Source organism: Leptopilina heterotoma, unplaced genomic scaffold (genome assembly GCF_015476425.1).
Source record: "Leptopilina heterotoma isolate Lh14 unplaced genomic scaffold, ASM1547642v1 Lhet_234, whole genome shotgun sequence".
Taxonomy (NCBI): domain Eukaryota; kingdom Metazoa; phylum Arthropoda; class Insecta; order Hymenoptera; family Figitidae; genus Leptopilina; species Leptopilina heterotoma.
In genome coordinates, this window is record NW_025110951.1 from 79575 (window position 1) to 196886 (window position 117312).

Sequence of the window (117312 nt, forward strand, 5' to 3'; positions counted from 1 at the left end):
AAAAAAGGCGTTTACTATAAAAAGCCACGATTGTTGGTAATAAGGCGTTTATTATTAAAAGCCACGCCTGTTGACGATAAAAAAGGCGTTTACTATTAAAAACCACGCCTCAGATGTATTGCAAAACGCCTTCTTTGTTTGTTTTCAATTATATTTCACGCTTTTTGTGGGTGTTGCATATTAACACTACTCCTTTATTGACTTTGACTACTAAACTCCAAAAAATATTTTAAATTGTCAACGCCCACAAGAGGCGTGGTTAAGATTCCAACTCTTGTGGACGTTAACTCCAAAAATATTAAATTGTCAACGCCCACAAGAGGCGTGGTTAAGATCAGAACCACGCCTCTTGTGGGCGTCGACTGACCACGCCCACAATTGAAGGCGTGGTTTAAATAGTTTTACTACGTATTTTAAGTGCAATCTGAAAATTTGTGTAAAGCCTTCTGGTTTATCACTATCCACGCCTATTGCCACGCCCCTTATGGACAAGTACTATCAAATTTTACTTTTGAAAATCAAAAATACATATATTTTTTTCAATAACTTTTTAATCAATTTTCCCAACTATTTGTAATTATAATTTTATTTAAAAAAAATGATTTTCCCGCGAATAAAAGAGAAACTTGACACTATCGTGTTTGAGTACTTTGTAATTGGATTTCCGCGCTGATGAATTTATCACTTTAAATATTATATTGTCAAGGCATCGAAGGCAATGGAATGTTTTGTCAAAGAGAAAAATGAATGTGTTCCTCTCTTCTTTTTTTCCCTCTCTCTCTCTTGCTCTTTCTCTTCTTTTTTTTATTTTGCTTTTGCTCTCTGGTAAATAAGCGGTTATCGATATTTTTCCAATATTCCTTTATTGAGTGTTCTTGTGAGGTCCGAGCGAGAATGTTCTTTAAAGTCGAAATAGAAAGATATAAAGGCAGAAAAAAAGGGAAATTGTAGTGAGAGAAAAAGAGAGAGAAAGAAGTACACACACGCAGATAGTGAAATAGAAAAGAAAGAAAATAAAAAAAAAGAATAAAATAAAAAGGGTAAAATCTTTTAAAAAACGATCAATGAAAAGGATTCGCTATCCTTTTATCTCATTTCACGAACTTCTGTAAAAAGAACTTGAAAGGCTTCTCTTCCGGATTGTGTTTTTCGCCACTTCTGACATTAACCTTTTTACTGCAATATTGTAGGAGTAAACTTTTTTTTAACTTTTTTCTTTTTCATGTCTACTTGTCTCCAATAGATATTCCTTGTTTTTACCCTTCTTTCTTTTTTATTATTTCAAAACAAATTTTTTTAAAGTTTACTCTTTTAAACTACTTTGCATTATTTTGTTATTTAAAAAAATTAATCCTTCTTGGAAGAATTTTCTGTAAACTTCCTCGCTCTCTATCTAGGAGATTTCCTCACAAAATTCCAATAATCTTTCGTCAGAATTTCATCGGAATTTTGATGGTTAAGGAATCCGATAATATTTCCAATGTAATCGGAATTTTGGGTTTGTAATCGGAATGGAAAAGAATATCATTAAAAATCTTTCTTCAGACCCCTGAAATTTCTTGCACTTCTCCCCAAGAATTATTACTTTTCGAAAAATCCAAAAATGTTCTTGCATTACAAAAAAATCGAAGAAAGAAAATTAAAAAAACCAAAGAAAGCAAGATGCAAGAAAATAAAGAAAACTAGAGAAAAAAAATTTGAGGAAAAGTTCAGAGATTTCACAGATACTCTTCAATTTTTTTTTTCTCCTCCGGAACAATATTGTTTTCTGATCTAATTTTTCGATAAGAAAAAAAATCAGTCACCTTTCTGACGATAACAAAAAAAGAGAAAAAAAACTTCATGTCAACGAGGAGTGATATCAGATATTATACAATCTATACAGTCGTCATAAAATTTCAAATTTTACATTTTTTTTCTGTTTATTTCCTTTCGTCTAGATGAGAAATTCAAGATTGCTATGATTGAAATAGGAAATTTGAGGTTTTTCAAAGTTAGTACTTTTATATTTCTACTACACACAGAAGAGCGAAAAGAAAAGCTCTCTTTTCCGAATTATGTAAATCTATTTTCTCACTATATACATGTGCCTTTCGGGTTGCATGAACTTATTTATACATACAGAAAATATACACATCCTACATATATGATCGTGAACTCGTCCTAGGGGAATTGAAAATGCCATCTTACACCAGCCAGAAAACAAAATAAATAATACATACAATTAACATTCAAATAAACTTTATATATATATGTAAATCTAATTTCTCGAGAATCTAATGAAATATCTCGTTCTGTCTTATTCAATTAAAACTATAGTGTAATTAGAAAAAAATTAATAATAAATTAATAAATAAATTAATAATAAATTAATAAAGTAATTAGAAAAAAAGAAATCTAATAAGGGGAGAGCTTTGTTTTTTTAATTTATTTACGTTTGTAGGCGTAGCATTGAAAGTAAACGCCTTCAAGAGGCGTGGCATTGATGGTAAACGCCTTTAAGAGGTGGGCATTTAGTATAAAGGGGCGGAGTCTTCCCATTTTATGGGTGGAGTTTCTGATTGGCCACGCCTACAACAGTCAGTTCTTTAGTCAGTGTGGTACTTTTCTTGTTACTACTCCTTCTGTTACTTCCACTACTCATAGAGTTCACGCCTCGTCAACCAATTTTTCTCACCACGCCCAATTGTAGGCGTGGCAGTGATAGTAAACGCCTCCGAGGGGCGTGGTGAAAAGACTCAGTAATTATTTACGCTCACAATGGGTGTGGTAAGAAGACGTGGTTAAAAAAGGCGTGAACTCCAAAAGTGGTGGAAGTGTGCCGCGCCTGCAAAATTGTAGGCGTGGCATTGATAGTAAACGCCTCCGAGGGGCGTGGTCAAAATAATCTAGTAATTGGTAACGCCCACATTGGACGTGGTAAAAAGTTGGGGGTTGTTCACAAACTACGTCACACTCCTAGGGGTGGGGGGGTGTAAAGCTGTGTGTGACGAAGTGTGTAAAAAAATTTTTTTTTTATGTAAAAAATGTGATGAAGGGGGGGGGTCAAAACTAGTCCGAAAAAGTGTGACGTAGTTTGTGAATGACCCCTTGTTAAAAAAGGCGTGAACTCTAAAGTGGTGGAAGAGTGTCACGCCTACTAAATTGTTGTAGGCGTGGCACTGATAGTAAACACCTCCGAGGGGCGTGGTCAAAATACTAATAATTAGTTACGCCCATAATGGGCGTGGTAAAACCAGTTTGTTAAAGTTCTGGCTAGTAAAATACAATTTTTTTAAATCTTTATCCTCAGTACTTTAATTAAACCGAAATTGAGTTTTCTGAAAATCTGAATGGATTTAAATTTTCTGAAAATGAAGTTTTTAACTGCTTCTAAAAGAGAGCACTCGAAGTAATAATGTCAGAGGTAATTTAGGTGGATGATCGTTGCGATTTGAACTTTTGAGTTCCCTTCAAACCTCCCATCCCCTTTAGACACGACTTAATGCTTCCTTAATAACAACGACTTCCTTTTGCACCACTAAAATTAACGCTCACGTGCATACTTAAATATAGTTGAAAGGAGCAATTATGGGAGACATATATCCCTTAGCTTTAGAAACATCTTCTCTCTCTCTCACTCATCTCCCTCGCACTTTCTTTCTCTATATATACTAAATTCGCAAGTTTTCAAGTTGGATTTGGATGCTCATTAATTTTAAAGCGAGATATGTTTCGTATTATGATAGGTATGATTAAAGACTTTTTTTCGAATTTAATAAACGAGAGAAAGTAAATATAAAAAATAGAAAATAAATAAAAATAAAACAAGCTCTCATTATAATTTACATAATACTTTAAAAAATAAATAATCTTATAATAGAGAAATTTAATTAGCTAATGGTAGGTAAAATATAGGAACGTTTTCTTTAAACCTTTCATTTGAATATTTTTTTTTTCAACATTTTTTTTTTTATGAACACATTTAAAGTCTTGATTTATTAACGGCACATAAAGTGTCTTGGGGTAAAAGTGGAGAAAGAGAAATATTAAAACAAAACAAAATATGCATTAAGTTTTCTTTCTCGGCCAAAGGGAGACTAATAATTTTTTCTCATCTTTTTTTTCCCCTCTCTGTCTTCAAAAAGAAAAATGATAATTTATTTCTTTTTCTCTCGGGTTCTTGAAAAATTGAGTTATATCCTCGCAGATAAAATAAAATCTTAATATTATACTCAAGTTTTCAAGAATGACTTTTTATAATATTCATTTATTTCGTTTTTAAAGAAATTGTGGTAAAAATTAATATAATAAAAATACAATAAAATAAAATTCGAAGAGGGTTCAAAATTCAATTTGGGGGCAAGGGAGAAAAATTGATGAATAACGAAAAAAGAAATTTATATTTTTATATATTTCTTTTTCTTAAGTACAGTTATTCTGTTGTCCCCAAGGCCTACATTATAAAACAAAGTTTAGAATCTTATGTAGAGAGTCAATTGCACTTGTGAGGGTTCTCAACTGAAGTCACTCCACTTTGGCCATCATAAGCTCTTTTTAACGATTTCGAGACGAGGGTCGATCGATTTGTCGTATAGAAGAGTTTTAAATGGATGTTCCTCGACTATTTTTAAAAAAAAAAGAAAATGTACAAGCACTCATTTACTTATTACCTTTTTTTTCTTAACAATACTTCAGTTGATCTAAATACAGAAAGAAACTATTATTTATAATATGGGAGCAATAATCTTTGCGAATTTATAGCACAATTTTTATAATAGTTACGAATTTCCAACCAAAGTAAATTAATTTTAATTATTTTCCCCCATAAATAATATTTATTGAATTGTTAATAACTAATGAATCGTTTATTATTAAATATCACTTATTCACTAGTTCTTTGATTAACTATTAATTGTTTATAATTGAAAATAACATTATAAATAATAATAAAAATATTTGTTAAATAATAAATAATAATATAAATAAATAATATTTATTTAGTAGTTAATAACTAATTAGTCGTTTATTATTATCTATCTCATTATTCACTAGTTCACACTTCGATTGGATCTTTTCTGCAACTTTTTAACTTTTAGAGATAATATTTTATTCATTTATCACTGAATTTAAATTTTAAATTAATTATAAAATTAATTTTTTACAATTCAAGAAGAAAAAATACCAGACAGAATAATATAATTTATTTTATAAAATTTTGTGCTTCAATAAAAAAAATAATAGTTGATAAAAATTTTCTGCTCCTTTTGAAACTAATTTTAAAAATTTTTGTAGTGAAAAATTAATTAACATAAAACAGAAAATTCATTTTCGTAAAATCTCATTTGTCATGAATTTTAAAAATTCTTTAAAAAATTCATTGTCCGACAGATCAGAAGAATTGGGTCACGTGACAAGACGCAACTTAACATTTCAAACTATGATATAACATAGGAGAAATTCAAGGAAAAATTATTTTATTAATTAGAATTATTATTAATATTATTAATTATCCGTAATATTATTATTATTATTATTATTTTTACAATCAACACTTGAATGTAAATTAAAAAAGTAATTTTTAACTAAATATTCTCTGTTTTACCAACACATAGCAATACCGCTTTCTTCTCTACCGACAAACGGAAATACAGATCTCAATTTTATCGACCTGTAGAAATGCAATTTTCTTTATTACCGACAAAGCAATGCAGTTTTCTACTTTTACTATTCAAAAATTTACCGACCTGTAAAAATGTGCAGTTTTCTCTTTTACCGACATGGAGAAATACAGTTTTCTATCTCACCGTCATATGGAAATGCAATTTTCGGTTAAACGAAGAGTGCCAAATTAATAAAATACACTTACAATCAACAGTAAAGAATCCTTTTTTATAAATTAATATTTTAATTATTAAAAAACCAATTCACAATAAAATAAACTCTGTAATTTTAAAAGGAAAAATATTTTGCCCTTAGGAAATAATTTTTGCAATGAAATTTCGATAAAATAAACGAATTACAACAATCTTTTTCATCAAGCAAATTAAATACGAGGTAAAATAAAACATAAAAATTGTAAATTCTGCATTATATCTAAATGTCGTCGATTTCTATTGTTCTACCCTCTTATTTAAAGAATATCGACAACATTACTAATGAAAAGAAAAAGTTGTAAAAAACTTTTTTTACGAGCGAATTTTATATCTTTTTTTAATATTTTCAGGCCAATAAAAATGACAGAAAAGTTATTAAACATATAAAGAAGTTGCAGTTTTGATATGCTTTAAGAGGCACTTTTTATATACTTTTTTCCCTTACTTAGAAAATCTTTATTAAATATGCACTCACATTTTATAGGGTCATATTCATATTTTTCAATATGATAAATAGCAGCCATTTAAAGAAGGATTTAGAAAAAGAAAAGTAGAAAGAAAATTTTAACAATTTAAATTTGTATATATTCAAGTAAACAGTAAGATAATTTAATATAACGCTAGGAATCTACAGTCATTAAAAGTATTGAAACATTTAAAAAAAGAAGGTGTCGGTAAAAGCAGAGATTCACCTTACCGACCGATGGTAAATAGTCATTATCTGCAGTCGGTAATATTAATGGCCAAGCAATAGTAACTGAACATTTTAATATGTGCCATCTAAAAAACAAAGATTCACCTTGCCGAACTGATGTTAAATAGTCATAATCTAAGTCGGTAATCTATATGCCCAACGAATAATTATCAAACATTAATTCCTTGCCGTTGGTAAAACAGAGATCCATGTCGCCGACTGATGGCAATCAGTCATTATCTACAGTCGGTAATTTTAGTTTTCCTACCAATGACAATTAATTATTGCTAATTATACCAACGGTAATGTAGATATTTACACTACCGACCGATGGTAAATTGACATTAGCAGAAATCTATTAATTTCGCCTATTTTGCACTTTTACAAAGCAATGCTTTCGAAAAGCAACTAACTAAATGAATAAAATAAAACAAAAATGTAATTTTCTGTCTATTTTTAAAATTCTGATGGGAAATTTCCAATTAAATAATAATTTTAAAGCACTGAAGTACGATATCATCGACAAGAACTAACTACTGATTGCAGTGTTCAATGTTCGGCTTTAATTTCACGTTCGTCCTGGCCATTCCACTAAATTATGCTTTTGCTCCTGTAATTTACGATTCCTATCAATTATCGATTGAAATTGCGTACCTTGTTATATCTATATTTTAATACCAATTGAAAGATGAAATTCAAAATTGGAATTTTAATAATCAGAGAACTACCATTTTAATCAGTTAGAAAAATAAATAATAATCACTAACTAGAATTTTTTTTTATCAATTACGAGAGAAGAAAAAAATACCATTCTGAATTTCTTTTTAAAATCTTCATACAAATTTTGCATACTCTCCACTGTTTTATTAATGGGAATTTTTATTTATTTTACAAGAAGAAATTTTACGTCAACAACAAAATTAGAATATTTAACCGAATTATAATTTATTTACCTAGGAAATATATACGAAAATTGGTGAAATCTCCAAAATTTAGTTGAAATTTTGATCGTGCTCATGATGATGATGATGATTGATATTTGCAAAATGGACTGTGTTTTAATGTTGGAAAAAAAATCACGCTAATTAATCTATGCGCGAATTAATGGATTTGTGTTTGCATGAGAGGAGGCGAGGACTCCTTGTGTATACGTTGATGACGTGTTCTCTCATTAACGTCATTTTACTCGCAAGCTCGATTAATTTATTATTATCAAGCCCACTGAATTCACCGGTGTATGCAAATGGAATATTAATGATTCCCTCGAGATAACTAAGACTTTGAGCTTCACTCTAAATTATCTACCATTAGACAAATCAGACGATTTTTTCTCTCTGTCATCAAAAAAAAATAAGTAAAAGTAATCAAACTTAATATCAATCAAAATTAAATGCTTTAAATTACAATTAACACCATAGTTACAAATTATTTTAATTGATGTTAATTTTTAATTCAAAACCTTGATAATTGTAAATTAATATTTATTTTTTAAGTTAGAGTTACGTTTTTGTTCTCATAGGAAGAAAATTCATACATTTTCTGCAAAATAAATACGCTTTTTAGGGTTTTTCTCCGTTTTTCTTTACCATCTGTCGGTAAAGTTATGAAACGCTTGGTGGCCAAAAGGCTAAATTGCCATTTTGCTAAACCATGCACAGCAAAACTGTTTTACCGACTGAGTGTTTCGAACCTAACCTCTTACTGTGTAAAATTTTAATTTAGCGAAATGGCAATTTAGTCTTTTGGCCACCAAGCAAACTGGTACACAATCGTAAAAATATTGGAAATAAATATTTTCTGCTCTTTCGAAATTTTTCAAATTTGCTTTATCGACTGATGGTAAATTACCGACTAATTGTATATTATCGACTGAAAAAATCGTTATCGGTAATGATACTATTGTGTTACTGTTACTGTAGCGTCCTAGCTAATACTTTATGGTATAGTTTTCTTCCTTACCAACCTATGGTAACTAATCATTAAAATAATCGTTAGTCTATCGATAACTCATTTTAAAATACTAATAAATCTATCAAATTTTCAAAATGTAAGAGAATGATTTCTTAATTTAGAATCAATTTAGAATTTTGCACAAATTGTACGCAGCAAAACTGTTTTACCGACTAAGTATCTCCGAACCTAACCTTCTTTCTGTGCAAAATTGTAATTAGGGCAAAGCTTGGTGGCCAAAATGCTAAATTGCCATTTTACTAAATTACAATTTTACACAGTAAGAGGTTAGGTTCGGAACACTCGGTCGGTAAACCAGTTTTTCTGTGTGTGATTTAGCATTTTGGCCACCAAGCCGAATGGCAAATGGGGCTTTTGGCTGCCTACCGACACAATCTATTTTATCGACTGATGGTAAATTACCGATTGATGGTAAATTATCGACTAAACAAATCGTTATCGGCGCTGATACTGTTGCAATTATTAGTGACAATAATTCATAGATAGTAGAATTTTTTCTAAAAATCACTTAACTCTTGGTGACTGGCAACAAAAAATACACTAAAAATTTGATAGAATTGCAGGTGTTGAAGTATTATTTAAATATTTAAATGTTTGAATGAAGAAAATGTCTCCAGGATATACAATTCTTCCGGCGATATAATGCAATTCTTTCCGTTTGACGTTAAAGTTACTTTTATATTCTTTCCTCATAGACCTTTTCAGCTTTAGTGAGAAAAAGAGCTTTAGGCAAAAAAATCTTATGCCACTTCAAACGAAACTTTATACCAGTGTTAGTCGTCGCGTTGATCACTTTCTGGTGTTAAGCAACTTCTATTTCCTTTCTTTTTCTCTCTCAAAAAAAAAAAGAATTTATTGCTTCTGAATCATTATAAATCGGAGGTTTTTGTTACTAATGTAGTTAACCTTTGCTTTCTTGGTTCTTTTTTTGTTACCGATGGTACAGTAGAAGATATCTACTTTATTGACGTTGAAGTCTACATTACCGACTTTTTAGACTATTTTATTTACGTTCGAGTCTGTTTTATCGACTTCTAAGTTTACTTTATCGACGTTCGAGTCTACTTTATCGATTTTTCAGTCGGTAAAGTAGAAATTATTTTATTTATCTTTGTTATGTATATTCTTTTAGTTTATTATGTATGACAATTATTGAATTATTACATTAATAAAAAGCACAATATTAAAAGGACAGGAATCTAATTTACCGACTGTTGGTATATATTACCATCAGTCGGTAAATTAGATTTCTGGCTTTTTTATACAGATTTGTTTTTCTTCCTACTTTTACTTTCTTTACCTTTATTATTTATAGTGATTTTTTGAAACATTACAGGGATAAGAAGCTTTTAATATTTTTGTTTCTTTTTTCGCTTGGAGGAGAAAAAAAAACAAGTACAAAAAATGAATGACAAGTGAGAGTATACGCTTGTTGAAAATGATGTATGGATGTTAAGTGGCTGCTGGATAAAGAGCTCTATACTGTTTTGGAATAAAAATGTGAATACGATTTCATGCAGTCAAAACGAAATTGTAAATATTTACTAGGGTTTGTATTTTTACGACGATGAAATTCAAAATAAAAAGGTCTTCCTGCCATAAATACCGATATATGAGATTTGCATTCTTTTTACCAGTCAAGTTATAACTTTTGAATAAATCATTTTTACAATGTCTTTTCTTTTTTCTTTTTTACTTGAGATAATGTTGCGTTTAAACTTTAATAAAAATAAAATGTTAAACTACATTTAAACAAAAACTTTATTCTGGTTATTACAAACTATTTTTTTGTTAAGTTTTAAATTATTTAAAAAATTTATTCATTAATTACTCAAGTATTTATAAAAATATTTTGTGAAATTATAAAAATATTTTGTGAAATTATAAAAATAATTTCTATATTCACTCTGATTAAAATTGTATTTCGCTGGTAAAATTTGTTAATAATTTAATTTGTTTTTTAATATTTGAAAAACATTTTTTAAATTATTATAATAATTGTTTTTGATTCACTCTAACGAAAATTGTATTTCGCTGGTAAGATTTTTTAATAATTGGAATTGTTTTGTAATAATTAAGAAAATATTTTTTATTTATAAAAAAGCATTTTTTAATTATAAGAAAACATTTTTTATTTATTAAGAAATTATTGTTTAATAAAAAAAAATTTTTTAATGATTAACAAAACATTTTCTTATTCAGTAGCAGAAACAAGACACAAGTCATTTTTTTTCAAGAAAAATCTATAATAATCTAACAAAAGGAATCATTCTTTGAAATAAATTCTCACTGAAAGTTTGAAATAATTTTGATTGGATTAAAATGTAATCTCGTTTTAATTAATAAAATTTTGCTTTGCTGTGTTGTTGTTTACTGGGGGAAATTAATTCTTATTTACATAATTATAAATATACCGTGAGAGTTTAAAGTTTTAATAGGCAAAAGCATTTTCCAAGTGTTTGAACTTTGAAATTACATACCAAAATGAGTCCCTGAAGAACTTTTCGGGAAACGTTTAATAATGAAATGTGAAAAGGCCTCCGAGATATACCCGTGGGGATAAAAGCTTTATAAGTGAAACGTCTAGATACACAATGCCGTCACAAAGCGAAGTGTATGTCAATATTTACAGTATATAGATATATGCCTGGGCAAAAAGGGTACAGCAACTAGACTCCATGGAGAGTATTCACCATTTTCTATGAATGTATATAACTTTACATTCGTGTGTTGTGTGTGTATGTGTGTTTATTTGTTTGTGTGTGTGTGTCATGACTTTTCCGGAAACTCAATTTTATCCTCGTCTATTTTTCATTGTCTATACAGTTACAAAATGTAGAGGAATTTAATAGCTCGACATTTAATAGTTCCTTTCTCCACCCCCTCTCTCTCTCTCTTTCTCTCCTATATCCATTCAATATTTTCCCCAACAAAGTATAATTTTAATTAGAAAAAGAAAAAAAATTAATTATTCATTTTTAGAATTTATTGAAAAATTTTTTTGACAAAAGCGATATGAATAATATGTTATTTCGATGAAATTACACTGAGTTTAAATTAAAATGAAAAATAAAAGAGAGAAAAAAAGTAAATTTAATTTCAATTTTAATTAAAACTTTTTGAATTTAAATTAAACTGAATTTTTTTGTTATTTTCAATTACGAAATTGTTTATTCAAATTCAAGTTTTATACATAAATTATTGTTTAATTTAAATTGGACAGTTTTATACTGATTTTGTATCGAATTTAAACAAATTAAAATGGCGGACAATATTTCTAATTCGTTTCAATTTTGACATTATTTACTTAAATTCAGTTTTATTTAAAAAAAAAAGTTAAATTTTTTAATTAGAGGGTTTTTTTACACACTTTTTAATAGATTTACAGAATTCAAAATGGCGGATTCAATATGGCGGACGATATTTCTAATTCGTCTTTATTTTAAAATTATTTACTTAAATTCACTTTCATTTAAGAATACAGTTAAATATTTTAATTAAAGGGGGTTTTTTTTTTACTGATTTTCTATCAAATTTAAATAATTCAAAATGGCGGATTCAATATGGCTGACGATAATTCTAATTCGTTGCTATTTTTAAAATTAATACTTGAATTTAGTTTCATTTGGTAATAATTAAAATTCTTAAATTAGATGGTGTTTTACTGATTTTATATCGAAATTAAAAATTCCAAAATGGCGGATTCAAAATGACGGACGATATTTCAAATTCGTTCGAATTTTGTTTATATTTGCCACTTATGAAATTTTAAAAAGACTTAATTTCTAATTCTCGAATAATACAGAATCGAAAGAAGTAAAACTAGAAATAAAAATTGAATAACAAAATACATAAAATTAAAAATTAAAATAAAAAATTAATTTAAATTAAGAAAATTAAAATTAAATAAAGAAAAGAGAATAAATAAATAAAAATAAAAATACTTTCTCCCAATTTATAAACTAATGAATTTTTTCTCTCTATTTTCAGAAAAATGATAGCGTTGACAATTATTGAAGAGGATTCGTACGAGAAGGACGCTCTTTTTTATGTCGAACTTGAACCGCCAATGCTGCAAGGAGGCAAGTTTTTTTTCCGTTTTCATCTGCTCTGTCTGCTATTTTATTAGTTTTATTACCTTTTTTTCTAATTATAATATGCTCTTAAAAAATTTCCACTATATAAATATACTTCGAAATAATTTTTTCTGTATGAATGCATTAAATATATAATATTGAAATTTTATGCAAAAAACAAAAGAAAATCATTATCATTGCAAAAAAAATAATTTTTAGTATAAAATCGCTGCTATTGTTGTGCTAATTCTATTGAATTTTTAAAAAACATTCATCTGCTTTTGCTAACAAAAAATTACGAAAGAAAAATTGTCATTCATCATTTATCAGTAATTTTACCATTCCATTGATTCATTGTGTAAATAAAAATATTTTTGTGCGTAATAAAAAAATTTTTATGTATATTTTTCATTCTTTTTTTTATTTTAATTTTTAGTAAATTTTAGTTTATGAGTTAAATTTTAATAAATTTTTATTTTTTTGTTTGGTTTTAGTCGGTTTCTCAATTTTAGTTTTTTTAGCTTTTGTTTTTTAGTCTTTTAGTTAATTAAAAAAATTAACTTTTAGTCTTTTTTTAGTTTTTTAATTTTTTTAATTTTTCAGTTATTTTAGTTTCTTTAGTCAGTTTTTAATTCTTTTGATATTTTTTTATTTTTTTTATTATTCAAAAAAATATTTCATCTCCAATTTTTTTATTTACCAAACTATTTTTTTCCTTATTTCACCAATTTTCTCTTTTATTTCATTTTTCTTCAAGTATTAATTTACATTTTTTTTTCTTTTGCATTTTTTTTCTTCTTTTTTTTCTTTTCCAGAAATTATCGAACCAAATAATTTCAAGAGAAAATCGAGTGTTTCTGAAGGTAGAAAACGCGTTTCTGAATTGAATTTCCGTGATCTGAATCTTGGTACCAAATGTTCCAAGGAATTCTATTCGTTTCTCTCCCCTTAAAGGATATCGAAAAATACAACTTTCTCTGTGTCTTTAATTTCCGCCAACTGTGCAAAAAGTAAAAAAAAAATTTTAAATAAAATAATCGTGAAACTAAAGACACCTTTTTTACTTTCAATAAGTGAAAAGTTAATTATTTTTTTCCATTAAAAAAAGAAAGAAAAATTCAAAATTTTCTTTTATTAAAAAATATTAAACTTTCGATTTTTAGTTATTTTAATTTCTATAAAATATTTTTATATCATTATTTTGTCTAATTATTTTCACACATTGTTACCATGATTCTGATAAGTGACAATTTTTAAACAATTTAAACTTTTTAATAAAATAAAATCAATTCTTAACTATTAAAATTGATAAATAATTCATTTTTAAAACATGAAAAATAATAAAATACTAATTAATAAATTAACTAATTAATTAAAATTAATGTATTATTTTGAATTAATTTTTTAATTCTAATTAGTTATTAATTTTTAGAATTAATATATTATTGACTATGAAAATTTATAAATTAAATTCTTAATTTAACAAAATTAATAAATTCAAAATTTGAAATTAACAAAATTAATATATTATTTCTAGAGCAAATAAATAAGATAAATTTTCAAAAAAACAATTTTTTTTAATAAAGAAATTACTTTTCTATTTAATTTTTTTATTTATTTAATTATTTAATTATTTATTTACTTACTTATTTACTTATTTATTTATGAATACGAATTTTATTAAAATAAAAATTTTTTCTCTACCAAACGAAAAAAAAACAAAAATTCTCACTGGTACCACAACATCTGGATGCGATCGACTTGCAATTATTTGCGTAAGTTTTTTTTTTAATTAGACTTGTTCTCGATAATTAATAAAAATTCGAGAGCTATAGTAAAAAAAATTGCAAATTATAATTTTCACATTATTTTATTTATATAAACTTGCTTTTTTTTCTTCTGTTTCGTTGAATCACGTATATGAAAATTTTGCATTTTCGTTTTTTTAACTAAAAAAGCAAAAAAAAAAAAAAAAAATATTGTAAATAATAGAAATCACATTTTCGCAAAAATGCAATCATCTAAAGTACTGTAATTAGTATAATTTAGAAGCTACAATTTATTTAAACAATTCACGCCGCTAGAGTAATAAATTACAATTAGAAAATATTTATACAGCCAACACAATTAACGCACAAAATGTTAATTACATATTTAAATTGATTTAATAATTATAATTAAATTAATTAATTTAAATTAATATTCTAAATTCAATAATCAACATTATTAATTTTTATTTTATTTTAACTGTAAACGGATTATTTAATAAATTAATTAAAAATTATAAAATAATAATCTTCGCAATATTTAATAATTATTAATTATTTTATAAATAGAAATAAAATAATAATAATTTATTATCTTTATAAATAAATAATTTATAAATAAATATATATACCTCTCCCTATTAAATAAAACAATTTTGCCGCCGTCAAAGAGTCAGGATTTTCTAAGGGCCCCCAGGGGGCCGTTACATTAAACCTAAAAGTTTTAGTGAAATTTGACCAAATTAAAATTAAAAGTAATTAAAAATTTTATTTTTATTAAAATTTATAAGAATTATATAATTATAATATTATTATTGTTTACTTTTAGTTCTTTTTTATCAAAAAGTTAATGTCAACGATTATTAATAAACTTGCCGAGAGAAATTATTTGAAACAAAAACACAAACATTTCCAATATTAAAACAGAGTTTACAATTAATTTTCTATTTTAATCCTTTTTAATTAAACTTTTATGTTTTCGCATTTGCACAAAATTTGAGAGATGAGTGAAAAGTAAACAGCACTATGATCCTTGCAAAAATAATAGTAGCTTATCTTTGAAATAGGTTTTTGTATATATATATATATATATATATATATATGTATTTGCAAAATCGTAAAGTTGCTGTGTGAGTTAAAATTTTACGCAGAGGAGAAACGAGCATGAAATAAATTGCACGTAAAAATGTTACATTAGAAGTTTATCTTTTTTCATAGCAGATTCAACACGATAGTGATAGAGTCATAAATTTTAAGTGTAAAATTACACCATTTTCCGATTAGCTATTATTTATTTATTTTGGAGAAAAAAAAATATTTAAGCATTAATCAATAGTTGGAAGAGAATCTTTTTTTTATTTACTGCTCGACATTGAAAAATTTTAATTTTGCAGACAAAAGAAATTGACATTTTATAAATTTAAAATTTAACAATCCTTTTTGGACGCTTGTATTGAAGTTAAATAAAATTTTTACTAGTTTTACTTTATGATTAAATATTAAGTCAAATTCATTGAAATTTAATTTAAATTGAATCAATTGTTTAGAATTAAATTTTGGCTAACGGCCCTCTAAGGGGGGGGGGGTTACCTTTAAAGTCGTAATGTAACGGCCCCCTAAAGTAAGGGGCGTCACCTTGAAGGACGTAATGTAACGGCCCCTAGGGTGCCTTTATCTTTAAATAATTTCGAAATAATTTATTGAATTAGCCATTTTGAATTTTAATTTCATGGAAAGAAATTAAGAAATTGGAAATTTTTTTTAAATTTCCCTTTAAAAACAGAAATAATGAAAATAAAATTGAACCGCAATAACAACAAACACACATCTGTGCTCTTGTGTTTTATGTACACAGATATTTTATATCTGCGTTTACATTTGGAGCGAATCAGTGCTGCCCTCGTTTCCGTTAATTTATTGACGCAACACTGTCCATTTAAAGCACCGTTAGAAACCGCAAACTTTACGATGAGATCCAAGTTTCACCAACTAGACGCTAATAATTTTCAGATAAATTGATTATTCACTTACCCTAACGAGCGTCCCTTGACGTTTCGCAAACTGTTGCTGCACTCATCACTGACTTCAGTCCTTAAACAAACACGACACATGGCTGTGGTTAAAAAATTTTCCATCAATATATTCTCAATAAGAAATATTATTTTATTATTTTACTTTAGACTATTATTATTTTCTATTAGAATAGATTCACTATTTTTAGGTGGCAAAAAACTGGTTTATTTATTTAAATAACAACTTATTTAACTATATTTTTTATTTAACTAATTTAAAATTAAATTAATAAAGAATTGGAAGAGAAAAATTAAGAACTACTTCCGTTACGCGTGATTGAGACGAACTGGCACTGAGCGTAGAGAAAAGTTTGCTTTTATACTCGAAGAAAAGAGAGAGAGTGGGAGACGTTGACTGGAGGGGGTGACGGAGCACGGAACTCCGCCTCCTCGCGCCTCATTGGCGCGCCACATTCTCGTCCGAAGCGTATATAAGAAATCTCTCTTGCGCTCAGTGACCACTTCTCGTTTGCAAGTTCGCTTGCGCGTACTCGCTCCTCTATTTTCTATTTTTCCAAAACCGTATCAACATTTTTACACTCTTCTCTTAGTATTAATTATTATTATTATTATTATTTTATTATCAATATTATATTATTATTATTTTATTATTAATATTACAGTGTCAATTATTCATGAAGAAAATAATAAATATTAATTAAAATGGTAATAAACATTAGTAACCTAACAATCGTGAAAAATATTTATGGTAGTAGAAATAAAAATTATTTCTAATCGCCCATATAATAATTTTTTTAAGTAATTATATTACCAAGTATTTATGGTAGTGGTAATAAAAATTCGAATGGTATTAATGGTAACAAAGATTAATCACAATAGTGTTAAAAGTAATAAAAATTAACTACAATGGTACTAATAATATAATTAATGCCAACGATTATAAAGTACATTCAAAAATATTTCAAACAGCCACCAAAATCAATTTAATAATTTAGAATAAAAAATTAATTAATAATAATAAAAAAAAATTAATAATATAAATAATAAAAAATTATAGGGAATTAGATTTGTAAAAACCCAAAAAGGATAAAAATAGAGAATTAATAAAAGAAAAAAATTGAAGGAAAAATTACCTCAGATTAGCCGAGTTTTCGGTGAATAAAACCGATAATAATGTTGACATAACAATGTAATTAAAAATAGAAAAAAAATAAAACATCAGAGATTACATTCCGAGAAACGTACTGTTTTAATTGTCACTCAAATTTAATCACTTTTCCGGAGATAGCGGAGAGAATTATAATAATAGCGACTTCCTGTTACATAATAATGATGCGTACAATAATACCGTGAATAATAAATGTTTACGTCCATTATCTTTCATTCATAATGAAAATATATATTCGTAATCTCACATGTGCGTCCGGACGTAGCCGGTACACGTACAATTGACCTTGAAAACACCAATGAAGTCTGTTTACATTCAAGGGCCATTGACTGTTTCATTCACGATAAGTAGGCTAACAATGTCCTATCTCCCTTCCTTTCTCCATAATATTATCGTCGGCTCATTACTTCATTTTGATAAAAGTTTTTTTTTCTTTTTTGATATATTTATTAATAGCAGTAGATTTCTTATTTTTAATGTATACATTTTATATTTGCATTCCAATTATTACTCTGTCTTATGTAATAAATTTTATTTTAAAAAAATTATTTGTCAAGGAAAAATATTTTTGATTTTAATTTTTATTGTCTTGAAATTAATTTCTATTTTATTTCTATTTTCTATAAAGTATATTATTGAATTTATCATTCGGTCGAAAATTATGTAGATAAAAAAATCATTCAACAAAGGTGCTTAAAAAAAATTTTCCAATAATTTTCTGACCTTCTACTTTTTTTTGTTGTAAGGTACTTAACATTTTTTCATGTTTCTAAGAAATATTTGCCTGTTATACTTTAGATTCTTTTTTGGTTTGGTTTTCCTTCTCTCGAACAACATTCGAAAATTTCGCCATTTAGACCAATTGATTTCTAATTTTGGAAATGGATGCACTTTGTAATTTTTGATGCACGATATGAAGACTTCCAACAAAAAGACCATTGTTGACGAGATATATCCAAAAGCTAACAGCAGAAGGATCCGTTCAAGCAAACTGAGCGAACTATCAATCTCTGGTGAATCCGAGTAGGAAGGAATTTTTAATTTCGAATGATACAATCCCAATTTGTGCATCAATCCAACATCGACGTATTTTAACATTTCTCTATCAATCGCTTCACCAAATGGAAGTCCTGGTTCCATCCAAAAAATAAATGCATTGTTTGTGACAGGCTCTTCCAAAAGTTTCATTTCCAATTTCTTATGTTTTCTCATATGCTCATCAATTACATTGACTACACTTGACATTCTTATAGCACAAGAAATATTTCTGTACACAACAATCTGCTTTAAACATTTTGCTAATGAACCTTTTGAGACTTCTGAAGATTTATTTTTCCAAATATCAAAAGCATCTTTTGAACGAAAGTCTGATGAGGTAAATAAAAATTGTTTCGTATACACCGAAAGATTCGAGTCAATTAATTCTTGAACGCTTTTGATTTCGTCACCTGCATTCACCTTCATTTGCATTTCTGTAAATAGCGAGAATATATAACTCGTATAAATAATACTCGAGAAGAGTATGAAGACAAAAACAATTTTCTCTCTAAACCTACTTGGTACTATCGTTAAACCACTTCCTAATAAAATTCGCAGAATATTAATCGGATCCCAAATTGTTCTGTTGAATTTCATCAGGAAGAGGATAACATAGAGGCAGATTATTGCCACCAAATTACTTAGAAGTGGACCAAAAAACTTCCACGACAGTGTAGCAATTGTAACATTTACTGTTGACTTGGGAACAAGAGCAAACATTTCCTCTAAATACAAAATACGACCTCGTCTAAATATTGTCCGATTACAATTGTGTTTGTAGCCGTAAATATTAAACAGAAAGTGAGCTTTATTATCAAGTAGGTAACGATATATTCCTCTAGCTCTACTACAACTAAAACCACCAGACATCTTGATAAAACTTTTCCGAAAATCCATCACAAAATTTAGTTTTTCCGATAAAATTTTAAACAATGTCACCATATTTTGAAAACTATTAAATGTATTACCATCCAGTTTTTTCACTTCATACCGATGTAGATTTTTACACTTGTCTGGAAACCAATCTAAAGCTGACCAATGTTTGCTACTCGTGAATATTTTGCTGTAAGGATTATAGTGGTACAAAGCTGCTTCTCTTGTTTTCGATCCAAAATTGTTTGCCTTTTTTCCAGTTAAGTGAAGAATCGTGACATCTAGGAATTTTTTCTTCCAGAGTTCTTGCAGTATCTTTTGGTACTGTTCGTCGACAATTAATCTCGAAAATGTTCTATTGTTCCGAGTTTCTGTTAGATGTACAATTAGACACTTTGGTCGCACGTTCTCCAGGGTAATGTTCACCAAAAATTCGAAAGGTGGTAGTAGATTTTTGCTCAAAGAGTCTCCAAACAGAAGCAGAATGAAGAGCGTCGTTTGTCTCGAATTGTCATGGAGTATTTGAGAATCATTTCGAAAACGGATCATCTGATTAAAGTTCAAAATAACTGAGGGTACAGTCCGACTAACTTTGTGCAAAAATTCTTCGGTTTTGTTGTTAGCATCCTGATCGATTAGAAAGATTACCTGATATTTGGATTCATGTTCCGTGAGGTAACTCACGAGACTGTTGCTTCTTTTGGAATGTCCCGAAAAAAGCTCCGGATGGACACAACTTGACAAACTTAAAATTACAACAAACATCACTACCGAAAATTGTGTCATTCTTCTAATTTTTAAAAATGTCAAAAATTTGAAAAGTTGCTTTTTGGAACTTGTTTCTCTTCAGCAGTTTCTTTTAATTCTGCAGACTCTTCCAATCCTTACGAAAGAATTTATAGAAATTATTTGACAAAATCAACAAAGGTTTGATTACTTACTAAAGAATTTATAAAGATGTGTCAAAATTATTGGACCAATTTGTCATCTGCAACAACATTTTCTTTTTGGAACTTGTTGCAAACTTTTTGAACTCTTCCGAACTTTCTGTTAATTCTTCAAACTCTTCCAATCCTTATGAAGGAATTTATAGAAATTTGTCAAAATCGAAAAAGATATTGTCTGTAATGCCTTTTTTGGAACATGCTGCTGTTCGGAATGTTCGTATTGTATTTATAAAGATTGTTTGTCAATATAATTTACCAAAAATTTATTATCCGCATTGCTCTTTTCTTTTTGGAACATGTAGCTCTTAAGAAGGTTCGTATTCTTCTAGAAGAATTAATAAGGAATATTTGTCAAAATTTGCTTAAAGTTTATCAACTGCAAGGCTTTTTTTTGGACATGTTGCTCTTCAGAAGATTGTTTTCTTATGAAAGAATTTATAAACAGTATTTGTCGAAAATTGGCCAAAAGTTTATTATCTGCAATTTTAGAACGTGCTGCTCCTCAGAAAGTTTGTATTCTTTTGAGAGAATTTTTAAAAATTACGATGTAGAAATAAATATTGATAGTATGTAGGCCTAGTATTCTCTAAAATAATACCTTCTACCTCTATAAAGTAGAATTAGAATTAGAACTTAAGGTCTTTGTAAATACGAAAGAAAAAAGTGGTCACCTTTTTGTTTGATCTAACGGAAAAATAAAAAGTGCACTATACTTAGGGGAAATAAACTTTTTGTTTATCACATTATTGTCGTTTCCAGTGTTTGATTACAATTTATAATACAATTTGCACTACAATCCACATTACAATTTGGATTAAAATTTGTATTATGATTTTCCTGCAGTTTGTACTACAATTTGTACTATAATTTGTACTACAATTTGTATTACAATTTGCATTACAATTTGCATTAAAATTTGTACAATTTGTATTACGATTTTTACAACAACTTGTACTACAAGTTGCATTACAATTTGTACAAATTGTATTGATTTTTGTATTAGTTTTTAAAAACATTGCGAACTTAAATCACATTTTTCTCTTTTCTTCCTTTAAAAACATTTAGATTTCATTTCAAAAATTTACATTTTTGATATTCATTTTTTCGCATTTTCTTATTCTCAAAAACAGTAAACTTTTCTCAGTTCAAGACAGCAATCTTGCTTTTCTACGCGCGGGGGGAAAAAGAATCGGACTTTTCTGGAAATGACTTCTTTTCATATCATACGTCACGCGCCAACAAAAAGAGTAAAGAAAAACCCAAAAGCGTGCTCCAAATCCTTTATGTCTATGTGGCGCATAATAAAACATTCTCGTAACAAAAGCATTTTGTCCACAGAAACATAGAAAAAAAGAAAATTAATCAAACGACAATTTTTCATTAAATAAATCTCAATCGTTAGCATTTCGGAAAATTTTCTCCCATTACAAACCAAAACCTAGGAAAAACTTTTACTGTTCCTTTCTACGTTACAAAATCAAAATTATTAGATCTTAATTATTATTTATTTAATACTTTTATTGTTATTTATCATTTATTTCTTTATTATTTACTTATTATTTATTTGTTTATTATTTATTTATTTATTATTATTTATACGTATTATTTATTTATTTATTTATTTATTTATTCATTATTTATCTTCTCTCTCGAAAATTTGAGTTCATTATTTACTAAAACTAAATGTGCAGCAATAAATTTTCAAAACTCGGGAGAAAAAAAAATAATATTTAGACAGAGTCGTAGGAGAAGTGTGTGTACGAAAAAAAGGAAAGAATCGAAATAGAAACAAAAGTGACAGTTAAAAAAAACATATCCATGAAACTTTGTTAAGCGTTTCGTTTCTCATTCTCTCTGCATAAACTCTCGTCGGCTTTTTTACACGTGCACGAATTCCACAATTCTCAGTGACGGAAACTGAGTTTTTCTTTTTTTTTCATTTTATTTTTTGTTCGACAATTGAAAGCTTCCAGCTGCGACTGAATTTAACGGGTTTAGAACAAAAAAAAACTGTAAAAATGCATATTTTTAAAATATGGGTCAAAATCCGTTGTATGTGTAAGAATTCTAACGCAATATTCATAAACCGTATTTGGAAAATTCGAAAAATTATTTCCTCCCCCCCCTAAACAAAGAGAAAATAATTTTTTAATCAAAAAAAAGAAATAAAAAAAAACTTTTCGAACAAGAAAAGGAAATAAAAAAAATTCTTTCCTCCCCCTAGGGGGGAGAAAATAGTCTTTCGAACAAGAAAAAGAAATTTAAAAAAATTATTTCCTCCTCCTTTTTCAATCTCCCCCCCCCCTCCTCTATGGGGGAGGAAATAATTTTTTGAATTTTCCAAATATGGAAAAGGGAAAAAATATTAAGTTTCAAAAATAGTAAATCCCTTATATTGCAAATTTTCAAATTTGTAATTTTTTGCACACGGTTTTTGTATTTTATCTTTGCCTTTGTTTTTAAAAGAAAAATTTTTTTTAATTTAGAAAAAAAAACTTACAGAGAGAGAAAGAGAAAAATATTACAGAATTACAAAAGAATGAAACGAAATGACAAACGGAAATAATAAGAAAATGGTAATTGACTGTTATTTCAAACGAAGATTAAAAGCAAAATTCCTACAAGGGAAAATGTATGGAAAATTTACCAAGGGAAAAGTATATATAATGAAGGTCCGAGTTAGTGTAGAAAAAGAAAATAATAATGAGACGCCTGAAGCAAAATGATAGTGTTACTGGAGAAGAGTTTCAACTTTAATCGCATGCACATACAACATGGAAACATGGAAAAAAACAATGTCCAAGTGAAAAAATTTTTTTAAAATTTGGATTTTTTAAATTCAGTTTTGAAAATTTTATTGAAAAATTTTATATTAAAAAAGTTGAAACAAAAAATTTATTTCGAAAGAAAGGAAAATATTTTTGTTTATCAATCTCTTTTTTTATAAAACTCTCAATTTACATGCAAAAATTTTATGTGTTTTATATTTTTACTTATTAAATAATTATTACATTTATAATTTATTTATACATAATTATAATAATAATTTATAATTTATTATTCATAAATAATTTACTTAATATTTTAAACTTTTATACAATTAAGATTATTTTTGATTTCACAAATTTATAGATTTTTAATTTTCATTAACTGATTTTCCATGAAATATCCATTAAATATTCGAAATTTTCGACAAAATGTTCCATTATGCAAACTATTATTAGTGGTTAAAATTTTAGATCCTCTTCAAAGTTTTCAAAATTGTGAAAATTGAATTCAAATTTTTGCACTTTATAGGATTATGTGAAAAATTTTTAAATCTGAAAACCAAATTTTTTTTAAAAACTCTGTAAATTGTTACCTGATTTTTTTCCCTTTTATATCGCTTTAACATTTTTTTAAGAAATTTTAAAGACTATTTAAAAGAAAAGACAGGAAAAATCATTCATAACAAAGAAAAATTATTTGATACAAATACAAATTATTTTAAACAAATAGAAATTATTTGATATAAATAAAAATGATTTGATACAAATAGAAACACAAAAGTTCTGAAACCAAAAAAAAACTTCTACACTAGTTTCAAAGTCATGTTGAAATTTTCAATTTATCGAAAAGAAAAAAACACTTTGTTTTGTAATAACAAACGTGACACATATTTTTAATACAATTGCGAAAAATTGGATCAATAATTGTTGACCTTTCACCTTTCAAGTTGAGCTTTATTGTAAATTTTTTCCAGAACTATTTGACCAAAGGAATACTTTATTGTTGCAGAAAAGATGTTTAGCAATTTGTTGATAACTACAGCTACAAAAATTTGTATTGATTCACTTTTTTTTGTTATGGAACAACACATTTTGTATGTTTGGTTGTTCTGAAAAACTGAACAACAATGCTACCTGTATTGTACCTGCAAGAACAACAATACTACCTGAATGTAGAAAAACTACTTCTTCTGAATTGAGATGCTGAGAATTTATTTTCATGCAAAGATTTTCTGCAATGGTTTCCTCTTTTCTTGCTTTGGAACAACAATGCAAAATTTCTCAAACTTGGCAAATTTATTTTCCTTTTCTTGAAGCAGGATTCGATAACCTCTACACAGAAGACCATGGTTGATAGGAAATACCCAACAGCTAATAGCAAAAGCATCCGTTGAAGCAAATCTTGCGAATCACCTTCCTCTGGTAAATCCGAGTACGAAGATACTTTTAATCGCGAGTGATACAAACCCCACTTGTGCATCAATCCACAATCAACGAAATTTAAAAGTTCTCTGTCAAATTTCTCCCCGTATGGAGCGCCTGGTTCCATCCAAAAAATCGACGCTACATGCGAAACAGCTTCATTCAGTACTTTCATGTTCAGTTTACCGTAGCTTCTCATTTGTTGTTCAAGTACTGCGTTCATTACCGAAGTAAGTAAGAGACAGGAAATATTTTTGTACTGCATTTCACAAATACATCTTTCCACAGTCAGTAATCTTAATCGAACTTCTTCACTTCTTTGGAAAGAACGATTAAAATCAGTCAGTGTTGAAAAATCCGACGGATAAAAAAAAAATTGCCTCGCAAACAAAGAAAGATTTGACTTCAAAAGTTCTTTGACGGTACCAATTTCCTTTTCGTTCGTCACCTTTATTTGCAACGAAGTAAATATCGAAAAGACATAACTCGTGTAAAAGATACTCCCAAAGAGAAGCATTATCAGAGCTATTTTTTCTCGCAAATTTTTTGGAGTCGTTGCCAATTCATTACCTAAGAGAACTTTTAGAATATTCACCAGTCGCCAAACATTTTTGTCAAACTTCAGCAAACGGAAAATAATACTCAAACTGGTGATTAAGACAACGTTTCCCAAAATCATAGTACAAAGTTCCCAGGAGAAAATACTGTTGGTGACAATGATTGGCGATCTCGGTACCAGAGCAAACACTTCTTCCAAATTTAAAATGCGACTGCGTTTTAAAATGGATCGTTTGCAGCGGTGATAATAGAAATATAGATTCATGACAAAAGACTTCTCACCTGTCAATAATTCGCGATAGGTTCCTCTAACATATCTACAACCGAAATCACCAACTGGTTGACGTTTGTTTTTGAAATCAATCGAAATATTTAGTTTCACCGCTAAGGATCGAAACAAGTTGATAGTGTTCTCCCCTGCAGGAATGTAGACATACTTCATTTCGTACCGATGTAAATTTTTACTCTTGTCTGGAAACCAATCTAAAGCTGACCAATGTTTGCTACTCGTGAATATTTTGCTGTAAGGATTATAGTGGTACAAAGCTGCTTCTCTTTTTTTCGATCCAAAATTGTTTGCCTTTTTTCCAGTTAAGTGAAGAATCGTCACGTCTAGGTATTTTTTCTTCCAGAGTTCCTGCAGTATCGTCTGGTACTGTTTGTCGACAATCAATGGCGAAAATTTTTGATTATTCCAAGTTTCTGTCAGATGAACAATTAGACACTTTGGTCGCACGTTCTCCAGGGTTATGTTCACCAAAAATTCGAAAGGTGGTAGTAGATTTTTGCTCAAAGAGTCTCCAAACAGAAGCAGAATGAAGAGCGTCGTTTGTCTCGAATTGTCATGGAGTATTTGAGAATCACTTCGAAAACGGGTCATCTGATCAAAGTTTAAAGTGACTGACGGTACAGTCCGACTAACTTTGTGCAAAAAGTCTTCGGTTTTGTTGTTAGCATCCGGATCGATTAGAAAGATTACTTGATATTTGGATTCATGTTCCGTAAGGTACCTCACGAGACTATTTGTTGTTTTGGAATGTTCCGAAAAATTTTTCTCCGGAAGTGGGTGAATTAATGACAAACATGTCAAAATTACGACGAGCACTTCTACCAAATGTTTATTAAACAGCATTGTTTGTTTTACTTAGCGGATAATGAAGATTTGCAAAAGTCCCTCCGAGTATTTTCCTCTTTCATTAATTTTGTTGTTGTTGCCTTTTTGTTAGTAACTTTTTTCGTACCTTTTTTTGTACCACCTTTCTTCGGAACCTTCCTTTGCCAATGCCACGCCAATGCCTTCCTTTCTTCCTTTAGCAGAATCGAAACTATTCTTTTTCCAAATAGTATTTCGCACTGACTCGATTGTTTCTACTATCAAAACTTTCAATCATGATTGATTTACAGAAACACTTAAGGAAAGTATTTTTTATAAAATTGCAGTCTTCGAATCTTTACGAAAAATCATGACAGGAAAATGTTTTTAATAAAATTGCAGACTTGGAATCAAAAATCCTCAAAAAGAATTCCCTATTTTCCTAAACTGAACCAAGAATAATGCCCGTCTGTTTTGCTAAATTTCCCACCGTGTCTAAAATACGATCTTTCACTGGAGCTTTTCTTTTTATTAGTCTCGGGCATATTTCAGAAATTCCTTTCCCCCCTCTTGTCAGATGGTTCAACGTCCAATCTGAAGTTTAACGAATGTGGTAGCGCGTGGGTCGAAATTGCTTTTCAAAAGTTCAACCCCACACGAGAGAGGAGAGAGAGGTTAGAAAGATGGAGCTCTCGGAGAGCTAAAAGGATTGCAGAGTTGATGAAGGAGGCGAGTGACCGCATAGATCACTCTCTTTGTACGGAAGCGGCGAATTCGAAGAGACGTTATAGAATCGAGCAAGTAAAGGATATCGGGAACGAGAATCTCTTTTCTCTCTGTCTCTCTCTTTCTCTCTCTCTCAACTTTTCCAATTAACCAACACTTTTCTCGTCAGTGAAATGTACTCTTTTCTTTATATAAAAAAAATACACTCCCTGGAAAAATTCTTATTCACTTTTTTTTTCTTAAAATAAAAAAGACGAAAGAAACGGTAATTAAGATCAGAATAAAGATTGTAATTAGTTCGCGCGCCTGTTTCTGACTCACCGAGAGAGAAAAAAAACACCCCGACTTTCTTTAATTGAAAATATGGTATTAAATTTCAATTACATTTCCACTTAATTTATCGGATAAAAACTGTTTTTCTTTTTTTCAAATGAAACTAAAAGGACAATTTGAAAAAAAAAAGTTTTCTTTTTTCCTGGAAAGTTTTAAGAGATCAAAATGAAGATTATGGAAGAGAGAGAGAGAGAAAAAAGAAAAGCAGGAGGAAGTTTACAATTGGTGAGAGAGGGGAAAATTAATTTTCTGTGGACAACTTTCTGGTGTCGTTATCATGTAAAATACACCTCTTGGGAAATGTTTTTCTTGTTTTACTCTCAGTTCTTACAACAACATCCTTGAAATTGCCGAGATGACTTGAAGCAATTTATCCCTCTACCTGGGTAATTAGGTTAAGGCTGGAGAAGAGAGTTACGTTGAAGGACAAGTCTCAAACATTGCCTGTGGCGTCGTTAACTATACTCCCACGCCTTAGGCTTTCATTTACCGTCCAGATATTTACTTCAAAGTTTATTCACCCAAAATCTAAACAATTCTGATATCAAATTTCAAAAAAAAAAATCCCAGCAATATTTTTTGGGTTTTCTATCAAATTCCAATTGAAAATCTGACCGGAATTAAAAGTGGAATTACAGAGTAAATAAATAAATCATTTCAAACAGATTTCATGGAAGAAATAATTATTACCATTGTGAAAGCACCATTACTTTTAGGAGTCTTCTACAGTGGCAGTAGTGTCAGCACTATTGTGAAAACACCTTTACATTCGAATACTACAGTTGTTTAGTTCCATTATGTTGTAAATTATTGATTCGACGATTGCAATTTTATAAAGAATGTTTTCCTTGCAGTGTTTCTATAAATCAATCATGATAGAAAGTTTTGATAACAAACGATCGAATCAGTGCGAACTGCTACTTTGGAAAAAAGGGTTTCGAATCAGTTAGAAGAAGGAATGTAGTGGCAAAAGAAGGTACCAACAAATGAAAAGACCAACAAACGAAGGCATCAAAAAAAGAAGACACCAACAAAAAAGGTACTGAAGAAGAAAAATACCGAAAGGGATAACATAATAACATAATAACATAATAACATAATGCTGCAACATTCGGTACTAACGCTTCTTGGAATTTTGACATGTTTTTTAATAATTCACGCACTTCCGGAGAAAAATTTTTCGGAACATTCCAAAACAACAAATAGTCTCGTGAGGTACCTTACGGAACATGAATCCAAATATCAAGTAATCTTTCTAATCGATCCGGATGCTAACAACAAAACCGAAAACTTTTTGCAGAAAGTTAGTCGGACTGTACCGTCAGTCACTTTGAACTTTGATCAGATGACCCGTTTTCGAAGTGATTCTCAAATACTCCATGACAATTCGAGACAAACGACGCTCTTCATTCTGCTTCTGTTTGGAGACTCTTTGAGCAAAAATCTACTACCACCTTTCGAATTTTTGGTGAACATAACCCTGGAGAACGTGCGACCAAAGTGTCTAATTGTTCATCTGACAGAAACTTGGAATAATCAAAAATTTTCGCCATTGATTGTCGACAAACAGTACCAGACGATACTGCAGGAACTCTGAAAGAAAAAATACCTAGACGTGACGATTCTTCACTTAACTGGAAAAAAGGCAAACAATTTTGGATCGAAAAAAAGAGAAGCAGCTTTGTACCACTATAATCCTTACAGCAAAATATTCACGAGTAGCAAACATTGGTCAGCTTTAGATTGGTTTCCAGACAAGAGTAAAAATTTACATGGGTATGAAATGAAGTATATCTACGTTCCTGCAGGGGAGAGGACTATCAACTTGTTTCGATCCTTAGCGGTGAAACTAAACATTTCGATAGATTTCAAAAACAAACGTCGACAAATGGGTAGTTTCGGTTGTAGATATGTTAGAGGAACCTATCGCGAATTATTGACAGGTGAGAAGTCTTTTGTCATGAATCTATATTTCTATTATCACCGCTGCAAACGATCCATTTTAAAACGCAGTCGCATTTTATATTTAGAGGAAGTGTTTGCTCTGATACCGAGATCACCGATCATGGTCACTGACAGTATTTTCTCCTGGGAACTCTGTACTCCGATTTTGGGAAACGTTGGCCTAATCATCAGTTTGGGAATTATTTTCCGTTTGCTGAAATTTGACAAAAATGTTTGGCGACCATTGAACGTCTTCAAACTTCTCTTAGCCAATGGATTGGCAACGACTCCAAAAAATTTTCGGGAAAAAATTGCTCTGATACTGCTTCTCTTTGGGAGTATCATTTACTCGAGTTACATCTATTCGATATTTACCAAGTTCCAAATAAAGGTGACGAGCGAAAAGGAAATTCGTACTGTGAAAGAACTTTTGGAGTCAAATATTTCGATGTTTTCAATACAATACTATTTTCATCCGTCGGATTTTTCAACACCGACTGATTTTAGCAGTTCGTTGCAACAAAGTGCAGAAGTTCGGAAAAGAATAAAGAATTGGACAATATGTATTCGTGAAATGGAGTACAAAAATATTTCCTGTCTCTTACTTGCTTCGGTAGTGAACACAGTACTTGACCAACAAATGAGAAGCTACGGTAAACTGAACATGAAAGTACTGAATGAAGCTGTTTCGCATGTAGCGTCGATTTTTTGGATGGAACCAGGCGCTCCATACGGGGAGAAATTTGACAGAGAACTTTTAAATTTCGTTAATAGTGGATTGATGCACAAGTGGGGTTTGTATCACTCGCGATTAAAAGTATCTTTGCACTCGGATTTACCAGAGGAAGATGATTCGCAAGATTTGCTTCAACGTATGCTTCTGCTATTAGCTGTTGGGTATTTTCTATCAACCATGGTCTTCTTTGTAGAGCTTATCGAATCCTGCTTCAAGAAACGGGAAATAAATTTGCCAAGTTTGCGAAATTTTGCATTGTTGTTCCAAAGAAAGAAAAGAAGAAACCATTGCAGAAAATCTTTACATGGAAATAAATTTCTCAGTATCTCAGTTCCGAAGAAGTAGTTTTTTTACATTCAGGTAGCATTGTTGTTTAGTTTTTCAGAGCTACCAAACATCCAAAATGTTTTATTCCATAACAAAAAAAAATTGAATCAATACAAATCTTTGTAGCAGTAATTATCAACAAATTGCTAAACATCTTTTTTGCAACAATCAAGTATTTCTTGGTCAAATAGTTCTGAAAAAAAAATTTACAATACGGCTCAACTTGAAAAGTGAAAGGTCAACAATTATTGATCCAATTTTCTGCAATTTTATTAAATATATGTATGTGTCACGTTTGTTATTACAAAACAATGTGTTTTTTTTTCTTTTCGATAAAATGAAAATTTTGACAATGCTTTGAAGCTTGTGTGGAATTTTTTTTTTTTGTTTTAGAACTTTTGTCTTTCTACTTAAAAGTGAATTATGTGAATATATAGAAGGTAATTGTTTCATTCTCTTCATAAATTTTTATTTGCAACAACCAATTTTTCTTTGTATCAAATAAATTTTCTTTGTGCTAAATAATCATTCTTTATAGTACCAATAGTTGTTATTTATAGGTATCAAATTTTACTATTAAAGCAGCATCACTTCTTTTAGGTTCCTTTCACAACACGAATAATGTTGTGTCATTAAAAAAGCTCCACTACTTTCAGGGTCCTTCTACAACACTAATAATTTTGTACTTTTGTAAAAGTACAATTAATTTCTAAAAAAATCTTTTCGTATGAAGAAATCAAATTTCCCAAATTTCAACCCAAATAGAAAATAAGAATGATCAATTTATTCGCAATTGTAAATTTCACCCAAATCTCGAACCATTAAAGAGGGAAAAAATATCATTAGTCATTTTCCCTTTCAGTGACCGCACCACAAATATATTATATCTATATATGCACATCGTCAATTCCGAGGACAATTAATGAAACTAGGGCCAATTGTATAACATCAAACAATTTTTTCCCCTCGGGCATAGAAGAGAGAATTACAAAAATGCATTATTAGCAAAAAAGAAATTATTGTTTTCTACAATGAAAAAGAGATTTTCATCAACATTCAGTTCCTGGAAATTTTTACTCGTATTTATAAACTGTCGAGTTGGAAAATGAATTTTTTTTCTTGCATTTATGAATTTTTTTTTTAGTACTTTCTTTTTGTACGTACATATATGTATAAATGTAGTTTAAACGTCAAGTTAAAGTGAAGTATGAGATACATATATTCAGAGTAGATTAAATTGTCGCTACAGGGTTAATACGTTTAAAATGAGAATTCTATAGGTGTATATAGTGATCCTTTGTCCTTTATGGATAATTGGATCTGAACTATAGATACGCATTCAAAGTGGAAATCTATTATTAACCTATTTTCAAAATATATTAATAGAATTTTGCATAAAAATTAATTATTATAAAGTTTTTTGTTAAAAATATTCTTTTTTTGTTCACTGAAATGTAAAAGAATTTTTTCCTTCGCTTAAATAGTGGTGAAATGGGACCTCGTACAAATTTTTGTAAATTTAACACAAATTTTAGTAAAATTATAGTCGTTCCACAAGATAATAATTGTTATATCATTGTGGAGACACCATTAAAGTTAGAATGGTTCCACAAAAGGATAAATATTATACGGTTGTGAGAACACCATTAACATTAAGCTGGTTTCACAAGAGGATAAACTTTACCCTGCTGTGGAAACACCATTAACCTTAGGCCTGTTCCACAAGAGGATAAATATTACACAGTTGTGGCAACACCATTAGTATTAGACATGTTTCACAGGAGGATAAATGTTACACCATTGTAGAAACACTATTATAATTAGGCTGGTTCCACAACAGGATAAATGTTATACCGTTGTGGAAACACCATTAAAATTAGGCTGGTTCCACAAGAGGATAAAGGTTACACTATTGTGGAAACACCATTAAAATTAGGCTGGTTCTACAAGAGGGTAAATAGTACACAGTTGTGAATACACCAATATTATTTGACTGCTTCCACAATGGAATTACTCTCGTACTATTGTAGAAGCACCATTACTCTTAATGTCTTTTTACAGTAGAATTAATTTTTCCTCAAAATTAATAAGGAATGGAAAATTGATAACTATAAGTATCCAATTTAAGGTCAAATTTGTTTGAAAGAAGGAATTTTGAAAATTAATATTGTGAATTGAAATTCTCAAGTTTTGAATATTATTTTTTTTCTGCTTGCTAATGGATTGGGGGGTTATAATTGATTTTTTCGTCCCTTTCTTTTTTTTCCGTTCATAAACGCTTGACACAAGAGAAAGTAGACACTTGGTTCGAAAAAATAAGGGTGATTGGTAGCAATCAGAGAATCGCTGATGTAGATAAATTGACTTCGACGGAGATTAATTATTGATCGCACACAGCCACTGTAACAAATGTGTCTTTACACACCTGTCACATGAGCCCAAATTCATTATTTATTTATGTACATACATTGAAGGCAAAAAAAAAGGAACGTGTTCATCTCTCAGGTGGAAAAATAAATTATTTTCGGATCAAGAAAAATGCCATTATTTGATTTTAATTTAAAATAATTATAATGTATAAACAAAAAAATTTTTCATAGAATAAAAATACTGCAAAGTGTTGTAGAAGTGCTATTATTTTAAGGACCCTTTCACACCGGGTCTTTATCACTATTATTATTTTATTATATTGAACTATGGTAGAAGTGCCATTTTGTGTGGGTAATTTTTAAAATACAATTAATATACAATACTTGAAAAAGCACCATTACTTTTAAGGCCTCTTTACACTATTATTCACACACTTTACTAATTATTATTGAACTCTTGTAGAAGTGCCATTTTATTAAAAGTTTTTCTACGATGGAGTTTATATTAAATAGTAAAACACCATTTTTTTAAAGGTCTTTCTACAATGGACAAAATATTCAACAGTTGTGGAAGCGCCATTTCCTTTTGGGTCTTTCTACAATGGTATAATTATTAAACTCTCGTAAAAGGACCAATACTTTATGGGTCTTCTGAAATGGGACTAATATTGGGGAAGTCAAATTATTTTTTGTAACTCTTACAAAAAATAATTCTTGGGGATATAACTTCTTGGGAAAATAACTTCTTGGGGAAGTACCATTAGGTTTCCTATTACAATTAAGGTCTTTCCACAATGCGATTAATACTAAATTTTCCGGGAAGTACCATTATATTTAAGGTATTCTACAATGGAACTATTATTAAACTCTTGTAGAAGGACCAATACTTTAAGTGTCTTCTGCAATGGGAATAATATTGAACTTTTGGGGAAGTACCATTACGTGTAGGGTCTCTCCACAATGGGATTAATATTGAACTTTTCGGAAAGTACTTTTATGGTCTCTTTACATGGTGATTATTATTGAACTGTTGTAGAAATGCCAGTTTGTTAAAAGACTTTCTACAATGAGTTTTCTGTTTAGTTATAGAAGTACCATTACATTTAAGGTCTTTCTACAACGAAATCAATATTGAACTTATGGCAAAACACTTGTATCTTAGGGTCTTTCTACAATGGAATTATTTTTTCAATTAATTATTATATAATTATTTAATTAAACAGGAAATATCTTAATAATAAAACTATTTATAAACGAAATTCCTTTTTTTTATCGTCAGGAAAGACATTTTATAACAAAATGAATTCTCGTTTGTTTGTATATAGTTTTTTTTCAAACACACGTTTTGTTGGATAATAACGAGGATAACAATTTTTTTTTCTTTTTTTTTTAATGGAATCAACTTTAAAGATTCTAGAGACGCACTAAAGCCTCGGGCAGTGTTGACGACCTATACCGATCGTTAACTACAAAATAGGATCTCTTAATACTACAGAAGCCATTTCATGGCAGAAAAGAGATAGGGTGAAAAGATTAGAATGAAGGAAAATTATTTACACTGGAAAATGTAAAGTGACTGTCCATTATTCAGAATGTTATTTTTTTATTAAAAAGACAAATTCTTTTTTCATTTTCAATATTAATCTGCAAATATTTCTCTTTCTGATAAATTTATCCACTAAAAAATTCTATTTTTCGAACCAGGAACAAAAGAATATTTCCCTTTCAATCAGTCATCAAATATATTTACTTTTTAATCAATTTATCCATAAAAATTTTTTTCTTTTCATATTTTTTGCTCTATTTATTTGCTTTATTTCTTATTATTTAATTAATTTATTAGCAATATTATTTATTTATGACTATAAATCAATAAATAAAATTTAAATAATTAAATAAGGCTATTTATTTATTGACAATATTATTCATTTATTAATTAATTAAAATATATTGAAAGTACTATTTGTTTAGTATTTAATTTATTCACAAATAATAATAGTTGTTAATCAACAAATAAATGATTTCAAATTTTCAATCTGAAATAAATTGAAAAAGTGAGCAAATAAATAATAAACAATATTTATTAACAAAATACGTTTCATTGACGTAAAATCGTTTTTCTTTCTTCTTTTTAATTAAATAAATTTGATTGAAATTCCAAATGGTCGTCCGCGATTCCTAAAGCAATATTGTGTCACATGCCATTCATTATTCATTTTCAAATATTTGACATTGAAAAACGAACTTTATTTAAAACCCCTATTCTCATCAGAGAGTTAATTTATTAAAAATGCAATTTAAAAAAATTATTTTGCAAACATTTAATTTCTTTTTCAACTTTCTATTTATTTATTTATTTATTTTTTTATTAAATACAAAGAAAAAAAAAATGTTAAATATTGTAAAATTATATTTTACTAATGAAAAATAATTCTCTTTGTTGTGAATTTTTTTAATTTGAAAATCATAAAATTAATAAACATCTTTATCTTACAATTTTTATACATTTTTTTAATAACTTTTTCAATAACTCTTTAATTTCTCAACTTTTATTTTTAATAAAACTTTGCCAAAATTTTTAATAAATTCGTAACATATATATTAAAAATAGAAAATAAAATCGGAACTTGTTTTCCTTTATGTATAAAAATAAAAGTATTGCGTTTATCATAAGGGCAAATTGCATCTCTGTTGATGAAAAGTTAGGGTCAAAAAAAAAAATAAAAGAAGGATTGATATCAAAGAAACTTGAAAAACACTGTGGCCTCTCTCTTTTTTTGATTAAAAAGTACCGTTGAGTAAATAGAAAAATGTGAAACTTGTGAAGAAAAATACGATAAAAATCTTCTCAGCAGGTAAAAGATAAAAGCAATGGTGAAAAATAATTCTCATTTCAAGTGAGCATTGCTTATCTCACAGAATTTTAAAAGCAATTCATTTTGTAACCTTTAAATACAGTGTTTCTTTTTCGGTTGTTATTTTATTTTTTGATTATTTTATTTCTTTTTTCCACTTCATGGATATATGCAACATTTTCTATTTATATATGAGGGTATATTGCAATCGAGAAAATTGGTTTTTACGATTTTGAATTTATTTGACTGATATATTTGAACATTTTTCGAAAAAAAACTATTTTTAAAAATTCAATTAATAATAATAATAATAATAATAATAATAATAATAATAATATTTCAAATGACATTTATTATTATATTTGTTATTTTAATAAAAATAGTTTTTATTTTGTTTTTTAATAATTAATTTTTAATATCTTCTATTTATAGTTTATTTATTAGTAAAAAGGCACCATTGAATCTTTCTCACAAGCGGTAATTAAATCGCAACTAAAATAAAATGACACGACTTTGAAACTTTCTCACAAGCGGTAAATTAATCGCAACTAATATAAATAGACACGACTTTGGAACTTACTCACAAGCGATGATTTAAATCCATATAAAATAAAAAAACACCATTGAATCTTTCTCACAAGCGGTAATTAAACCGCACCCCAAATAATGTCATCACTTTAAATCTCTCTCACAAGCGGTAATAAAAACCTTTCTAAACTATAAAATAAATAAAATAAACAAGAAATAAAATGAAATAAATTAACCAATAAATTATTAATTTCGAATTAATATTAAAAAAAACAAATTATTTTTATAACTATTAAAGATAAAAAATATAAATTATCAATTTCAATTTCTTTTGTTTTTCTTCTGATACAGATAATACGTAAAACGAAACGTGAAATGAACAACAAAATGTGTCTATTTATTCGTGAAATTATAATAGAAAATTTGCAAAGTAAAGAGTGGAAATGTTTTGAGTGAAAATTCTGTGATCGACAAGGTAATCTCGTCGACGACATAGATTTCAAAAATACGTGCCGACCATATTATTGCGAATGTATGTGTAAATATATATATATTTATATGTATATATATAAATAGTGGAAAATATTAGACGGAGAGAAAAATTCGATATGTGTATGTTTATACGAACGCATAAAACCGAAGCAATCTTAGAAAAATGAAAAGAGTTTTAAAGTAAATATGAAAGAAAACATAAATTAATTTTCTTTCCTCTTTTTTCAATTAAAAACTATTTTCAACCCTTTTTTCTGGATATACAAAATACAACACATTTAATACAGCCTTACTGAGTTTATAAATGAAAAATAAATGTTTAAACGAATGTCAATTGCAAAAATAACTTTTAATAGCTTTTTCTTTAATTAAAATAATAAAACTAAAAGTAATAATAATGATAACAATAAAAATAATAATAATAATAAAATAAGCAACAATAATTAAAATAATTATTTTTTAGAACAATTAAACATACAAAAACTAATAACGATTGAAGAAAACGTAACTTTCTACTTGTCCGATGGTCGGTAATGGTAATTTCTTCTATTTTAATATTTTGTAACTAATACCGACTGATGACAACGTCAATTTCTTCTTTACCGGCAGTAGATCATTTTGTTCGGTCATTTCTCAACCTTCGATAAGTAATTCCAACTGAAGATAAGGTAGGATTCCACTATGCCGATGAACGTTAATGATGAATTCTCCATATTCTTCACAAAATGCGGTTTTTAATTTTTTTAAATTTTGGTCAGTTTTATCAGCGGATGATAAAACAGGTCTCTACTATTCCAAAGGAGGGTAAAAGCTAAATTCTACAATTTTGTTAAAAAAATTCGATTTTTAACCTTCAATAACTATTACCAATTGCAGATATAATAGATCTCTACTATTACCAACTGAAGATAAAGTAGGTAACTGATACGAATGAACAGAAAATAGAAAAACTAGATCCCTAATATTTCGACCATCGATAATGTCAAATTCTGCGAAGAAATATTACTAAAACTTAAAAAAAATCATAGTTACGGGACTTTTTGAAAGAAATTAATTTCTTCGGTTTTCGCTATTGAAAAATGTATTTTAACCTTATAATAAGAATAATAATTCGTGTCCAATGGAGAAAAATTCTATTTCCCATATAATAATAATTATTTGTCAGTCGAAAAATTTTGAACGGTGGTTGGAAATTTCGTAAAAATAGAGTTCTCATTCGTCCAGGAATGATCATATTGGAAACATGCCATAAATACCAGAGAGTAACTATCAGTTCTATGCATAATGTCACGAAACACAAACAGAATTACTACCAAAACACAATTTCCTAAATTGGACATGCTACTTCCCATGGTATATTATACGATTTGATTTACAAACAAGATTAACAACATATTCCCGCAATTATTTATTTTGTTAATGCCTAAGTACGAAAATTTATTACATTTATTCACAAGTATTATTTTCATTATTTTTTATTTCAATTATTGTGATTTTAATATATTATTTTAAATTTTATTTTTATACCAAAAACGAAAGTTTTTTATTCAAATAAATAATTGAATTTTGTAAAATTTTTTTTTAAATTCATGAAAATAATTGAATTTAGTAAAATTATTGAAAATAATTGAAATTTTGTTTAGAATTCTATTAAAATTTTAGAAAACAATTGAATTTCATTAAACTTTTAGAAAATAATTGAATTTTGCAAAGAAGTTTCTTAAAATTCTTGAAAATAATTGAATTTTATTAAAATTTTAGAAAATAAATTGAATTTTGCAAAAAATTTTATTAAAATTCCTGAAAATAATTGAATTCTTGTGATGAATATTGTCTTTATAAAAATTGAAATTAATTGAAATATTGCTAAGAATTTTATTAAAATTGTAGAAAATAATTGAGTTTTATTATTTCAGAAAATAATTGAATTTTGCCAAAAATGTTATTAAAATTTCTAAAAATCATTGAATTTTTCAAAGAATTTTATCAGAATTCCTGAAAATAATTGAATTAAAAAAAATTATTGAAAATAATTGAAATTTGGCTATGAATTAAAAATTCAATTAAAAAATATTTAATTTTTTTCGTTCCTTCTATTTATTTATTTTCTTTTTCAATTAAATACAAAATAATGTTAAATATTCTAAAATTAGACTTTACTACCTTATGAAAAAAAGAATATTTTCTTTATTGTGAATTTTTATTTATCAGAATTATAAAATTAATAAATATATTGCCTACAGGGAAAGAATTTCAATTATTTCTTCAATAATTTATAAATGAGCATTTCAGAAAATAATGAAATTTCCTTTTTATATAAAAGATGATGATAAATATTTGCAAAATTAATACGTTTATAAAGAAGATAAAATATTTGTGCTTTTATTTGCGAGAAATTTTTTCAATCCAAAGAATAAAAGGAAATATCTTTGTAAATTGTAATAAAGGAATTATTTTTAATATTAAAATAAATATTAAATTTAAAATAATAATTTCATTGAGGGAAACAATTACTAAATTTAAAAATATTTATAGAAAAGAAATATTTTTGTCCTAAAAATAAATTACAATTTTTATTTTTATTCATTTTTACAAATAACTGTTTTAATAACTCAATTAATTAATTAATTAATTTAACTTAATTATTTAATTTATCTTAATTTTTTAAATAATTGAATTTTATTAAAATTTTAGAAAATAATTGAATTTTGCAAAGAATTTTATAAAAATTCCCTGAAAATAATTGAATTCTTGTGATGAATATTGTTATTTATGCAAATAATTAAATTATGCAATTGAATTTTTAGAAAATAATTGAATTTTCCAATTAATTAAATTTTTAGAAAATAATTGAATTTTCCAATTAATTAAATTTTTAGAAAATAATTGAATTTTCCAATTAATTAAATTTTTAGAAAATAATTGAATTTTGCAAAGAATTTTATTAAAATTCCTAAAAATAATTAAATTCTTGTGAAGAATATTTTTATTTATGAAAATAATTGAATTTTGCAAATAATTTTATTAAAATTCCTGAAAATAATTGAATTTAAAAAAATTATTGAATATAATTGAATTTGGTAAAAAATTTTATTAAAATCCCTGAAAATAATTGAATTTTGTAAAAATTATTGAAAATAATTGAATTTTGTAAAAAATTTTATTAAAATTCCTGAAAATAATTAAATTTAGAAAAATTATTGAAAATAATTGAATTTTATAAAAAAATTTATTAAAATTCCTGAAAAATAATTGAATTTAGAAAAATTAATGAAAATAATTGAATTTTGTAAAGAATTTTATTGAAATTCCTAAAAGTAATTGAATTTAGAAAAATTATTGAAAATAATTGAAACTTTAAGTTAAAAAATATACTGATAATTTTTTACCCATTTTTATCTACAAGTTAAAAGAATAGAACAACTCTTCTTAAATTCCAAACTTTCGCTAAAGTATTACACTTGTTTTTGCATGTTTCAATGACTTGTTACGAGTTTTTTCCTCTCCCTTAGGACTTTTAGTGTCTGGAGACTTATTCTTTATACAAATAAAAAAAAAAATACAAATGAAAATAAAACTATGCAGAAAAAAAGTTTTGAAACAAAAAACTTTTTTTTCTTACACGAGAAGTTCTTTAGTTTTTTTTTCTTCTTTTTTTTTTTTTTTTTGAAGAAAGAGGGTGTTTTTGGTCACGCATAGAAAATAATGAGTCTTGTTGAGTTTTAGTGTGTCTCTCGAGAGTTAGACGCCATATAATGCACTACTCTATGTATATAATAATATCTTATAGCGCAACTTCAAGTATATCTTTACCTGACATTGAAAATTTAATGCCGCACAAGTTTTATATCCAAAAGATATATTACTAAACGCTTAAAATCTTTCACGGGAGAAATTTTTCTTCTGCTCTTGTATTTTTTTTTTTTTTTTTTTTTTTTTTTTTTTTTTTTGTAAAGAAAAGAAGAAGATGGAGTAAATTTAATGTATTGCAGGCAAAAATAAGCGGGACAGTTTTTACAGAAATATAAAAAAAACGAAATGTATCCAAGAGTAAAGTTTACAGTCACACTTTATAGATGCAATAAATTTTTGTTTAATAAAAATAAAAAATACAAAATAGATACATAAATATATTTTTATCGATTACCAATCTTCTTTTAATTCATATTTTTTATTTTTCTTTTATTTTTTTATTTTATTTGTTCCAATTTTTATTTTTTTGTATTTTTTTTTAACTAATGTGTTACCAATTTTATTTTTTTCATTTATTTTTAACTTTATTTTTATTTCATTTGTTACTGTTTTTCCTTCTTTTTAATTTTCTTACTAATTATATTTTTTACTTCTGTTTATTTTCTTACTTCTTGTAATTTTTAACATTCTTTTTTTTACTTATTATATTTTTTACTTCTGTTTACTTTTTTACTTATTATATTTTAAACTTCTTTTTACTTTTTTACCTAATATATTTTTTATTTCTTTTTATTTTTTTAGCTAATATTTTTTTACTTATTATATTTTTTACTTCTTTCCACTTTTGATTTTATTCGTAACTTGTTAAATTTTTTTTTTACTTTTTTATTTAATTTTTTTTCGTTAATTCCATTTATTATTATTTTTTTCAATGAAAATAACAAATAAGTAGCTTCTGCTTTACATTTTAATTTAATTTTCCCTTTTTAGGTTTGAATTTCCAGTTTATAATATTGTTTTCAACTAATTTTTAATTGTGAATCTAAGAGGCACTGTTGGCCGAGTGCACTAATCGACATTTCATTAGAAAAAAGTCCCTGTCGACAAGGGTTCGAGTCCAATCGTAGGTAAACGAAAAAAAAATTCGCAATCATTTTTTCGACTATTTCAAGACATTTATAGAAAATATTAAAAATAATTGCTATCAAAATAATAATAAACCAAAAGTTAAAATAATAAAAACAATAAAAATAATGAAAATAAAAAAGTGGAATTCTAAAAATAAAATAAGTAAACAATAATAATAATACAATAAAAATAATAATAATAATAATAATGAAAGCGGAATTTTAAAAATAAAGTAAGTAAATAATAGAATAAAAATAAAAATTATAATAAAAATAAAAAATATAATAAATAAAAAAAAATAAAAAAAAGAGGAAAAATACAAATGACAAATTGAAAAGAAGAGAAATTTGAAATTCATTTTAGAATTTATAATCATTTGAGTAAAATAGCAAAAAGGTAAATTATACATGAAATAGATGTAAATGAAGTGCATTTGTAGAAAGTTCTCTGCGGTTGAATTTTGAAAATAAACAATAACACAAGGAATGGGACACAATTTAACAAATTACATGTCAAGAAGAATATTTTATGATTTTAAAGAGGAATATTGGTTACAGGAAGCGAGCACTCACACTGAGGCACTAATCTATTGTCTGGCACTTTCATGTTGCCGTTAACATGATAAGCATTAATTTTCATGAAGCGCTCATTTCATCCATAAAGATATTGATCACACACCATATAGCAAAAGTCTACTAGATCACTTTATTTTACATTATAAAAAAATTGATTAGAAAAGAAAAAATTCTTTCATTATTCCAAGTAGTACTCTGTAATTTTTATGTCGTCGACAATTTTTATCTTTTGTATTTTTCCTCACAGTTTTCTATTTTTTATAAATATATATGATTATTTTCTTTTAATTATTAACTTTACTATTTTATTTAGTTTTTTTTATTTGTTTATTTTACTATTTTATTTGCAGTTTCTTTTATTTCTTTTACTATTTTATTTATAGTTTCTTTTATTTATTATTATTGAATTGACAATTTCTTTTATTTCTTTAATTTGTTATTTTTAATATTTGTAGTTTTTTTATTTCTTTTTTTAGTTTTTTATATTTGTTGTTCTTTTTTATTTATTATGTTATTTTTTCTATTTATAGTTTTTTATATTTATTTTGCTATTTTTTCCAAGTTTTGTTTCATTCATTAACTTTTCCTTTTGTTATTACATTAATTTTTTTTTATTATTTTGTTTATAGTTATTTTTTGTTTATTTATTTTATTATTTTTGTTAATTTTTAATTTATTTTTTTAATTGATTTTTTCTTTGTTTTACTATTTTTTGTTTGTTCTATTAATTTTGCTAAGAATTTGATTAAAATTGTAGGAAATAATTGAATTTTACTAAAATTTTAGAAAATAATTGAATTTTGCAAAGAATTTTAATAGAATTCTTAAAAATAATTTAATTTTATTCAAAAGTTTAGAAAAATAATTTAATTTTGCAAAAAAATTTTATTAAAATTCTTGAAAATAATTTAATTTTGCAAAAATTATTGAAAATAATTGAAATTTTGCAAAGAATTTCATTAAAATTGTAGGAAATAATTCAAATTTTGCAAAGAATTTTATTAAAATTTAGGAAAATAATTGAATTTTGCAAATAATTTTAATAGAATTATTGAAAATAATTGAATTTATAAAAATTATTAAAAATAATTGAATTTCAAAAAATTATTGAAAATAATTTAATTTTATTAAAATTTTAGAAAATAATTGAATTTTGCAAAACATTTTTATTAAAATTCTTGAAAATAATTTAATTTTGCAAAAATTATTGAAAATAATTAAAATTATGCAAAGAATTTTATTCAAATTGTAGAAAATAATTGAATTTTATTAAAATTTTGAAAAATAATTGAATTTTGCAAAGAATTTTATAAAAATTCCTGGAAATAATTGAATTCTTGTGAAGAACATAGTTTTTTATGAAAATAAATGAATTTTGCAAAGAATTTTAATAGAATTCCTGAAAATAATTGAATTTAAAAAAATTATTGAAAATAATTGAAATTTTGCTAAGAATTTTATTAAAATGTTAGGAAATAATTTAATTCTTTTGATGAATATTATTATTTAATTTAAGAAAATAATTGAATTTAAAAAAATTTTTGAAAATAATTGAAATGTTGATAAGAATTTTATTAAAATTTTAGAAAATAATTGAATTTTGCAAAGAATTTTATTAAAATCCCTGAAAATAATTGAATTTAGAAAAATTATTGAAAATAATTGAAATGTTGATAAAAATTTTATTAAAATTTTAAGAAATAATTTAATTTTATTAAAATTTTAGAAAATAATTGAATTTTGCAAACAAATTTTTTATTAAAATTCTTGAAAATAATTGAATTTTGAAAAAAAATTTTATTAAAATTCCTGAAAATAATTGAATTCTTGTGATGAATATTGTTTTTTTTATGAAAATAATTGAGTTTTGCAAAGAATTTAATTAGATTTTTTGAAAATAATTGAATTTTAAAAAATAAAATAAAATTGTAAAAAATTATTACTGAATTATTTTTATTTTCTTTCAAGAATGAAAATAATAAATAATTAAAATTAAAATGCATTTAAAAAAAATGCAGAATCACTCGCCAATAAATTGTTAATGATTATATAGATAATAGTGTGCACACAGTAAAATATAAAGTTACCTAGATTTGTGTCTTTATAAAAAATTAATATAAAGCTAATTCATTGGGTTCTCATATATCGTCGTGTATAAAGTAAAAGGGTTACGAGTCTGGACATCCTTTAAGTGATGTAAGTCAGTGTACAGTCAGACGGCGCGCCTGCACGTAACGACCTTTCCGCGAGTATAATTCATGAAAAAATAATCGATAGTTACTGCATACATTTCCCTTGCCCTCTCTTTTTCACTCTCTTTTTTTCTCTCTTTCTATCCTCACCATCCCTTATATATGCGGCTCGTTGAAAACGTTTGTCAGGTCATATAAATTATGAATCGCGAAAATGGAGATAAAACATATCGCAAGCACCAGTTATTGACACCTTAAAGTAGATATATATGTATATAATCGCATTTGCAAATTTGTTTATATAAATTGCCCCATATTTTCCAAACTAGAATTATTTTCTTTTTAGTTTTTAGATTTGTGATTCAATTTGAGAACGATTTTCATTAATGGAAATTTTCAATTAAAGGAGACAATTAGTTTCATTATTCACCACCTCGTGGCGCTGCTGTTGGCACTTCTCTCACAAGCGGTGAATGCATTGTCTCTGGAACTAAGTTTTATATTTGCCATTCGATTTCTCTCACATTTTGGATTTAGATATTTTTGTTTTTTTTAGTTTAATTACTTATTTTTGTATTTTATTCCATTTTTTTATTTATTTATGTATTTTTTTAGTCTATTTATATATTTAATTAATTTTATTTAGTTTATTCAATTGTTTATGTATTTTATTTGGTTTATTTATTTATTATATTTAGTTTCTTTATTTAGTTTTGTATTCTAATTAGTGCCTTTATTTGTTTATGTATTTTATTTAGTTTATTTATTTGTTTATGTATTCTATTTTTCTTTTATGTATTTTATTTGGTTTATTTAATTATTTTATTTGTTTATGCTTCGAATTTTCAAAGAACAATTATTTATTCACTACTGTTAGTAAATTTTATAACAGCTTTTAATAAAATAACGGCAAATATTCACCGCTTGCGAGAGACATTAGACACCAGCGCCTCGTAGTGACAGAAAACGGAACTAATTTCACAATTCTTCCATTTATTTTCATAGAATAATTTTCTATTATTGCAATCATTAAATTTCGATTAAATTAGAAGAAAAATTACTCACTTTAAAATTCGAATAATCCCCTTTTTCTTGAATAAAATAGTAAAAAGTTTTTGTTCTTGTAAATAAAATCGTATTTTTGTAAATAAAATAGTATAAATACTGTATATTTGTAAATACAAGCGAATGTAAACTGCATATTTTTTGTAAAAATAAAATAGTGCAAAAAATTGTTTTTAATAAGAATGAAAACCGACTTTTTCCTGCTAATTAACTTCTTAATGAAAATTGTGATTTTTTATTTTCCAGCCGAGGCAGGATTGGCTGCAGCTGCGGAAATGAAGCCACCGGAAGAGCGTACGGAAGAAGAAAAGATGGCGTTAAGAGGGAGACCGCAATTGGGTGATATATATCGAGCACAAGTTCGAATTAAGGAATCCAAGGAATTTAAAAATACAGTCGACAAACTCGTCCAAAGGGCAAATGCGTCAATTATATTAGGTGAATACTCGAATATTTATTATAATATACAAAAATTCCCTCATGTATTTAATTAATAAAAAAAATTCCAAAAGGGCCTAACTCTGTAAACAGTACGGGTCATTTTCGCTACACAGTTTCTCGAAAATGACCCTTACGGTTTTCAGAGTACTTTATTGAATCTTATTTAAATTTTTTATTTAATTATAAGACTCCTAATTAATAATAAATAAATATAAATAAATATTTAAATAAAATAAAAGAAAAACTTTGTTTAAAACTTCTATATTTTTTCAATTTTAAATATTTTAATTTCTGAAAAATGTTGTCTTGAAAAAACCATTTTTTTTCTAAACTAATTTTCAAAGTAGTCCAATTGATATTCCGCTCCAGATTTTCGGGGTATTTTTACTGCAAAAAGCTTTGTTCAAATTTAACGCTAGGATTAGGGCACTAGAGAATTGAGGCTGCTTGAAATGCTCAAGACATTTACCACGGATGGGTTTAGACAGAATGAGAGAGATGGAGAGATAGAGAGGAGAAAGTTCCATGGAGTCTGTTACACATGGAAGACTATTGTTAGTCAACCCTTTTGCATTTCATGAACCTCTTTTGTTGTTTTCTAGTGTGAGAAGAGGCCACCTTCTCCCATTTGATATTCAACCACAAAAAAAAAAAATTTTTATCCTCAGGGAATTGTGCAACTTCTCAATTGATCTTTAGTGACTGTAAAAGAAAATTTTACACCTCGCCTATATGACTCAAAAATCATCTTTTTCCACATTCTAGAAAAATTATTCTGGAAAAAATATTTCAAGAGAGAAAAATTTCAATTTCAGAGATAAAAATTTATTCACTGTCGGTAATGTAGAATTCTATTCAAAAAAGATATTTTTGGGGTAAATTTTGAAAGAAATAGTAGAGGCACTTAGCATTACCACTGAATAAAACAATTTCACAAAAAAATTGACGAAATGATCAAAAATCTAACAGAAAATTGATTGAAAAAGTAAAAAAAATTCTAAATTCGGATTTTTATTGATTTTTTTTTTGTTTTAGTATTTATCTTCTTTTCTTACGTTCAAGAAAAATTATTATCAAAACATATTTCAAGAAAGAAAATTTCAATGCAACTGATAAAATTTAATCCCTGTCGGTAATGTAGAATTCTATTCAAAAAAGAAAATTTTTTTGAGGTGTATTTTGAAAAAATAGTAGAGGCACTTAGCTTTAGCACTGAATAAAACAGTTTCACAAGAAAATAGACAAAATAATTAAAAATCTTACAGAAAATTGATGAAAAAGGAAGAAAAATTCTAAAATCATTTTTTTATCGACTTATTTGTTTCGTTTTAGTATTTATCTTCTCTTCTTGCATTAAACAAACATTTTTCTAAAAATATTTCGAAAAAGAAAAAATGTAACTTTAATAAAATCCATTCGCAGCCGGTAATGTAGAATTCTATTCGAAAAATGAAAAATTTTTTTGGGAAAATTTAAAAAAAAATAGTAGAGGCACTTAGATTTTCTACTGAATAAAACAATGTCACAAGAAAATTGACGAAATATTAAAAAAATCTAATGGAAAATTGATAGAAAAAGTAAAAAAAATTCTAAAATCGTGTTTTATTCACTTATTTGTTTTTGTTTTATTATTTTTTTCTATTTGTTAGTGTATTTTTTTATTTTCTCATTTACTTTCTTATTTATTTACTTATTTATTTTATTAAATTTGTACTGGAAAATTCTCATTAATTTATTTACAAAACACAATTCTCCTTAATGTTGCAATTTTCTTTCGAAAGTAATAAAGGCAAAAAAAATTATTAACTACCGTTCTGAACAATATTTAAGAGAATTTCCCCGTATAAAATAAGAACGAACCTCGCATCCTTCTTAATCTAGAACGAAGGGGATAAATTACAAAAAGGTGTGATCGATAATCTTCCCGAGTTTCTAGGCAAAAAAAAGAGGAGATAGAAGTGCAAAAAAAGTAATTCTGATGAAAGATATCGTCCTTACAGTTTGGAATATCATTTCCCCTTGAGACTAATATAATATTTAAAACAGCACGTAGAAAAAAGGTATCTGTAACTAATTTATATTTCTCTTCAGTAAAAGAGGTATTGGTGCTAAAAAAGAGAGAGAGAGACAATTTTTTCAAAAACTACCTCCGATACAAGCAATATCACAAATATCACTTGTAATATCAAAGACAATATCGTAAATTGTCACGTCCACACACACTCCAAGAAACGAGAAATTGCAACTTTTATTTTCCAGAGAAATAGTTTTTTTTTGAAATATCATAAAAAATAAGTATTTTACTCTCGAGGACGCTCAAAATAAATAAAAGGAAAAATGACCTAAAAGTAAAAGTAACTACAGGGGAAATAATAAAAATAATTTCTTTGTAAAAAAATAAAAATATTAACTTTAGTAGTAATAAGAGAAGATTTGACCTATTTTTCAGATGAAAATTGGCCTCGAATTTTTCATTTTAAAGCAATTTTGATCACCACTTGTGAGAGAAGTTTACTCTCGCACTCCACGGTGGCAAAAATAGGAACTAATGACTTACAAAAAGACAGAATAACGAGTGTAGATTCAAACTCTCGGTCTTAAGAATTATTGGGAATGAAAAAGAAAACAAAGGGTCAATTTCTAAAACTGGAATCAAAGAAAACTTTCCATTCTTTGGTCCCATTCTAATCACCACTTGTGAGAGAAGTTGACTCTCCCACTCCATGGCGGTAAAAATGCGAACTAACGACAATTGAGTGTAATTTCAATCACCACTTGTGAGAGAAGTTGGCTCTCGCGCTCCGCAGTGGCAAAAATGCGAACTAATGACTTACAAAAAAACAGAATAACGAATGTAAATTTAAACTCTCGGTCTTAAGAATTATTGGGAAAGAAAAAGAAAACGAAGGGTCAATTTCTAAAAGTGGAATCGAGGGAAACTTTCCATTCTTTGATTTAATTCTAATCACCACTTGTGAGAGAAATTTTTATCAGCGCCACAAGGCGGAAAAATTGTAAACCAACATCGAAGTTTACATTTTCAAATAAAAAAAATTAAAATTAACAGATAATATAATTATTTTTTTATCTTTAAGGAACGAGTTCGTGGAGAGAGCAATTTACGGAAGCATTGACTGTGAGTGGAGGCGATGACAACGGCGAAGGTGGTGAAGGTTCTTCGACACCATCAACCGCTGACTACCTCATGCACTCACTCACTATCTTCTGGAAAGTTCTATTCGCATTTGTTCCACCAACCGGTAAGTACCCTATCATTCTTCTTCTCTTCAAAAAAGTATTCTTCTCTCCAATGAAAGTTTTTCCACTTCGTGTTTCATCGAGACACGACGTGAATCTAGAAAGAGATTTTATTTTACTCTTCGACGAAAAAAAAATAGAATACCCCCAATAGACACTCTTCTCATTTGAAATTCTTTTCGTAAACGTTGCAACAAATTTTCCCCTACTAAAGGATTTGCCACTAAATTTTCTCCTTGAAAAAAAAAATTGTAATATGAAATGGTAAAAAGGAAAAAAAAGGAGTAAACGGAGGAGGAGGAGACACACAGTGTATGCTGATCACATCTACTACCCCACAGAATTTCAAATCTCTTTGGGGAATAGTCTGCTGCTGGGCAATTTGCATAGTGATTTGTTACGGTGGACAGATATCAGCTTCAGAAAGTGCATTCGACATTCTCGATAGATATCGATTTAAGGACCAATTTATTCTCCCTTTCAATTTTAACTTCTTCCTTTTTTGCACCCTTTTATATGGGTTTTTGTTAAATTTACATTTAATTTAGATCCAACACTATTGATAGGATGCAAAATAAATTTTTTTTTACTGAGCTTTCTTTAATTTTAGAAACAAGAATAAATTTATATTCTTAGTTGAAACGAAGAAATCGCCTTTTTCGACAAAATTAATCACCACTTGTGAGAGAGATCGACTGCAGCTATTTTTTAGTGTTTTTAGTACCAAAATTAAAGTAAAATTAATACTAATTTCAATATTGTTTCATTTAAAAAGACAAATTAAGTTTCTATTACTAAAAGGACTAAAATAATCAGATTTTCGAACGATTTTAATCACCACTTGTGAGAGAGATCGACGGCAACTATTTTTTAAAGTTTCTAGAAACAAAATCAAAGTAAAATTGACACTAATTTCAATATTATTTAATTTAAAAAATCAAATTAATTTTCTATTGTTAAAAGAACCAAAAGAATCGCTTTTTTGACAAAATTAATCACCGCTTGTGAGAGAGATCGACTTTAATCACCACTTGTGAGAGAAGTCGACATTGGCGCTTTTGATGACTTTTCCATATTTTTCTCACTATTTTCGCAGTATTTTTTTAAGAATAAAACTAAAGATAAATTAACTCTAAAAGTTCATTTTTTTCTCAAATTAATATTGAAACTATCGTAGTAAAAAAAATTTAAATGGAACCTCATAAAATCAATTTATCTTCAATTAAAAATTCGCACAAAACTCACAGAGCTTCTTAATTTACTTGACAAATATCTTGCGGGAAAAAAAATTGTTTTCTTATTCAGATAGGATGAAAAGAGAGGGGAAAATATTTTTATAGCGTTTAGAGCGTCTCGTCAAATGATCGATGGGATCAGAAAATGACATCGTGCAAACGGGAACAAGGACATCAATGCTAAAGTTTCCTTGAACGTGGCATAACTTTGTAACTTCTTCTCATTTTTTATGGATGTATTTATATTTTATTGACCTTCCAGATTTCTCAATATATATTAAGGAATTCCTCCCCATTTTCATAACTATATATGAGATATTGACACGTGCAAAACATACCAAAAAATGAGTCCATAATCCCTTAATCGCCTCCACGTGTAAAAAAATTGTTTTCATTTTCAAAAGGAGAAACAAAAAATATTCTCTCCCTCTCTTTCTTCTTTTTATTAATTTTTTTTTCTCAAAAACAGAATAGAATTTTTTCTTAAAATTCTTCGCAGAGTAATTGTCGAAATAAAAAATATGAAATAAACTCTTTTTTGAAAGCAATCCATTTGGATATGTACAGGACGGCAATGGCAGGATTTTTCCGTGACAAATGGCCAATAAAAAAGGGGAAAAACAAGTTTTCTTTCGTTCCTACGTGAAAAACCCCTTGAAAGTAATGTTTATTCTCAACGTAAAATTTACTAACGAAAAAGCTTTTCCGAGTCGGTTACCAGGTGAAACGAGAAGAGCCAGAGGATTAGATATATATATATATAGAAAACAAGAGAAATAATGCATCAGGAAACAAAGCAATTTCGTTATCGGACGAAATATATATATATTTATATATATAGCACGGAACTAGCTTCGGTAAAATGAAGAGAATAATAATTGGCACCATACACCAAACATCACGCGATTCACTCACTACCCTGCCAAGTGCACTAGACTGCTTAATTGCTGAATTTTCACGTCAATATTTATATTTTCTCATCTGCAGTTAACAATACGAAAAAAAAACGAGACGAACCGCAAAAAACTGATTTAACAATTTTTTTTCATTCTAAAATTGATTTCGACGGTGAAACAAATATTCAATGTTGTATTGAAATTTTTGTCGTCATATCGAGTTAGGCAAACAAATTTCGTAAAATGAAAAAATCAATATTGGAGATAGAATTTGCCGTAAATTATTAGTGAAATTTTTTAATTTGACGTTCTCGTTAAAAAACACATTTTTCTTTACTAGCAAGCATTTTTTTAATGTTAAAATGCAATAAACAATTTAGGGTCAATTTTTAAAATAGTAAACAACTTGAAATTGTGAATTAAATTTAAATTTCAGTCACCACTAGTGAGAGAAGTTCTTTCCTAGCAGTTGAAATGCAACAAAAAATGTATGGGTCAATTTTTAAAATAGTATACAACTTGAAATTGTGAATTTAAATTCAATTTCAGTCACCACTTGTGAGAGAAGTTTTTTGTAGCAGTTGAAATGCAATAATCAAGGTAGGGGTCAATTTTTAAAATAGTAAACTACTCGAAATTGTGAATTTAAATTCAATTTCAGTCACCACTTGTGAGAGAAGTTTTTCCCGCCTTATTGCGCTGGGAGAAACTTCTCTCACAAGTGGTGATTGAAATTAAAATTAAAATCACTATTGAAAACATTCAAAACAGAGAGAATAGAGAGGAAGAGAGAGAGAGAGAAAATAGAGAAAGAAGAAAGAGAGAGAATAGACTATAAAATACATACAAACATTATTTAAATAACAAAAAAAAATGATTTTCAACCGGAAATATCTTGTACTCGACAAATTAAATGTACACAGGATTTGATAATCACGGTTCAGAGTCTTCGTGATAAGCTGAAGTGAGCCGAGTGTTTCTGACGCACCCTCGAGGTAATTACAAGCAAATATGAAAGAGGAATTACTCATGCGTACTATATGGGGGAACATTTGTGTTAGTAAAGTGCAATTATTCCTCGTAAATAAGAGGAGCAATTAGAGAAGGTGTCGGGGAAATAAAGGCAGTTTTAAAGCCCCATTCAAAAAGCATTGATTTCTCCCACTACTCCCCCCACTCCTCTTTAAATTGAAGAAAACCGATCAATTGCATTTAACGAGAATTTAAAGACTCGAGATAAAGAAAAAATAGTTGCTAGTTCAGATAAAAATTCTTTCACCGAAAGAAAGAAGATAAATTATTTTAAAGTAATTAAAATTATTTTAAAGTAATTAAAATTATTTCAAAGTAATTAAAATTATATCTAAGTAATTAAAATTAATTCAAAGTTATTAAAATTAAAAAAATATTTGCCAATCCAAAAAAATTATTTTTGTAATTGAAATAATTTTGAAGTAATTAACATTGTTTCAAGTTTATTTAATAATTGTTATTATTAGTAATCAAAATTATTTTAAACTAAAAAAGAAAAAAAATTTTCCCCAACACAAAACGAGTTTTATATAATTATGAAAAAAAATAAATAACAATATTCAATAAACAAAAATGACGAAATGCAAACTTTTCGTTATTTAACATGAAATTTGAAATAGCAATTATTTCCTAAGTGTGCGTAATGGAAGTTTTCCTATGTGAGGATATTAAAGTTAATGTGCCAACATATTAAATCCTGTAGCACATGCACATTAAATTTAAAGCCCATGTTAGAGAAAAACTCTCCAATATTAAGTTCACAATTGCTTCTCCTCTAAAATGCTTTTGGATTTTTCTAATGGCTCACGTCGGATAACGTAATTTTTTTGTCAACTGTGTTCAATAAAACAGTTTAATTAATTTCGAAAAATAATTCTGCTTTTCGAAATTAGTTAAATTATAATATAATTTTATAATAAAATTATTATAAATTAACTTTTTTAATTTATAATATAAATAATATAATTAGTAATTAATTTAATTAATTTTAATTTATTGAAATGTTTTTAATTTCCAATTACCGATTATGTTACTTTAGAAAAAATATGAAACAAAGAACGTTTTGGGAATGCTGGTAAATTTATAAATTAAATAAAGTTTAAATAAATACCTTTGAGAAGATGTTGCGCCTACGACTGCCCGAGTGGAACTGACGCTCCCGCTGAGCCGACGCCGGGTCTTATATGAGAGCGGTCGACCAATCACGGTGCGGGCCTCTCCGCCCCTCCTGAGTTCGCGCGTGCGCACCGACCGTAGAACCAACGCCTCCCCACCACTTTATACATAAGGAAATCTTTTCGTCTCCTTCACTTCACTTTCAACCCGCACGTTCTCACTATTTCTTCTACTGTTACTCGACATTTTTTCGAATCTTTTTCAATTCTGGAAAAAAAATAAAATTGTAAATTTAGAAAATAGAATTAAAAGCACAATTTAAATTATCGAGTGGCATTATAAAGGACCTTAATTTAAATTGTAAAAGTTTATTAAATTATTAATAATAATTAATTAAACTAGCTAGCCTTGTTAATAGAAGAAATAAATGTTTATTTACTGTATTTATTATTATTATTTTAATTTTATTAAATTAATCTTTCACCTGTGGCATACCTGATGCTTAAAATAATATAATAACACAAATATTTGAATAGATCTCAAAAGAAATGTAATTAAAATTAGGAAAATTTTTAATTGAATATTTCATGTAACTATCAATTAGTCCTAACGAGTTTCAGTGTTCATGAGCTTCTAAACTACGGTGATCCGGTATTAAGCTCTTATCCCAAGGCTTATGCCATTTGCCAAGGTGCACATATAGCTATCAGTGGCCAAAGCAACAGTAGGAAAGTTAGTCCTGAATTTATCAGTAGACAGAATCTAAAGTTTGTGCCCGATTATAACATCATACAGCGACCGGGGGGAAATATATTGCTAAATTATGCAAAATTCAAAACCTAGTGTTGCATAATGTATCACCTGGTTTCGTGTCACGTTAAGAAGCTATATGTATCGTTTCTTAAGAGCGAGCAAAAAAAAAATCAGTAAATCTCCCATGTCAACACGAAACAAATTATTCGAATAATTTTCCAAGGAAAATATAATACTAATACTTTACTAATTTTCTTTGAAAAATTATTTTAAAAATTACAAGTAGTAAAAATAAACTTTCAAGTAGGTAGTAAAGCGGTATTTTTTCGCAAAATCAAAAATCATTATTTTAAACATTTACTATTTTGATAAAATATCCCAAAAGAATTCAATTATTAAAAAAATATTTTTAGAAACTTAATCACAAAAAACAATTATTTTAACAAATAATAAAATTCATCGCTAAAATTCAATTATTTTTAATATCTACGATTTTAATAAAATTTCTTAAAAGAATTCAATTATTTTTTAGAACTGTAATAACATTTTTAGCAAAATTTCAAATTATTTTCATAATAAATAATAAAATTTATCATCAGATTTCAATTATTTTTAATGCAGTAATTTAATTAAATTATTCGATATAATTAAAATATTTCATTAAACTTTAAAAAAAATTTACACAAGAATTCAATTATTTTCAAAAATAATGAAATTTTCGCAGAAATTCAATTATTTTCATTACAATTTTAAATAAATTCATCGAAAGAATTTAATTATTTTTAACATTTGTAATAAAAAATTATTTTATTTAAAATTTTAATAAAATTCTTCTCAACAATTCAATAATTTTCACAAATAATAAAATTTTTATTAGAATTCAATATTAATTGAGAAATTTTAATCAATTCCGATGTAAGAATTGAATTATTTTCATAAATAATTCATAAATAATTTACCAATTCAATTATTTCCAAAAGTAATAAAATTCTTCGCAGAAATTCAATTATGTTCAAAAATTTAATAAAAGCTCATCAAAATTTCAATTATTTTTATAAATAATAGAATTCTCCTTCAAAATCAATTATTTTAACAAAATTAAAAAAAAATTCCAATTACTTTCAAAACATTTTCTCAATTCAATAATTTTCAATATTTTATTCTTAAAAAAATTTCTAAAATAATTCAATTATTTTCATAATAAATTTCTTCAAATGAATTTAATTATTTTCAATTCAATTGTAATTAATTTCATAGACAAAATTCAATTCTTTTCGAAATTTTTAATAAAAAATTCTTAAATAAAAATTGTTTTCCAAATTTTAAATAAAATTTTTCACAAGAATTCAATTATTTTCCGAAATAAAATTTTTCGTAGGATTTCAATTATTTTTAATACAATTTTAAATTGAATTTTTCGAAAAATGCTAATTTTTTTTAAATATTCTTCGAAAAAAATTTTTTTTTTCAAAAAATGTTTTTAAAAATTCTTTATAATAAATTTACTGTTAAGAAATATTGAATCAATAAATTGTTTATTTTTGTATTTAAACAATTGAATGATCTTAAAACTTTCTAATACCTAAGAATTGATATCTTTTTTTCAAAATCAAAATTTTAACTACATACAAGGTTTTATCGCTCAAGTTCTTAACACAGTTTTTGTGTGTAAATTTCTTTCTTATCGGACAATAACAAGAAAAGAAAATGCGAGGGAAAAAAATTTAATGGGTCGATTATAGTAAAGCATTTACAGAAACGCTTCTCTCTCTATCTCTCTCTCTCTCACTCTCTCGAAGTGCAAATAATTCTCTTCACGTTTGCGTGTTATAGAAGGAACTCTGGTATTTATCTTCACTTTATTCTTCCGATCTACTTGACTTTTTCAACTGCGAGGGTAAGAAAAACTTTTTCTTCCGCATTTTTTTTCCACCTACTTCATTCGCTTTATAATGTTCTCTCCTGGTTTTCTTGCAACGCTCAAGTTGTTTATTGTTGTCGTTTATCTCGCCCTATTCGCAAAACTTTTTTTCGACAATGATTGTTGCACTCGAGGAAAAATTTCTTTTTTTTTTTTGCACTTTCTCATGAGAAATTTTCACACTTTAAGTGAATGAAAATTTTTTCCATATTTTCCTGACAATTCTATTTTTATGAGGTTAATAAAAGTGCTGGAAAAATTTAAAAAATTTTTGTAACAAATTTTCCCCTAGAAAAATTGGAATTTATTGTGAAAAATATTTCGAGTTTTGAGAAAGGCGCAAAAAATTGTTGCTGATGATAAAAAATATTCAGATGAAAAATATTCAAATAGAAAATATTCTGATAAAAAATTTTCAGATGAAAAATATTCAGATGATGGAAAATATTCAGACGAAAAGTATTCAGATGATGGAAAATATTCAGACGATGGAAAATAATGCAATACTTTTTTTCTGTTTTAAAATAGTTTTCACCACTGAACAGACAATAATAATCTGACAGTGGAAATATCTTGCATATCTATTCGATCGGCTTCGATGGCACTCTACCAATAAACCAAGAGATGAAATTTCCGTCGTTAATTTCCCCTACTGCAAAATTATCGCTGGGACGAAATTCCTGATTACTGGACTACTTAATTCTGATTAATAAAATTCAGAAGCTTTCAAAAACAAAATGCGAAAAAATTTTACTAATTTCGTATTTTTGGTTTTGAAATATTAATTTTAATCGAAATGCAATTCATTTTTTTTTTACTTTAAATTATTAGCAAAAGAAAATTTAGTTAAATTTTTCAATACATTATAATTACAATTGTATGGTAACAATTATTATTATATGAAAAACAATTAAAATTATATGGTGACAATTACAACTGTATGGTAAAAATTTTTAATAAAAGTACTGGAAAAAATTGATTTTTTAAAATTCATAATAAAACTTTCAATTTTAAATGAATTTAATTAAAAATTTTAAAGAACTTAGTTTTAAAAAAAAAATAATAATTTAAATTCTTATAAAATTAGTTACATTTTATAATACATATTTAATTAATTATTAAAAATTATGAATTTATAGAAGAATTTTAGTTAGAAACATTTTAAAAATTGAATTTTGAAGAAGTTACAAATATAATTGCAAAAATTTAATTATTTTCAAAAGTAATAAAATTCTTTACAGAAATTTAAATATATTCAAAAATTATTAAAAATTCTTGTCAAAATTTTAAGTATCTTTATAAATAATAAAATTCTTCTCCAAAATTCAATTATTTTCAAAAATTTTAATAAAATTCTTGGGAAAATTCAAATTATTTTCTACTATTTTAATAAAATTTTTCAAATGAATCCAATTATATTTACAATTTTTTATAAATATTGTTTCTCAATAATTCAATTATTTTCATGAATAAAATTTTTTACATAGATTCAGTTTTTTTCATAAATAATAAAACTCATCGCAGAATTTCAATTATTTTTAATACAATTTTAATTTCAATTCTGTTGAAATTAGTTGAATTTTTTAATATTGTATTTAATATTATTTTCAAAATTTTAACGCATTTCTTAGAAAGAAAACAATTATCTAGATAAATATCAAAATTCTTCCCAGAAATTCAATATTCTTTTCAAGAATTTTAATAAAATTGTTTGCAAAATTCAATTATTTTCATAAATAACAATATTCATTTCGAGAATTTAATTATTTAAAAACTTTTTAATAAAATTCTACGCAAACAAATTTTTTTTCTAAATAATAAAAATTTTCCCAGAATTTCAATTATTTACAATTTTTTTAAAAAATTTTTCACAAAAATTCAATTATTTTTATAAATAATAAAACTTGTCTGAGTAATTTAATTATTTTCACAAGTAATAAAACTCATTGCAGGATTTTAATTATTTTTGATACAATTTTAATCGAATTCCTTGAAAAATGTGATTGTTTCTAATAATTTTAGGAAAAAGTTCTTTGACAATTTTCAAATCCATTTGTTTACAATATTCAATTTTACGAAATTTCAATTATTCGTCAATTCTTCAATTAAACTTTATCAAAATTCAATTATTTTTAAACATTCACGCTATATTGCTTTTAATATTCAATTATTCGAGAAAATTTTAACTAAAATTAATTTTTATATCAATTTTTTTGTTAGAAAATTCTAGTAGAACTTAATTATTTAAATACAAAAATAAATAATTTTTTGAATAATTGAATGTTTCTTAAAATTCAATTTCCATAAAAAATCTTGGCAACAAATTTTTAATTTTTGCATTTTTCAAAGAATACATTAAAAATGTATTAAAAATAATTGAAATTCTTCAATGAGTTTTATTATTTCTGAAAATAATTATTGAATTCCTAAAAATAATTTAATTATTTACGAAAATAATTGAATCCCTGTAAAAATTGTGATTTAAAAAAATTTTTAAATCGTAACAATTAAAATTAGTAAAAAATTTTTGTTTTCTTTTACAAATTAAAATTTAGAGAGTAATTCGTATTTCTGTAAATTATGAATTAAAGATAAAAGCAAAAAAAAATAAAAATAAAAATTGACACAAAACTTTTCATTCACTCGAATAAGTTTCTGATAATTTTACTCTAACAAATGAGGATGCTTCAGTTTAAAATCAGTAATTATCTCCATTTTACGTAATTGTATTTTCCTTCGGGATTAAAATTTCAAAATGGAACTTAGATGTTGATGTGCGGATTGTAAATGCAAATGATTCGTTCACCAAGACGCATACACATGTTGCCACTTTTGTTTTGTGTTTGTGTCGGTGAAAGAGAGAGAGAGAAAGCAAAACAACGCTAAACTTAACAGATGTCGCTATATTTTCCTGACAGTCTGCTATTCTCAACATCGTAAAAACAACACCTATTTGTAAAAGCTGCCCGATTTAAAAGGGATAAAAACCAGCAAATCGAAATTAAATCCGTCTACATTACTCCCATGTATCACTTTTTAATCGGTTTTCCTTTCTGTAGAAAATTTTACAGTCTTTATGATTTATTATAGGCGAAAGAAATTATCGTTCTATTCTCATCTGTATACTAAAACCTACGATTTATTACTTTTTTACGAATTGCTAATTTTTGGATATCGTTTTAGATTTGTGACACTATAAAAGCAACTTTTTTTAAAAAAAAAAGACAGAGAGAGAGAGAATCAGTTGAAATAAAAAAATTACTCTAAAAAATATAATAAAATTCTTAGAAACATTCAACAAATTTTAATAATATTCTTTAAAACTATTCAATTATTTTCGAAAATTTTTCGAAATTCAATTATTTTCAACATTTACTAATACTTTCATAAAATATCCCAAAAGAATTCAATTATTTAAAAGAACATTTATATAAATTTTAAATAATTATTTATCCATCTACTATAAAAATCTCATTTGAAATTCTTCTAAATTCTCAAATCAGCTCAAATTATTAACACTCAAATAAGTTTCGATACAAAAAAGAGAACAAAAAAATAAAAGTCCCTCTTCTCTTTGTTTATATCTAAAGTCAATGACACAATTTGGTTCAGTGAGAACCTCCCCTTCCCCTTTTCACAATAAAAAAAAAATTTAATACAAAAAAAAGTCTGCTTCGTTTCATATATATATAGTGTTCAAGTACAAAACTACAAATCCACTGCGCTTGTCGACTCTTACCCAAGGGAATTCAATTTTATTTTATTTTTGTATTTTATTTTTTCCTCTTTTAAAAAAAAAAAAAAAGAAAAAACTTCATTCTGTCGCGTCACGCTATTCCACCCCCAAAAAAAAACCCCGAGAGTATTTGTGTTTGTGCACGAAATTGGAAAAAATTTTTTTTTATCTTTTTCGGTATAAAAGAATTAGAAGACAGAGATTTTTTCTCTGTTACGAAAATACAATAATCCTATAATTGAGAGAGAAAACAGTGAAATTAAATTTTTAAAACTTTTCTAAACATTTTTTTCTCTCTATATTTATTCTGCGCGAAAAAATATATATAAAGTAAACGATTCCAAATATACGCTAAATTTAAATCACGCCTAAAATTTACATTTTTAAATATTCATTCGAAGATTTTTTACTAAAATTTTTGAGAATTCGATTATTTCGAAAAACTACAATACAATTTTCTAAAGAATTAAATTATTTTTAATAGAATTTTAGACAATTTCATCAATTATTTTGAAAACTATCAATAATTACTTCGAAAAATTGTAATAAAATTCTTTAAAAATTCAATTATTTTTAGTACAATTTTGGAAAATTTCAATTATTTCTAAAAATTGCAATAAAACTCTTTAGAAATTCAATTATTTTTAATACAATTTTTTAATATTTCAATTATTTCTAAAAATTGAAAAAAAAATTCCCTAAATATGAAGTTTGGTAAATTTTAATTTTTTTTCGAAATAATGCAATAAAATTCGAAAGAAATTCAATTATTTTTAATTAAATTTTAAAAATTTTCAATTTTTTCGAAAAATTGCAATAAAATTCTTTAGATATTCAATTATTTTAACAGATTTTTGAAAAAATTTCAATTATTTCGACAAATTGCAATTAAATTTGTTAAAAATTAAATTATTTTTTATCAAATTTTGGAAAATTTGAATTATTTAAGAAAAATTTCAATAAAATTCGTTAGAAATTCAATTATTTTTAATAAAATTTTAAAAATTTTCAATTTTTTCGAAAAATTGCAATAAAATTCTTTAGATATTCAATTATTTTAACAAATTTTTGAAAAATTGCAATTATTTCGACAAATTGCAATTAAATTTGTTAAAAATTCAATTATTTTAAATAGATTTTCGGGAAATTTCAATTATTTTGAAAATTACAATAACATTCTCTAAATAGGCAATAAAATTCTTTAAAAATTCAATTATTTTTTTATCGAATTTTAGAAAATTTCAATTATTTAAGAAAAATTTCAATAAAATTCGTTAGAAACTCAATTATTTTTAATTAAATTTTAAAAAATTTCAATTTTTTCGAAAAATTGCAATAAAATTCTTTAAATATTCAATTATTTTAACAGATTTTTGAAAAATTTCAATTATTTCGACAAATTGCAATATAATTTGTTAAAAATTCAATTATTTTTAATAGAATTTTGTGAAATTTCAATTATTTTGAAATAAAAATTCAATTATTTTTAATAAAATTTTAGGTAAATTTCAATTATTTTTAAGAAATTTCAATAAAATTCTCTAGATATTCAATTATTTTTAATGAAAATTTTGAGAAATTTCAATTATTTCGAGAAAAATTTCAATAAAATTTTCTTAAATCTTTAATTATTTTAAAAAGAATTTTGTGAAATTTTAATTTTTTCAAAAATTTTCAATGTATTACTTTAAAAATTCAACTATTTTTAATAGAATTTTGAGAAAATTTCAATTATTTCGAAAGATTGCAATAAAATCGTTCAAAAATTGAATTTTTTTAGTTGATTGTTAGTTCAATTAAATTTTGATTAAAAAAAAATCAATTCTCTTTAAAAATCAGGATTTAAATATTTTAAAACCATTAATTTTTAAATATTCAAATAAAATTTTTTAAAACCTCAAATTTTTAACAAAAATTTCAAATTTAAATCTTTTCAAAAATTAAGTAACTAATAAAAATTATGATTATAAAACTCTTTCGAATTTTAATTTTTTTAGATGCATTTTGAAGTGTTTAATGTAGCATTTTACACACAAGCTCATTGAACAATTTTGTTATTTATGAATTATTAAATTAAGATTATTTAAAAATTCATTTTTCTTAAGAAACTCAGGAAAATTTATTTTGAAATTTTAATATTTATTAAAATTTCAAATATAATTCAATATAATAATAATATATATTATAATTTGTAATAATAATAATAAAATAAATTTTTGTAATAAATAGTCATTTCTACTAATTTATTAATAAAATTAAAAAAAAATAGTAATTTAAATAAATATTATTTAAATAATAATAATATTTAAATCTAAATAGTAATTTATACTAATTTATTAGTAAAATTGACTAATTTAAAAGCAAAAAGTTAGTCACTAAATCAAGTTAGTAAACATTTCTAGTTATTTGTTTTGTAATTTGCATTTTTTTTCATTGGTACTTCTTTAATTATTACTTATTTTAGTTAGTAATCTTTTAGTTTGCATTTTTCTAGTTACTAATTTTTTAGTTACTTTTTCGTTTAATTACTAGCTTTAATTTACTATTTCTTTTAATTACTAATTTTTTAGTTACTATTTCTTTTAATTATTAATTTCTTACTTACTATTTCTTTTAATTACTAATTTTTTACTTACTATTTCTTTTAATTACTAATTTCTTACTTACTATTTCTTTTAATTACTAATTTTTTACTTACTATTTCTTTTAATTACTAATTCTTTCAAGGATTCCCAGGCGCGAAAGACCAATGCTGACGATGGATTGAAGATTTATTGAGCCTTGAACGCCCAGCCTGGGTAACCCAGTGTTGAAGCAGTCTTTATACCACTGTCACTCAATGTTGATTCAGCATTGGACACCAATGTTCGTTCCATGCTCGATTCAAGACTCGGTCAATCTTCGTGAGTGAAGCTCGAACATCTGATCTTAATTCAAGCCTGAATCAATCTTGACAGTTTATTTATTGACGTGTGCACTTAAAAATATTAAATATAAATATTTATAAATTAATTAATATTAAAATATTTTTTATGATAATTTTGTATACTATTTAAAAATTATTATTATTATTAAGATATCAAGTGGTAAATAAATATTAATATTTATTTAGTGTATAATATTTATATTAATTATTAATTTATTAATAATAATGATTATTATTATTATTATTATTATTATAAAAAAATATTAAATTAAAAATAAATATTAAATATTATTATTATTATTATTATTATTATTATTATTATAATTATTATTATTAATTATATAAGATTTATATAAATAAAGTTAAATTATACATTATTATTTTTTTCTTGCACAGTGTCAAATAATTGTTTTCAAAGTTCAAGAGTTTCGTTTGTCTGAAAAATTTTTAGTGAAAAAAATGTTCATTAGGGTGTAATAAATATTTATGCCTAGTAGTTTTACACTAGGATTAACTGTTTAGTAAATATGTATTATCAAAAAACTATTTTTTGTCAAACGCGTGCGATTAAACACAAATAACCTTGAGACTTTAGCATTGCCAACTCAAGAGTTTAACGTATGTGTTGAGTTGGTAATGCTGGAGTTTCAAGGTTATTTGTGTTTAGTCGCGCGCGTTTGACAAAAAATAGTTTTTTGATAATATTTACTAAACAGTTAATCCTAGTGTAAAACTACTAAGCATAAATATTTATTACTACCTAATGAACATTTTTTTCACTAATAATTTTTCAGATAAACGAAACTCTTAAACTTTAAAAATAATAATTTGACACTGTGCGAGAAAAAAAATAATATATAATTTAACTTATAAAATTATCATAAAAAATATTTTAATAATAAATAATTTATAAATATTGATATTTAATATTGTTCAGTGCACACGGTAATAAAGAAAGTGAATATTGTATCAAGATTGACCGAGTCTTGAATCGAACATGGGACGAACATTGGTGTCCCATGCTGAACAAATATTGAGTGACGCGCCGTATATACAGAATATACGGCGCTGGCATTGAAATAGTAGATTAGGCGAGGTGCCTTCCAGCCTTCTGTGGCCGAGCGGTTTAAATGCGTGCGTTTAGGACTTCCGGTATGCGTTAGGGGCGGGGTGCGTGAGTTCGATCCCACATGCGAGCGAATATTTTTCATTCTTTGTTTTAAGCGTTATATCTAATAATAAAATTGTGTGTTGTGTTGTGAATAAAAAATGTGAATATGTTTGTAAATAATATTAAAAAGTCTGCTGAAAAATCGAGAAAAAAATGTACCGATTAACAGAAAAATAGTTTTCTTTTACTAAAATTATTTTTTTAATATTACTATTTCAAATGACATTTATTGTTAGTAATATATTATTTATATGATAATAATATAATTATTATAATAGTAACTTAATGCCATTAAATTAACAAACGCATATAATATGAATAAAAATAATAACAATAATATTCATTACTATTATAATTATAATTATTACTATTATTATTATTATTATTATTATATACAATTCATATATCCATATTATATTGAATGAGCGCGAGAGACGCCTAAATTTGGGAACAGTGGAAGCAGCCTTGTTTCAGTCCTGCATTAGGGTTCCGCAGCATTGATTGAACATTGAACGCCAATCTACAACAAAGACTGGAGCGTCAGTCTTAAATAAGTGTTACATTATAGCTAGAAGCAACCTTCGTTCCGCCGTCCCACCAAGGCTTGATCAATGTTGACCAAGCCTCAACGAAGGTTCCGTAAAGCCTGAATCCAGCGTCAGTTCTCGCCTGGGTTACTTCGTTTAGTTACTAATTTTTTTAGTTATTACTTCGTTTAGTTAATGATTTTCTTATAGGTATAACTTTGTTGAGTTACTAATTTTATTATTTACTAATACTATTATTTACTTCTTATTTAGTTTTAAATCCAATTTTGTATCGACCAAAAATACCTTAACAAAAATACATTATTAAAATTTTTGTGCACCCTTCTTTTCTTTTCATAATGTAATGAAAAATTGATTCCAGAAAAAAGTGGAATTTTTTTTTTAAAGAAAAAAACAAAAGTATTTGAAGAATTATATAGTTTAAATTACGTCGCGTTTTCTCGTTGTCACTCGTTCCCTTCTTTATTTCTGAAAGATCCCTGAAAACTTTTCCCTCTGGTCGTTTAGCATCTCAGAAGAAGATCTGATGGAGAGCAAAAGAAAAGGAGAGGATGAAAGTAGAGTGAGGAAAAAAGAGAGAAAACGAGAGAAACTGAGAAGGAAGGGAAAATCCTGACAATTTTCCAGGACATGGAATACCATTTGAGAATCGCATATTTGAACATCCGCAATGCGTAGAATATCTAAAAATGTGTGTGGGTGTAGATGATGCAAAAAAGAAAGGAGACAAATTTCATTTTCTCCTTTTTTGTTAAATTAATATTTCTCTCTCCTGCGGTTATAAAATTTCTAAATTAATAGAAATTTAACAAAAAGTGTATTTAAAAAAAAGGAAAAATTTCTCTCTTGTTGAAATTCCAAGCATTGGCATAATTTTCCCCCTAAAAACATTGGTATGCATATTTGTTGTGTATAATCTTCTCAAGTCACGTGTTTAGTATTTTTAGGTGCGAAAAATACCAACACACTTTCTCTCCTTTGTTCTACTTTTATTTGCCTTGGGTCCATTTTTTTTCTTTGTTCATCTTATACACTATACAGTTGGACTTACATTAATGTTCACAAAGCTTTTTCTCTAAAAAAAAAAAAAAAACTCTTTTCCACGAATATAAATTTTTGTCTAAAAGAGTTTCTTTAAAATAAAAGAGAGAAAGTGTCACTTTTACTTAGGGAATTTTTTTTTGTTGTTAATGTGTCTCCTTGATAGAGAATAACAATAAGGAAACGAGAAATTGTTGTGTTAGATGCAGAGGAAAGTAATAAAAAAAAAGAGAAAGAAAAAAAGAAGTACAAGGCAAAGGGTCAGGGTTGAAATCATTGATCGTTAGTTTTCGACTTGGATAAAACACGTTATTCAAGGACAACACACTTTAACGCTAATGCTTGGCCCAGATTCTGGAATGTCCCTTTTTTTCAACAAGAAAGAGATTTTAACGCCTCAATTTAAATCGTAAAAATGTCTCCATTTAATCTGTCTTTACATTTAATGTTCCTAAGTTTCTAAAAGGGTTTTTTTCTTTTACAAGAGCAAAGACAAATTTTTTTTTCCTTTCTATAAATTCAAACGTATTTTTAACAAAACAATTTTTCTCCAAATACCAAATTGAGACAAAAAAACGAATCAAAAGTGTTGCCTCTCAATTTGATATTTGCAGAAAAATTTCAAACATAATAAAACGGAAAAAAATTTTTTGACAGAAAGCCAAAAAAATTTGTTCTCTCCTCCATCTTTGGAGAAGAAAGGATCCGATTTAAAATGACATCGATTCTTTAATGGTTTAAGTTCCTTTTGCCCTTGTTTCCCGGGGTAAGTTTCCTATCTGCCATTTATCTAAAAACGTGACTTTCAGAAATCCCCCGTTCGGTAGCTAACTTTCTGTTGCGGCAAACGTTTATGTGAGAGAAAAGATCCAAAGGGAATTGAGTATATATTTGAAAGAAAAAGAGAAAGAGAGAGAGAGAGAAACGAGGTTACAGTTAAAGATCATAGAGACACACAATTTCCGCAAACTGTAAACCTTCAAAACAGGAAGTTTGTCAAAGTTTAAAATTATTTATCTTCTTTTTCTTTTATATATAAGGAAACTGCAATACAATTACAACGAAATCTATATAATGTCGGGAAGTTTTTATGTTCATTTATTTCGAACTATTTTTCAAACTATTTTCGATTTTTTATGTACAAATGATGCTAATGATTCTTTTAAAAGATACAAAATTTAAAGGAAAGTAAGTTCAAAATAAATTTAAAAACAAGTTCGAAACAGGTTCAAAGCAGTTTGAAAATTTGTAAAAACATCTTAAATTAGTGCGCAAAACAGGCTCTAAATTTCATACGAATTGAAATTTTCAAAACATTCAAATTCAAAACTTTTTCAAATTCAATAAATAATAATTAAAATTGACCGAGAAATTCAATTAAAATTTTAATAAAAATAATTGAAATTCTGCGAAGAATTATTTATTATTCATGAAAATAATTAAATTCTTGCAACGAATTTTATAAGAATTCTTTAAATAATTGAATATCTTTAAAAAATTTATTATTTGTGAAAATAATAAAATTCCTGTGAAGAATTTTATTATTTGTGAAGAAAATTGAATTACAGAGAAGAATTTTATTAAAATTTTTAAAAAATAATTTAATATTTTATGAAAAATTTTGATAATATATTATCAAAATTTAATTTAATAATATATTATCAAAAAATTTTTTTAAATTTCTCGAAAGAATTACATTAATGTAATTCTTTCGAGGAATTTAATTACAATTGTATTACTTAAAAATAATTGAAATCCTGCGAAAAATTTTATTTCTGAAAATAATTAAATTATTTTGTAGAATTTTATTTAAAATTCGAAAAGCAATTTTTATTCCAGAATTTTTTAATAAAAATGTTAAAATAATTGGATTTTTTTCTAGGAAATTAATTACAATTGAATTAAAAATAATTGGATTCATTCGAAGAACTTTATTATGAAAATAATTGAATTCTTAGAAGAATTTTATTCAAATTTTTTTCAATAATTAAATTCCGATAAAAATTTTATTATTTTGTGAAAAGTATTGAATTTTTGAAAAGAATTTTATTAAAATTTTAGAAAATAATTGAATTTTTTATTAAAAAAATTTAAAATTATTAAAAATAATTGAATTCTTGCGATGAATTTTATTGTTTATTGTGAAAATAATTGAAAATTTTTGCTAAAAATGTTATTAAAATTCTATTAAATAATATAATTCTGTTAGAAAATATTATTAAAATAGTATAGATATTAAAAATTACTGAATTGAGAAAAAATTTAGAAAATATTTGAAATTTTACTAAGAATTTAATTAAATTTTGTGAAAATAATTGAATTTCGGAGAATAATTTAATTATTTATAAAAAAAATTTAAAATTTGACGAGCTTTTTTTAAATTTTTAAAAATAATTGAATTTTTTCGAAGAATTTTATTACTTTTGAAAGTAATTGAAATAATAGAAATTGTACAAAAAAAATTTATCAAAATTTTTAAGAATAATTGAATTCTGATATTTTATTAAAATTATATTGAAAATAATTGAATTCTTGCAAAGTATTTAAAAATAATTAAAATTTGTAAGAATAATTGAATTTTTTTGAAATATTTTATTGAAAATAATTAAATTTAAGCTTAAAATTCAAAATAATTGAATTCCAATATTTTATTAAAATTGTATTGGAAATAATTGAATTTTTGGAAAGTATTTTAAAATAAGTAAAATTTTGACATGAAATTTATGAAAAATTTTAAGAATAATTGAACCATCTCGAGAAATTTCATTGAAAATAATTGAATTCATGCGAAAAATTCAATATAATTGAAATTCTGCAAAGATATTTATCAACATTTTTAAGAATAATTGAATTCAGTTATTTTATTAAAATTCTATTGAAAATAATTGAATTCTCGCAAAGAATTTTAAAATAATTGAAATTTATAAAAGAATTTAAGAATAATTGAATTCTCTCGAGAAATTTTATTGAAAATATTAAAATTCATGCTTAGTTGCATGAATTTAATTATTTTCAATAAAATTTCTAATTAAATTCATTAAAAATTGAAATTTTTAAAAATTTCAAATTGAAACCTTTTGAAGTTTATCTATTTATGAAAATTGTAAACGCAACTCTTATGAAATTCAATTATTTTTGAAATTTTCAAGTAAAATTATTCATTAAATAATTTATAATATAAGTAATAATAATAATTTTACAAAATATGTAATATATGTAATACATGTAAAATATGTTCAAAATATGTTTAATCCTAATTTGAAACTAGTACAAAACAGATTTAAACTTTGTTCAAAACAATGTTAAAAACTAGTTCAAAAAGTGTTTATAACTAACTGCAAAACCTACACAAAACATGTTCAAAACAAGTACGAAACGTTTCCAAAACTAATTCGAAACATGTTCGAAACTAATAGAAAAATACGTTTAATTCTAGTTCGAAACTAGTACAAAACAGGTTTTGTTTTTTTTAAAACAGGTTCGAATCCTGTCAGTCATTCAAAAGAAGTACAAAATATATATTGAAGCCTAGTTCGAAACGAGTTCAAAACAAATTGAAACCTAATTCGAAACAAGTACAAAACAGATTGAAACCTAAATTGAAACATGTCCGCAACTAATAAAAAAGAATATATTTAAAACTACTTCAAAGCTAGTACAAAACGTGTTTAAAAACAGGTAAAAACAGTTTTTTATTCAAAATATACTCGAAACAAGTTTGGAACTAGTACAAAACCACCTTTGGAACAACTATCATACAGAGAAATGTAAAAATAGGAAAAAAATTCAATTAAAATTAAATCGAATGGAAAATTGTCAAGAAAACCTTTTTATTTCTTCTAGAAAAAAGAAAGAATACTGTCTGATTAATTTTTCCTACAAAAAAAAAACATAAAAGAAAAAAAACCACAAAAAAGTATATCATATCCGAATTACAATGCTGGAATGAATCTCACACACGTTCCTACAATAATAATTTGACGAGGAGTGTAGAATTCCAGGAAGTGCTGACATTGCGAACAATTTCTCGTTACTGCGCTTTGCAACGTGGTGGGTTACCAAAAAAAAAAAAAGAAAAAAAAAGAGAGATGAATTTTATTACATATACCGATCGAAAAACCCAATGAATCAACGCTCGCTCTTCTTCTCTCTCTTTCTCTATCTCTCTAGGGTCAGATGCGTCACGAATTTTATATACTCGACAATAAAATACGATACGTGTATCCAACATTATATTTATTTTTTTTTTCTTTGCCTTTTGCTCTCAATCTTGTCAGGCGAGAGATTCTCTTCTTCGCTTGACGCTATCCAATAATAAAATGCATGTCCATTCGACAATATTCTGATATGCCGGAGTGTCTGTATGTATACAGTATAGGGATAACGAAATTTGACAAGATGTCATTTTCTGTCAATGACACGCGACATAAAACATATTTCTATATTCAATCGGATATGTGTGGATTGTAATTTCACACTAGACGGAAAAGATATTTTCGAACGAAAGGATATTATTAAAAGTTGTGGAAATTCGAAAAAATAGCGAAAATGGTGAAAATAGTAAATGTAACAGAAATAGTGAAAGTAACAAAAAATAGTAAAAGTAGTAGAAAATAGTAAAAGTATTAAAAAAGCGAAAATAGTAAAGATAGTAAAATAAGCAAAAATAGTAAAAAAAAGTGAAGATAGTAAAAATAGTGAAAGTAACTAAAATAGTAAAAGTAACAAAAATACTAAAAAAAAGTGAAAATAGTATTAGCGAAAAAAATAGAATTAGCGAAAGTAGTAAAAAAGGCAAAAATAGCAAAAATAATGAAAGCAGCAAACATAGTAAAATTAGCAAAAATAGTAAAGATAGTAAAAAGCGAAAATAGTAAAGATAGTAAAAGTAGAAAAAATAGTGAAAGTAACACAAATAGTAAAAGTAGCAAAAATATTAAAAGTAGCGAAATGGTAAAAAAAGTGAAAATAGTAAAAGTAGCGAAAATAGTCAAAATATCAAAGATAGTAAAACTAGCAAAAATAGTGAAACTATCAAACATATTAAAACTATAAAAAAAAGTAAAAAATAAAAAAAGGGAAAATAGTAAAAGCAGCAAAAATAGTGAAACTATCAAACACAGTAAAAGTAGTAAGAAGCGAAAACAGCAAAGATAGTAAAGATAGTAAAAGTAGAAAAAATAGTGAAAGTAACAAAAATAGTAAAAAAAAGGGAAAATAGTAAAAGCAGCGAAAATAGTAAAAGGAAAAAATAGCAAAATTAGTGAAAGTATCAAAAATAGTAAAAATAGCAAAAATAGTGAAGGTATCAAATATATTAAATGTAGCAAATATAGTAGAAGTAACAAAAATAGTAAAAAAAAGTAAAAATAGTAAAAGCAGAAAAAATAGTGAAAAATAATTGAAAATAGGGTCGTTCATATACTACGTGGACAGTTTTTCAAAGATTTTTGACCCCACCCCCTCCCCCCTTGTGGACACAAAAATACATGGGATCGTGGACATTTTCAAACTTTTTTTAACCCCCCCCCCTCCCCCCAAAAGTGTCCACGTGGTATATGGACGACCCCATAGTAAAAGTAGCGGAAATAGCAAAAGTTCTAAAAATAGTAAAAGTAGCAAAGATAGTAAAAATTCTAAAAATAGAAAGATTGTAAAAAAAAGAAGAAAATAGTAAAAACAGTAAACATGTAGAAATAATAGTAAAAGCAGTAAAAATTAGTAAAAAATAATAGAAAAACGTTATAAAATCAGTTAAATGCAAAAATTAAATCAAAAATATTTTTAATTTAAAAAAAAAATTTTAATGTGCCATATATTTAATAATTTTTAATAATCTATTTCATCGTGTGTAAATCTTTAAAAGCTCAAGTCAGATGCAAAATGCAGAAAGCTTTTAAAAAATTTTCCACGACAGTGCTCTCTTTGCAAAAATACAAAAACACGAAAAGTACATTATGTCTAACGTTTTTAGGCAAAACTTATTCTATAACCCTGACATGCAATAACTTCTGCAGAAGAAAATCAAAATAATATTCTCAGGAAACACATCATATGTTTAAAAAAAAATTTTACAAAATATAATAAGTACTATAACTATTCTATAAAGTTTTTTTTTAATAAAAATAAATATAATTAAAATTTAATAATAGAGTAAATAAATAAAATAATAATAGTAAACAAATAAAAAAAGTCCAGCTTTTCAGAAATGTGTTCTTTTTCGAAAAAAGGGCCATTTTTTAATCAAATAAAAAATTTGTATAAAATTGAGCCCCGTGACCATTTTAATTTTTAAAGAAAAATTATTTTTTGTTTTAGAAAAAAATTACCAAAAGTGCCATTTTTTAAGTAAAACTATTAATTTAGATGAAATTCATCCTCTAGACCAATTTAATTTTTCAAGGAAAAATTATTTTACGTTTCAAAAATGAATGATAAACAGTTTCCCATCATTTTAAGTTTTTCGAAAATGTACCGTTTTTTCAAAAAGTGCCATTTTTTAAATAAAACTAATAATTCGAATGCAATTAAGCCTCTAGATAATTTTAATTTTTCAAGAACAAAATTGTTTTGCTTATAATATTGTTTCTCACTGGAAATATATTTTTTCCTATTTTCGTTGATATTTCAACGTTGTAAACTTGAAGTACCTTTTTGGGTCTTAGTTTTAACCCACTGTTTACAGTGAACTATATTTATATATAAATTCTCAACGTCCCCGTACATCAAGTTGTGTGTCACGTATGTTGACCATTATTTCTAGACTGAAACCGGGTCACGTATCTCGACAATCCCATGTAGATACTAGATCTCACCTGATAATCATACCCAAGGGTGGTTCAACTAGTGATTCTACGGGTCAGACCCGAGGATGACTAAAATCGTGTAATTTATTTCGTTTAAACATTTCAACATTTTTTTTATTTCAGAGTTAATTACCGAATTCTTTAAATTTATATTATTTTAAATTCACTAATTACTAATTACTAATTACTAATCCCTAATTACTAATCACTAATTAATAATCACTCATCACTAATTGACAATCACTAACTGATAATCACTAATCACTAATCACTAATAACTAATAACTAATAACTAATAACTAATAACTAATAACTAATAACTAATAACTAATAACTAATAACTAATAACTAATAACTAATAACTAATAACTAATAACTAATAACTAATAACTAATAACTAATCACTAATTATTAATCACTAATTACTAATTTTACTATTAATTAATTTTTTTTAATAACAATAATTAATTATTCATTAATTGTTAAAGCGAAAGGTCACTCCTGATTTTTTGCATTAATTACTTTTTGCTAATTTAAATTTACAGCTCAAGACAATAAATATTGCAGGCATAAATTTTTTAATGTTTTTTTAATTTCGCGAAAAAAGATAGTAATAATTTAATTTGATTATTAGAAGAAGCTTTTGTAAAAAATCTTAATCGTTTCCTCGTTGAAAAAAGCATAAAAACGATAACTTTTATCGTAAATAAAAAAGAAACTGTTCGTTATTTCAATTAAAACTGAATTTTTTCAAAGAGCATTAAAAAGCACTTGCTCTAATTAAATGCAAATGTGGCTTAATTATAGATCACATATAGACAAACCATTACAATCCTAACAAATAAAAAGACGAAAATTATAATTATAATTAAATATTTAATTAATATTAACACATTATATTTAATTATTATTAATATATTATTATTAGCATATTAATTGCAATATAAAAATAAATAAATATATTATATAAATATAATTAATAAATTATAAGAGACGGAATTATTAATTAAGAGAGTCAATAACTCATCTCGAAAGCAAAAATAATTCCCTCTGCTAAATTTATTTAAAGTAATAAATAAAAAAATGACATTATTCTGCATTAAAAGTATGCAAATCAATACAAAAGCTCAAGAATGACAATTTTTTCCAGCATTTTATGAACATTGTCATTGTTTTATATATTAGAAAAGTACGATAATAAATAAATAAATGGGCGTATATTATTGTCAAAGTCAAAATCATAATTGAATTTGAATTGTACATAAAACTTTCTCAATGCACGGTATACATAAACATGTATATATATTTATTGACTTTTCATAAAGAGAGAGAGAGAGAAAGGATTCGCGTATAATTTAATTTCGTCCAGACATGCCAGGTTATATATCATTTATAGTTTTGAATAACTATTAAACGGTTTATCGTAAATTTTAATATATAAGTGCGCTTTTTAGTCGTCAGCGATAATAATCAAATCCGCATATTAAATTTTCAATATTATTTAAAGTACGAAGAGTAATTATATCTTAATGAAAAATTAAATTTAACTTCATTTTAATTAAATTTTTCAAGAATTTTTCAAATTTTCAAGAAAATTATTCCAAAAGAAATGATTAAATTGAGAAAAAAAATTAAATTTTTTTAACAAAAGTATTTTTAAGAAAAACGTAGAGAATGAAAGATTTCCTTTAAAATTAAAATAAACTGCAAAGGAAAATCTTTGCAGTTTATTTTAATTTTAAAGGAAATCTTGAAATTAATTTGAATGATAAAATAAGTTATTTTGTAACAAAATGTGTAATAATAAATTATTTAATAATATTTAGTAATAAACTACTTCCTAATAAACTATTTAATAATAAACTATATAATAATAAACTATTTAATAATAAACTACTTAATAATAAACTATTTGATAATAAACTATTTAATAATAAACTATTTAATAAAAAAACTACTTAATAATAATCTATTTAAGTTAATAGTAAAATAATTTAAAAGATGCGTGTAGTATTTTTACCGAAAACTTGAGATCCTGCGTCTACGACTGCTTGAGTGGGACTGACGCTCTCGCAGAGCTCGCGCCGCGTTTTATACGTGAGCGTTCCGCCTATGAGAGCGCGCGCCTCCCCTCCACTCCCGAGTCGCCTTCACTCCCGTCCAGTACGCTTCGAATTTATACGCCACGACCCCTTAGATTCGTTTATAAGCGAATAATTCTCAACTCCGCGAAGCATTTCCCTGTCGACCTTTCCAACTAATGTGTCATACGTTTCGAAATGCAACTTTTTTAATTATTCCTAATTCCTAACTACGATACGACAATATTATTTACATGTCAACTGACCAAGTCCGATATTATTTACGTGTAATATTTTACAATATTATCATAAAGAAAATAGCGCAATAATTATCAAAAACAGTCAAACGAAAAACCTTTCTTTAATTATCACTAGTTTTTTTATAATGTAATGTAATCGAAAAAAGGTTTAATTCGAAAATATGTCGAAATTAATAGAAAGAAATTACAGGACGAGAAGTAATAACAATATCATAATTATATTATAATAATTATTGTATTATTATAATTTTATTATTACTTCTCGCCCTTTAATTGCTTTCTATTATTCAATAAAACAACGACACATTCGAACAACAAAATTACTTTTATTAATAATAAAAAGCTTTCTATTAATAATATAGTAATTATTACAAAAATATAATAATAATGAAAAAATGTTATTGTCCCTATTCACAACTACCGATAGGAACTGCGAAAGCACAATTATTAGACAAGTGAAAAGGATTAATGCATATATAGGAAGATAGCCGCAAAATGTGTCCCTCATTAAAATTGTTTCTAGAACTTTGCCAATAACCATATAAACCATATAGTGGTTAAAGAAGAAGAAGGGCGGGGGGTGGGAGAAGACTGCATACTTTGAGGTGTCTACTATGGTTTGTCAAGTAAAGATCGATAGTTTGATGAACCAACTCGAGTTCAATCTCTAGAGAACACATCACATGCACAATTACCAACACAGGTTCCCTAATAATTATAATCAACGTGTGTTAGGGAATTACATGATTAACCGCATCGCCTATCAAATGATTGATTTATATTCTCTCCGTCACTTTCACTAATCCAATTAACTACTTCTTTATTTCTAATCTCGTAATAATAATCAGAGATCTATTATTTTACGATTGAGCGAGTTCATTGTCTCCCTTGTTTACTGGTAATTACCATAAATACTAGTAATTAATGTCAATTCATTTTATTCATTTTTTTCATATATTCAATAATATTATTAATATTAATAATAATATTATTAATATTAATAATAATATTATTAATATTATTAAATTAATGTAAACCGTGTTCACTTCTGATTTATAAAATAATATTTACTAAAGCGAACATTTCAAAATTGTCCCCCCTTTTCGAAATCAGCCCCAAAGCGTAAAGGTTTCACCGCTTGTGAGAGAACCAGGAGCGTCACAAGAGTACTTTTCGCCCCTCGTTCAAAAGTTTCGTATCCACAATATAATTTTCTCTCAGAAAAAAGAAATATTTCTATTTCTTCATCGTTTCTTTTACATCAAATTCAAGTCACAGAAAATCTTTTTTTCAAATAGTGGGAAAAGTAATCTTATCCAAAGTCTGAAGTTACTTTAGAAGTCATTAGAGCGTAAATCAGTTTTGAAAAGTATAAACAATTCTGTGGAACAGGAGAATAGGAGTGTTCGTCTTAAATAGTAATTCGAAATGGGAAAAAAGAAAAAAGAAAAGTTAGAGGATTGTTGAGACGAGAGAGATAGAGAGAGGGAAAGACCATTAGCACTTAACTGACGACGTTTTGTTTTGTTACGTGCTCAGCAAAAGAGATGAAGTTATCAAGTGGCTGCGGATAATCCAAGCGAGGCTAATATAACGAGAATCCCTTATAACCACCTGGGACTATATAGTGAATCCCATATAGGGCAAACATGGCTTTTATGCCGTTACCTATCTCTACTCTCGCCAGTTCAAATCTTCAATTAACGACTATATTCCGACTAAATAGACGGCTTTTACTAAATCTTATTTTATAAATCTTATTTTACCTTTCATCACTGATTTTTCCTTCCTTTTCGTATTCAATAAATATTCATTTATTTATTTTATTTAATTAGAGTTTAAAACCTTTTCGAAATTCAATTATTTAAAAACAAATTCAAGCAATTTTAGTAAAAAATTTTTTTTTTTTAAATCAATTTTTATTATAGAAAATTCTACGAGAATTCAATTGAAGCGTTTTGTGCAGAAACCGCATAAGTCCATTTTTTTCAAAAATCACTTTTTTATGGAAAATTTATCTTTGAATGAAGCTTTTCAATCTGGTAAAATATTACATAAGTGACTAAACTCTAAACCCTTAAAAAAAATAATTAAAATATCATTTTGTGCAGAAACAGCACAAGTCCATGATAAGTTTTATATTTATTTGGGATATTCTTGACGTATTTTAATAATTTATATTAAACAGTTTATATTATAAATAAAAACACTCATGGGAAGCAAAAAGTGACAGTGGTGACTGAATTATTTTAAAATTAGAAAATATTGAAAATTGGTTAAATTTATTCTTAAAACAATTTTATTATTTATAAAATGTTACTAAAAATTATCCTAATTTAATATTTTAAATAAATGTTATTAAATATTTCATAAAACTTTGATATTTCACTGGATTTAATAAATTTTCTGTGTTTTTCATTTCATTTTGTGCAGAAACAGCATAAGTCCAAATGTTAATTTATTTTTTAATTTTTTATATTAAGTAGATAATTAATTAATCATATTGGATTTTTTAACTTATAGGTTAGTAGAATATAATGCAAAAAGCCGAATTAAAAAAAAATCTTAACATTTACGAGAAAAACAGTTTTTATTGATTCCTGAACAATTTCTAATTATGGACTTATGCTGTTTTTGCACAAAACGCTTCAATTATTTAGGTATAAATAATTTATTAAAGAATTGAATGTTTCTTAAACTTTAATTCTCATAAAGAGTTTTATCAACAAATTTTGAAATAATTGAATTATTTTGAAGAATTTTAATAAAGCTGTATCAAAAATAATTGAACTCCTGAAAAGAATTTTATTACTTATGAAAATAATAACAAATAATTCAATAACTTTAAAAATTTTATAATTTCTGAAAATAATTAAATTCCTGCGAGGAATTTTATTAAAATTTTTGAAAATAATTAAATATTTTATGAATAATCTTGATAAAATGTAATTCTTTCGAGGAATTTAATTAAAATTATATTAAAAATAATTGAAATCCTTCAAAGGATTTTTTTTTCGAAAAATAATTAAATTTTTGTGAAGAATTTTATTAAAAATTTGGAAAATAATTTTTATTCAAGAATTTTTTATTAAAAATTTTGAAATAATTGACTTTTTTTTCTAAGAAATCAATTGCAATTGAATTGAAAATAATTGAATTTATTCGAAGAAATTTATTATGAATATAATTGAATTCTTGCATTGAATTTTATTCAAATTTTTCTAAATAATTAAATTCTACTGAAAAATTTTATTATTTGTGAAAATTATTGAATTTTTGAGAAGAATTTTATTAAAATTTTGAGAATAATTGAATTTTTTCGATGAATTTAATTAAAATTCTATTGAAAATAATTGAAATCTTGGGAAAAATTTTATTATTTATGAAAATATTTTAATTCTCGCAAAGATTTTTATTACATTTTTTTGAAAATAATTGAAATTTGTAAAGAATTTTATTAAAATTGTATTTAAAAAATTATTGACTTTTTGTAATTAATTTTATTAAAATTTTTAAAAATACAAGTTGAATTCTTGCAAAGAATTTTATTTAAGTTATGTAAAAAATTGAATTTAGGTAAAGAATTTCATTAAAAATAATTGAAAACTTGGGAGAAATTTCATTATTTATATGAAGATATTTTAATTCTCGCAAAGATTTTTATTACATTTTTTGAAAATAATTGAATTTTGAAAAGAATTTTATTAAAATTTCTTGAAATAATTCAATTCTTTTGAAAAATTTTATTACCCTTTTCGAAAGTAATTGAATTCTTACGAAATATTTTATTATTTAGAAAAATAATTGAATTAAATAATTTTATTGATATTTAAAAAAAAATTAGTGAATTATTTCAAAGAATTTAATTAAAATTGTATTAAAAAATTATTGACATTTTGTAATGAATTTTATTAAAATTTTTAAAAATAATTGAATTCTTGCGATGAATTTTATTTAAATTACGTAAATAATTGTAAATAATTGTCCTGTCAAAAATGTTAATATTTTTGTCAATAATTGAATTATTGCGAAGAAATTTATAAAAAATTTGACAATAATTAAATTCTTATGAAATTTTTATTATTTATGAAAATAATTAAATGTTTACGTAGAATTGTATCAAAATTTTTCAAATTGAATTTTTTTGGAAAATGTTATTAAAATAGCAGATATTGAATATCATTAGTTTGAGGATATTTTTTGAAAATAATTGGATTTCTGCAATCATTTGAAACTTTTAAAAAATTCAATTTTTTTTGTTATTATTTTCTAGAATAAATATATAAAATTTAATTAAATAAAAAAAATTGTGTAAAATTTACTGTATTAAATATTGTATGTGTAAAGAGACGAAGGAGTTAGACAGTGTTTTCCAGGGGAGTGACAACGCGGGTCATGAACCTGTAAGGCTTCCGACTTGAACGAAGACTGATGCTGTGTAGTATTGAGTTTAGGATAATTCGCGACCTAATAAGCCTCAGGACTAATTATGTTTACACGTTGAGAAAATTCGTTAACGTCTCTTACACGCGTCACAAGACAATGTTTTTCAAATCTCAACATAGAAATTTTATTAAAGACTTCAATTACATTACAAGTATAACAAACATTTAAAAAAATCACTAAAACAACTATTAATGTTTTTTAAAATTACGATAATAATTCTAAACATTATAATAATATAATTTTTAGAATTATTATCGTAATTTTAAAATAATACTATAAATAATAATAATAATAATAATAATAATAATAATGATATTAAATTAAAAGATTATTCATTTTCCCCACGTGTAATAATTGAGTCTAAAAAATTATAAACTAGACTCCTTTTAAAGTATAAAAAAATGTGTACCAAAATGTAAATTTTTGTTATTTTTCGCTTGTTACAGATATTGCTGGTGGATACCTCTGTTTTTTTGTGAGCATAATTGGCATTGGAATAGTAACGGCAATTATTGGGGACATAGCATCTTATTTTGGATGCACCTTGGGTATTAAAGATTCAGTCACTGCCATTGTATTTGTGGCGCTCGGTACCAGTATTCCTGGTAAGTTTAATTTTAAATTGTTTTACATTATTTACCGAATAAATTTTCACTCCAAACAGGACTAATTTCGCATATTATTGACGTAACATTTATAAATCTACCAAAAAGTTCCCTATAAAAACTTTGAAAATCAAAACATTTTTATTGTTAAAAAGAAAAAAAAATATATTCGTTTTCAAATATTGTTTTTCTTTCCAAACAAATAAAAGAATGATTTTCTTCAAATTGAATCCACTTTCAAAATAATACCACAATCAAGAAAATAAAAAATAAGTAAATGAATGTTCTAAAATAACAAATAGATTAAATATTTCCAATTTGAAAATGGAAATTTCGAAAATTGTAAATTTAGTTTTCCATTTAGTCTTTTGACATTTGAAACGTCAAAACAATAACAGAATTTCAATTCTACTTGTACAGTTTAAAGCAAAACGTAGAGTTATCTTTAAAATTTTCTACTTCAAATACAACATTTACAATAAAAAAGTATTTGTATCGAAATTCTTATTATTTTTAAAAAACTATCACACGTGTCACTAGAAAAATTATCATCAATCACTTTTTGCTTGCTTTTGTGAAAATAAAATGGAAATTAAATTGCATCTAACTGAGAATATAGATTATCGTTTCATTTTTCCATCAATCACAAAAATAAATGACAAATTTTCGTTCAAATGTCGACTATATATTATCAGGGTTTACACAGGTCAGGAAAATCAGAAAAAAATCAGGAATTTTTATTAAAAGTATGGAAAAAAATTTAATTTTTAGAATTCATAAGAAAATTTTGAATTTTGGTGTTGCATATTTAAAGAAAATTTCTCTATTAAAACAGTATATAAGAGTGAATGAAAATAAAGAAAAAACTTCTCTAACCGTATAAACGCGATGAAAAATTCCACCATTGACTATCCATATAACTATTTAATTGAACCGATAAATTTATTATGGAGGCGAGACAAATTTTCATGGTCCATTGCAACCAATATTCTCGACGACATTTATTTCAAGAAAATATATATCCTTATAAATAAAATCAGACGTCTGTGTTTGTACATTGCTTAAACCTTCGAAATTTTAGCATGAATAGAATGTTATAAACATCAGCGATTGCAAGAAAAAAAAAATTCTAATTAATATATCTGGGTCATCAAAATTAATTTAATTATAAATTAATAAAAAGTAACCACAGCCAATAACAAACAGAACATGATGAATTATTTTTTTTTTAACTTTATAAGTTATTTGTTTATTAACAATTGTTCATAAACAAATTATTTATGGATCGTAAGCTACTACTAAAACAATTCCAATTAATATCCGGGTCATCAAAATTAATTTAATTACAAATTAATAAAAAGTAACGACAGCCGATAATCAGCAGAAGATGAAAAATTATTTTTTTTTAACTTTTTAACTTTTTGTTTATTAACAATTGTTAATAAAAAAATTATTTATGGGTTCTAAACTACTGCTGAAACAATTCCAATTAATATCTGGGTCATCAATATTAATTTAATTAAAAATTAATAAAAAAAGTAACCACAGCCGATAATCAGCAGAAGATGAAAAAAAAAAATCTTTTTAACTTTTAAGTCTTGTGTTTATTAACAATTGATAATAAAAAAATTATTTATTGCTCCCAATCTACTACTGAAACAATTCCAATTAATATCCAGGTCATCAAAACTAATTTAATTAAAAATTAATAAAAAGTAACCACAGCCGATAATCAGCAGAAGATGAAAATTATATTTTTTTTAACTTATCAGTCTTTTGTTTATTAACAATTGTTACTAAAAAATTATTTATAGGTCCTAAGCCACTACTAAAACAATTCCAATTAATATCTGGGTCATCAAAATTAATATTATTAAAAATTCATAAAAAGTAACCACAGCCGATAATCAGCAGAAGATGAAAATTGTTTTTTTATCTTTATAACATTTTGTTTATTAACAATTGTTAATAAAAATATTATTCTTGGGTCCTAAGCCACTACTAAAACAATTCCAATTAATATCTGGGTCATCAAAATTAATATAATTAAAAATTCATAAAAAGTAACCACAGCCGACAATCAGCAGAAGATGAAAAAAAATATTTTTTTTAACTTTTAAGTCTTCTGTTTATTAAAATTTTTTAATAAAAAAAATTATTTATATCTACTAAGCTACTACTTAAACAATTCCAATTAATATCCGGGTCATCAAAATTAATTTAATTAAATATTAATAAAAAGTAACCATGCACAGCCGATAATCAGCAGAAGATGAAAAATTATTTTTATTAACTTTATAACTTTTTGTTTATTAACAATTGTTAATAAAAAAATTATTTATTGATTCTAAGCTATTATACTAGATCTATTCCAATTAATATCTGCGTCTTTAAAATAATCAGCAGAAGATGAAAAAAAAAATTTTTTTATCGAACTTTATCTTTTGTTTATTAATAATTGTTAAAAAAAAAATTATTTATTGTTTAGTATATATATACTGCATTTATAGATACATAGATATCGAATTTTACGTCTAGTCTGACATGAGTCTGACCCACATAACTTTTCATGTAAGAGAGAAAATTTTCGTGAAAGATGAAGTGCAAGTAGTATAAAGGCTGTTTTCGTCAGACGCGCAGTAGATCAAGGTGAAAATAGCATCAGACAACATTCATTCTCTGCATGTGTACCCATAACTCTCCGCAAACAGTATAAATTCAAGGTTTTTAAAACGTTTCGCGCAAAATCAACGTGAATGAAGCAATTTTTTTTTTATTATTATTATTTTTCCCTTCATTCTTATACCCTCCAATCGGGCAAAAATTATGTAAACGCAAACAGATTATTCGCTCGGAAAAATATATTATGGAAAATTCAGCATTTTATAAAAGAATAATATTTATTTTTTCATTTTATTTCCTACATACATAGTTTATTCTTTTTTTTATCATATGCACAATTTAGAAATTTTTATCTAACTTGACTTTCTCTAAACGAGTTTATATTTTAAATTAATTTCCTGTCAATAGAGTTAATTATAATTAGTAATTAGAAAATTATTAATATTTAATTGAAAATAATTTTGTGAAATATTTAAATTATTATTTTTTTTATATAATTTTAATAATTTAAGAGGATAAAAAGGAGATTAGATAATTCTTTCCTAATTTCAAAATTTTGAATGTTCTCCTCTTCGCTTGAAAATTTCAAGCGAAAATGAAAAATATTTCTAGAAATTCACCGCGACTCTCTCATTCATTCATCTTTTTTCTCTCTCTCTCTCTTCGAAAAAGCAGACAGCAAACTCTTGATCTTTACGATGAGAGTAATTTTCCCCCCACTCCGTTTTCCATCTTTACGAGAATCATATAATATGTACGAGCGTAAAAAGGTCGTCCAATGTCCTCTTCATGAATCAGAAAATAGGTGAGCAGGGGTTTTACCATAGAGAACTATATTCAACTCCCTTGGGCTCCATTGTTTCGTCGCACAAAGCCTGCATAATGAATTATCACTATATACCCTTAAACCCCCACACACACACACACACACACACATGGACACAATTATTTAGAGATTATCCCATTTACGCGCCATTTAAAAAAGACCACAACAACCATTTAACGATTAAAGTGCCTATTGACTACACCTTTAGTGTGAAGAAAGGAAGGAAGGAAGGAAGAAAAGCCGAGTTTCACACACAACATAATCTTCACACCTTTTTGAGTTAATTGACCTTCTAATTGAAATATTCATCGTACATGAGGGAGGCAATTTTTTTTCCTTCTTTTTTTCTAATTTCGTTATTTTATAAATGATACGGAGATAAATTTTTTTAAATAGCAAAAAAGAAGCAGAAAAATAATTTTGACTCTCTGAGAAGAATTATCAATTAAAATTTTTGAAAATAATTGAATTTTTTCGAAGAATTTTATTAAGAAAGAATTTTTGAAAATAATTGAATTTTTTGAAGAATTTTATTAAGAAAGAATTTTTGAAAATAATTGATTTTTTTGAAGAATTTTAAGAAACAAAATTAACAGGAATTAATAATTAATTTACGTTAATTTCGTTTCTTTCTTAATTTTTTAAAGAATTTTAAAATTTTTGAAAATAATTGAATTTTTTGAAGAATTTTAAGAAAGAATTTTCGAATTTTTGAAAACAATTTAATTTTTTCGAAGAATTTTATTAAAAAAGAAACAAAATTAATAGGAATTAATAATTAATTTCCGTTAATTTCGTTTCTTTCTTAATTTTTAAAAGAATTTTTAAATTTTTGAAAATAATTGAATTTTTTGAAGAATTTTAAGAAAGAATTTTTAAATTTTTGAAAATAATTGAATTTTTTCGAAGAATTTTATTAAGAAAGAAACAAAATTAACAGGAATTAATAATTAATTCCTGTTAATTTTGTTTCTTTCTTAATTTTTAAAAGAATTTTCGAATTTTTGAAAACAATTTAATTTTTTCGAAGAATTTTATTAAGAAAGAAACAAAATTGTTTCGAGTAAATATTTTCATTTTCTATCTTTTTTTTTTATTAAATCAACAGATTGAATTATTAAATGAAATACAAGTTTTTTCACTCGAGTTTGGCCAAGTGCAACGATATTTTCCACATTTAATTTTTAAATATAGTGTTGAAATTAATTGGACAAATAAATTTTGCTTGATTAAAACAATATATTCGTCTCGAATATACATATAGTGTAGGCGTAAATTTTGTATGTATAGAAAATTATTACCTTAATTAATATTTGTTAATTAATTTTCTTTTTCAAACTCATTTAGAATACCTTCAACGAACGGAAACAAAATATTTGGACAAATTTAAAAAATCACTTTTTAAATAATTTTTCACTACAATTTTCGTTGATTAAATACAGATAATTATTACTGAATAAAATTATTATTTTTATTACTATTATTTTATTCTCATTATTTTAATAAAATGTTGCCCAACTACATTAAGTAATTAAATTTAAAAATTTGTAATAATTAATGAAGAAGTAATTCATAAATTAAAAAATATTCCGCATTTGTAATTTAAAATTAATTAGGTGTTATTATTATATATTATAATTGAATTCCAACGAAAATTTTTCATTAATTATGAAAATGGTTGAATTCTTAAAATAAATTTTTTCAAATAATTAATTATTTTATCACTTATTTTTGTATTTAAATAAATAAATTTTTATACAATTATTTTGATAAGAATTGATTTGAAAAATTATTTGAGTTCAAATTTTAGAATGTAATTGAATTTTTGCGAAGAATTTCATTGAAATTTTTAAAAATAATCCAACTCTTTCGAAAAATTTCATTAAAATTTTATGGAAAACAATTAAATTCTTCCGAAGATTTTTCTTAAAATTTCTAAGAATAATCGATTCTCTGAGAAGAATTCAATTAAAATTTTTGAAAATAATTGATTTTTTTCGAAGATTTTTATTAAAAATTTAAAAAATAATTAAATTCTTTCGAGGAAAATAATTTAATTCTTGTGAAGAAGTTTAGAATGTTATATAAACTTTTTTTTAATAATATAATTTAATTGAAAATTTTTGAAAATAATTGAATTCTTTCGAGGAAAATAATTCATTTCTTGAAAAAGAAGTTTAAAATGTTCTTAAAAATTTTTTTTAATTAATTGAATTCAATTGAAAATTTTTTTTAAATTTTAGAAAATAATTGAATTGTTGCGAATAATTTCATTAAAATTTTTAATAAAAATATATTCAATTATTTCGAAATATTTCATTGAAATTTTATGGAAAATAATTTAATTCTAATTGACAATTTTTATTGAAAATTTTGAAAATAATTGATTTTCAAAGGAATATTTTTTATTCAATTCTTCTATTGATTCAATTCTTATAAAGAAATTTTTTAAAAACTTTCTCAGAAGAATTCAATTAAAATTCTTAAAAATAATTGAATTTGAAGAATTTTATTAAAAATTTAAAAAATAATTGAATTCTTTCGAGGAAAATAATTTAATTTTTGTGAAGAAGTTCAGAATGTTATTGAAATTTTTTTAATTAATTGAATTCTTTTGGAAATTTTTATTTAAATTTTTGAAAATAATTGTATTCCAGTAAATTTTTTTTTAATTACGAAAATAATTGAATACTTAAAATAAATTTCATTAAAATTGTATTAGAAATTAAATTTAAAAAAATTTCACATTAAAATTATTTGAAATTTAAATTAAAATCGTATTGAAAATTAAATTTCAAAAATTTCTAAATTGAAATTTTTTGAATTTTTAATTAAAATAAAGAAAAATACATAAAATAATAATAAATTAAATATTTGATTAGGAAGAAATATTTGATTTTTTAAATAATTTAATGTAGAAATTCTCCAGAAAATTGGATTTTGAAAAATTGTAGGTAATTACAATTTTTTTGGACATAATCGACTTCCCGAAATAATTTTAAAAATTGAAACAATCAAAAGTTTTGATAAATTTCATTAAAAAGTTTCAAAATTTTTTATCAAATTTATTTTCTGGATTTATAAATTTCTAATAAAATAATTTCCAATAAAAAGAGTCAGAGAGAGAGAGAGAGAGAGAGAGAGAGAGAGAGAGCCGAATTATAATACAGTTTTTCTTTCCTAATTGCATTTTTTTCATTCTACAAATATTCAAATTCTTTGACTTTTGTTTTCCATATTTCCCTTTGACTTCACTTCTTTGCATTGTCAACCGTTTGTCATATACAAAACACGTATGACAAGGAAAAATTAAAAGAAAAGAAAAAAAGATCTGTGAATTTTATTCCCACGAAAAATGTAGGTCAACTCAATTCGCGTTTATTTTTGTCATATCCTCTGTTATCAAAAAATAAACCAACTGTAGTCACTTTATAACCGTTTTCATAAATCATTTTTAGATCAAGGATCCTGATGACATTTTAAAAAATGTCTTCCTCACTTTTTTTTTATTCTTTTTCCCTCCAATCGTTCATCAGTGCATTTTCCAAATGTCATTAATACACACTCAAAAAAAAAAAAAAAAAATAATAATAAAAAAAAATGATTAATTTCTCTCCTTCCAATTTTGAAAAAACCGGACAATAAGAGTGAAAAATATATTGAAATTTGTTTTCTGTAAATAAAAAAATAAAAAATAAATAAACAATTAAATTAACAAATAAAAGTTTTTATTAATAAAAAAAATTTTAATAAAAGTTTTTAATTTATTACCTAATGTTAATTTTTATTAATATTAATTATTAATATTAATAATTATTATTATTTAATTTTTTTCCATTAAAGAAAAAACTTTTTTTAATTCTCCAAAGTAAGGTAACGAAAATATTAATAAAATTTAAACAAAATCCACTAAATGAGACTTTTTGGATAACTTTTCAAAGAAAATAAAACAAAAACGAAAAAATAAATTTTTTACAACTTAATACGATAAAAGAAAACTTTTTTTTATATAAAAGCTACTAGATGGCACTTTGTAGTTTTAAATGATCGTTATGGACTCTCTTCAGACGAAAAAGTTTCGATAGGACAAAGGATGCCTGATGAACAACGAGAGGAAGTTTCCACAAAACTTTTCCCCTCATTTTCTCATCTGGTCTTTTATGTATATTTGTAAAATCGGACAAAGACCGGTAAATAGGCAAAGAAAAAAGAATCGTTAAGAACAGAGAGAAACGAATTTTTAATTTAACTAAAGAAAAGAAAAAAAAATCTATCATTTTCCCATTGTTCTCTAATAAAAATTTTCTTTGATTTCTCACTCAGAGAAAAGTTCAGTAATCGTCAAACTATTAAATTTTATTTATAACGATTTATTTGTAGATTCAATTAAAAATTTGTTATCATAAATATTAATATTAAATTTATATAAAATATTTTATTTTATTTGTATTTTCATAAATTTTTTTCTTATAGAACAAAATGTAAAAGAAAAAATAAAAATAATAAAATATATTAAAAAAAAAATTTTACAATAAAAATATAAAAAATAACAATTGAAAAGTTACAGAATTTTTTGATTAAAGATATTAATTAATAATAAATAATTGATATTAAAGTATTTTTATTTAAATTTTTGTTTCGAATTGTCTTTTTTGAATTTCGCGCCAATTTATCGTCTAGACGGCATAAAAACACCGCTTGTGAGAGAACTTTCATGCCATCTAGGCGGCAATTTAATGAATTTTTTGGCGCGAAATTCAAAATTAGAAAAAACCTAATGAATATTTTAATATTCATAATATTGGCGCGAAATTTAAAATAAAAAAAATCCTAATAAATAAATAAATATTCATAATATTGGAGCGACATTCAAAAGAGAAAAAAACCACATCAATAATAAATATTCATAATATTGACGCGAAATTCAAAACAGAAAAAACCAAATTTGTGCTGAATTCAAAAATTCCGTCTCTCTAATAAATAAAAATAATAATCCTCTCTAAAGACATACTATTGTTTTAGAAGAAAACAAATCAATAACACAAAAAAACAAAATTGAACTTTTTAATTGTTATCATCTCCCGTCTCTCTCGATGCTTTCACAACTTTGTCACTGTTTCTCTGAATAAATTACAGGAATTTCTGCGGTTAAAATTAAACCAAATAATTGGCAATTGTGTTAGACAAGAGGAGAAAACAATGTACGCCATCAGGCGGCACTGTATATATATATGTATTTTATTTGAAAATTATTTGAAAAGGCTGAAATTGAAATGAAATTGGCGTCAGTTTGTAAACTTGGCTATTAACATTTTCACGCTTCAATGTTTATAAATAGATTTTTTCTTGTTAAAATTCGCCCATTGAAATAGTAAATATTTATTTAAACTGCAGCATTTTAATCACAAAATACAATAAATTGTCTCTATTATTTTCTCATTCATATATTTCAATCAATCAAATTATTCTTTATTCTAAATAATCTACTCTATTTTTAGAAATTTAATTTAGAATTTACTTTTTTAACTCCTATTTAACTTTTTAAATTTTTTTAACTCCCGAAATCTTTAAAATATTTTAACCATTGATTTACTTTTCTTACTTGTTAATTCTTTTTTTTTAATTTAATTTTTTTAACTTGTTTATAGTTTTTTATACCTATTATTTGCAATTTTAGTTTTTTTTAAATTTTTCTTTTGCTTTATTACCTTCTTTGTAATTTTTTTTATTTTTTTGCAATTTTCGTTCTATTTTCACTTTTTAACACAGGGGCCGTTCAAAAAATACGTAACGCTTTTATTTTTACTATTCTTTTTACATTTTTTGTTTCATTTACATTATTGCTTACACTTTTCGCTTTATTATGTTTTTTAAATATTTTTTATTCTTTTAATTTTATTATTGTTCGCATTTTTTATTATTATTTTATTTAATTATCTTTTACATTCTTTATTATTGTTTGATTTAATCTTTTATATTCTTTACAATTATTTAATTTAATTATTTCTTACATTCTTTATAATTATTTAATTCAATTATTTTTTACATTCCTTAGATATTTAATTTATTTTTTGAGTCTTTAATTTCGTCAGTTTTTACATTTTAAATACTTGAGAATTGCAGAAATATTGTAATATTTCCGTTAGTAATTAAATATTAACAAAATTTTATTGACCCTCGCGGGATTCGAACTCGGGACCCAACGCACTGTAGACCAGTACGCTAACCACTGACCTACGCCACACACCTAATTTTCCTATATATCTTTAGCATGTTTTTCTTAATATTATAACCACAATCGATCTTAAACTTGTTTCGTAACAATTTTTTTAGAATATTTTCAATAAAAAAATTCTTCCAAAATCGACTCGTACGTTTATTCTTGTAAATAAATAATTAAAAATACTGTCAAATTAATAAAAAAAAAAATATTCTTAATTTCCCATATTCTGAAATTTTCTATTAAAAAAATAAGAAATAAATAAAAATAGAAAAGGAAAATTTAGTGAAAAATGAGAGGAAAGATAATATTTATGATTTATATACATGTATATAAAGAAAAAAAAAGAAAGAAAAATGGAAAACCTTCTTGCACCCTTTTTATACGATATGTGACTCAACTGGCGTAGAATGACTGATAAGAAAATCCCAGAGTTGGCAGACGTGATAGAAAAGGGGGATGTACGGTGAGGAGAGTGAGAGAAAGAGAGAAAAAGAGAGAGAGAGAGAAGGGGTATCAAAATATCTACATGGCACTGAACTAGGAAAGTGCCAGTTGGTGGCTTCTATATTGCTCTACATTTAGGTGCGTGATGTAAATATTTGAGAGAATTTACCGTTTGTTACCTAGACGGCATCGTTAAACTAAATTATTTTAGCGCCAAAAACCCAGACATTATTTATTCCCCCTCCCCTCTCTCTTAAATTTTACGCCAATTTTTAAATTATAAATTCTCTCCCACTCTTCATTTTGTATTTTACACTGTCAATTTATTTATAACATTTAATTTGTTACTTCATTATTATAAATTTAATTATTTTTAATTAATTTTAATAAATAAACTAATTACTAATTTCAATTCAATTTAAACAAAAATTTCCTTTTATTTACTTGATTTAAATTTTAACCCATTTTAAAAAAAAAAGTACCGATTAATTGAATATAGAAATTTATGTGTAAAAATCAGAGTAAAAACAAATTTTTAAATTCTTTTTTTGCGAGGATAATTCAGCAGCGCCTGTGGTATTGTCGACCCACCATGCATTAAAGCGGAAACATTAAAGATAATAGTTTTCCATGAAGAAAGGAAGGGAGACAATGTCGTGCATACGGGGGAAAAAAGTAACTGTTGCCATTGAACAGGCGCATAATGTTTCTAAATTTAGAAAAAAGAAATTTTTTTTTGCTACTTCCGTGTATAACAGATTGCTATCACAAAAGGGACAAATTCTCTCTCACTCTTTCTCTCACTTTCTCTTTTTCCTCCTCCACCCTGACTTCTAAAGTTCAACTTCACTAAGTATATTGCTTATTATTCAAGGAATTTTAAAACAAAAGCATCGATAATGACACTTTTGGAAAAACTGCCGCGCAAGACTGATTGCAATCAAACAGGAGCCGACTCTCCTGCTTTGTAAATTGACATTTAAATGGTGACACAGTTCAAATTTTTAATTATCTTACAATATAAAAAATAATAAATATTTAATAATTTAATAGTTAATTTAATTTTTTTATTTATTTCTTAACTTTATTTTTAATTTTAATAAAATAAATTTAATAATAAATGAAAGTATTAATAAAAAAAATTTAAATAAAATGAATATTTGTATTATTTCTTTTTTGAATTTAGCGCCAATTTAGTTCTTTAAATCGCCGCCTAGACGGCATGAAAATTCTCTCACAAACGAAATTAAACAAATGAACTACATGAATTATAATATAATACAATACCACCAGGTGCTAAGAAATTGTTAATTTATTTTTAATATTTATTAGTTTTAGTTTTAATAAAATTTTAATTTTATTAAAGTAAAGTGAAGTAAAGTAAAAAATAAAAAATACTAGGAAATAAAAATTAGAAAAAGAGAAATTGGTATTTAAAAAAAAGAGGAGAAAAAAAATTCATAAAGTGACCATAACACTATTTTCGTTGGATCCTTAAATGCAAATGTTGAACGGAAAGCTCTTTTACAAGGGGCCAAGCACCCCTGTTGAATGACTATATCTATACGACCGTGTGTCTCCCGTTACGCTCGTCCTTCCCACCTTTCTCTCTCTCTCTCTCTTTCTCTCAAAAAAGAACACCTTACTTGCAAATGCATTAAAATTTAATCTTCTATTCTTACATCGTGGTGTTATACAAAGTCTGTACAGCAATATAATGCAAATGTAATTAGGGAATTCAATTCCAGTAGGACAGACTTTAATTTCCCCCCACCCCTTCCTTATACTCCTTTTCAAGTTAGTCACTTTACACAGAGCCCTTCCTTTTCATTACCACGAAATCTGAACATGTACTTAATGAAATTCCCAAGGCTATACATAACGAACAAATTGTGGAATTCGTGGTTGTAAACGGTAAATCAGAAATTGCTTGTGTGACTCTCTCTCTCATCTGGTACATTTCTCCATTGCATTGGATGGCGAAGTATATATAGGGAGGGTGAGAGAGAGAAAGTCAAGCCAAAACCCTGGGAAACTTGTGTATCATAGGGCGTAGGCAACCCGTTTTACTTCACCGCGCAGACGCAAATTTTCTTCATTTTCGACTTTTTCGAAAGTAATTTCTATTTTAAAAATGGAAAAATAAATTTTTCAAAGTTTTATGTCTTTTTGTTTTTTACTACGCTTTTCTTTCTTTATGTGATTTTTTACCTGATTTTATATTTTTAAAATAAATTACCTACTTTTTTCTCGAAATTTGTATAAATTAGACAAAATTTCGCCAAAAATTAATTAATAACAAATTTTTCTTTACTACTTTTTACGATATTATTTTTCTATTATAAATAATATTAGTAAATTAGTAATAAAAATCCCTAATAACAATAATAATAATAATAATAATAATAATAATAATAATAATAATAATAATAATAATAATAATAATAATAATAATAATAATAATAATAATACACTGAAAAAAATTTTTTTTATCCAAAATAATCGTTTAATTGTCTTATCAAATAAATATTTACTTGAATCAAATAATTTTTATTCAAATCAATTAAATGGTGTTTGAACCAAAGATTTCAGTATTTGAAGCAATTACTATTTAATAGACTCAAATAAATTCTGTTCAGTATAATAATAATAATAAATTTGGAAAATTAAAATTACAAATAAGTTTTGTCTCAGAATAATTTCGTAAATATTTGAAATATTAAAATAATAATACATAATATAAAAAAAACTTTTATTTTAAAGAGAAATTAATTTGATTTAAGTCTATTATAAAAAAAAAATTTACTTGAATCAAAGAATGTATTTACTCGAGTCAAATAAATATTTACTTGAACGAAATAAATATTTACTTAAATCAAATAAATTATATTTGAATCAATGATTTCAGTATTTGAAGCAATTACTATTCAATTGACTCATAAAATTTTTTTCAGTATGATAATAATAATGATAATAATAATAAAAACCATAATAATAAAATAATAAATTTGAAATATTAAAATAATAATAATAATAATAATAATATTAATAATAATAATCATAATAATAACTTTTATTTTAATGAGAAAATTTGATTTAAATAACCGACAACTTGTCTATTATCAGAAATAAATATTAACTTGAATCAAACAAATATTTACTCGAATCAAATAAATATTTACTTGAATCAAATATAATTTTACTTAAATCAAATAAATTGTATTTGAAACTAAAATTGTCTAAGTAAATATTTATTTGACAATAGACAAGTAATCGATTATTTGCATCAAATAAATTTATTTTTTCACTATAATATTTACTATTTATTCTATTCTTTAAATTTATTTACTTTTATTTATTCTAAATACACAGATAAATTTAAAAATTTATATTTTATAAAAATCTACTTTTCTATAATAGAAATTTTACAAAAATTACTTTTATCAACTGCTTTTTTTTTGAAAAACCAATTGTATTTTTATTTATTTTTCGTTATCAAGAAAAAATAAAAACAAAAATTTTTTTATATCAAATTTTTTTTTGTCACAAAAGAAAATCAGAAATCTAGAAAAGTTTCGAGTTTTCTTCTATTTGTCTCTATATAGAAGTATCGGAAACTTTGTTTCTTATTATACTTTTATCTTTATTGTAACTTCTGTTTTTTCTTTTCTTTTTTTTTTAACATAAAAAAAGTCTCCAAAGTCATTTCATCTTTTCCAAACGGTTTTGCAACTTTCGTTTTAGAAACATATTTATATTGCAATAAACATTGAAAAAATAAATATAATAAAAACAAAATATTATAATGTTCATCAATATCAGTTCCTAAATAATTAAAAATAAAAAAAATCATTTTTTTCAAGAATATTAACATTATCTAAATTACAATTAGAATATTTTTGTATTTGTATTTTTTAATACAAAATTAGAATATTCAAATTAATAATAAAAGAATACAAACGATAATAGTTATAAATAAACAAAAGAAAGAAATTTTAATAACAACGAAAATTAATGTTATTAAACTTTCCTTTTTTTGTTTATTTATAACTATTATTGTTTGTTTTCTTTTATAATTTTTTTTATAAAATAAATCAAAATAATTATTAAAAATAATTTATTACAACTATTATTTATTTATTTATTCAATTTTTGAAGTATTTAAAAAAAATATTATACTATTATTATTATTATTATTATTATTTATCATTGCCTCTAATATTATTTATTATATTATTTTTAGTTCGATTTTTATTATTCATTTTTCAGTCCAAAGTTTGAATTTAAAAAATATTTTAAAAAAAGTCAATTGTATTGTTTAAAAAATATAGTTTCTACTGGTGCTACATTATTATTTATTAATAAAAAAATTTTTTCAGATAAAAAATACTTAAATACTTTAGATCATAAATTTTCGGTTTTTGTTTTTCAAAAAAAAAAAAGTAAAATAAAATTTCTAATTTCAGACACGTTTGCGAGCAAAGCGGCTGCTTGCCAGGACAAATACGCGGACGCAAGTGTCGGCAACGTGACCGGAAGTAACGCGGTGAACGTCTTCCTGGGAATTGGCGTCGCATGGAGCATAGCTGCTATTTACCATGCCTTCCACGGGCAACCATTCAAGGTCGAAACCGGAAAGTAAGTTCATTTTTTGTCAGTAAAAAAAAAAAATTGAAAAATAGCCCAGTGGCTTAGCTGCCCGACTCGTAATACCAACGACCAGAGTTCGATTCCTCTCGAAAACGAATTTTTTTTTTCTCAACAAACTCTAAATTATTTTTTTCTTAAATAAATTCCGTTCGTAAATAGAAGAAATCAAAAGCTAACCGAAATGTAGTATCAAAAATAACCGAAATAGAATAAATTTTACGAAAATAGGACAGAAATTAAAAAAAAAACTTTTTTTTGAAATAATTAAATAAAAGGAAAAATGCAGATAGAAGCAAAATATTGAATTGAGATGTGAAAAAAAGAAATCTCTCCGCACTAAATGGAGAAAATGCTTCTGATAACAAGTTAACCTCTTTAGTGATATGAACGACTTCCCCCTTTTATTCTCTCTCTCCCTTTCAATATTCCGTTTTCTTTCAAGTCCATTAAGAAAGAAGTTGAAAAAACTTGTCTTAAGGGGGTGGAATTCACATAAAAGGGTCGATTTATAAGGGGATGAAATGTATCATAAATTTTTTATAACTCATCATAACATCACAACAACTATTTCACCATAAAAAAAAATTCTTTCCCCATATTTTCCCCACTAAAGTGAAACATCTCGATAAAATGCATTATCTCTTATATCGAAAAATTCCTACCTTTCGTTTCACTTAACAATGAAATTTATTATGTAGTCGACAAAAGAGGTGAAAAATAAGATTTCAAAAAAATAAATAAATAAATAAAATGTTAATAATTATTTAAATTTAAATTTTAAATATTTTCCAATAAAATTATTTAAATTAATTACATTTGTCGAGGAATTCAATTATTTTCAAAAATGTTTTCTTTAACTATTAGCTAATTTAAATATATAATTTATTTTTTATATTTATTTAGAAATTAACAGGCAAAAAGACCATGAATAATATTTTATTATATATATTTTTTGCTAGTAAAAAGAATAAAATAATAAATAGAGAAAATATATATTTTTTTTAATAAATATGTTTCAGTGAATTTAACCTTTTTCCTACAGAAGCAATAAAAATGCCAATTTGTAAGCTTTGAGGATAAAGTCAATGCGACTGTATGTTGAATAGAAAATGCTAGAAACGATTTTTTTTTCTTTAAAAAGATAAAAAAAAAGCTTGAACAATATTATAGAACAGAGGGGGTCTAGGGGTTGGGTTATGTGAGGTCACAGAAGAATGTAATCCAATAATCTTTACTTTTCTATCTTCTTTTGTGCCGGAGAGTACATGTATTTAAGGATACATTTTCGATATACAGATAAAAATCGATTTTAAATCCACCCCCCTAACGATCTTTTTACATAAATACTTTTCTATCTTCTTTATATATAATATAAAAAAGTGAACTTTGATATTATGAACAAAAGATGAACAAAAATCCTCTATATAATAAATTTTTATTTTATCCAGAAATAATATCGAGAGAAATTGAGAATTTTTTCTATAATTTTTATAATAATTTTTATAGTAATAAGAAAAGGTTTTTATAAAATTCTTCGCAAGAATTAAATTACTTTTTCTAATAATAAAATTCTTTGCAAGAATTAAATTATTTTTACTAATATAATAAAATTCTTTGAGATTGAATTACTTAGAAAAATTTTTTTTAATATTCTTTTCAAGTATTCAATTATTTTCATATTAAATATACATTTATTTATATATTTACTTTATATATCTATTGATGGTAATAAAATTAACAACCATTTTATTCTGCGAATGAAAATAGAAAAGTATAAAATACATTAAAATAGGGGACGAAAGAGGCCTTTTAGTATTGGAATAAAAGAGAATTGGCTCCTTGTGTACATAAAGTGAGCGCAACTATCAATATAAGTACATCGACGATAGGGGAGAGAAAAAAAGCACCCTACTCTCGCGCTATTATAGTAGAAAACGTAGGTAGCAGTAAAAAGGACTTTTTTTTATCCTACATTACTGTATCACACTCGTTTAAATTTACGATCCATTAATGTCGACAACCGCCTCGCAATATTACGATATAAGACTTTCTCTCTCTCTCTCTCTCTCTATTTTTTTTTCTCTTTCTTTTTTTCCTAATTTGACCCATGATTAGTATACTATTCACGATCCATTAATGTCGGCAACCCGCTATACATCAAAGTCGAGGGAAAAGCCCTTAAACAGGAACATTGCACCTGTAACACGATTTTTTCTCTCTACTTTTCTGGCTTATATATATCGTTTGTCCCATTCACCCATAATTTTTCTCTTTTAATATCACTCCACCAGTCGTTTAATATTAGTCTTAATAAAATTTGCGAAAAAAAAATTCAAATTACATACTCAAACTATTACAAATGACTTTTTACTATTTATTTTCACTTATTAAACGTCTCCTTACACGGAGAGAAAATATATATATATATATATATATATATATATATTACATTTTGTAGATTTTACAATTTGGAGAAAAAGTGCAACAAACCGAAATTTTGACTTTAAAAGTATCAAATTTATTTAAAATTGCCTTAAAAATTCTTCAACACCTAGTATTTATTTATTTATACACTCATCTACTGCTTAATTCTGACTTTACATGTGCAGAAAAAGAGCCTAAAAATAATAAAGCAAAACGCCAAATAAAAGAATACAAAATTTAGATTTTTCGAAAATATTATAGGGGTAGTTTTTTTAATAAAGAGTGAAGCCAAAAAATTGAGTAAAGTGTTTTTGAAGAGCCCAAAAATATTGAAGCTAAATGCCATAAAAGAGAAGAAAAAATGTTGAATTTTAAGAAATTCGGTTTTTTGAATTTTTTCGAATTTTCGATAATTTTGGATTTTTTACCAAAGAGTTGAGACTATTAATTAAGTAAACTATTTTCCAAAAGCACAAAAATAATGAAGCTAAATGCCATAAAAGAGAAGAAAAAATGATAAATTTTAAGAAATTCGGTTTTTTGAATTTTTGATAGTTTTCGATAATTTTGGATTTTTTACCAAAGAGTCGAGACTATTAATTAAGTAAAGTATTTTTCAAAAGCACAAAAATAATAAAGCTAAATCCCATAAAAGAGAGAAAAAAATGTTGAATTTTATGAAAATCTGTTTTTTGAATTTTTTCGAATTTTCGATAATTTTGGATTTTTTACCAAAGAGTCGAGACTATTAATTAAGTAAACTATTTTCCAAAAGCACAAAAATAATGAAGCTAAATGCCATAAAAGAGAAGAAAAAATGTTAAATTTTGAGAAATTCGGTTTTTTGAATTTTTTCGAATTTTCGATAATTTTGGATTTTTTACCAAAGAGTCGAGACTATTAATTAAGTAAACTATTTTCCAAAAGCACAAAAATAATGAAGCTAAATGCCATAAAAGAGAAGAAAAAATGTTTAATTTTAAGAAATTCGGTTTTTTGAATTTTTTCGAATTTTCGATAATTTTGGATTTTTTACCAAAGAGTTGAGACTATTAATTAAGTAAAGTATTTTCCAAAAGCACAAAAATAATGAAGCTAAATGCCATAAAAGAGAAGAAAAAATGATGAATTTTAAGAAATTCGGTTTTTTGAATTTTTGATAGTTTTCGATAATTTTGGATTTTTTACCAAAGAGTCGAGACTATTAATTAAGTAAAGTATTTTCCAAAAGCACAAAAATACTGAAGCTAAATGCCATAAAAGAGAAGAAAAAATGTTGAATTTTAAGAAATTCGGTTTTTTGAATTTTTTCGAATTTTCGATAATTTTGGATTTTTTACCAAAGAGTCGAGACTATTAATTAAGTAAAGTATTTTCCAAAAGCACAAAAATAATGAAGCTAAATGCCATAAAAGAGAAGAAAAAGTGTTGAATTTTAAGAAATTCTGTTTTTTGAATTTTTTCGAATTTTCGATAATTTTGGATTTTTTACCAAAGAGTTGAGACTATTAATTAAGTAAAGTATTTTCCAAAAGCACAAAAATAATTAAGCTAAATCCTATAAAAGAGAAGAAAAAATGTTGAATTTTAAGAAATTCGGTTTTTTGAATTTTTTCGAATTTTCGATAATTTTGGATTTTTTACCAAAGAGTCGAGACTATTAATTAAGTAAACTATTTTCCAAAAGCACAAAAATAATGAAGCTAAATGCCATAAAAGAGAAGAAAAAATGTTGAATTTTAAGAAATTCGGTTTTTTGAATTTTTTCGAATTTTCGATAATTTTGGATTTTTTACCAAAGAGTCGAGACTATTAATTAAGTAAACTATTTTCCAAAAGCACCAAAATAATGAAGCTAAATGCCATAAAAGAGAAGAAAAAATGTTGAATTTTAAGAAATTCGGTTTTTTGAATTTTTTCGAATTTTCGATAATTTTGGATTTTTTACCAAAGAGTCAAGACTATTAATTAAGTAAAGTATTTTTCAAAAGCACAAAAATAATAAAGCTAAATCCCATAAAAGAGAGGAAAAAATGTTGAATTTTATGAAAATCTGTTTTTTGAATTTTTTCGAATTTTCGATAATTTTGGATTTTTTACCAAAGAGTCGAGACTATTAATTAAGTAAACTATTTTCCAAAAGCACAAAAATACTGAAGCTAAATGCCATAAAAGAGAAGAAAAAATGTTGAATTTTAAGAAATTCGGTTTTTTGAATTTTTTCGAATTTTCGATAATTTTGGATTTTTTACCAAAGAGTCGAGACTATTAATTAAGTAAAGTATTTTCCAAAAGCACAAAAATAATGAAGCTAAATGCCATAAAAGAGAAGAAAAAGTGTTGAATTTTAAGAAATTCTGTTTTTTGAATTTTTTCGAATTTTCGATAATTTTGGATTTTTTACCAAAGAGTTGAGACTATTAATTAAGTAAAGTATTTTCCAAAAGCACAAAAATAATTAAGCTAAATCCTATAAAAGAGAAGAAAAAATGTTGAATTTTAAGAAATTCGGTTTTTTGAATTTTTTCGAATTTTCGATAATTTTGGATTTTTTACCAAAGAGTCGAGACTATTAATTAAGTAAAGTATTTACCAAAAGCACAAAAATAATGAAGCTTAATGCCATAAAAGAGAAGAAAAAATGTTGAATTTTAAGAAATTCGGTTTTTTGAATTTTTTCGAATTTTCGATAATTTTGGATTTTTTACCAAAGAGTCGAGACTATTAATTAAGTAAAGTATTTACCAAAAGCACAAAAATAATGAAGCTAAATGCCATAAAAGAGAAGAAAAAGTGTTGAATTTTAAGAAATTCTGTTTTTTGAATTTTTTCGAATTTTCGATAATTTTGGATTTTTTACCAAAGAGTTGAGACTATTAATTAAGTAAAGTATTTTCCAAAAGCACAAAAATAATTAAGCTAAATCCTATAAAAGAGAAGAAAAAATGTTGAATTTTAAGAAATTCGGTTTTTTGAATTTTTTCGAATTTTCGATAATTTTGGATTTTTTACCAAAGAGTCGAGACTATTAATTAAGTAAACTATTTTCCAAAAGCACAAAAATAATGAAGCTAAATGCCATAAAAGAGAAGAAAAAATGTTGAATTTTAAGAAATTCGGTTTTTTGAATTTTTTCGAATTTTCGATAATTTTGGATTTTTTACCAAAGAGTTGAGACTATTAATTAAGTAAACTATTTTCCAAAAGCACCAAAATAATGAAGCTAAATGCCATAAAAGAGAAGAAAAAATGTTGAATTTTAAGAAATTCGGTTTTTTGAATTTTTTCGAATTTTCGATAATTTTGGATTTTTTACCAAAGAGTCAAGACTATTAATTAAGTAAAGTATTTTTCAAAAGCACAAAAATAATAAAGCTAAATCCCATAAAAGAGAGGAAAAAATGTTGAATTTTATGAAAATCTGTTTTTTGAATTTTTTCGAATTTTCGATAATTTTGGATTTTTTACCAAAGAGTCGAGACTATTAATTAAGTAAACTATTTTCCAAAAGCACAAAAATACTGAAGCTAAATGCCATAAAAGAGAAGAAAAAATGTTGAATTTTAAGAAATTCGGTTTTTTGAATTTTTTCGAATTTTCGATAATTTTGGATTTTTTACCAAAGAGTCGAGACTATTAATTAAGTAAAGTATTTTCCAAAAGCACAAAAATAATGAAGCTAAATGCCATAAAAGAGAAGAAAAAGTGTTGAATTTTAAGAAATTCTGTTTTTTGAATTTTTTCGAATTTTCGATAATTTTGGATTTTTTACCAAAGAGTTGAGACTATTAATTAAGTAAAGTATTTTCCAAAAGCACAAAAATAATTAAGCTAAATCCTATAAAAGAGAAGAAAAAATGTTGAATTTTAAGAAATTCGGTTTTTTGAATTTTTTCGAATTTTCGATAATTTTGGATTTTTTACCAAAGAGTCGAGACTATTAATTAAGTAAAGTATTTACCAAAAGCACAAAAATAATGAAGCTAAATGCCATAAAAGAGAAGAAAAAATGTTGAATTTTAAGAAATTCGGTTTTTTGAATTTTTTCGAATTTTCGATAATTTTGGATTTTTTACCAAAGAGTCGAGACTATTAATTAAGTAAAGTATTTACCAAAAGCACAAAAATAATGAAGCTAAATGCCATAAAAGAGAAGAAAAAATGTTGAATTTTAAGAAATTCGGTTTTTTGAATTTTTTCGAATTTTCGATAATTTTGGATTTTTTACCAAAGAGTCGAGACTATTAATTAAGTAAAGTATTTTCCAAAAGCACAAAAATAATGAAGCTAAATGCCATAAAAGAGAAGAAAAAGTGTTGAATTTTAAGAAATTCTGTTTTTTGAATTTTTTCGAATTTTCGATAATTTTGGATTTTTTACCAAAGAGTTGAGACTATTAATTAAGTAAAGTATTTTCCAAAAGCACAAAAATAATTAAGCTAAATCCTATAAAAGAGAAGAAAAAATGTTGAATTTTAAGAAATTCGGTTTTTTGAATTTTTTCGAATTTTCGATAATTTTGGATTTTTTACCAAAGAGTCGAGACTATTAATTAAGTAAAGTATTTACCAAAAGCACAAAAATAATGAAGCTAAATGCCATAAAAGAGAAGAAAAAATGTTGAATTTTAAGAAATTCGGTTTTTTGAATTTTTTCGAATTTTCGATAATTTTGGATTTTTTACCAAAGAGTCGAGACTATTAATTAAGTAAAGTATTTACCAAAAGCACAAAAATAATGAAGCTAAATGCCATAAAAGAGAAGAAAAAATGTTGAATTTTAAGAAATTCGGTTTTTTGAATTTTTTCGAATTTTCGATAATTTTGGATTTTTTACCAAAGAGTCGAGACTATTAATTAAGTAAACTATTTTCCAAAAGCACAAAAATACTGAAGCTAAATGCCATAAAAGAGAAGAAAAAATGTTGAATTTTAAGAAATTCGGTTTTTTGAATTTTTTCGAATTTTCGATAATTTTGGATTTTTTACCAAAGAGTCGAGACTATTAATTAAGTAAAGTATTTTCCAAAAGCACAAAAATAATGAAGCTAAATGCCATAAAAGAGAAGAAAAAGTGTTGAATTTTAAGAAATTCTGTTTTTTGAATTTTTTCGAATTTTCGATAATTTTGGATTTTTTACCAAAGAGTTGAGACTATTAATTAAGTAAAGTATTTTCCAAAAGCACAAAAATAATTAAGCTAAATCCTATAAAAGAGAAGAAAAAATGTTGAATTTTAAGAAATTCGGTTTTTTGAATTTTTTCGAATTTTCGATAATTTTGGATTTTTTACCAAAGAGTCGAGACTATTAATTAAGTAAAGTATTTACCAAAAGCACAAAAATAATGAAGCTAAATGCCATAAAAGAGAAGAAAAAATGTTGAATTTTAAGAAATTCGGTTTTTTGAATTTTTTCGAATTTTCGATAATTTTGGATTTTTTACCAAAGAGTCGAGACTATTAATTAAGTAAAGTATTTACCAAAAGCACAAAAATAATGAAGCTAAATGCCATAAAAGAGAAGAAAAAATGTTGAATTTTAAGAAATTCGGTTTTTTGAATTTTTTCGAATTTTCGATAATTTTGGATTTTTTACCAAAGAGTCGAGACTATTAATTAAGTAAAGTATTTACCAAAAGCACAAAAATAATGAAGCTAAATGCCATAAAAGAGAAGAAAAAATGTTGAATTTTAAGAAATTCGGTTTTTTGAATTTTTCCAAATTTTTAATAATTTTGGATTTTTTACCAAAGAGTTAGGAATATTGAATGAGTAAAGTATTTTTCAAAAGCACAAAAGTAATGAATCTAAATGCCATCTACTAGAAGAAAAAATGTTAAATTTTAAGAAATTCGGTTTTTCGCAAATTTTATAGGGGTATTTTTTTTAAATTAAATTTTTTCAGTAATTTTAATAAAAATCCCTGACTTTTTCCTGATTTCCCTGACCCGTTATAACCCTGATGTAAGAGGTTAATTTTAATTTATAAATTTTCATAAAATTGTTTAATAAGAGTGAAAATCAATTTAAAATTTTATAAAATGAAATTTGAGAAATAAAATAAAAAAAATAAAAGAAAATTACAATTAAAAAATGTAATAATTATCGTTTGTTTGCAGTTTGGCCTTTTCCGTGACATTGTTCTGCTCGGAAGCCTGTCTAGTGATAGTGGTTCTGATGCTGAGAAGATCGAAAGCCATCGGTGGTGAATTGGGTGGACCAATGGTACCGAGAATTATCACTTCCATGTTTCTGTTTTCCTTATGGCTGTTCTACCTCGTGATGTCTACTCTCGAGGCCTACGGCGTTATCAAGGGCTTCTAAATTGCCGCAATTTTTATTCAATTTTTTTCTTTTCTTTTTTTTGTCTCCTTTTTTTATTAATTTCCAATTATAAATAATAATGTATGGCCTATCACCACCGATGTCAACAAACGCATAAAATTATTCTTTGTGCTCAAGAAATACACTTCTCCGTAAGTATTCATTTTTTTTTTCATTTTGCCTACTCGCCATAATAAATAAATTATTAAATTTTTTAATTAATTAAATAATTAATTTATTAATTTTTTCTATATCTTTATTTTAATATTTATAACAAAAATGTTATTTACTTAATATTATTATTATTGAATTATTTATAGATATGATAAAATCTTGATAAATATTAATATATTTAATGTCGTATGGAATTCATTACTATAAATTATTTATTATTAGAAGTTTCGTAAAATATTTTTGATCTTTTTGTTTTTAATAAGTTTTGTTCTATTTAAAAACGAACAAAAATTTATCAAGCCAATTTATCGATTATCAAAAAATATGCGCGCAGACGGAATATATATCATTCGAAGTCGGAGATAAATTGCTCGTGTGGCTCCGATTTAGTTTCAGCAAAGTGTACAACTTTTGGAATTAGTTAAACTTTCTTTTCAAGATGGTACTTGAAAAACTTTATATTCCGGAATTGCACCAAAAAAAAAACGAAACGACAATATTTTAAAAATTTGATTTACGTGCAAATTTTATTTCCAAGATATATTATAAATGCTAATGTACAATTGAACTTATTTTCCTGCAAATAAAAAAATAACCCAAAGAAAAAAAAATCGCAAATAATTAAATTACTTGAATCTCAAGAAATGCCGTTGTTTACATTACTATTTTTTTCTGTTTCTACTATTTTACTTCTATTTTAAAGTTTATTTTTTACTTTATTTTTTTTTTATTTCTCAACGAATATTTTTATTTTCTGGCATTTAAAATTTCAATAGTTTTTTTACGAAGCTATTTTTAAATATGCTTGATATAAAATAATTGTGACATAATTATAACAAGTTGGAATTTAAAAAACAATTACAGGAACCTAATTAATCATATATAGACTGATATAAGCACGTCTGCACAGTGAACAATAGCGAGATAATTAAACAATGTGGATCACAAACCAATAGACGATACACAATGGTCGCTATTAATTTTCATCCGATGCAAAGTAAATCAATACGTTCATTTTCATTTAATTAAAACTTATAGGTAAACATAAAATTTCAATTTATTTTTATTTATGTGGAATGAAACCAATAATTATGCACTATAATTAATAATAATAAAAAGAAAAATAATAATAAATTATTTCTAAAAATTACAACTGCAATTTTTCAATACAATTTTAATAAAATTGACGTCAAGAATTCAATTACTTTCATTTAATGAAAAATTCTCGCTGAAATTAAATTATTTTCAAAAATTTTAATAAAAATTTCCATTAAATTCAATTATTCAAAAAAAAAAAAATGTTAATAACATTCTAAATTTCTTCGCAAAAATTAAATTATTTTCATCAAAAGAATTCAATTATTTTTTAAATCTTTTATAAAAGTCTTGAAAAAAAATCCAATTATTTTTTAAAAATTTTAAGAAAATTTTTCGTAAGAATTAAATTATTTTCTATACAATTTTAATAAAATTTTTCGAAAGAATTGAATTATTTTGAAAAATTTCCATGAAATTCTTCGCAAAAATTCAATTATTTTTTAAAATTGTAACTGAAATTTTTTTTTAAATCAATTCTTATCAAAAAATTGTACGAAAATTGAATGATTCAAATACAAAAATAAGTGACAAAATAATTGATTATTTCAAAAAATTGTAACTGTAACTCAACTTATAGATTTTTTTTAATTAGAGAAAAAAAAATTCGTAGACTATTTAAGATTTTCAATAATTTAATATTGTTTATTACTTTGGATAAAATTTTTCCTATTTTACTGAAAATCCTGTTATACTATTAATTATTTAATAAAAATTAAATTTATTTTTGTATTCAAATCACAAATTATTATCACATCATTATAATCCATTTAATAAAAATAAATTTAAAAAAATAGAAATTACTACAACGGCAGATGTTGAGATTACATAGAAAAAAAATTAACTACTACATTAGAATTTCCTGGCCGTAGGCAATCCACTTTCTTTGCGTGTACAACGGGTTGCTCGTTAAAGGGGTCAACCGCAAAACTCAACTAATCTCATCAAGTCTCCATCTCTTAAATTTAATTCAAGTAGTAGTTCATAATTTAAAAGAGTTGAGATTTCTTTATTATTAGGTAAACTCGCACACCGCAAGCATATTTTAAAAAAAAGAAGAAAAAAAAACTTGTTGGATTGCTCTCTTTTAACGCGATAAAATTTAAAAAAAAAATAAATATATAAACAGTTCCAATTTCATTTGCGCGAAAAAAAGTGTCAATTTTCCCACGTCGACAAAAAATGTACTATTAAAAATGTTTCAACTACACTGCAAGTTTTTAAAAAAATATTTATCTCCATACTTTTAATTTTTTAAAAGTACTTTTTTCATTTGATGTTTTTAATTTAATTTCGCTTTAGGTAAATTATTATGACAAATAGATTTTAAAGTGACGACAAAAATTTCTATTGTTTAATTTCCTACACTTTAATTTTGCAATTAATTATTTAGTTAATTAAATAAATAATTCATTAATTGTTTTTGCCATTAGTTATTTAATTAATTATACAATTAATTATTTAATTACTTATGCAATTTTTGTAATTAATTAATTAATTAAAGTATTAATTAATTAATTAAAGTATTAATTAATTATTAACTATTTAGTTAATTAAATAATAATTAATTAATTACTTTTGGCATTAGTTATTTAATTAATTATACAATTAGTTATTTAATTACTCATGCAATTGTTTAATTAATTAATTAATTAAAGTATTAATTAATTATTAATTTTAATTTTTAATTATAATAAAATTCGAAAAAAATAAAATTCCTTCCAATTTTAAATAATAATTATTTTTCAGAAGACAGAATGGTGCATGGAATTAACAAGAATGAGAGATTCATCAGTTGATCAGCATTTGCGACCCATCGAATTTATTTAAACAAAACAAAAAAAAACGAGAGAGAGAAAGATAAAGTGTGACTTTTAGCGGCGATCTTAGGGATTCAATTTAAATAAATAAATAAAGAAAATAGAAACAAAAATCGAATTTTAGATCAGAGAAGAAAATAATGTACGTTTTTGTGTATAAATTTTCGCCTCAAAGAAACATTATTATTAGTAAAAATAAATTACGGAGTTTAAGTATAAAGAAAAATGTAATAAAAAAAAAGTATTAGACGATAATAGTTATTTTTTGCACATTCAGTTGTAATATACATATATAAATATATAAATAATAGATATAAAAAAAAATTTTTGACAGCGTCGTCAAACTTCTCGTTTACAAAACGAATTTAGATAATAAGTTTTCATGAATCGAGAGAGAGAAAGAAAGCGTAGGTAATTAATAATTTTTATTTTTAATTAAAATTCAATGACATGAATAGAAAGAAAGAAAAAAAAGCGAATGGAATTTATTGTAATAATATAGGGAGATGAGAATATCTTCTTTTTGTTTTTTTTTTGCATTTTGCGATTAATAATTTTTCTTCCTTCAAAACATCGACCATTGATCGAATGTATATTAACATTTTTCAGGGTTTTTATCACTGCCTTCGATCATTGGACGTAAATTGTATGAAAATATTTTCTTTTTAATATTTTCATTATAAAATTTAGAATTTTACTTTACAATCTTTTTTTAATAAAATAATTTTTTTTTTTTTTGAATATTGTAAACAATAGAGTTTAAAATATTTAATTCCCGCAATTATACATATGAAAATCTATAAATTGTGGATTTAAATTAATTCCTTTGAAGAGGATTTTCGATTTTTTTGTCGAAAATAATTTTAATAATATAAATAATTTATGGACGAGATTATATTTATTATAAACTCAGATATGTAATTAGCGAATACTCATTACTTAATTTATTTATAAAAAATTACGAAAATTTATAGTGTATCCTTATCAAAATTGTTTATTTTTTATTTCGATTGTATACTAATTATTTAAATAATTATCCGTTTTTACTTATTATTACTATTTTATTATTATTTCATTATTTTTTTTTTGCAGTCGGAAGTGTAAAATCTGCATAATTATTAAATTTATTTTTTAGTTATTAACTTGTTGATTATCAAAATAAAATAGACAGTTGCCTTTGCGAATATTTTCATAAAAGAAGAACGAAAATCGGATCTTAATTTTTGCATTAATTAAAAACAAAAAAATTTAAATGTTAATACAATATTATACCTCTGATTCATCAAAAGAAGGATTTAATTTTTTTTAACAAAGTTAATTAATTAATTAAAAAAAACAAAATTAATATGAAAATAAATAGTATTTAAATATAATAATTCTGATTGTGTAATTTTTCAAAAAGAAAAGAACCCAACTAAGAGAAAAACTACAAAGATTATAATTTTCATGAGAAAATAAAAGCAAATTTAAATATCTTCTTGACAGTTTTATTCTACGATTTGTAAGATTCGTGACTAAAATATTTCCAATTTTTATTTAAATAGAAAAGGAATTTATTTATTTGAATTTAAAATATCCAAACAATATTTTACACACATGAAAAAATAGTAATAAAAGAATAGATATTTTTAAACTTAATTGAATACTTCTTTAATGAATGAAAATAAATTCGAGCGGATAAACAAATGAAATTATTTAGATTTTATAGAGAGAGAGAGAGAGAAATAAAAAATAATAATTCTTTTTTATAATATAGAAATTTGATATTTTCATGAAGGAAATATAATAGAAAAACGAAATGAATAGAAAAATGTACATGTTAAATTAAATCATTTTGTATGTCTCTCGTTCCTGGTTGTATTTTTTATAAATATACACACCAAGGAGAGTAAAAAAAATGATCCAGTGAAATAATAGTTGTTTTGATAACAATGAGAATCAAGTTTAAAAGAAAAATCTATGTATTGTACTTAAAAAAAACAAAAATAGCCTTTATGCTATTGACAACTCTACAGCAAAGCGTCAAAGTGATAATCCGTAAAAAAAAAGAGATCGCGTTATTCGTTCATCAAGTGTGATAGTTACGAATTATTAGTCTAATCGCATTAATATTAAAGTGTCTTGTCTGACCCAAAAATGAAAAAATTTGATTCTTTATTTTATTCTTTAGACGGAATTTCATTAATTTTATTTATTGAATAAAGTAATTTAATTTTTTATTCTTCCCAATGGGAAATGGCCATTAGTCTACCATTGGTGCATTAATGGCCCAATATTGGAAGCCATTGGTTTTCTCTAGGTTTATTATTGGCACCCAATAATGGACCACTAATGGTAAAATCGTGGGATGTCCACGCCGATGCCAATAATTGGCAAACCATTATTGGCACATTATTGGCTGCCATTAAAAAACCAATAATAAAAAAAAAATTTTTTTATTAAATTTTATTAAATAATAAATTTATTTATTTATTTAATAATTATTTTATTTATTATTATTTATTATTATTAAAAATATTAATTTTTTTAATTAATTATTTTATAGAAATGGGTATTATTTTCTATCACATCGAAATGTGAATAACCCATTCGTTCAGAGTCTAAAAATTATTTACCTCACATCCATCAGTGCAAAAATAGGAGAGGACGGGCAGAATAAAATTCTACAAATATTCGTGAGAATGCTGCCTCTTTATATACTATTCAAGTTTCATGTTAGTTGCGAGAGAGTTTGAAACAACACCTCCTACGGAGCGTTGAGCGAACTACATACTTACTACATGATAATTTCTGCAGCGTCGGTAAGTAATTGTATGTAGTTCGCTCAACGCTCCGTAGGAGGTGTTGTTTCAAACTCTCTCGCAACTAACATGAAACTTGAAAAGTATATAAGGAGGCAGCATTCTCACGAATATTTGTAGAATTTTATTCTGCCCGTCCTCTCCTATTTTTGCACTGATGGATGTGAGGTAAATAATTTTTAGACTCTGAACGAATGGGTTATTCACATTTCGATGTGATAGAAAATAATACCCATTTCTGTAACATAATTAATTAAAAAAATAATTATTTTTAATAATAATAAATAATAATAATAATAAATAAAGTAATTATTAAATAAATAAATTTATTATTTAATAAAATTTAATAAAAAAAATTTTTTTATTATTGGTTTTTTAATGGCAGCCAATAATGTGCCAATAATGGTTTGCCAATTATTGGCATCGGCGTGGACATCCCACGATTTTACCATTAGTGGTCCATTATTGGGTGCCAATAATGGGACAATAATGGAATGGTGGCTCCCATTATTGGGCCATTAATGCGCCAATGGTTTTTTTCCCATTGGGTTTTTATCACTTTTAATTTAATATTTATATTTCAATACATTTTGATTCAAAGTTTCAACTTCAACAACTTTTATAATCTAGAATTTATATTTTAATAACTTTTAATCTAAAATTTATATTTTAATAATTTTTAATTCAAAATTTATATTTCAATAACTTTTAATCTAAAATTTATATTTTAATAATACATTTACTTTTACTTTGTTTTAATATAACTGAAAATAGAACAATTTTATCAGTTTCTATTAAAATTTACCTAAAATTAATAAATTCCATTAAATGTAAAAATTAAAAAATTAAAAAATGTTAAAAAAATATTTTTATATTCAATGAAATTTATTAATTTAAAAAAAAAATTAAATTATAGTCGTTTTTGTTATAATTATAAAAATCCTTTTCATTTTTGGGTATTTTAAGACACTTAAATTGGAAAAATCCCATTTGCAGTTACTTTTGAAAAAACTAGTGCCCTAAAAAAAATAATAAAACGCTATCATTTTTTTTTTTTAAGAAAGAATAAAGAAATGATAGTTTTATTAAATTTCGGGCTTTGAGAGACTATAGATTGACTTATTAGAAATCAATTTTTCGTTCTTTGATGAAATAATTGTGATCAAAAAAACAAAATTCTCCCGAGATCCAAAAAAATTTGTTTCAATTTTTTAAACTCCAATTTTTAAATGATTAAAAAATTATATACTTTTTGAGAAAATTTTAGAATTTTAATTATTTTTTTCCTTTTGTTTTCACTTTACAATAATTTTCCAATAAATAATTATTATAATTATAATTATTTTTTTCTAAAGTATTTTTTTTATAATTATAATTATTTTTTTCTCAAGTATTTTTTTATAATTATTACAATTATAATTATTTTCTTCTGAAGTATTTTTTCAGTACAGGAAAATTTTTGTTTAATGATCACGAAAAATTTTACAGAGAACCATATTAAAGCATACGCAATGAATCATCACGAGAATAAGTAATTAAATTTTAAAAAAATCATTAATCCACATTCAATCGATTCTGCTAAAAGTTTCACTTCTCAAAAATCTAGGAATGAAAGGAAAAAAAATCTTTAACGAGTCCTACAATTCTATAACCACTTTTTCGTGGCCGGCCCAACTATAAGAAATTTATAATAAAAAAAAATCGTAGAAATTTTCTAGTCCGGTGAAATTAATTAATAACTAAAATAATAATTATTATTACAATTATAATTAATTATTAATATTTATTAATTATTTCAGCCTTTTTGAGGTAAATTTCGCTGGACTAATATTAGTAATTTTACAATATGGACCAATGATGCTGCTGCAATTAATGCAGATTGCGAAAGTTCTTCTAATTTTTTCCCCAAACAATTTAAAAGTTCGATTCGAGTTTTCTTGTTCGATAATTAAATAATTATAATAATTATATTAAAGTTGTCGAGTTGACGTAGAAATAATTGCAATTTCTTTCTTATTAGAAAAAAAATTGTTAAAATGAAACATAAAGAAAAAATTACAAAAAAAATCTGCAAAATTGCTTAAATTTAAATATATTTAAATTTAAATTCAAAAATATTGAAATGATTTAAATTTTAAAAAATTAACAAATTAAAAATATTCACTTGAATTTAAATAAAAAATTAAAAACAAAACGATTACATTTAAGCATTTGCATTTAAATAATAAAACCTAAACGCTTGAATAAAAATAATTAAATTGAAATAATTGATTAAATAATTTAATATTCATAAATTAAATAATTTTATTAAATAATTTTAATAATTCAAATTTAAAAAACTCAATTTCTAATTAAATTAAATTTAAAAATAATTAAATATCAAATAATAAAAATTGCAAACGATTTTGTTTGCAATTCGTAACTTTCAATTTTTTTCGAAAGAATCCGAAGTGTTAGCGGTAATAGCGCAATCGGTTAAGTGACTGACTCGTCTGACTCAAACATTTCGGGGTTCGAATCCCGCTATCGGTAATTTTAATAAACTGTTTATTAATTATTGTTGCTAGTTAGAAAATTGTCTATCAGAATAAAAAGACTAATTAGAAAACAAAAAAAACATTTTTTTTCATTATTATTGGACCAAGGCTCTTGAATAGTTTTAAAAATAAAAAAGGTCTGGAACTGATTCTGCATTTTTGAAACATTGAAGAAAAAAAAAGACTCGAAAACTATTGGAAGTAGAGGGAACTAGTTTATATGATAATTAGTTCTTTTTTATTTAGAAAAACGAGATGTACGATTAAGTTCCTGAATCAAAATTGCTTAGAGTGCGAGAAAATTTTAGGAATTTCTCTTAGAGTTTGAAAATTTAAATTTCAAGAACGCTCGAGAGCTTTTAGATTGCTTAAAGTCTAAGGGCATTTACATAAATTCTACTTGAGTGCAAGGCCTTCTTCACGAGAGGCTTTTAATTTTTTTTTTCCTTCTATACTTCTGCTTTCGCATTACTCTCGCGAATTATCCAACATTAATGCTTTACAATTACAATTCTCATATAAAAAAAAATCTATTTACAGCAGAAAAAATATGTACAACTTAAAAAAAAATAGTAAATCATAATTAAAAAAATAATTAAATCTCAAATTGTTAATTACCTAATTAATTGATTTATAAAATCGATATTTAATATCTAATTAACCGTTTTACCGTTCACCTATAATAATTATAAACAGAAATTTAAATAAAAGTTGGCTCATTAATTTTTTTGAAAAACTAACTAAAAAATTTCGTCAAGAACTTCGAATAGTTTTTTTTCTCTCTCAAAGAAACATAAATTTGAAAAAAAATGACTGATTTTTTGAAGTTATTAAAACCGACCAATTGTAGAGAAATTAAAAATTGGACCAATTGTCTCATTTCTTTACGACTAGAAAATTTTCTGTAAATTGATAAATAGAAAAATGAATTTTCAAAATGATTTTTAAAAAAATGTGCGTATTTGTAATTAAAATTTTACAATCATAAAACTTTAAATGACAGTTAAATTTAGAAAAAGAAATTAAATTACACCCTGAAACGATTGAAGAGAAAAAAGTTTAATAATAAAATTTTCCTAACAACGAAATAATGAATCAACGATATAGAAAAAAAAGTTTCTTTCATTTACAGAAATAAAAAAAGTTTTCAAGTTTTCCTTGAATTGGTGAAGAACTATTAAAAAAAGGAAAATTCGTTTAACTTCTCATTTATATAAAAATTGAAATAGAGTAAAATTTTTTTATCTCTAAAAAATTCTTTTTTTTAAAGAATATATTTAAAAATATGACTTCTTAAAATTGTCTTAAATTTAAAATTGTTAAAATTGTCAAAACTACACTGAATTGCTCCTAAACTTTTTCAATAAAACGAAGCTTACATTTCTCATAAAGCAAAGAACTTTTCACTGTTTTATCCTTGATATTTCTTCGTAATCTTTTTATATTTCATATTTCCTGTCAAAAATTTAATATTTCCTGCGGTAAAAATTAAAAAAAAAAATTTTTAATTATTCCCTAAAATAAAAGATTTTTCTATTATAAAGTTTAAAGATTTATTAATTGACTCGAATTTTGGAAAATAGGTAAATTCAAATAATTAAAAAAATTAAATTATTATACGGTTCAATATTTTATCATCGAATTTTTGAAAATTTAAAAACAAATTTAACAACAAATATTCAAAATCCAAATAGTTAACAATATTTAAAATATTTACCAATAATTTAAAATGAAATTTTTAATATTAAATATATCTTTAATAAGAAAATAAGTTTAAAAAATCAACTGTTACAAAAAACAAATTGTTTAAAACAAGTTCAAAACCAGTTTAAAACAAGTGTAAAACAAGTTCAAAACAAGTTTGAAACAAATTTAAAAACCATTTCAAAACAAGTTTAAAACAACTTCAAAACAAGTTTAAACCCATTTCAAAACAAGTTTGAAACAAATGTAAAACAAATATAAATCAAGTTTAAAACAAGTTTAAAACAGGTTCAAAACAAGTTTAAAACAAGTTTAAAACAGGTTCAAAACAAGTTTGAAAAACAACTGTTTCGATAAAAAAAAAGATTCAATATTAAAAAAACCTCATTACAAAAGATAATTAAAAAAAACTTTTACGAAAATAAAAACAATTTTTTACTGCGACATTATTTAATTACAGTAGAAAATTAATCAGTAGAAAAATATAAATTAAAAATACTAGTAATATTTATGTCCTGAATAGTTCAAACTTCAAACAATTTCGAAACAAAAAAATTTTACAACCAAAGAAACATCTAAGCAAAAATAATTTCTTTTTTGCAATTTATTATATGAAATTCGAATATAGATAAGAAAAATTTTTTTTTATTCAAATTACAAACTCTTATGTATAGCTATTAAAGGGCTGGCCACAAACTCTTTTTTATATGTAAAAAAAATCTCACAAACTTGTACATAAATGAAAAAAAAATTTAGAAAAAAAAACAGTTCTAGACAAATCGCACTGAAACTATTTCAATTTCAAATATCTTTCTGAATGCTGACTGTAATCTTTCTCTATAACAAAACGCTAACTCTCTGTTTTATAGAAAATCTATAGAGAACATAAAAAGATGGAAAAAAAAGATTTCAGAGGAATAAAATGATAACAAAAATAATTCTTCACACTATCTCTATATTCAAATAAATAACAGAGACATGAACCAATTTTTCTCCTCCTTAACAAGTTCAAATTTCTCTAATAATATACTCTTATCAAAAGGAAAAAAGTATCTAACTTATGACAAACAATATATCTATCGATTTGGTTTTTTGAGAAAAAATTGTCAAAATTCTGCAGAAAAAGTTTTTAAAAAAAAGGAAACTTAAAACAGTTTATTTACTTTAATTTAATTTATTTTATTTACAAAAATAAATACAAAAGTACAAAAAAATAAATACAAAAATTTAATAGTACTCCAAAAGTAAAAAAAAAATTAATAAATACAAAAATTTAATAGTACTCCAAAAAGAAAATAAAAAAATTAATAAATAAAAAAATTGGAAGAATACATAAATAACAAATATACAAAATTGAATAAAAATAGTAAATAAATAAAAAATGTCAAAAGGAAAACTATTTTATTCAAAGTAAAAAAAATTTCAACAAAAATAAGAAAACTTCGTCCTTGCGGCCGAACACAGTCACTTATTGCATCCAAAGACTTAAATCTTGTTAAAAAATGAAAATAAGGCTTTAAAGTTATTTTCAAAACACAAATAGTAAAATAATAACTATTTAATAATAAGTTAATAATAATTAATAATAATAGCAAAAATAATAACTATTTTAATTAAGACTTTTTAATTGAGACTCCACTTATTGTATAAGCCTTATGGTTAAGAAACGAGTTAATAAATACAAAATAACTATTTTTAATTTCCCCAAATTTTTTCTGCACAATTTTCACAGTGTTTTCGGAAAAAATTTCAATCTCCAGCTATAGAATCATTAAAAGAAATAAAAAAAAACTCTTTCTACTGTAGGAAATCAGCTATTAAGATGTAATTAATCGAGAATATATGCAATAATTATAGACTGATCATTATTTTCCAAATACGAAAAAAAATTTTCTATTTTAATTTAAAAAATCTTTATTTAATCCTTTTTTTCAAAATCCTTTTTTGGAAAAAAAGAAAAGATAGAAAAAATTTTTTAGATAATTTGGAAAAGTGATGATTATGATATAAAAATATATTGCATATATGATACTAATAATCAAATCGCGTATATATTATACGTTAGTCCATAAAAAAAATCTATTCCATTCGATAAATGACATTAGAGACTTCTTCTAATCTAGACTACTAAATAATATAAATATTTAAAGAGAAAATCAACTATAATAAATTAAACAATTGACATTAGTTTGTCGAGGAAAAAATATGTTGATACATGGATAAATAAATAATATATATTCTACAATAGAAATCAATGTAACTGCGTTTAATATTGTTAATATTTAATATTTAACAATATTGTTGATAATAATTTTGTTCATAATTAATATTTATTAAATTATCAATAATTATCAACATTGTACGATCGTATAATTTTTACTATTAATGATTTGTGTCGTTATATGAATTATATTCAATATTTAGTGTTATATTTAATATTTAATATTTTACAATGAAAGAAAAAAAATTATTTGTTTCAAATAACCGATAACTTGTCTATATTATCAAATAAATATTTACTTGAATCATATAAAAATTTACTTGAATCACATAAAAATTTACTTGAATCAAATAAATATTTACTCGAATCAAAGAAATAGTTACTCGAATCAAAGAAATATTTAATTGAATCAAAGAAATATTTATTCGAATTCTATAAATATTTACTCGAATCAAAGAAATATTTACTAGGATCAAATAAATTTTATTTAAATCAAATAAATTTTATTTTTTTAATCAATAATTTCAGTATTTGAAATAAATACGATTTAATTGACTTAACTAAAAATAATTTGATTCAAATAAATATTTATTTGTTAATAGAAAAATAAACGGTGATTTGAATCAAATAAAATTTCTTTTTAGATACAATATTTAGTATTATATACAATATTCAATATTAAATTTAATTTAATACACACGTCACCTATCAGATCAATAATATTAATTATTCGAAAATACCCTCTATTGTAATGGTAATTTAATAAAATTAAAACAAAAATATTAGCACAACTATTATTGTTAATATTAAAAATTAATAACCATTATATGTTGCCGTGACGTATAATACATGTGACAAGCATCGTTGAAACATTATAATAAAAATATGACTGATAAAATGAAAACATAAATTGAAAGAAAGGCAATAAAGAATGCCCTGGAATATTAAAAAAAAATACACCACGTATAAGAATTCAATAGAAAAAAAAATCTAATTGATCGTCACATGTTCATTACCAAAAAACAAAAAAAGAACGGTAAAGTTCACAAATCACAATATTAGACACAAAAAGAAAATAATTGTGAAACAGCTCCTAGAGCATGATAACTATATATAAATATAAATGTTCCTACGTAGATTTAAAAATGGTCATTTTTCTCCCCTTGTGATTTTAAAAAACACAATTTCTATACATAAATATACCCATACCCTCTACATATATATTTACGTTATTAAAAAATTATAATTAACTAATAGAATTAAAAAAAGTTTATATAATATAAAGAAGAGAAAAATATTGTAATAAAGTAGCTATGGCAAGGAATTAAAAATGACAATTTTTTAAATGTAAATGGAAGTTTTTTTTTTTTTGCTCCTAAATGAAAATGTAATAAGCGAAGGGAAATGATTATATTATAAATAGAAAAAAAATAATATGTGACAAATTGAAGAAGAAGAAGAAAAAAAAGTGGTGCACATTGAAAACGAGAAGTTTTTTTACAGTATAAAGCGAAACGTGTACTTAAATAATCTTTATTAATGTTTGCTAGTAGATTATATTGTTAAGACATGTATATAAAATATCGTTATGTTATTGATATAAAAAAAAATAAAATATATAGAAAATGTCTGATCCCTTTCATTCATTAAAAAAGACATCGTAATTATTATAATATGAAAAATTGTAAATAAAAAATCTTCGATCAATGAACAAATATAATTATATAACTCTTGAGAAGAATATTAATTATTATTGTAATTTAAACAATAATTTATTAAAATAATTCTAATTAAAAAAATTAATTATTAAAATAATTCTAATTAAAAAAATTAATTATGATTAATTAATAATTATAATTAATGATTATAATTAATAATTATAATTTAAATAATTAATTAAATTATTAACGGAGATAATTTGGTTTAAGCTAATTAAAAAATTACACTTTA

General features: G+C 24.8%; 1 protein-coding gene across 1 annotated transcript; it reads left to right on the top strand.

The window, feature by feature from the left end:
- The first annotated feature begins 12513 nt into the window (after window positions 1-12513).
- LOC122502549 (sodium/calcium exchanger 2-like) lies at window positions 12514-107152 on the top strand. The gene is made up of 7 exons (XM_043612664.1): window positions 12514-12602; window positions 45472-45663; window positions 48762-48926; window positions 79339-79497; window positions 94079-94250; window positions 102806-103162; window positions 106029-107152. Exons 1-6 carry the CDS (start codon window positions 12515-12517, stop codon window positions 103008-103010), a joined length of 981 nt encoding a protein of 326 aa, XP_043468599.1. The 5' UTR covers window position 12514; the 3' UTR covers window positions 103011-103162; window positions 106029-107152.
- The last annotated feature ends 10160 nt before the right edge of the window (window positions 107153-117312 follow it).

Bases quoted from the DNA above. Each gene is read 5' to 3' on its own strand.
- LOC122502549 (XM_043612664.1), top strand. From the start codon at position 12,515: ATGATAGCGTTGACAATTATTGAAGAGGATTCGTACGAGAAGGACGCT. The intron at 12,603-45,471 runs GCAAGTTTTTTT...TTTATTTTCCAG, and splicing joins ACCGCCAATGCTGCAAGGAG to CCGAGGCAGGATTGGCTGCA. The intron at 45,664-48,761 runs GTGAATACTCGA...TTTATCTTTAAG, and splicing joins AAATGCGTCAATTATATTAG to GAACGAGTTCGTGGAGAGAG.